This window comes from Lepidothrix coronata, unplaced genomic scaffold, assembly GCF_001604755.1.
Source record: "Lepidothrix coronata isolate B3197 unplaced genomic scaffold, Lepidothrix_coronata-1.0 Scaffold146, whole genome shotgun sequence".
Lineage (NCBI taxonomy): Eukaryota > Metazoa > Chordata > Aves > Passeriformes > Pipridae > Lepidothrix > Lepidothrix coronata.
In genome coordinates, this window is record NW_016690326.1 from 1,698,152 (window position 1) to 1,832,920 (window position 134,769).

Genomic DNA, 134,769 nt, shown 5'->3' on the forward strand with positions numbered 1-134,769 from the left:
CCGCCCCATCACTCCGGGCCCTGCCCGCCGTCCTCCCTGCCCCGCTGCCCCGGTGCTGGCCTCCCCATTCCCTGGGCCCCGGGCCCTGCCCGCCGCCTCCACCCCGGGCACCGGCCCTGTCCGCGCAGCCCGGGCCTGCGGCCGCCGCCGCACCCCGTACCTGCGGGAGGCGCTCCCCCGGCGCTCGGTGCCGTGCCGCGGCGCTGCCCGCCGCTCAGCCCGCTCGCATGGCGCGGCAGCCGGGCCCGCCGGGCTCCGTGTCCGTGCCGGTCCCGGTGCCGCTCCCGGTGCCGCTCCCGCTCCGGCCTCAGCCCCGCCTCATGGCGCCCCCGCGCTCGTCGCGCCGATGGAACCGGCCGCGCCACGCCGCCCCCCCCCCCCGCGCCCCGCCGATGGGCGCGCCCGCCGCCTCCTGCCGTACTGCGCCCAAGAGCGGCGCCAACGAAACCGCGTGCCGGGGCGATCCGGCCGTAATGCTCCGAGTGGCAGCGCAACACACGCAAGCCTGGGTGGTGCTGGAGAAGATCACAGAAATCACAGAATCACGGAGTCAATTAGGTTGGAAAAGACCTCTGATATCATCGAGTCCAACCTATGACCGAACACCATCGTGTCAAGTAGACTAGGACGCTGAGTGCCACATTCAGTCATTCCTAGAACACCTCCAGGGATGGTGACTCTACCACCTCCCTGGGCAGCGCATTCCAATGTCTAATCACCCTTTCTGTGGAAAAATTCCTCCCGATGTCCAACCTAAACCTTCTCTGGCGAAGCTTGAGACTATGTCTTCTCATCCTGTCGCTGGCCGCCCTCCACCTGGCTATGACCTCCTTTCAGGAAGTTGTAGATGTCCCGGGACAGCCCTGGGAGATATAGTGTCCCGGGGCAGCCAGGGCCGGTTTTCAGAGGGGTGTCCAGCACCAGCCCCGGGAGTCTCAGAAGGGGCATCCTGGGCTAGCCTTGGGGGTGAGGAGTCTGTGGGGGTGTTCTGGGGCAGCCTTTGCAGGGCCTGGGGCAATGCTGGACCAGCTCTGGAGAGGTTTGCTGGGGGTGGTGTTACAGTCTGGTCCCTGTAGCCTCTTCTCTGAGGGCTCCCTGACCCAGGTGTGGGGTGATATGGGGACCTTAGAGCAGGCTGTGTCTGGGGCAACCTCAGAGCTTCTTCAGCATCCAGACCCTGTGGGTTCCCCAGGGAATAGGGGTAAAGGGGCCCAGGACCATGGAGGCAGGGGTCCAGCAGGCCCAGGGCTGGTCTTGCCCCCCCGCACCACCTCCCAGCCCTCTTCTGCCTGAGCAGAGCTGGACAATCTGTCCTTGTCCCCAGCAGGTCTGAAGTAGGTCAGGGAGGCTTGGCCAAGCCCCTGGGGACGGGAGTGGGTGGCAGGGGGGTGCAGAGGGCCCCAGGCACCCACCCCAGTGGCCACACCACAGGTTTGGTGCCCACCCCTTGTCCTGGTGGGACCCCGGTGTCCCCAGCCCAGGGACATGGGCATGCAGGGCATTTCCCCAGCCTCTCTTTGGTCTCCTGGTGTGCTTTGGGATCCCTCTGCATCCCTGCAGGCTCCACACCCCTTCTGGGAACCGGAGTCCCATGGGCACAGGTTGAAGTGTCTGAATCCTGAGGGACATCACCCAGTATGGGGACCTGGGGGGCTGGTGATGGGGATTGAGTGTGGGGCTGGGCTGAGTGGGAACGGCAGGATGACCACAAGGAATAAGGAAGATGAGAGAGGGATTTCTCACCCCTTAATTGCAGTTAATGATTGGCGAATGTGTTTACTGCAGGAGGCAAAGGTCTGGCGGCGTCAGGATGCAAGTGCAGAGGCAACATCCCCAGCGACAGGGCCACAGGTAAGGGATGACAGCCCCAGCCCCTACGGGCATCACGGCCCATTGCGCGGGGGGGAGGGCATGTCTGTTGGCTGTGGGGCTGCCCACAGCCCATGGCACAAGGAGGGAGACCCCACAGTGGTGCCACGGGTTGCTCTCGGACTCCCAGCACTGCTTGGGGCAGCCACGTTGGGCGTGAGCAATGGAGCCTCCAGCCAGGAGGCTCCTGGAGTCCCCAGGTGCACTCATGGTCCCCAGTACTTGGAGGTCAATCCTGCGCCCCCGTTCCATGTCCCCAGGGAGCCTGTGCCCAGGGGTGTGGGATGGAGCCTGGTGCTTGCTCACTAGCCCAGCTCAGCAGAGGGAATGTCCCCACCAACACCCCTCCTGCCCCAATGGCTGCTCCCCAGGAGGGATTTGGGGGGGCAGCCCTCAGCCGCTTGTTCTGTGTTGTGTGCCCACAGGATTCCTGGCAGGATGGCATGGCACTCGCTGGTACTGCTCCCCTTCCTCCTGGCAACAGGTAAGGACTCTTCTTGGCATCTGGCATGGGTGGGCAGGGGGTCATGGAGCTGCTTTCAGCCCCCAACATTCCTTCTGAATTCCCTGAGAGCAGCTGGGACCCCAAAACAGCTGTTCACCCCACTGGAGAACCAAGTGTAAGTTTGTTGCCCCGGGACAGGGCAGGGATGGGCAGTGGGGAGAGCATCCAGCATGGGAGCTGCAGCTGGAAGACAAGCGTGGTCTGGAGGTGTGGGAGGAGCACAAGGAGATGAGGGGTGGTGGGTTCCCCTGCCTTCCCTGGAGACCCAAACCATGGCCAGGAGCTGGGGCTGGAGCTAAGTAGGTGCTGCCAGATGTGGGGCTGCTGGCAGAGCTCCTACTCCTTGTAGTTTCAGGCAACACAGTCCCCATCTTCAACATGAGCCTTGTTTACGTGCCTGAGGACCTGGAGTTGGGTGAGTAGGGGCAGTCTCAGGAAGGCCCTGGATTGAAGGAGGAGCAGCCGGGGGGTTCCTCAGACAGGAGCTGACACTGCCTGTGCCCCCAGGCCAGTTTGCTTTCCAGCTGAAGGCTTATGACCTAGACAAGGACGACATCCTCACCTATGGAATCAGAGGGACAGATTCCTTCTACTTCTCTGCCAATTCCAGTACAGGCAATGTGACGTTGAGGAATTACCTGGACCGCGAGGTGTGGGCAGAGATGGGACAGATGTCCCTGCCTGACTGGGGGTCGGGGGTGAGGGAGGCAGAGGGCAGAGCCACGAATCCTGTGGGAGAGCTGCTCATGGCAGTACCGCGTGTCACTCCCTGGCCCTGAAACCCACCTCCTGGGGGAGAGTTGTCTGGAAGGAGCATCCCACACAGAGGTTGGGGCTCAGCCGTCCAGGGACTGAGCTTCACCTGGCCCTGACCGAGTCCTGCCTTGTGTCCCCTCAGCTCCAGGCCAGGCTCACCATCACTGCCACAGTGTCTGATGGTGTAAATAATGAGGTAAGTGCTGGGGCATGGGCTAAGTGTCTGCAGTGGGAGGGGAGCAGGGTCTCAACAGGGCCACGGACAAGGCTCAGTGGGAAGGGGACTAGAAGTGGGTGGGTGATGCTGGCTGGCTTCAGAGCCAGGGTGGGCACGGGGTGCCAGAACTGCATGAAGCTCTGCTGGCCACCATCTCCCATACCCATCCTATGTCCTCTCTGATACCCGATAGGTCTCCCAAATACTCCCCATCATCGTGGAGGACCGTAATGACAATGCCCCAGTCTTCTGGAACGTGCCGTATAACGCCTTCATCCCCGAGGTACCTTCCTGGGACCTCCTGGCTCCCATGGGCAGCAGGGCAGGGGTGCTGGGTGGCTCCTGTGGGATGGGTGTGTCAGCAGTGGGACAACAGTGTGCTGGGAGCTGTGTGACCCCACACCTGGGCGTAACAGTGCACCAGGAACCCTGTGACCCCACACCTGGGTGTAACAGTGCACCAGGAACCCTGTGACCCCACACCTGGGCGTTTGGTGATGGTGTGCCTGGGCGTGGGGCGATGGTGCAGCCAGCACCTGGGAGTGCTCCGTGCTGGGGCAATTCCCTGTGGGTGCTTCTGTGTCACCCTGAGGCGCTGACACATGGCTGGGACTCTGCCCTTGCAGCTTCCAGTCAGGGTGTGCCCGAGCTGACTCTCATCCCAGGACAGGGTGACATTGGATCAGGGTCCAGATGGGGTGTGGGGCTGAGTCTGGCCCCGTCCGGCAACTCCAGGACTGGGGTGCAGCCCCTGCTCCCAAGGAGCCCCAAGGAGGGCGGCAGGGGGATCCAGCCTCTGCCCAGCTTGAGCAAGGGCAGCATCTTGTCCTTGTGTGTCTCACGGCACTGGGCAGTGCCTGCAACCCTGTTAGGTCAGAGCACCCCAGAGCAGGGCTGGCAGGGACTGGGCCCAGCATCACTCCCCCTGCTCTCTCACCATCACTCCCCTGTGTGCCCAGAACTCAACACTGCACAGCATCATCTACAACGTGTTTGCCAATGACAGCGACACTGGGAATGCCTCCAGAGTCAGCTACAGCATCGAGGAGGTGAGCACAGTGCACTGTGGGGTAGGGCATGCCAGACCCAAACCCCACTGCTGGGCCATCCCTGGGCCACCCCCTCGGGGCTGAGGTGTTGGGGGATCCAGCCAGGGCAGCCCCATGTCCCTGGGGGAGCAGGAGGGTCTCAGGTTAGGACCAGGTTGTGTGTCTGGCTCTGCACCCACTGGACAACCAGTGCAAGGTGCTGAATTTGCAGGCTGGGGATGAGCCAGGTGGTAGGGGGTCAAGCCTCGCAGAAGTATGGAGGTTGAGCCCCCATCTCTGCTGGCGCACCTCTGCTCCCTGCCTTGGTGACACAGGGTGATGTCCCATGCCCAGGTGATCCCAGACAGCACAGAGAATCGCCAGCTCTTCTACATCCTGCCCAATGGGAGTGTGGTGCTCAATGGTTCACTGGACTATGCCAAGAACACCTTCTACCAGATCAAGATTCGTGCTGAGGTGGGGACCAGCTGGGCCAGGGGTACAGGGCTGCCAGGTAAGGGGGCTTTGGGACTTACAGGTGCTCTGCTCCCCAGGATGGCGGGGGGTTGCTGCACAACAATTGGATCGTCCAGCAGAGCTTCACCTATCTGGCCCTGACCATTGAAGACGTGCCCAACCTGGACCCGCGGTTCCTCAACGAGCCCTACTCAGGCTCTGTGCCTGAGAACTGCCCCCTGGTCAGGAGCCTGCCTGCCCCAATGTCATGTCTCTGCCCCTGGCCCTCCCTGGGGGCTCTGACACCCTTAGGGGTCTGGGCCACCAGGCATGGGGGCAGCTGGAGATGTCATAGGTCCTGCCCTGATGGCCATGTCCCCACAGGGTACCATTGTGCTGACCGTCACTGCCTTGGACAGAGACACAGGGGTGAATGATGAAATCTTCTACAGCATCACCAGTGAGTGATGGGTCATGATGGGATGGGCAGGTGATGAGCAGTGGCAAGGTGGCATGGGCAGGAGGGGTGGTCAGGCAGCAAGGAGAATGGTTCTGGGCACCCAGGCGCTGCCAGTCTGCCCTGCTGTCAGAGAGAGAGGGCCACGCCTGCCTTTCCGAGTGGCTGCCACTGGTTCCTGCTGTCCCCTTGTCCCAGATTCCAGTGTCCCCTTTGCTATCAATGCCACAACGGGCACCATCACTGTGAGTGAGCCCCTGGACCGGGAGCAGCTGCCAAGTGAGGAAGTGCTGCTGGAAGTCATGGTAAGTAGGAGGCAGCAAGGGGAAACCCATCCTTTCCCTGGGCCCCTTCAACCCACTCTCTCCTCTTGCCCAGGCACGTGAGAAGAACCTGAACATCTACGGCAAGGTGGCCGAGACCGGAACCCTGGTGACAGTCACAGTGACTGATATCAATGACAACAAGCCCCAGTTCTACAACTGCTCCCTCTCCAGCTGCAACTTCTCTGCCAGTGTCCAGGACAACTTCAGAGGCAGCATCATAGAGCACTCCTCCACCAGGCTGCCTGTGTCCAACCTCAGCATTGTTGCCCATGACCCAGATAAGGTAGGACCCTGTCCATGGGGCTGGGCCAGGGTGCAGGTGTCTGTCATGGCTGCACCACCCACCCTCACTCCTGTCTCTCCCTGGCAGGGCATCAACAGCAGTTTTAAGCTGAGCCTGCAGGGTCCAAATGCCAGCGCCTTCGATGTGTCCCCTGAAATGATCGTGGGCACAGGGGAGGTCCAGATCCTGGTGCACGACCCATCCTTAGTGGACTACGAGATAAGCCATGTCATGGTGGTGCAGGTGGGACTTGTAGGTCTGGCTTGTCATGGAGGTAGTTCCTGCTCCCTGCGAATGCCAGGGCGCAGAGTGGACATAGCCCTTCTCCTGCAGGGTTCAGGAGTCAAAGCAGAACATGGCTCTGCCCTGGCAGCTTGTTTGGTGCGGGGCAGCTGGACTGGCGTGTGACAAGTCTCTCTGTAATGTTTGGGGACCCATGTGAGACACAGTGCCTTCTCAATCCTGCAGATCATTGCTAATGACACGGGGAACCCCACAGACTGCTGCTCCACGGCCACCGTGACCATCGACCTTATTGACACCAATGACCACATCCCTGAGTTCCCCCAGAGCACCTACAACCTGAGTGTGATGGAGCACAGCCCTGAAGGCACCATCATCTCAACCATCACGGTCAGCAGCTGGGCAGGGAGCAGACACAGCTTACAGCCCCAAAGCAGGGCCCTGGGCAATTCTAGTGCAGCTTGCACTAAGGGCACTGGTCTCTCCATGCACACAGGAAGGAGTCAGTGCCAGCAGGCACACAGGGTGTGGGACCTCTTGCCTATCAGGGCCGCATTTTTGGGGTGCTCACTGCCAGCAGTCGTCTCAGACTCAACACTCCTCTGGGAGCTGAAACAGATTGACCAAATGGTCAGTCAGACTTCTGTCTTTTAGGCCTACGATCCAGACAGCGGTGTGTGGGGTCAGATCACCTATCGGCTGCTCCCGGACGACATGTATGTAAGGGCACAGCCAACCATGACTGGGGCATCGTCCTGGTGAGGGGGCTTCAGGCCTGAGCCCCAGTGATGGCTCTGTGTATGCCATAGCCTTAAAATCTTCGCGGTGGACACCATGACTGGGACACTGCTGGTGAAGGATGGGAAGTTGCTGGACCGGGAGACTCGCTCTGTCTACTACGCCACCCTCCAGGCCAGGGATGGGGGCGGCCAGGTGGGCACTACGGTGCTGGAGATCACCTTGCTGGATATCAATGACATGGCGCCCGTTATCATCGGCTCCTACTTCATCTCAGTGGAAGAGGGGCAGAACATCAGTACACAGATCCAGGTATTTATCAGTAGAGGTGGAGGGGCTGACATGGCTGTCGGAGAGGAGGGACTGTCCCCAAGGTGTCCAAGAACCCCATTCCAACCGGTGACCTTTTCAGGCCATTGACAACGATGAGCCTGGCAACCCCAACAGCGAATTGGGCTTCAGGATCTTGACAGGACCGTTCAGCAACAACTTTACCATCGATGCAGACACAGGTGAGATGCACAGCAAGGAGCCGCTGGACCGCGAGGCTGTGGAAGATGAGCGGGGACAGATGGTGGTAACGGTGGAGGTGTATGACCACGGTGAGCCGCAGCAGAGCACCTCAGTGAACGTCACCATCACTGTGGGGGTGAGCCCTGGGCACAAGCAGGGACATGCTGGGGCAGGCTGGGGCTTGGAACTGAGATGGATGGGCAGGGCAGAGGCACTGTGTCCCCAGGCTTTCTGTGCGGGAAGAGTGAATAGTTGATGCAGGGAGGTAGCAGAGGGCTTGTGTAGCTCCTGCCTGTGGGTGGGCAGGTGCCTACACTCCTGTCCCCAGCCTGCTGTGGGGAACTATGTTTCCTGAAAGGGCTACAACCAGGGTTTTTTCCTGCAGGACCTGAATGACAACGTTCCCATGTTCCTCAACCAGTCCTATGAGTTCTCAGTCTTTGAAGACTCTCCAGGTAAAAGTTGTATGGCCAGGCTTGTGGGACCAGTGGTGGCCCTGAGTCAGTGCCTGCTGCCCACTGAGTGTCTGTCTCCACCTTCAGGGTCCTCCGTGGGTGAGGTGAATGCCACAGATGCCGACCGGACAGAGATCAATTCCCGCATTTCATTCCTACTTGAGAGGACCAGTGGCTCCAGCAACTTCTTGATCCGCTCATCCCGCCTGGGGCCAGGGAACTACAGCGGCGATCTGTCCGTAGACCCTGACGTGCCCCTGGACTATGACACCTTGCAGCAGAAGTTCTTCTCCTTGGAAGTAGTGGCAGAGAACACGGCTGCAGACAACGTAGGAGACAAGGCCAACGTCTCGGTGGTGGTCCACATCCTAGACGTCAATGACGAGTCCCCCACCATCCTGCCAGACTCACTACAGGACGTGACCGTGTCCGAGAACGGGACGCAGCAGGGTGTGGTCCACACGCTGAACGCCTCCGACCCAGACACCAACCACTCACTGGTCTTCGAGGGGCTGGCAGTCGCCTGCTTCAAGGGTGACAGCAGTGCTGGGGATGTGTGCAGGGACTGGTTTGTGCTGGCACACAACGGCTCACTGCTGGTGAACAGCTCGGACATCGATTACGAGGTGTGTGACAGAGTCCTGCTCACACTGCGGGCTGAGGACCTGTACACTGAGAAGGGCAACCGCTACAGCCAGAACGGTAGGGCCCCCTTCCCTGCTCCTTCCACCACCACTGGGAATGGTGGGCGGTGGGACCTGCCTCTCCCACCTCCCAGGAGAAGCTGTGGGGAGAAGGACAGGAGCTGGACAGTTTGTTGATGGGGGAGGGTGTCCCCAGCTCTCTTGATTCCTGCTGCAGGAACCTGAGCCTGCTGGGAGTTAAGGGCTCCTGAGGAAAGCAGAGGAGGGTGCTGCAGGGCTGTTGGTGATTGGGGCTCTGCTTTTGGGACATTTGCAGAAACCCTGAGGATCCTCATTGCTGATGTGAATGACAATGCACCGGTCTTCCAGGCTATCTCAGAGACCTTTGGTGAGCAGTCAGGGGTAGTTCATCCCATGGGCTACTCACTGCACCCACACGTGCTCTGCCACACTCACTGGCAGCAAGGACCTTCCCCCAGCCTGGGGCAGGGCTGTGAGCGGTGCAGGGACCAGGCTGGGATTACTCAGTGTTTTCCGTGAGGGCTGTGGGGTCAAGGGTACTGGGGAGTGCTTGGAGCCCCGGGGCTGTGTGGGCATGGGGTCTGCAGCAAGTCTGGCTTCACACCAGCATGACTGCACCATCCCTCTCTGTCCCTGGCAGTGGTTGTTCCTGAAATCTCCCCTGTGGGCCTGCAAGTGGCTACCGTGAAGGTGAGGAGCTGCCTGCATGTCTGTCAGTCTGTTGAGCCTTGCTTACCTATCCCCACTGGGGGCAGGTGGTGGCCATTCCCACCCATGCTCCTGCCACACTCTGTCCCTGCAGGCCACAGATGCTGACTCAGGGCTGGGGGGAGCCATCACCTTCTCAATTGTCAGTGTGGTGCTCTTGGAGGACAACGGGGTCAGCCGGCCCTTTGAAAACCTCTTCACGGTGGACCCAATGCTCGACCAGGGGGTTTACATCGGGAGCATCAAGTGAGGCCATGGGTCTGGGCTCGGGTAGGGGGATGTGGCTGAGCTCCTGCCTGCTGCAGGGCCAGCACAGGCTGGAAAGGGGACAAAGCCATCCTGCGGTCCTGCTCTGCACATGGAGGCAGGATGGAGCTTGAAGGATGGCAGTGCCATCACAGGGACAACTTGTGCAGCCCAGCGGGATTGCCGATGTCCCTGTCCTCACAGGGTGGCCAGCAACCTCGATGAGTCACTGAAGGGGCAGTACCAGGTGACGGTGGAGGCTCGGGACGGCGAGGCACCAGTGCACTCAGCACAGACTGTGCTGAATGTGAGTTCACCCTCTCACACCCTGGGACACTCTGCGCTGTGCACAGCCCCGCTCACCCCCGCTCTCCACACACAGATCTTCACAGTGGACAATTCCTACCGCGTTCGCCTCCAGTTCATGTCAACGGTGGAAGAAGTCCAGAGTAACTCCGAAAGTATCAAACTGTAAGGGGTGCCAGGCTGGGGCCGGGGGTGCACGGCTGCGCAGGGGGGAACATGGATATTCATGGATATTCAGGCCAGGGCCCACTGGTTGTGTCTCCCAGCTTCACGGACTGTGAAGGGGATGGGGGCAGGCAGGTTCCCACCAGAGGAGGGGGCTGCAGGGGGTCCAGCTGCTTCCCATGCCCACAAGTGGAACATCAGGCCACCTGGCCCAGCTTCCCCCTATGTCTCCTGTTCCTAGGGCCCTGACCAGCGTGACCAAAGCAGCAGTTTATGTGGTGGCAATCCGAACCATGGAGAGCACCCGTGACACCAGGTGAGTGGTGGTGGGGAAAAAGACACTGTGGTGGCATTTGGGGGGTCACCCTGGGGTAGGGCACCATGCCCTGCACCCTGGCACCCCACTCCCCCATCTCTGTTATCCTGCAGGGTGGAAGCCAAGTCAGTGATGGAGGCGTACTTCGTGTACAGCAATGGCACTGCCCTGGATTTCGATCAGCTGATCACGTGAGTGCAGGGGGCTGTGCACAGGCATTGCCACAAGCCTGGCCCAGCCCAGTTGCTCATCCCTCCGCTTTCCTTGGCAGACTCCTTCAGTCCGACCCACTGGGCTTGGTTGAGCTGGTGAAACTGGGCCTTGCTGTTATTGTGAGTGGGGCTGGGCAAGGGGCATGGGGAGAGGGCACAAACCCCAGGTGGGGCTAGAAGTGGGGCTCCACTGCCTGGGACTGTGCCCTCACCCCTGCTGTGCTAGGGCCCCGGGGAGGTGACAAACCCCACCAGGGAGACGGAGCTGATCGGCATCATCGCAGGGTTGGCAGCATTCCTGCTCATCTTCATACTCATCATGACCCTCGTCTTGGTTCTCACCACCAGGAGGTACCGCACTGCCTGCACCTCCTCCTGCCTCCCCCCACTACCCCCATCCTCACCAGCACACCCAGACCCATCCCTACCCTCCATCCTGCTCCTGCCCACCCCATCCCATGGCTCAGCTCCCCCCTGCCCCTCCCACCTACCCCATCCCTGGGCTTTGCAGCTACAAGAGGAAGCTGACTGCGATGAAGGCTCTGAAGGTGGCCACCACGTTCAATCCTGCCACAGCACAGCAGGGAGCCGGCATTCCTGGGACCAACCAGTACAATGCCGAGGGGTGAGTGGGGGGCTCCCTATAGCAGGAGGGAAGAGCCCAGGCATGTCCCCACACCCAGCAGCCTGCATGGCTCGCTGTCACACCCCTCCCTGCCTGGGGGACACAGCTGGCCCGGGCTGACCTCAAAGCCCCAGAGCCCCACGGGACAGCACTCACCTGCCGCCCATCCCTGACCAGGGCCAACCCCATACTGAACCACCCACTTGATCCCTCACACGACCTGGGCTTCCATGAGGACTCCATCTCTGTGACCAGGTGAGCTCTGTGGGCAAGTCCCAAAGGCCACAGTGCCATCATCCTACACCCCGACTTCTCCAGTGCCTAGGTCCTCTTCTACCCCCACCCTCCACTCTCCACAGCATGAATTCCCTGGATGAAAACACAGTAAATGCACCCCCGGATGATGACTTTGAGGTCAAGGTAGGTGTGCAAAGAGCTGCCAGTGCTCAGCAGGGAGTCCTGACAAGAGCAACCTGCATCCCCTTCTCTCTGCTGTGGCCTCCAGGCTCATGGACCCCTTGTGTCCCTTTCTCTGCATCCCCCTGACAGCCCTCAGCTCCTGGGAAGGCCAAGTGTCCCTCTCCCCCCTCTCTGTCCCCCATCCCCTCTGACCATGCTCTCCTCCTGCAGCAGGTCAAAGTGCGGCCAACAGACCCCACTGACAAGGAGGTGCTGGTGGCTGCCCTGAACCTGAAGGAGCCCACCGAAGCAGTGTACATCAACACCACCTTCACCACCACGGACTTGTGAGCGGGCTCACAGGGTGCAGCAGGGCTGGAGCAGGACTCAGGCAGCTGCTTTGGTGATGATGTGTTCAGTGTCTGGCAATAAACCTGTTCCAGAGAGGTCATGGTGTTGTGTGGCCATCAGCCCATCTGCCTGAGGGGATCAGTCAGCTTGAAGTCATCTCTCCTGGCATGAAGTGCTGGTTTTGTGCCAGGCTGATGCCAGAGGGGCACTGTGGGGGCCAGCCTGGCTTCTTGTCCCCAGGACCCTTCCCCAGGCTGCCCCACTGGCCCCTCTCAGCCCCAGGGGAGGGAGGTGCAGGCAGCCCCATGCAGAGATTTGTGTAAGGTTTTATTACCCAACATCCATATCGACAGATTGGTCCTCCCGCCCCTTCCTCCCCCCCACCTCCCCCAAAAGAAACGAAGAGGAAAAAAAGAAGAAAATAGGTGATGAAGCTGTAGCACTGGTGTGCCACAGCTTGGCAGTGCAGGGCTGGAGGTGGGCACAGACTGGGGTAGGGTGGGATACCCCAGGGCTCCTGGTCTTCCTGGCATGGCCATGGCACCACTCCCAAAGCTCAAGGCACTGAGCAGAGCCAGGTCCTGGTGAGTATCATGGCATGGAGTGGGCACTTGCCATGGCCCTGGCTGCCAGCTGGCACTTCAGCAAGCCTTTTGCAGCCCCCCAGGAACAAAACCAAGTCCAGGATGTACAACGTGGGTTTGGAGGGGCAAGACTTGACCCTTAATGAGGGAAAAAGGCTGCACTGGTGACCCTGGCACCTCGAGCCCTCTTGCACCTCTGCTCAGAGGGGATGGTGCAGCTTCCCAAGCACCTCCAAGCAGCCTCCTGCCCATCAGGTGCTGCAGCACTGTGGAGCTGGTCCTCGGTATGGGGCCAGGCTGGGGGGAACCAGGATCTGTGTCTCAGCAGGACACTGCAGTGCTGCCGGCCACAGGGATGTTGACCCAGCCACAGGAATGCTCACCCCTGCAGGCTGACTCTTCACTCCAAATGCTCTTCAGCCCAGCAGAGCACAAGTAAAGTAGGAACAGTGTTTGAAAAGAGGGTCTCGGCCCCGCAGGCCACTGGGAAAGAGGTGGCTTCAGGCAGGACACACACGGCTGAAAGTGTCTCTTAAAAAGCTCCAAAAATGCAAACACAGTTCAATAAAAGCCCCCCTCCCCCCAGCCTGTAAAACCCCGGCCATAAAAAGTGGCAGCGCTTTGCAGTCATTGCATCCCCAGCTGCTGTCAGAGAAGAGCGGCCAGTAGGGCTGAAGGAACCCACACAGGGACATGTGCCCATGTCCCCAGCACGTGGGGCATCTCTGGCACCACGAGGGCAGCTGGACAGGCCTGGCAGCAGGGCAGCTTCATCTTCACCACCAGCTGTGGTGAGGATGTGCCCTGGGCTCCAATGGTCACTTCCAAGCAGGCCGAGTAAGGGGGCCATGGGGACAGACTCCCCAGCTGCCTCCAGCCACGGCGACAGGGATGAGCAGCTCTCCATCACAGGTATGGCTGGCCTCAGTCTCCCTCATTTGAGATCTGTCACAGCTCCAGGGCACCCATGACACAGCAGTGGGGCAGAGAGGACAGGGTTGTTGAGGGGCTGGTGCCTGCCCTGGGCAGCCATGGGGACCCACACATGCATGGCCATGGGCTGGTCAGAGCGTGGCCAAACCCTGGGCAGGGAAAGCGATGGCAGGGTGATGCACCAGTGTCTCTCCAGCATGGGAAGTGATGCTGCTGCCTGAGGTGCCAGAGCTCATGGGAGTCAGCAGCACCCACCTTGAGTCATCTCTAGACCTGTGCCACAGGCAGGAGATGCACGAGAGCAGCTGCCTCCATCTGGAAGGAGCCACGTGCTTCCTCATGCTGAAAAAAGCCACCAAACACAGAGACAGGGCACCAGCCTCATGTTCTGGGGCACCTCCACAGGGCTACACTCATGGGGGGACCCCAGGCTGGCAGGAGGGACCCCAGCAAAGGAGACACCTTGCCCCAGCATGCAGTGCTCCATCACCACCTGCCTCAGCCCCAGGAGCCCCACACACTGGCACCAGGTGTCTCAGGACACTGGGGCAGGGACCCATTTTCACTCGCCCAGAGAAGCCCCGTGGCACCCCCACCCTGCCAGCATGGGCAGCGACTCACTCCATGGCGGGGCCAGTGCGGGAGCAGCACCGGGGCCGCCGGACATTTTGCAGCAGAGCCCGAAAGACACTGGGCTGCCTCTTGGCCTCACCTTTGCGGGGGCCTCCCTTGACAGAGCCGGTGCGGGTGTTCTGTGGGGTCACCACCACCTGCCGCCCGTGCTCCTCGATCTGCTTCTCCAGGTGCTTCTGGATGGCCATGCCCAGCACCTCCACCTCCATGGAGGCCCCGTACACCTCCCACGTCATCCCCTTCTCATCCCAGCTCACCTCCCGGATGGGTTCCGGAGCCTCCTCCACCACCTCTGCCACCGTCCCCTTCACCTGCACCTCAGGATATGAAGTCTGTGGGGACTTGGCCAGTGGTGTCATTGGCCCAGTGGCCACTGAGCGGGTCTCCACAGGCATGGACACCTGCATCTCTGCGTCCTTCTTGGAGGGCTCCAGGCGTGGGCCTGCAGAGCCCATCTCTCTCTTGGGGAAGGTGAAGGCAGCAGCCCCGCCTGGGGGACTCATGGGGCTCAAGGCCACTGACACCAGGGACACGCGGCTGTCCACTTGCGTCCCCATGTCCTGTGTCCCGGCGTCCTGCGGTGGGGTCACCTCAAAGGAGTAGGACTCGCAGAGCTGCTTGGCTGTTTGGGGCTGCTGGCTGCTTCCAGCACCTGCACTCTGGGCTGAGCTCTGTTCGGCTTTGCCCTGGCCCAGGGTGGTGGAGCTCAGTTCTGTCTTGCTTTGACCCCCGTTCCCCACAGTGCTGGTGCTGTGGGGGTCTGCTGTGCTTCCCTGGGGATCCTTGAGAGCCTCACTTCTGTTCAGCTGGGGTGCAGCACCCAGGGATATCCCTGTGCCACCCTGAGGCTGCTCCTGGCTTGGCAGCTCAGCTGTCCCGGTGCCTGCGGTGGGCTCCACAAATGCCACACGTTTGGCTGGAGCTGGCGCACTTCCCATGTCCTTGTTGGTCGCCTTGAGGCAGGGATCAGGCAGGGGGGAAGCAGGGGCTGCGTTCTCCTTCTGGGCATTGGGGACCCCCATCCCTGTGGGACCACAGGCAGGGGCAGTGCCACTTGGTCCCCCACAGCTTGCTGTTGTTACTGCCACACTCTGCTCTGTGCCAGTGTCCCGGAGGAGCATGACAGGAGCTGGTCCTGTTGGTGATGGCACCTTCTTCTCTGCTGCTGAGCCCGACGTGGTGGCCTGGGCCTCTGACTCGGCCACGCAGCGGGTCCTCATGGCACTGGCTCCCGTGGCACAACCGGAGCCGGGCAGGCACTCACCTGCCGATGAGCAGCCAGGGGAGGCGGCACTGGGGTCGCAGGTGTCCTCGGTCCCGGCCTGGCGACTCAGCACCTGCAGCCCCTCGGGCTCCTTAGCGCTGCCCATGCCCAGGGATGGCTTCTCCCATGCTAGTCCCGCCGTGGGTCTGCAAGAGAGAGTATGGGGCAGTGAGGAGGAAGCAGCACATGGACCCCCAGTCCACCTCAGCTGCCAACTGATTTTCTCTGTGCCGCCCATGACAACAGGTTGGGCGGCCGCCCAGAGCACTCACTGTCCCTGGCACAGCCTATGTGGTGGCACCCAGTGCCTGGCCATACAGGAAGGGAGGAATGGTGTTGGCTGCCTACCGTAAAAGTCAGCCTTCTCTCAGCACAGCTGGACCAGGAGCAGGATCCAGGCGCTGCTGTGGCTGTCAGAGTGGGGAACACAGTGCAGACACCCCTGTGGAGAGAGCAGCAGCTGGAGTTCGGCCCTGGACGCCAGGCTGAGAGCCCAGGGGGGCTTGGCAGCCCCCACCTGTCCGTGGGGAGCTGGGTGCAGCAGGGGGTGAGAGTGAGCTGGGCCTGGGGTAAAAGGGGGGCTGTAGGGCAGGGCAGAAGCACGGGGCAGCCCAAGCTCTTCCCTCCACTTGCCAAGAGCAGTGTCCCTAGAGCTGGGAGTCACATGTGTTCCCGGCCACGGGAACCCCCAGCTCAGCATCCACACGCCATGCCGAGGGTTACTGAGCTCCTGGCCGTGCCACACATAAGGGGAACACAGTCCAGTCTCACCCAACTGTCCCCAAACCCTTCCTGGCTCCATAAGGCAGAAGCAGGGCAGGAAGCCCCGAGCTTTCCGGGAGCCCCCCAGCCCTGCCAGTGCCAGTGAGTCCTTGTGGAGCTGGGAGAACATGCATCCTGCAGCCGTGGAGCATTCCACGCCTCTGGACACGGCCACTCATGGGTCGCTGAGTGGACACAGCTGGAGCCGAGCGAGTCCCCACAAAGGGAGGCGGCAGGCAGGAGCAGGAACCAGGCAGGGACAGACCCCTCCCAGCAGAGCCAGGCCCAGAAGCCACGACCCCCGCCCCGTCTGCAGGTTCCCACGCAGCACCCTGATCCCCGCGGGGTCGTGCCGCCCGCACCCCAAGCTGCCTCGACAGCATCCCGCTTCCGCGGGGCTGTGGCGCCGTGCCCGGCACTGATGCTCCGCGGAGGAGCTGCGAGCCCCCGGCACACGCGTGTGCACACGCACGGGCACGCACACGCCAGCACATGGCCACGGGCACACCCGCACGCACGGACACGCGTGTGCACGCCCCGGCCCCGCTTCCCCGGCCGAGCCTCGCACAAAGCCGCCCCCGAGGCAGTCCCGGCCGGGGGAGGCCGACCCGTCCGCGCCGCCGCCGCCCGCCCCGTACCGGCACCGGCACCCCCGGGCGGGGGTGGGCTGCGGCGACGGGACGGGCGGCGGCAGCGCCCGTCCCGACCCCGCCATGTGCGCCCCGGGGCCGCGGTACCTGCGGCGGATCCTCCCGCCCGGTGCCGTCCCGCCCGGTGCCGTCCCGTCTGGTCCCGCTCGGCTCGGCTCGGCGCGGCGGCGGCAGCGGCGAGCATGCGTGGGGCGGTGGCGGCGGGGGCGGTACCGTGCCCCGGGCCGCTCCCCCCCGGCTGCCGCCCGCCCCGGCGCCCCCGGCAGCAGTGGGGAGGCGAGGGACAGGGGTGGAGGTCCCGGCACACCGCATCCCTCCCGGTGTCATTGCTGTCACTCTCACCGGCCCGCCTTGGGAGCCCTCCATCGCCGCACAGCCCCCCCCCCCCGGCACCCAAAGCATCAACACCCCGCGTGTCCCAGGGGCGAGCACCCCGGCACCCCGCGTTGTACCCGGGCACAGCAGGACATATGGTCGGGACCGGACGGTTCAGGGGGTCCCCAATCCTTAGGGTAGGTCCCATGGGTGGGGGTCACAGCGACACTGAGCACAGTCCCCCTCCTACCTGGTAATGGAGACGACCGCTTCCCTCCCGGGCATCACCGGGGAGGGGGCTGCACCCCAATTAGCCCGAGGGACCGGGACAACGTGCCACCGCGGCGGGATGGAGGTGGGTTCCCGCGTACCCCTCGCCCGAGGGTGGGGGAGGATGGGGAGGGAAGAACGGCCCCGTCTCGCTCCCGGCAGCGCTTGCCTCTGCTCCCGGGCTCAGGCTTTGTCTAACTCCTTCCCACGCACTCCCGCTCGCGCTGCGGGGGGGAAGGCGGCCTGCTCGCCTCGCTTGTATCCCTGCATCCTCCCCAAAACCCTCCAGCATCCCCCCCAAACCCTCTCCTGCCCTTCGTCACCCTATAGGATCAGGGTCCCCTCCGTGACCCGGGGATGTCAAAACAGACAAGAACAATAGATCTGTAGGGCTTGGGGGGGCATGTGCTAAGGTTAGAGGGTGTTCTCCATCCTGTGGTTAACATAAGCACCCGTCTCCCATCCCTATAGATCTATAGGGTAAGGCTGGTTCTAGGGGAGCTGGCACACCTGGTTGCTTGGAGACAAGGGAGATTGAAAATGCTTCTTTCAGTAAACAGCCAGGCTGGAACAAAACCCTGAAGGCTAAAAATAGGGAGGCGGGATATGGAAATTAAATAAAATTTAATTCTCTCTCCCTGGGGCAGAGTGAGGCACCTCCATGTCAGCACTGGGCATCCCAATAGATGGCTGGAGTGACTGAGTTGGGGGTGTATCACTGCACCAATCAATGTGTCCCCTCCTCTAGGTGTCTGTCCCCACCCTGGGTCCTGCGTGCTGGTCCCAGTTCTGTAGCATTGACTGGGCCCAATTGCCCACCTGCAATGAAGTGGGAACAGGGTGTGGGGCATAAGTAGGGGCTTACATCCCGTGCTGTCCTGTGTGGGATTAGACCCAATCCTGGGCACAAGGACCAGACCCAATCCCATCCAAGGGACACCATGGACTGGGGCAAGTCCTGGCAGAGGAGGAGAAAAACGACCCCTGGTCCCTGGCTGGGATTTTGCCGCAGGCAGGAGGCTGCTGGGTCTCATCCTGCTGCCATTTGCTTCCACCTGCTGCTCTCAGCTCCATCGGCAGCGGCTCTCCCCATCCCCATCGGCATCTTGCCACCCAGCATGTCCATGTCCCAGGGGGCACGGGCTGGTAGGGGGGGGTGGGGGTGGTCGCGGCGATCATCCTCCCCTCCCTGCAGGCAGCCTTCATCCCAGGCTGGCTGCCTCCTCCTCCTCCTCTCCCCGCCCGGGCACTTCGGGGCTGGCAGGAAAACAATAGCGAGGAGGATGAGTAAGATGGTCCCCATTGCCTTGGCAACGCACTCCCGCGCTGCCGGCTCGGGAGGAGCCAGGCAGCTGCCTGAAAAGCGCGTTCTCCCTCGGCGGAGGGGGTGCTGGCGCAGGTAGCACGGCACCCCCTCCCCGGGCGCCATGGCCCACCTCCCACGCCGCACGGGCAGCGCCACGTGAACGCACACCGGGCTCCCCCACAGCCGCCGGCGCCCGCACACGCCGGAGCGAGCAGACACACGCGCCCGGTACACGGATCAGCCCGGGCTGGGCTCCACCGCGTCTGGCTCCCCAGCGCCCCGTTGTGCCAGGGAGCTGTGGAACACAGCTGGCAGGGTCTAGCTGGGAATGTGACTCCTCCAGCGCTGCCCTGGTGGGAAGGCGATGGGTTTCCCTCGGCCGCTCGCAGCCACGTCACCTTCACACACGGCTGCCCATGGTATCGGCAGGCAGAGGTGCCAGTACCAGGGCTGGTGGGGTGCTGGCAAATGGCAGAGGCAAGGGATGCCTGGGGGCATCAGGCTCCCAGCCCTGGCCACATGCTATCCCGTGGGCCATGACATCAGCAGGAGTACCCTCAGCATGTCCAAGCTGTGAGTGCCGTGTGATGATGGGGACATCAGCTGGAGATCCAAAAGCACCAAGCACCCTAAAAACAGCACTGTTTTCCCAGACACCTTGGTGTGGACGTACTGGGGGAGGGATTATCTGATCCCTACCAGCACCCTCTGTTCCAGATGCCCCAAAACACAGCCCCTGCCTTAGCCCTGTGGAGTGGGAGGACACTGTGTCTGGGACACCACAGCCTGGTGGCCGAGTACATCATCCGGGATACTCCTGAATACAGACAGAGATATGGCCCCAGGACCAGCTGGGGGGCAGAGGCAGGGACAGAGGCACAGGGAGGCCCAGCCTTGCCAGCTGCTTTGTGCCACTGAGAGGCATGAGCTCTGTGCCTGAGCATGGCATCAATCAACCAGAGCTGGGTGGGGAACAGCCCAGTCACACGTCCAGCCTCTCAGCACAGGATGAGGGGAAGCTCTGAGAAAGAACCAACACAAAGAATCATAGAATCATGGAATGGTTTATGTAGGAAGGGACCTAAAGATCATTCAATTTCAACCCCAGTGCCACGGGACTGGGACACCTTTCACTAGACCAAGTTACTCCAAGCCCCATCCTACCTGGCCTTGAACACTTCCAGGGATGAGGCAGCCACAACTTCTCTGGGCAACCTGTTCCAGTGCCTCACCACCCTTTACAGTAAAGAATTTCTTACTAGTATCTAATTCAAACTTGACCTCTTCAGTTTAAAGGCATTCCCTCTATCACTCCATGTCCTTGTCCAAAGTCCCTTTCCAGCTCTCTTGGAGCCCCTTTAGGTACTGGAAGGGGCTCTAAGGTCTCTGTGGAATCTTCTCTTCTCCAGGCTGAACAGCCTCAGCTCTCCCAGCCTGTCTCCATAGTAGAGATGCTCCTGCTCTCTGATCATCAATGCAATCATCTATTGTGACTAGATGCTGCTATTTCAGAAGAGTCAAAGCCTTTCCCACAGTGCCTCTGTGCCTTTGTGGTAGAAAGGCAGGGGCTCTTTACTTCTTCTCTCTCCTTTCCCAGGGGTTCATTTCAGCAGATCAATCAATGTTGATGAAGTGAAAGCCCTGGTTGCATTAACAACACAAAAATGCACCGTAGTGGGTAAGTACAAGGGGAACATAAAGCACATGGTGACTTGGGCATTGGGAAGGGGCTATGAGACAGAAAAGCTCATTAGATGCTGTGAAAATCAGAAGGGCTTCAGAAGTGCAGGATGTTTCTCTGGGCACTGATGTGTGAGGGCAAGTCTCGCTATAGAACATGCCACTGGCAGCCCGGAATGTTCATGTTAATCAGGAAGTGTCAAGCATTGTGCCTCTCAGATGCAGTCGCTGTGCCTGGGTTGTCATGGATTCAGCTCTGGCTGGTGGCATTTGTGATAGACTCAGGGTGCATATCCTGTCCTGCCTTCAGCTCCACTCTGCAGAGGCCACATGGCATTAGTGGGGACCCACGTGTGCTGTGGGGAAGCGGTGGTCCCTTGCCACCAACAAGATCACAAGTGCCATAGTCACTTCCTCCCTCTGGGGAGCAGGTGAGCTGGCAGAGAACATCTGTCTGCCTTACCCGGTCTTTTCCAGATGTTCCTTTTGGTGTTGCCATGGCAGGTGTGAGGATCAATCCAAGGAAATACTTGGTGAGTTCACTTCTCTCGTTTCCCTGCCGACAGCCCATAATTCACGCTCCATTTGCACAGCCCTCCCTCTCTCTGCATATCACAGCGATGCCTCTGATGAGTGGGGGGAGACGTTTGTAGTGAGTAACACTTGCCCAGAGACTGTGAAAAGCAGCTTTGGGCGGGGAGAGGGGGGTGAACTCTGGTTTATGGGTCGGTGCATCTGTCCAGAGACAAGCTGAAGGAGGCTGGTGTAGGGATGCTCCCGCCACTGCCTGCTGTGCTGGGGGAAGGGGCAAATCATCAGGAGCTTGAAAGGGCAGGGAGCAAAGGGAGCAGGAGTTCACATATCTCTTTTTTTCGATCCAGGGACCCCAGCTGCTGTGAATAAACTCCCTGGAGTCATCAGGCAGGGCAGGGCAGCTGCCGGATGCTGTACTGTGGCTCTGTGATTTTTCCTGGGGCCTCAGTAACAACTGTGTTTTGTTGCTCTTGTGCAGGAACATGAGCTGGAGAAAATAATGAGGCGTTTTACTGTAGAAAAGGCCAAGAAGGAGTTTGTAGATGAGAGTTTTGCCCCAGCTCTGTAAACAGTGTTTGCTGGCAGTCAGGGGAGCAGGTAGCAGCTACCTGGCCAGGCAAGCAGAGAGGTTGCCATTCCACCACTGCCTGTCACTGCCCCAGGGCTCTGCTGTCCCTTAACCACTTTGCCTGCACACTGTGAATTTGGAGTAGAGAGAGCCTCAGGGTGGTCCTACTGCTGGGCAGGGGTCTCAGTGGGCTTTTTCCTCCATTCCTGCTGGCCTGCTCAGACTCAGGGAGGAACTGAAAGTCTCTTCTGCCTCAGCATATGATAGAGAGCTCAATGGGTGCTGATCACAAGGCAAAGACCTCTACATTCCCTCTTGAAAGGGACAAGGCAGCAAAGACCTCGTAAAAGCCAAAGCCATTCATACCTGAGAGAAGCTGAGGAGGCCCTGGGGTATGGGCAGCACCACACGTTGGTCAGGGGACTCCTCGGTGTGCCCAGGGCCTTAATCAGCCCATGGAAATCACTTGGCCGCACACATGCTTTGGTTGGAGCACAGCAATCAACGGATATGACACATTTTTCTACCTCCACAAGGCCTGGGATTGACGTGCTGGCCACTGATGTCAGTACTGGGGAGTGGGAGATGTCCTGGATAGCAGATACCTGCACCCACACATTGGGGTACCAGGTAAGCTCTGACAGTGCCAGTTTGGGCCCAAGAGCTCAGTGGGACTCTGAGGGTACAGACCTTCCCTCCAAGGAAGGACCTTCCCTCCCTTTCTTCAGCCCAGGTCCAGCTCACAACTGTGGTGAGGTGCTTCCCCCTGCTGTAACTCCAGGAGCTCCTGCTCTCGGCCAGGCACTGCTGCCCTGATCCATTGCCTGCAGCTGCCCATTCCTGAGGCCATTGCTCTCTGCCAGGGTGGAATAAACTGGAAGCCACAGAGCTGAAGTCCTGCCTGCAGCTGCAACTCTGTGTTTCCCTCCAAGCCCTCACTCTCCAAAGCAGCTCCTTGCCCTAGGGAGGACACTTTGAACTGAGGTTGAACCTTGAGCTGCTGCCCACAGTGGCCTCGGGAACAGCCCTGCCTTTGCTCATCCCTTTCCTTTCCACACATCTGTATGCTTCACTGATGTGGCAGAGAACAAGACAGCTGAAGTTCCTCAGCTACTGTATATAGTTTTGCTGAGTTTTGGGGCTGGTTTTGTGGTGCCAGTGTTGCTTTTAGGAGCTGTATCAAGCTGGTAAGTGCTTTGGGGCAGAGAGTGCAAAGCCCTCTGTCCTCATAAGGAGAGCTGAGCCCTCCTATGGCCCTGCCCTGTGCTGATGCTGTGGCAGCTGATCACACCCCCTCAGTGTGAGGTGCAGGATTGTGCCTGGATGCTGCGTGGTGCCCACCAAGGGCCTGTGTTTCTCACTGGAGCTGTGTTCTTTCGGGATTGGTTCTTAGGAACTGAACAGCATGCCATGCTTGGAACATCGCGTCCAGGAGCTCTGAAGGTGATGAAGACAGGCTGAGCTGGAAGATGAGCTGGAAGCCCTTATCCCATAGGCTCTGCCTTTCACAACCCTCTCATTGGCCGAGGAGATCTCCGCCCTGCCAGGTCCTAGTCTCCACCCAGCCAAAACATTCACCAAGAATGGCCACACTGGGGTTTCCGTTTGTGCTTCTCAGCTCAGGCTCCTGAGAGGGAGCTATTACCAGCACACAGGGTCAGATTCAGTGTCTGTCCCCAAAATTTACATCTCCCCACACCATCTCTGCTCCGTGTTACTTTAGAGCTTTGGCAAAGTGGGCTGCACACCTGCACAACCTGCTGCATCTGTGTAGGGGTCACAGACAGAGCCATTTACAATCCCAGAGGGATCAATCCCAAGGCACTAGAAGGCTACAAGCAGGTGAATTGAGCCCAGTCATCCCCATCCCTGTTCTTAAAGGGGTGGTGGTCAGTGCCTGTCTCTGAAACACCCACAGAGAATGTGGCTGGCCCTTGTGTCCCGCTGAGTCCAACTCTGAGGGCAGTGCTCAACATCGCTAGGCTGGGACCAGCAGGACTGTCCTGCTCATTCCAGGGCCACAGGACCATAGTTGGCTTCCCAAAAGCAGATCCCTATGATAGCAGCATCCTGGAAGTGTGCTGCAATATCTTCATCCCTGCCACTGTTGAGAATCAGCTCAGGAGGGAGAACACACCCTGGTGCAAGCAAAGGTACAGACCAGTTGCGCCACACACTCTCGACAGACCCTGCATGGGCGTGCGAGTGGTAGTAGCGCAGCCAAACCTTAGCTTTAGGAATTCAGCACCCTAGGGAGGTGCCACATCACCGCACTGACATCTTGCTCGCTGTGCTGGAGGGATGGAGCATGAGACAGAGGTGGCGGGTTACACGATTTAGGGTGAAGTAAAGCCCAAGCCCTTCCCTTTGCTGACACAGAGCAAGGATTGTTGGAGTGACCTTGAGCAGCTCTTCTGCATCCTCAGTCTTCATTGCTGTATCAGACCTCCCCCCAGAGCAGAGGAGATGATGCTCTCAAAGGTACTGGGTGTCATGGCGTTGGCACTGAAAATCATGGGCAGCAGAAAAGAGTGAACAAAGCAGGGGACTGCTACAAAAACCAGCTGTATTTAGGACTGTTCTACACCATGGAGCAGTCAGCTGAGGTATCTGAGGGCTCTTTGCCTCACCTATCCCTGCTCTGGGGCCCTTGCCTCACTGCAGAGGCTCTGGGCTGTATTTGTGGGGTGCCCACCCACAGCACCCCATCACCACTCCTCGCAGGCCAGCACAAGGCCTGGGTTCATCTTCCTGGGACTAGCTTCGTGCATTTCAGATAAAGCCTCCTGCTCAGCAGTGTTCCTTGTTGCTGCTGGGTCCCCGTCCCTCTCTCTCTTCCCGCGTTCCCCGTTTCCAGGATTGGTTAGATGAGTCGGGGGTGCAGTGCTGGGTGGGGGCTCTTGTGCCTGGTACTTGTACTTTTGGCACTCCCTGCACCCTCCTCGCAGGGACCTCTGCCCCACCTTGTCCCCAGACCCTCCCAGCACACACTGGCCTCACAGTTCTCCTTTCTCTTTGTCTAGAAAATTACAGTCATGACGGCAAGGTACAAGATCTGGACAGAGACCCTGGAGCAGGTGTTCACCACGTACATGAGGTCAGCTGCACCTACCGACACAGCACCTGCCAGAGCTGCCCTGGTGAGGGTCACAATCCTGCTGCGTGGGGAGTGCCCAGGACACTTCGTGCTGTGCCCTGCTGTCTATAAAGGGTTGGTTTGAGCAAGTTCTCTCTCTTCTCTCTGGCTCCCAGCTCTCCCGGGCAGAGAGCTGTCTTCCCCCAGACCCTCTCTGCCCCAGCCCCTTTACAGCCTCTCTGGCACTGAGGGAAGCCATGCTGATGCTGGTTTAGGTCTGCTTGCTTATGGATGGCAGAATTGGACAAGGGAAGAAAAAAAATGCAATTAGTTCCAGGGCACGAGGAAGCCCAGGGAACAGACAGACCCCAAAGAGCTCTCTCAGTCCTTCTAATAACACGCGGTGGGTGCTATAAGCACTGCTGCAACCAGCACAGGCATGGGGAGCAGAGCCAGGGTGGGGATTTGCAGGCATCAGCAAACCTGTTGTGTGTCCGTGCTGACTGCTGCAGCTTCACTCCTTGCTGGCAGAGCTGGTGAGCCAGCACGGGTAGGGGATCTAATCTGATATTCATGTCACGGAGATTCAGCCCAGCCCCTCACCCCAGCCTGTGCTGTGGTCAAGGGGCTGAAGGCTGGCTGGGGAACTAGGCTGGGTCGGTGGTCCTGCCCCAGGAGAGCTGAAGGCCCAAGGACTGTGCTCTGGGGTGGGTACAGGACCCCCTGCCATGGTGGACATCCCTTAGCAGTGTGACACCCGCCTGCCCTTCAGGCGGTCACAGTGCAGCTGAGTGACCCCGTGGGTGCCAGCCACATCCCCGACCTCTTGAGGGTAGGAAGGGGGAAACCAGTGCTGGAGCCCAGGGCTGTGTCTAGCCTCATCCTGGCTTGTGGTCCACAGCCCCACAGGGCCCCCTGCATTCTCCTGGAGATGCAAAGCCCTGCAGACAGGCAGCTGGCACAGTGACACTGCCTGCACCCCAAGTCTCAGCCAGAGCCTGGCTGGAGGCCCAGGACACAGTGACCTGCTGCTGACAGAGGACAGCAGCCAGAGGACAGAAAGGCACCCTGTCCTTGTGAAGACCCACCTCAGCCCACTCCCCCACTGCCAGCCCCATTCCTCTTCCCAAAACTACTACCAAAGTACAGGGTTGCTCCCCTCCCCAGGGACCCCACAACCAGGACCAGGGGGCTACAGACAAGAGTTGGCTTTATTCACGGACACGGGGGCAGCTGTGTCACTGGCAGCTGCCCTCGTATTGCACATCCAGCGACGGGGGAATATCCATGCCACGTCACAACACAGCTTCGGCACTATGGGACCTCGGGGGGGGGGGCGCAGGCACCGTCACCACCCAGCAGGCTGGGGAGCGGGCTTGGACGCCAAGGGTTCACAAAGGCAAAAGACCCGTCCACCCATAGATAGAGATATATATAAAAAAAAATAGTTCCACGATGACCAGAGCAGAACCACAGGGACACGCGTGCAAGCGAAATGTACAGCAGCCCGCGAGCAGGTAAACATGCTTTGTACAGACACAGACACACCGGGACGCAGCCGGGGTTTATGGCACTGGGAGGGATACAGAGCCATAAACCCGGGCTTCATGGACACACGCACACGCACACGCACACACACCAGCCCCTGCGGGCAGCACCCACGGCTCGGGCACGTGCCGGGGCTTGGGGGCTTGGACACAGCGGGTTTTTCTCACTGCTAGACATGTTACGGAGACATGGACACGGTCCCTTGGAACGGAACTGGAGGAAGAACTCGTGAGCGAACGGGGCAGGGGCACCCCTGCTCCTCCCCGGCACACAGGCACCGGCCGGGGCCGGCTGGGGAGGAGCAGGGGGCTACCAGCGGTTCGTTGTGCTGCTGGTGGAAGAGGCAAGGATGGGGGTCCATTATGCCTCTGGCTCGTATTCCTGGTATTCCTCCTGTGGGATGGGTAAAGAAAGAGTTAGTGAGAGAGCTCAGGTGGGGCACAGAGTCCCTCTTTCCCCCAGCCCCGTGCCATCTTTGTGAACACTGTCACACTGTGCCCTCCACAGTGCCCTGTGCCCACCCTGCCACCTTATCCCCTCACCTGCGGGGGCTCCTCGTAGTTCTCCCCCTCTGGCTCCAGCAGTGGCTCGACCAGCGGCTCCTCCGCAGCCTCCTGGGCCACCTCCTCTGCCTGGGAGTGAGCCAGGGGTCAGTCCCACACACGCAGCCCCCCATGTGGCACCCACCCACCCTGCCCCTGCCAAACCAGCAATGCAAGTAGCATACAGGGGGCTCCACGTAGAGGGAAACAGCGGCACCCTGAGCACACAGCAGCCTGCTTAGCTGGGAGGTGACATGTACAAGTCCGTGGGACCAGGGGCTGTGCGTGCACATCCCTGTGCTTCTCCTAGCCCCGGGCAGGAACCGGGTGCTGGCACCGTGCAGGCCCTGTCAAGCTCCAGGGGCTGGCAGTGCTGCAGGAGCATCCTGCATCCCTGTCAGGGGAAGGCGGTGCTGGGTAACCCCTCCCCGGGGCTGGCAGGAGGGAAAGGGGGGCAGCCGATCCCGCCGCACAGCGACGGTGGCGGCGATGGCCTCATTTCTTCAGCTGATGCTATTTTGGGCTAAGCTGGAAGCCAACAGCTCATGGGGCGGCGAGCTGGAACCCGCTGCCCCTCCCGCAGCTGTCAGGTCACCTCGCAGCCGCCGGAGCGATGCGCCGCAGGCCCGCGCCGCCGGCCGCCATGGCGGGGCCCGCGCGCGCACACGTCCGCACGCCCCACGCACGCGGCCGCACACACGGCCCACACGCTCAGGGCCGCGATGCCCGCCTGGCCTGGGCACAGGCAGAGCACCTGAGCACCCTCAGGGTCCCTCCCCCGGGACTGGGGAGCAGCCAAGGTGCTCCCCGCCAGACCTCGGCACGTGCCAGCCTCCCCGCAGCATCCGGGGGGGGTCTCACCTTCAGATCCGAAGGGAACTCCTCTTTCTTCACCAGCCCAGTGGCTGCCGCGATGTTGCCCGCACCGGAGAACGCTGCTTCGCCCAGCTGGGACGCCTGCTCCTTTGCTTTCTCAGCCACTGCAAGAGCCAGGGCTGCCCATCAGTGCCCCCCACCCCGTGCCAGGGAGGGGAGCCCAGCTGTGACTTCATGCCCTCCACCACCCAGGGGGAGCTGCTGGGGAGTCACTGGGCAGGATCAGGTTCTTCCCGTTTCCCTGTTGGGGCGCTGAGGAGGGGAGGGGGCCGGGACAGTGCTCTGCAGCTGGGCAGGGAGTGTGAGCCGCCACTGCAAATCCTTGGTTGCGGGATATAAGTTATATAAGAGGCTTTAGCAGAGTGACATCAGCCCCTCAATTAGCCTCTGATCTCGTTAGTGTGGCCACGCTCTCAGGGCCAGAGGGGTACAGCAGTGGGGAGACAAAGCAGACCATACCTGAGGTTACGCCTTGCACCACACCTTGGGTTTTACTCCCTGAGGGTAGAAAGAGACAGAGATCAGGTTAGAGAGGCCAGTGGCCAGGTTCTGCCACATGCTGTGCCCAGGACCCTTGCAGGGCTCGGAACCAGGGCAGCATCCTGCCCACATCCCAGCCTAGCCACGCCAGGGCAGCCTGGGGGCTGAGGACCCGCCTGGCTCTCTGCAAGGTTTCTCCAGTCCCTGCAGGACCCTCAGGACTGGGGCCACTGCCCCGTGCCTGGCAGGGCAGAGACCCCAGGGCCCAGCACCCTGTCAGGGCCCAGCCAGGCAGGCTGAATGCCAACCATGCTGCTGAGTAAAATCTCCCATAGGAGCCAGGATCCAAACCCAGAGCTGGTGCCAACACAGCACAGGAAGCCCCACAACTAGAGTGCCCAGGGCTGGGTGCTGCTGCTGGCCATGACAATCCTGCCAGGCTCCTTCAGGCAGAGTGATACCACTCAGGACACCCCATGGAATGGAGGTGGGGTGTCTAGGTTGGAAGGAAAGGCAGGAACTGGGCAGCTTCTGCAGGATGGAGCCTCCAGGCACTCCTTAGGCTGCTGGACCCCCATCCAGCACACACATCCTGGGCAGAGTGTGGGTCCAGAGCAGGCATCCACCACTGCCCAAGGGAACAGTTCTGAGGCCTCAGCATTCCCACAGAGCTAATGCCCTCTGGAGCAGGAAGAGACCCAGCCCTGCGCCCTCCTGCCTCCTGCTCCAGTCCGGAGGGGCCTCAGCTCCTGCCCCCAGCATTCCAACACCACAGCCAGGCACACAACCTGCCTAGGACCTGCTTCTCCTGCCAGCCATGTCTTCTAGGACTTGGCACCAAATAGACCCAGACCCCAATTGGCAGCACAAAGGGACTCTTTAGTCACCAACTGGGAGCAGGGGAGCTTCTCCTGGCGTGGGATGCATTCCAGGGCATTGTCTCTCCAAGGGGGAAAAACATGGTCCCAGCCCTGCTGCTCCAAGCCAGGCACTTCCCAGCAAGGGGGTCACCACCTCCATCACAGTCCCTCTGCACTCCTGTCCCAGAGCATCCTTGGCACGGAGCCAAGGGACCCTGGGGCTCAGACTGCCTGGGACCGCAGAGGGTCCAGTCCCCGGGGGTCCCATCCCCTCAGCCTGGAGTCCAGCCCCGGCTCTGCTCTTGCCCGCAGAGCCCACCCTCCCGCCTGCAGATTCCCGGTGGGCTGGGGGGCACTGCGGGCACCGACCCTCTGCCCCGGGGCACCCTGCCTCAGGGTGGTCGTGACGGGGAAGGGGCCGGGAAAGGCGGGAGAGGGGCCGGGGACAGGTGGAAGCAGAAGGGGGACGGCAGGGGGATGGGCAGGAGGACGCAAGGGCAAACGCAGGAGCAGGCAAGGGCAGGCAGAGGGTCCGGCAGGTGCAGGCAGGAACGGGCAGGGATTATCCGGGGGGGCAGGCACGGGCTGGCAGGGGGCAGGCAGGGGGCTGGCAGAGCAAGCCGGTCCTTACCGACATAGAGGACCCCTTCCTTGGTCTTCTCGGCCGCCTCGGCCACCCCCTGCTTGGTCTTCTCGGCGGCGGCGACCACCCCCTCCTTGGCCTTGGACAAGCCCTTCATAAACACCTCCATGGCGGCTCTGCGGGGAGAGGCCGCACGGCTTCACCCCGCCCCGGCCCCGCGCCCGCCCGCCCCGCGCGTCCCGGTCCCGCGCGTCCCGGTCCCGCGCATCCCTTCCCCGCGCATCCCATCCCCGCGCATCCCGGTCCCGCGCCCCCGGCCCCGCCGCCCGCCCGACCTGGCTCGCTGTCGGCGGGGACGGGCGGGCCAGGCCGGGCCGGGCCGGGCTGCGGCGGGGCGGGCTCAGTGCGGCTGTGCCGGGGCCGCGCTGCGCCGCGCTGCGCCGTGATGCGCGGGGGGGACCGCGCCGCGCCGGGCTGAGCCAGCCTGAGCCGTGCTCGGCCGTGCCGAGCCGTGCCGTGCCCCGCCGCCCCCGCACCGCCCCGCACCGCCCCGCACGGCAGCGGCGCCCCCGGCCCTTTGCCGCCCCAGCCCGCGGGCTCCCTCCTCGCACTGCTCAGCACGCCGGGAAGGTCCTTCTCCCCATCCTCACCCGTCGTGATACCACCCCACGCTGTCCCCATGCTATTCTGTTCGGATCCCCATTGGATCCTATCCCATCCTCTCCCTGTCCCGTCTCCTTCTGATCCCATCACCTCCTGTCTACAAGTTGTACTTATCCCATCCCATCCTTAACTTGTTCCATCCTTGTCCCTGTCCAACTCTCAACACATTCCACCCTGTCCCTGTGCCATTTCTGTCCCCGATCCCCTACTCATCATGTCCTCTTCCTATCTCACCCCACTCTTTTCCCATCCTACTCGATCCAATTCTGATCCCATTTCCTGCCCATCGCATCCCACACCCTCTCCATCCCATTCCTATTACATGTTGTTCCATCTGATCCTAACCTGATCCCACTCCTATCCTCCAATCTGATGCTACCCCATCCTCTTTGTCTACCATCCTGCCCTGCCCATACCACACCACCTTGATCCCCCCCCGCACATGGTCTCCACCTTACCCCATTCTACTTCCCCATCCTGATCCCATCCCACTCTGAGCACCTGCTCTCATCTCCCAGCTCCCTGCCCTAGAGGGGAATCCCCCATCTCCCTGCTCTCCAGGAGGGGCAGGCCTGGCACCCCCTCCCAGGACACCACCCTCCTGCCCCACCAGCTGCAGCTGTGACAGCTCCTCGTCCTGCCCGCCTGTGGGCATTTAAGAGCCAGGGGCAGCCCAGGGAAGCATGTGCTGGGCAGGATGGCTACAGGAGAGCAGGTGGGTGCTCACCCTGTGAGCTGGGGAGGCAGGCCTAGGCAGCTCTGCTATCCCTTGGGGCTCCTAGTGTGAGCATAGCTGACGGGCTGCAGGCTGCCTGCTGGGGTAGCCATGGGGCTCCTCAGGGCTGTTCCCTCTTCCCCAGCAGAGGCAGGAGAAGCGGCGCCGGCGCAGGGCTCGGCAGCAAGAGCTGCTCCCAGAAGAGGTCCTGGACAAGCACCCCCTGCAGAACAGGTACGGGGAGCCTAGCCATGGGCAGCCTCTCCCAGCACTGAGAGGGGTGTGCTGGGTCTGGAGGGGGTTTCCAGCATGGCTGAACACTCTCTCCCTCCCCAGATGGGCACTGTGGTTTTTCAAGAATGACAAGAGCAAGATGTGGCAGGCAAACCTGCGCCTCGTCACCAAATTCAGCACTGTGGAGGATTTCTGGGCGTGAGTGTCCCTTCTGGAGGTGTTCTGGTGGGGAGGTCTGGGCCAGAGGAGGGTGCTGGAGGTTTCTGAGGCACCTCTTCTCATCTGCTTCCGTGTCTCCACCTGGTACAGGTTGTACAGCCACATTCAGCCTGCCAGCAAGCTCTCATCTGGCTGTGACTATTCCCTCTTCAAGGTATGATAACCCATGCTCACAGTCCCCACTGTGCCCAGCATTACAGGGGCACACTGAGTGCTGGTGGGGCTGGCAGGATGCCCTGGCTGTAAGGGGGGAGGAGAAATCCGGCTGGATATTCACAGCTTCCAGAGCCAGCTTTGGCCCAGTGCTTGGTGCCCCGACCATCCCCTTGCCCGTCCCTAGGATGGGATCGAGCCCATGTGGGAAGACAGCCAGAACAAGCGTGGCGGGCGCTGGCTCGTCACCCTGTCCAAGCAGCAGCGGCACACTGAGCTGGACCATTTCTGGCTGGATACGGTGAGTGCAGCCCTTCTCGGGCTGGCCTGGGGGTTCTGGCTGTGGCACTCCACCTGCCCCAGGGCTGAGCCCCAGCAGGAACTGTCCTGGGCTCCTTTCTTCCTGACAGCTGCTGTGCCTCATTGGGGAGATGTTTGATGAGTACAGCGACGAGGTGTGCGGGGCTGTCATCAACATTCGCACCAAGGGGGACAAGATTGCCATCTGGACCCGGGAAGCGGAAAACCAGGAAGGGGTCACCCACATTGGGTAATGCAGTGTGTACCGGGCTAGTTCTGGGGGGGAATGGGGTCTCTGGGCAGGGAGCCAGTGGCAGAAGTGCTGCCCTGTTCATGCAGCCCTTTCCTTCCGGCAGGCGTGTCTACAAGGAGCACCTGGGCCTGTCACAGAAGGTGACCATCGGGTACCAGGCCCACGCAGACACAGCCACCAAGAGCAGCTCCCTCCCCAATGCCAAGTTTGTGCTGTGATTGTGGGGATAGCAGTGAGCTGCTTGTGGGGTCCCCATGTACTGTCTCAGAATGAATGACTGCATCTGAGTATGGTCTGTGTCTCTAGAGCTCTGGAAATTTGGGGTGGCTCTTGTTTGGGGAAGGGGATGATGTGTTGGCCCCCCACCCCCTTTCTGGGTGAGCAGGGCTGGGAGCACAGCACTGTGCCATGGGGCATGTTCCCCTGCCTCCTCTAGTGCCTGGGACCAGTGGCCCTCTCCCTGGGGCTGTGAGGGTGTTTCTCTGCTCTGGGGGACCCTGGATAGACCCCAGGATGATGCCGGGTTCTGTCTTCCCTGGCTGAGGCACAGGCACAGCTCACTGCCCTGTAAGCCTGGGCATGGGAGGGAGTGCTGGAACTCAGCCTGGTGAGCTGGTTCCCATCTCTCCTGAGCCCTGCACATCAGTGAGATGTGGTTCTGCCCTCCCAGGAAGATGATCTCCCTAGCTGAGGGCTGTCAGTATCCCAGCAGGGTGGGTGCTGGGGCTGCAGTACAGCATTGTCCCTATGCTGCATCACCTCCCACAGACACCTGCAGCACAGGTGGTACAAAGTTGTTTGCTTCCCAAGGCTTTACTGGTGCCAGACCTACGTGTTCACAGCCTCAGTCTGTTGAGCCCTGACTTTGCTGGCTCCTCCTTTCTGCTGTCCCTCCCTGTCCTGGACCCTGGCTGCAGAGAGGCCCCTGTATTCCCTTCCAGATTCAGCCCAGCCTGCACTCTGTCCTTCCATCTTTTATTTGTGTGTTTGATTGTTGGATCTGTCCTCCTTCTCTGCCTAGTCAGGTTCTCGAGGTGGAGCTGTCTGCTCACCTACTGACAGTGCTGCCTGCAGCTCTGCCCTCACTGCAGCTCTGATGCAGGAGGAGCATCTTCCATCCTCTCCAGCAGCCCTCCATGTCAGCCTAGGGTTACACCTTATCCAGGGCAGCACGTCCAGCCCATCTGTGCCTCCCCATGAGCCCAGAGTCAGGGTCACTCATCCCCCATGGTGCTGTGTCAGCACTGCTCTGTCTGAAGCCGGGTTCTGCAGAGAGCTGGTCCCTCAGAAGGACGAAGTATCGACCACATCTGTGCTCTTGGAGTTGCTTGAGACCTGTCTGGTCGCAGCTTGGCAGGCAGCTGGTGCAGCCATGACCCCTGGGGTCTCGGCTGCCTGCAGTGCAGCCCGTGGGGTTGAGCTTGCTGAGCCCTGCACTGCCCTGGGTTGCTGCTGCGGCTACATAGAACCATGTCCCCAGGACTCAGCTGCCCTTCTCCAGGGGACAGCAGCAGGGACACCAGGGCACCTCCCCTGGGGAAGCTATGCCAGGGCTCTGCCTGCCCTCCACCACCCCACATTGCCGTTGTGCCAGGCGGAAGATGCCGCTAAGAGGGTGAAGACAGGAGCTCGTTCCTGTCAGGCAGCGTGCCAGGCTGTATCCCTGTGTCCTTGCATCACGTGCTGTCGTTCGGTCACTTCTCTCTGCAGGTGTAGGGGGGGCAGGACCCCACTACCCTTCCCTATAGGACAACTGGGCTGGAGGTGCTGCAGGCAGCAGGACCAGGGTGAGGGGACAGTGTGGGGAGAAAGGCAACACCCCCGACTTAGGGTGCCTGCAGGCGAGGGAGCGAGGGTCGGCTCTGCCTGCCCTGTCCGGAGGTCCCGCACGGGTGATGTGTGCCAGCAGCCTGGGTGCTACCTGCGCTGCCTGTACCGCCGGTCCCTCGCCACGCGATGGTGCCGCTCGCCTGGCCTTGGCCAGCTCCGGCACGGCAGGGCTGGCAGCCTGCCCTGCCTGCGGTGGGGTCCCTGCCTGGCCGGCGGTAGGGTACACCCTGGCTGCAGTGGGGTGACAGAGCTACCCCAGGTCCCCAGAGGAGAGGCAGGCAGAGCCATATGTGGGGTAACAAGGCTGAAGTTGGAGGAGAGGGGGCCGAGACCCCCTTAAAACACACCATTAATGCTCCTCCCCAGCAGTGACAGTGTGAAGTGTATGAGACCCAGGGCTGCCTGTCCCTCTGTCCCTTTAAGCCACTGCACTGCCCCATCTGGCCCTCCCATAGCCCCCCACCTGCCTCTGGGGCTGAGCCCCCTGCTGTCTTTGTCCCCTTACCCCAATGCCGGGGGCAGCAAGGGCATTGTTCCCATGGGGCACCCCAAACCCTGTCACCCAGGAAGGTCAAGGTTAACCGGGGCGGGGGAGCAGAGGCTGCTGTAGTGCTGTGGTTCATCGCCATTCTCGTGCAGCCACGGTGGGATTTCATTTGATTGGAAAAAATAATAGGAGCCATTTATCTCCATGGCTTTATGGGCTCCTAACATCCCCACAGCCCAGCTAGGCTGGGAGGCTGGCAGTGCCCACTCAGAACCCACCCTCTGGGGACACAATGACTTTCATCCTTGAGTCCTGCACTCCATGGTCCCTCTCTGAGGGCCAGAAGGTGCCAGGGGACACTCGGGGACCCCCCCGGGTGGGCACAGTGGTTGCCAGGAGCCACCCAGTGAGCACACCAGTGCCAGGGCTGCCCCCGGCCTGTCTCATGCTGGGTAGCTGTCCCAGCTGGCAGCCAAGCTGGCAGCCCTGTCAATAATAATAATTAAAAATTAATACTAATCAAAAAGGAGAGGCAGATGGCAGCAGACATGCGGCAGGGCTGCAGGTGGGGGGTTGCACTGGTGAGAGAGGGGCCTGCAAGGACAGGGGTGAGGGGGGCAGGAGTGCTGTGGGGTCCAGTGGGGAGAGTGGTGCAGAATGTAGGACTCATATGAAACAACAGAGATGGGGATGTGGGGCTGCAGTTGCTGTGGGGCACAGCGGGAGTGGGGAGAGAAGCACAGCTCAGGGCTGGTGCAGGGATGGAGATCCACGTCCCCCTCTTTGGGGAGGTGGAGTGGGTTGGTGGTGCTGGGTGCCTCTACAGGGTCACTTTGCCAACACTGGCGTGCAGCCATGGCCAGGCACTGCCAGTCCGGCTTCTCGCTGAGCCACTGGCTCTGTCAGCAAGGACAAATCCTGCCTCCTGTCCTCAGCATGCGTCTGGTGCCAGGATGGGTGCAGGCACCCATTCTGTTACAACCAGTGGGTGCTACAGGGTTAAAATCCCCCAAATAACTGGGGAAGGAGCTGCTGGCTCCGTGCAGGGTGTGTGGGCCGGGGAAGAACAGGCAGCGCTGGCTCACCGTGGGAGTGGGCAGGCAGTGCGGCTGCCGGCACTGGGGCTGTGTCACACTGTTCCTGCAGTGCCTGAGCCTGTCACCCAGCCAGGGGTCACAGGGATGCTCTGGGCCTTGCAGGAGGGATGTGTGCATGCGGGGACCCCCGTCCATGGGTACCACCAGCATCCTATGAACATTCATGGATTGGAGCCCCTCATGCCCTCCCTGCCCACCCTGCCAGGCCCTGAAAAGGATACAGACTGTGCTGGCCCTCCATCCAGAATCACCATGGCATGCAAGGAGAGGCACCCAGGGTGAGGGGTACCTACAGCGCACTGTTCCCATGACAACCTCCCAGGAGAGATAGCAGTCAGTGTGGGAGATGGGGGAGGTGAGGGGCTTGTGGACCCCTCCACACATGGGCTGCTGTGCCTGGCAGGATGCAGTGGGGCACAGCAGAGGGGCTGCACATGTGGGTCTTGCTCCCAGACTTGGGCTCTGCCTGCTCCATCCTGTTCCCTGCCTGCTGTCCCTGCAGTGTGGGGCAGGCAGGCATGGCAGTGCTGGTGCTGCCTGTCCAGGCTGGGCTGCTGCTCTACAGCAATAGCTTTGCACAGGTTCTTTGCACAGCTGGTGGGGAAGGGGTTAAGTGCCTGCAGGGTCCTTCCCAGTGCCAGCAGCAGAGGAGGGGAAGACAGGGACAGTATCTCCTGCCTTGCGCCTCAGGGAGCCTGTACCTGAGAAGGGTCCTTTGCTGTCACTTCTCATCTGGGTGGATACCAGGCTCTACAACACGGCTGAGCACTCTCCTTCCCCGCAGGGACGGGCAGGCACTTCTCGCTTGGTAGAGGCAGGCGGGGGGAGCAAGTGGATGGGATGGGGACAGGGATGGGGATGGGGACAGCGTTGGGAGCTGTATGGACGCAGACCTGCAGGCATAGCTGCAGCACGGGGCTGTGCAGGTGGCAGGCAGTGCCACCACCCCTGTGGGGTGTGTTCTGCTGGACCTACATTATGATCTGGGTGCCCCCAGCTGGCTGGCACATGCCCATCGGGCCTTTTCCTGCCCCAGTTGCTGTGCCCGTGCTTTCTGTGCAGCCTCTGCCCGCAGCCCCCTCCCTTGGCTCCCCAGGTGGATGCCACCAGCTCCAAGGGACCAACACAGATCCATTAGCACACCACCCCCTCATCCTCCCAGTGTGACATAGGGACCAGCCACTCTCCTGGTTCACAGGGGAGCAGCTGTCAGCCCTGAGGTGCAGGGCACATGGCAGGCAGCACCACTGATGCCTGTCCTTTCCCTCCAGGCCCTGTGCACCCTGGTGTGCCCTTGCAAGGGGCTGGTGATGCTCCAGCTCACAGCCATCCCCTTCTGCGAGGCTGGGGGCTGCCAGGCTCCCCACCAGGCTCCCTGCATGCCCCAAGCACCACGTTTCTGGCTGGGAGGGCTGGTGTTTCCCGGGCGGTCGATGCACCCATCGATCCCGCACAGCTCCGGCGGCTGCTCTCCCACCGCCCTGCTAATTAATTGTCTGCTGCTGCTGCTGCTGTGGGAGTGCTGGGCACCCGGCGCGCCTGGGCTGCCTGCACCCTTCCCTGCTACCAGCTCACAGCTCCTACCCCACACGTGGCCTGGAGCTGGCGCCCACCTGTGCCACGGGGGGTCTGTATCAGGCTAGGGAGGGGGCTGGCAGGCCCAGAGCAGGGTGAGAAGCACAAGGGTCTGAGCAGGAGTTTGGGAGGCAGCACATGGCCACTTGCAGCCCCCGCCGGCTGCCCATGTCCAGGACAACGTCCCACTGCTCAGTAATGTGCCTGACCCAGCCTGCACCAGTCCCCAGCGAGGCATGGGGACAGGGACGGGGACAGGGATGCTGCCTTTGTGCCGGGATGTAATGAGATTTCTGCTTGGCTGCCTGGATAGAAAATCCCAGACAGAGGATGCGAATATCCTCACCAAGCCCAGGCAACCTCCTGCCCTGGGCATACAGGGGTGCCCCCAGCCCAGCACCCACAGTGTTCCCAGGGAGGCATCAGCACCAGCTCGGCCTTGGAGCACCCATTGCGCTGCTTGGCATGGGGTGCCCATGTGCAGTCCAGTGGCTTCGCTACCCATTCACCCCACTGACCCTGTCCCAGCTCCACTCTGCCACTGGTACAGCCACCCCATGCCAGGGCTAGGGGTGCCAGGCACACCCTTGGGGACTCCAGGCTGCATGCCACCACCTCCTGTCTGCCTGGGCACAGGTGTCTGCATCCTCGTGCTGCCAGACCCTGATGCTCTCTGGTGAAGTTCCTGGTACTGCAGTATTGTGTCCACAGGACCCTTGTGTGCAGGGTGGCACCATGCTACACCTTTGGCTGCGTCATTTTCCCCCACGACAGCAGCAAATCCATCTCCTCAGAAAACAGGGAACAGCTCTGTGGGTGCTGGGGCTGTGAGGAGCAGGTTGGTGCCAGGATGGGCTTTGCTGCACGTCTTAATGGAACCCTTCCCACCCCCAGCACCGCACGCTGTTAATCTACTCTTGCAAATGGCTAATTTTGAAAATCCTCTTATCAGAATTAGGTCCTCAACATCCATATTTATTTACTTTTCATTTTCATAATCTTTCCGCTCCTTGTGTGGCTGGGGTTGTTCTCGCTGGCTCCATTTCTGAGCATCCCTGCACAGGATGATACCCGGGATGTCCCACACCATGTCATGTAATCCCAGGCCAAGCTGTCCCATGCCATGCTGTATTTACCATGCTTTGTCCTTCATATGGCGCACGTGTTCCTCACACCTTTGGCTCTGCCAGCGACACCACCAGCGCTGGTGCCTGCTCCCCATCAGAAGACTCTCTTGCCCGTGCCCCCTGCCTGGCACCATCCTGCCCGAGGGTCCCTGCATTATGCATTGTTTATTCGTCAGCACCTTCCCTGTTTGTAACTCAATTAAGCAGCCTCGGTTTTGCTAATACAATGGTGTTTAATATTCGGCTTCCTTAAATACCACAAATGGATAGGGAGGCAACGCACAGGCGATCCATTATACATGAGCTCAAATATCTACTTAAATATTTGATAGGAGTTTAGAAAATCTCAGGGCTGGCCTTGCCCATGGCTGCTAGGGCTGGGCAGGAGGTCAGCATGGCACAGGCAGGGGCTCTTCCAGGCCTCATGGTGGTGGGAGCTGCCTCATCTTGGCTGGCCCAGACAAAATTGGCGCCTGGGACACATCGTGAGAAGTGAGCACTGCCAGGGATGTGATGTTCCTGGGGAGGTGGCAGCCGAAGCCCACAGAGCCTGGTGATGCCCTCCCTCTGGCTCCGCCCCAATCCAGTCTCTTTCAGATGAAAGTCCTGGCACAATGGCTGTAGCACACGGCTGAGCCATGACCACAGCACACTGGAGAGGAGAATTAATTTTTAATTCCACCTTAATTACTCCGATTAATAATCCATTTACAGGACCCAATGGGGCCAGTGTTTCTGGTGTCCCCCCAGGGTTTGTGGGACACCCAGGTGCTGAGCACATGGCACTGGGGGCACTGGGCCAGCTGAGTACTGTATTCTTCTCCCCAAAGCCCCTGAGTCCTGTGGCTCCCTATGTGCTGCAGTCTCTCACACCACCCTGGCGGGTGGTCAGGGGTCTCAGGTGCCCACATGGGCATGAGCCGGGCAGACATGGACCCTTGGCAACAGGGCTCAGGGCTCTGGCAGCTGAGCAGGAGCAGGATCTGGCTCATCCATCCCCTCAGCTTCTCCTCAGCAAGAGGGAAAGCAAGCGGAATTGAAAGTGATCTCCCCAATCTGTATTAATTAGAGTCTATTAATTCGTCAGCGTGCCCTGCCACTTCCCCACTGACGACCCAGCCGTGCTGGTCTGCAGCACAGGAGGGACGCACAGAGTGACACCACACAGCCCTGGCACAGCACCTACGTGGCACTGTGCATCACCAGCACATGGTGAGGGAACCGGGAGAAGCCAAGGCAGGACCGGGCACCACCAGCAGTCCCTGGACAGGGAGGATGCAGTGAGTGCCCATGCAGTGGGAGTGTTGTTGCTGGCACCGGTGGCAGAGCACCAGGAGTGGGAGAGCGGTGCAAGGAGCAGATGGGGCTACCACCATATGGGGGGCCCCGAGCCCCCTCCCCACCATGCTGCCCCAGGGTGGCACCATGCTGGGCACCCTGCTCAGGTGCCATCTGTGCTGGGTACCCTCACCTTGCCCTGCCCCGCTTCCAGCCTGGGGGATCCAGCCACTGTGAGAGCCCAGGCTGGGGGTCCCGGTGCTGCGGGGGAGCTCGCCCTGGTTCCCATGGCAGCCCCCCCCAGAGCTCATGTGCAGAGCGGTGACTTCAGCAGGAGCAGATGGAGCTGCAAGGAGTAAAAACATCCTGTTTCCATGCAAATGCCATCAGTAATAACGAGCCAGCCTGAAGGAGGGTGGTTATTGCTGTGCCAGGGCTCTGCCCATAGGGGCTGGGGCTCTCCTCTGCCACTGGCCCCCACCAGTGTCCATACAGGACGTGGCACCACCTGGGGTAGGCACATGGTGGGACGGGAGCAGGCACACATGGGTGTTACCCCACACTCACTGCCCTACCTGTGTGCATGGCCAGTCCCCAGCTGCATCGGCACGGGAGGTCCCTGGAGGGTGTGATGATCAGAGATGGCTCTGGTCTTGTCCCAGGGCTGTGCTGGTGGCGGGCTTGGCTCTGCCTGGTACTGCCGGCATTGTGCTGGGGTGGATGGAGCCGTGGCACAGCTGGTGCCACACTGGAGATCCGCTCTGGTTTCCCACCCTCTTCAGCTCTTGAAGGCATCAGAGCAGTTGTTAATTGTTCCTGATGCTGCTAATGAAATTATTGCTGCGTGACACTGGGAACCACTGCCTGGCCCCACAGCTGGGGACAGGGACTGCTCAGCACTGCTGGTGTGGACTCTGGCTCCCAGAGGGTTTGGGGAGCACCTTGGGCACCCCAGTACAGCCTCACCCCCCTTTGACCCTTGCCCCTTGTCCACACTATAATCTGCTCACTGGTGACAGCAGCACTGCTTGAGGGCACCTTGGTTGGGTTCAGGGAGGGCATGGGGAGGGAAGGGGATGTATCCTGCAGCCACAGTCCCTGAGAGAGGCCAGCTTCGCTGAGCGTGGGGTACCTTGAGGCCAGATCCCCACGTATGGCAGTGAGGTGGGGCCCCACAGGTGATCCACGTTCCTGCCAAGATGGTGTCCCCACTTCCATAGCATTTCCTAGCATGAGACACACAGTCGCCCACCGGAGCTGTGGTGGTGCAGGGCAGGGTGTCTGCAGGACCCTCATCTCCTGGGATTGTCCTCCCACCCTCCACCCGTGGGTTGCCAGGCTGGGCTGGGGGGGACCCTTGGGCATCACCCCGTGTTGCAGCAGAAGTTTAGGGCAGAGTGGGTTGTGGAGATGCATCGGGTAGCGGGGGTGCGCTGCCGGGGGTGTCCCGGGGGGATGCAGTGCCGGGGGGGGTCCCGCGGAAGGGGGCGATGCCGTGCCGGGGGATGCACCGTGTCCGGGGAGACGCAAACCCGGGGATGCCGCGCTGCGCTGCGCTGCGCTCGGAGACGGTGCGGACCCTCCGCGGCGGCCCCGTTGTGTGCTGAGGAGAGGGTGCAGCGCCGGCGGGGGGAGCGGTGCCGGCGGTGCAGGCGGGGGGCGGCGGCGGGGGCGCGCCCAGCTGTTGCGCCGTCCCTTCCGCGGGCGGGTCCGCGCTCCCGCCCCGCATTGGCGGCGCCCGGGCGGAGCGGAGCGGCGCGGCGGCGGGCGGCAGCCGCGGCGGGGCCGGTGGCGGGGGCGCCATGGCCCGCTGAGGGCGGCGCGGAGCGCGGCCCGCCCTGCTCCCTCGCCCCGCAGCGCTCCGCGGGGCGCGCCATGGGTGCGCGGCCGCCCCGCCGCCGGGCCCCCCCCGCCGCCGCCGCCGCCGCCGCGCCGGGGCCGCTCGGTGCCCTGCTCGCCGCTGCCCTGCTCGCTGCCGCCGGTGAGTCACCGCGCGTCCCCTGCGGGGGCACCGCGCTCCGGGCGGGAGGGGGGAGGGACCGGCGGCGCGGCGGGGACCCGGCACCGGGACTGGGCGCCGGGCAAGGTCACCTGGGGAGCGGCGGCGGGTGGGCGTCCTGCGGAGCGCCGGTGACCTCCCGGGGACGGGAACCGTTCGCCGTGCTGTGGGATGCTGGGGTGTTGGCAGGGCGCTCTCCCGGACCGGGAATGTGTCCCCAGCCCCACGGAGGGCATTGCCGCCCGCCGCCCCATGCCCGAGCGTGGCCGCACACGCGTGCCCAGCCCGCGCTGCCCCGGACGCTGCCCGCACTGGGGGGGCTGGCACTCGCCGCCTCGCCGGCACAGCTCCGCTCCCCCGGGACCCTACCAGCCCCGGGTGTCCGCAGCACACCTGCCCCACGCGCGGGGTCCCTGCCCCACGCGCAGCATCCCTGCACCACGCACAGCATCCCTGCCGCTGGCACAGGGTCCGTGCCGTCCACATCACCTGGCCGGGACACAGGGGACCGCGGTGACGGGATAGCCCGGGGGGTGCTGTCACGCCGCGGGGATGCGCGTGGGTGGCCGTGACGCGGGCAGGGTGCGGGGCTATATCGGTGCTGCTGCAGACGCGAACGGTCCGGAGCCCGGCTGCCCCCGGCGCTGCCCCCTCGGGCAGGACTCGGCGGGAGGAGGAGCGGTCGGGCAGACCCCCAGGGCTGGGCCGCCCCGGCGGCCGGGCCGGGGGTCGTGTGGCCGGGGGTACGATGGATGCCCGGGGCTGGCGGCCACTGGCAGGTGTCACGACAGCCGGGAAGTGGCGGCTGCAGACAAAGGACCGGGCTGGGGGCGGGGAGCTGCGCGAAGCTGGACGTGCGCTCTGCGGGGAGTCCGAGGGGGGGGACCCCCTTCTGCGTCCGGAGGTCCCGACCCGCTGACCCTCCTGCCGCCACCGGAGACGTCCCCTAGCCTGGCCTCGATGTGACAGGAGGGCACAGTGGGCACCCAGGGGGGCTGCAGCCACAACCGTCCTGGCAGCCCCAGGGACCCTGCGTTCTCAGCGCGGCCCCGTCTGCAGGGGGACACTGCAGAGCCGGCGCGGTGAGTGGGCATCCTTTGGATGCAGGGGATCCCATATGAGGGGTGCTGTCATACTGACCCCCAGCTGGGCATGGAGCAGGGCTGTCCCCATGGCACCCATGGGGACGTGGTGATGGATGGATGTGGGGGGCAGAGGGGCAAGGGGTGCACCAGAGCAGTCCACACCAACCCTGCAATGGGAAGTGTGGGGGGCCTGGCAGTGCCAGCACTGGTTCAGGCGGTGTGGTGCTGGTGCTGGTCCCCACCACTCGCTTTGCAGGCAGCTCACAGCCGGCCGCGGCGCGACTGAGCCCAGCCACCAGCGCGGGCACCGCTCAGCACAGACAGGGCTGGGCCTCTGCTCCAGCCTGGCATAGCATGGCACGGCATGGCATGGCATGGCATGGCACAGCTCCCCTCCCCCAGGGAACCGAGGCACAGGCTAGGGGCGGGGAACTCGGCTGTCCAGGCAAAGGACCCCTAACTGCCCGACAGAGCGGCATCCCCCGTGTGCCCACTGTGGCTGGTGCCTGCAGGGGAAGGGCAAGGATGACAGAGAGGGCTGGGGCTCACTTCTGGGCAGCAGTGAGGGGCAACCTCTTGAGATGGGAGCCTGCCCTGCTCGACTGCTACACTGGATAGTGGGCAAGGGCACGGGAGCAGGGTCCTTCCTGAGAGCTACCACTGGTCCAGCAGTGCCGTGGCATCTTTGCAGCCAGTGCCAGACCCTAGTGCATCTCCTGCTCTGGCGAGTGTGACCCACAGCAGCCACAGCAGATGCTGTCCCAGCTCCTCTGGATGGGGCCACAGGCTCTGCTCTAACCCTGCACAAGCCACATGGTGCACATGCCACATGGTGCAGCCCAGGAACCCCCTGGGCTCCAGCAGACAACCCCCAACCACTGCACCCCACAACGTGGTGCCCCACAGCCTGGCATGCCAGGTCGTTGCATCGCACAGCACCCCACAACATGTGCCTGGCTGAGCACTGGTGGCTCTGTGGGGCAGGCAGGAGGGCAGGGTGGCGGGCAGGGCTGGCACACACCGGGCACTGGGAAGCTTCCGTGCCGGCTGTCAGCATGAGCACGCGGCAGACGCAGCCTGCCCAGGGCTGTTTGTTCTGGCTCGGTGCCACGCGGGGCTGGCACTACATCAAACCGTGCAGAGCCTGGCAGGTGCTTGCGGGAGGGAACAGGGGCGCTGACGGTGCCGCCAGGGGCTGGGCACCCCCGGAGCCACTGCGGGCCCTTCACAGCCTGCCCCACCTGGGTGGTCAGTGGCACACGAGACCACCCTGTAACTGGTGCTGGTGCCCAAGGGATGATGGCGTGGGGACCGTGCCCTGTTCATGGCCTGCTATCCCCTACCCTCGGTGCCAGCACCACTCTGGGTCCCAGCACCTTCTCTGGTCCATGTGCTGCTTGTTTGCCTATGGGCATGCTGGGGTGGGCTGGCTCCAGATTGGGCACACTGGGACCCTGTCTTCATCCAATCAGTCCCAGTTGCCCAGTTACCCTGCTGTCAGCTCATGCTTTGGGTGCCGCTCCCGGGTGGGTGTCAGGCAGATTGCAGCTCTCTGTGGGGCCCCAGACCCTGCTTAGCCTAGGGCTCCTGCAGGACCGGAGTCTCAGGTTCCAGACCCCTCAGCCAGCCCTTGCTGCCACAGGGTTGTGAGGTGCTGGGGCTGCGGTCACCACCACGTGCCACCCGTGGGTATGAGGGGGAGAGACTGCGGGACTGGACCCTAGCACCTGGGACTGTTGCACGAACAGAGGGGCCTTCCTGGCCCTGCACTCATTTCCCCTGCCTGCTCTGGTGGGATGCAGGACTGAGGGTGACCTTGACACTCTTCTCGCCGGGGCCAGGGCTCAGCCAGGGTGTTTGCTTCTCACTGTCAGTTAAAAGAGTCAAGAAAACCACTCAGCTTCCCCAGGACCGGGACCGCAGGGACAGCTCCCGCACATGGGACTGGGCTGGTCATGTGTCCCCCACCATCCCAGTGCCAGGCTGGGCTAGAGTCTCATCCCCCACCGAGCAGAGGCCAGGACAGGACTCTTTCCCTGTGCAGTGCTGCTGAGAAGGGCTGTCAGGGCTTGGAATGGGTCCTGCCAGCACACGAAGTCTGGTGAGCTTTGGGGCTTCACAGGCACCTGGGGTTGGTGGGGAACAGTTCCCCTCTCAGCCTTGGCTCTGTGTGTGCCTGGTGGAAGAGTGCCTTGCACTGGGTGCCAGGGCTGGTAGCCCCCAGGCAGGTGGAGGTGGTCCCAGGGGAGGAGTTGCCAGCCCTGGCTGCCTTTGCTGGGGCTGGCACCACTGTCCCCAGACCCTAGGCACAGGGCAGCGTGGGCCATGCACAGGCACAGCGTGGGCACAGCCGGGGCGTGCAGCCCTGGGCGGGCGCTGGGAGCCCTGCCCACCCTGGCACATACTAATTGCATGTAATGGGGAGAGCGGTATCAACTCAAATCTGTAATTAGGCAGCTCCATTGTCATGCAAACCTGCCTAATTCATTCATAGAGCGCTTGCTTCATCAGCACCCAGACGCTGCCAGGCACTCACCGGGAGACAGGCACCCCCACTCAGCCTCCCCCATGGCCGTGGGGCTGGCACACGTGAGGCACATGCCAGCAGGACCAGGACAGTGGCTGGCTCACTGGGACATGCTGGGATGTTGGGTACATGGTCCTCAGGCAGGCAGGGGCACCCCGGAGGGCACTGTGCCCATTGGAGCATGGGGGATGCATTGGCATCATGTGCCCATCGTCGCGTCGTCCCCAGTGCTCAGCACGCGCCAGGCTGGCCAGGAGCCAGGCCCTGTTACCCAGCTTTGGCATCCGACCCTGCTGGCTCCCTGCCCAGCTGGGGCTGGCACTGGCACCCGCCTGGCATTGCCATGGGACTGCATGGGGCGGGGAGGTTGGTGCAGGAAGAGCCTTCGCTTATGTCCTGATGCCCCAGGTGAGGGTTGGAGCAGCTGTGGGCAGCTGGGCAGTGCTGGGCGATGCTGTGGCCCATGGCTGGGTGTCTCCCAGAGGCAGAACTGGCTCATCGTGGCTCAGAGCCAACCTCTCCCAGCAGGATGGTGCCCGGCTCAAAGCCTCAGACAAGCTTTTTGATTGTGTCGAGTTGTGCCAGTTCCCTTCTCTGCACCCTGCAGAGAGCAAAGTGCCAGCAATGGGATGCCCCTCTGTGCAGGTTGGCACCCGCAGGCTCCCTTGGGCACAGATGGGCACCCTCTGCCCTCCCCCTAATGCCCACCCTTCCCTCGTTAAGGCCGTCGCAATCAGCAGCAATTATTGCTTTAATTACCTGCTGCTGGGGCGCAGGCCGGGCGTCGGCAAAGTGCAAGGAAATCTTTCATGTTAATGGTGTGCCAGGCCTGGCATGGACACGATGGATGGGGCACCAGCTGGGAGCAAATCTGCTGTCTGCAAACCCCACAGGGATTCAGGGAGGTCCACAGAGGGAGGCACAGTGGTGGAGGCAGGTGCTGGTGTAAAGGTCCCACACACTCTGGGGACCCCCAGAGTGGCAGCAGCAGGCAGGGTTGCATGCAGGGGTTGGAGACAGAGGGAGGATGGGGCAGGATGCCCCATCAGGGGTGACCGATGGTCACCAGGGCAGCAGCATTCAGGGCAGACCCGTGCCATTGGAGCGCTGTCCCACTGCAGGCAGCCACCTGCTCCCTTCCCGGGGCAGCTGTGCCAAGCAGGCACCCACCAGTGTGCTGATGCCGGGTCTGGCACTGCCGCAGCCGCCCGTGGGCAGCCTCTCCTTGCCAAGAACATGCTGACCTTCCCAGTGTCTCCCGCAGCAGGCACCGAGGCACCCAGCAGGCTGCTCCTGACACTGCTGGGGACCATGGCACCAGCACCAGGGCAGGATCAACCCTTTGAGGACCAGAGGGACCAGTCTGGGAGCACCTGTTGGCAGCCAGTGTGTCTTATTAGTGCCCCCCAACACTGGGCAGTGCAGTGCAGGGCAGTCTCTCCTTGCCCAGTAACACCAGTACACCTGGTGTTTCTGCTGCTGTGGAGGTGCAGGTGCTAAAGTGAGAGGCTGTGTGGTCACCTGGGGTGGCAGCGGTGGGGCACAGGGAACAGGGGGAGCTCTGTACATGGGGAGGGGACTGGGAGCAGCTGGGGGTCCCATAGTGCTGGGGTGGTGAGGGCTGGTGCTTAGAGCCCACAGCAGGGTATCCCCATCCCCTCTGCGTCCTGAGGTGTGTGCTGCACCCTGCTCCCCAGCCCACCACCCTGTCCCCTTCATCCCCATAACCGCTCGTTAGCCCACGTGTGTGTGGGGGATAATTGCTATTAAAGCCCTGCTTAATGCACAGACTTTACTGGCAGGGATTTATCTGCGCTGGAGCAAACCGCGCTCGCAGTCAGCCCTTTGACTGCAGGGAGAGCGGCCAAGGCTGTGCCCTGCCATGGTTGAGGGGGGGCACGGGGTGTGTGGAGCCCAGCGTCCCGCATCCCCCTGGTCCCTGTCTCCCTGGTCCCCGATCCCGCCGAAGTTCCCCGGTTCCTTTTGCCAAGGTGACATAAGCATCTCGCCTGTTTCCATGGCAACGCAGCGGCAGGTGAGCGCGAGGCCGATGCGGGAGCCGGCACGCGCCACGTGGGGGGCCGCTGCCCACGGGGCGCCCACGCTGCGCCCGCACCCACGGGCTTGGGGTGGGGCCACGCTGTGGGGGGGGTCCCACAGGATGTGGGGGGCCCACAGTGCACGGAGGTGGCTGCAAAGCACGGAGTGCCTATGGGATGTAGTGCCCACAGAGTGTTGGGCATCCACAGTGCATGAAATCCCTGTGGTGTTTGGCAGAGCCATAAAGTGTGGGCTGGCTGTGGTGCATTGCATGGCAACAGGGTGTGTGGGGTGCCCGTCATTGATGAGGTGCTCGTGGTGTGTGGGGCAACCAGACCACAGCCCCTCTGCTGCCTCATGGGGCTCCAGGCCAGCTCCAGCCTCCCAGCTATGCCACATGGGTCTATCCATGTCCACACCACAGCACATTGTGCCTGGCACAATGCTCAGTGGCAGGGCAGCATCCCATTCAGGACTAGGCAGCAGCACCCTGGCTCTGCACTCACTGCACATCCCCAGATCCGTTTGCTGCCCATGGTCCCATCCTGCCCACAAGGCACCCAGCACCCTGGCTGGGTGGGCAGTGGGAGGGGCTCCATGCCCATCCTGCCTCCCCCACCCATTGCTGCTGGCCCCAAGTTTCCTGTGCTCCTCCGCTCAGCTATGATGGATACCCACACAGCTCAGGAATTGCTGTACTAATTTCGTAGATGATTAGAAGGCCGGTCCCACGGCACAGTTCACCTGGCGTGCCTGCCACAGCCACCCGGGCAGGAGGCAGCTGTGGTGCTGTGCAGCAGCAATCATGGTATTTCACAAATAAATTGGGTTTATTTACGCAGCGCCCATGTGCCAGCGTGGGTATTGTAGCATGGGCACCCAGGAGTGCCCGAGCAGCGGGCACAGCAGTGCAACCACGGGTGATGCAGCAAGCGGTGCCGCAGCCGGCGTCAGGGACGGCACCGTGCCGGGGACCGCAGCGCCTGTCCGCGCCGTGACCCCCCGGGCTGGCCCCAGGCTGAGGCTGGGGGGGTCGTTAAACCAGTGAAATATGAAATGCCTGTATATCCCCGACAGGGGTTTTAATTAAATTAATTGCCAGTGACATTGTAAAAGTGCTGATGGGGTAATAACTGGCGCGTTATGGTCGCCGTTTATCTTCCCCGCGTAAATTAGCTGCCGCACCTTGCCCATCCCGGCGGGCATTGTGGCAGGTTCATCGGCACCCACTCCCCGGCTCCGAGGGGCCTGATCCAGCTGGGGAGAGCAGCAGGGCCTGAAGCTCCCCTGGGAGACCCAGGCAGGGCCTGAGGTATCCCTGTGTCCCTTGTGTCCCTGTGGCACAGGCGGCTGTGCCAAGCAGGAGCCAGCTGGGGTGGCCACAAGCAGTGGGGTCCCATGGGCACATGGGGAGTGGCTGGTGGTTGCCAAACGAAGGCACTTAATTACTGCGCATTCCATCCCATTTAATTGCTTATTAAATCCTAACCAGCCAATTAGCAGCAGCAATTACAGCTTCATTCAGTGACACAATCGCTATTTTATCGTTTGTTAATCAAATGCTTATTTAGGGCCCTGGTTTATTAACTCTTTCTGCGGCAGACGCCGGTGGGGTGGGGGGAGGGGGGACACCTGGCCATGTCTAGGATGGGGGATGCAGGCATCCTAAGGCTGTGCCATATGTCCCCAGCACTGCTGTCCCCATGGTGGGACAAGCGTGCAGCCCTGAGCCACCCTAGCCACCCTGGGGACAGCCAGCCCCCACATGCCATGCCAGTGAGGGTGTCAGTGGCACAGGACAGGATGGACTGCTGTGCTGCCCTGCTGTGTGCCCACCACTTGCCCAGCATCCCTGTGACACTCTGGGGTGCTGCAGGGCAGGATGCAGGCTCTGGCTGATGCCTTACAGCGTGCTGGGGAGGGGGTGGCAGGCGCCCCAGAGGCGTGAGCAATGGCCCTTGTTGGTCACACTACATTTCCTTTTCATTAGCACTAAGTGTGGACATGAGGGATCGGCGCGGGTTCAGCAGTCGCAGCCACCGTGCGGCTGCTCTCCCTGATGGATGGCAGGAATGGGAGGGGGCTCCCACGTCGCAAGCAGGGGGACGGTGGTGATGCACAGGACCACTGGCATGGGGCCTGCTGGGGTGGATGATGACCCAGCCAGGGCATGCTGGAGGTGGCCAAGCCCCATTTCCCCGCAGGTGCTCAGCAAAGCGCAACTGTGGCCAACCCGGCATCCGGCGCATCCCCGGACCTGCTGCCGCACTTCCAGCTGGAGCCAGAGGACGTCTACATTGTGAAGAACAAGGCAGTGAGCCTGGCCTGCCGTGCAACCCCTGCCACACAGATCTACTTCAAGTGCAACGGCGAGTGGGTGCACCAAGGTGACCACGTCACGCAGCACAGCACTGACCGCAGCACTGGTGAGCACTAGCGGGAGGGATGGTGCCAGCCCCAGTCACAGGGAGCCACGTGTGCCACTCTTGGGGCTTGCATGGGGCTGGGGCCATGGGGACTGCTGCTGGCACACCTCTGCTGACACGCTGCCAACTGGTCCCAGGGCTGCCAGTGATGGAGGTGCGCATCGAGGTCACTCGCCAGCAAGTGGAGAAGATCTTTGGGCTGGAGGAGTACTGGTGCCAGTGTGTGGCCTGGAGCTCCTCTGGCACCACCAAGAGCCAGAAAGCCTTCGTGCGCATCGCCTGTGAGTGTCTTGTGGGTGCCCAGATGGGCAGTGAGTGCTGGCCTGGCCTCACCCTCACCCCTGTACCTCCCCAGATCTACGCAAGAACTTCGAGCAGGAGCCGACAGCCAGGGAGGTCTCCATCGAGCAGGGCATCGTACTGCCATGCCGCCCTCCTGAGGGCATCCCCCCTGCCGAGGTGAGTCCCTGCAGCCGGGCAGGGCAGGATGAGGATGCTGTGCGTGCTCCCACACAGGCACATGGTGATGTCCTTGTGCTCTGCAGGTGGAATGGCTGCGCAACGAGGAGCTGGTGGATCCGGCGCTGGACGCCAACGTCTACGTGACGCCAGAGCACAGTCTGGTGCTGCGTCAGGCCCGCCTGGCCGACACTGCCAACTACACCTGTGTGGCTAAAAACATCGTGGCCCGTCGCCGCAGCTCCTCTGCCGCCATCATTGTTTATGGTACAGCCCCACTTTGCTGATCCCTGCCATGCTGCCCCAGTGTCATCCTCCCCGTCCTGTCCCTCCCCACGTCCACTTCATGGCAGGGCACTGACAGGTCCCTCTCCACCCAGTGAATGGCGGCTGGTCGACGTGGACGCAGTGGTCAGGCTGCAGCACCAGCTGTGGACGGGGCTGGCAGAAGCGGAGCCGGACGTGCACCAACCCCACACCCCTCAACGGAGGGGCTTTCTGTGAGGGCCAAAATGTGCAGAAAACCGCCTGCACCACCCTCTGCCCAGGTACCCTTCCTGCCCAGGGCACCACCACCGCCCCACCGTGCGGATGCTGCACTCCCCACTGCGCCCATTGAGGTCCCTGTCCTCACCGGCTGTCTTGTCCTCCAACTCCCCTGTGTGTCCGTCTCTGCCAGCCCTGGGGCAGGGGAGAGGGGTGGTAGCGGGGTGGTAACCTCGAGCTGTACCCACAGTGGATGGCGCCTGGTCAGAGTGGAGCAAGTGGTCAGAGTGCGGGGCCGAATGCACCCACTGGCGCAGCCGGGAGTGCTCAGAGCCAGCACCACGCAACGGGGGCCGGGATTGCCATGGCCCTGAGTTGGACACTCAGAACTGCACCTCTGAGCTCTGCACCCATGGTGAGCATGGTGGGGATGACAGGATTGTCCCCTGGGAAAAGGGGCTGGGGGTGGCTGTGGGTGCTGACACCTGCCCTGCACAGCTGCCCCTGGTGCAGAGGACGTGGCGCTGTACGTGGGACTGGTAGCTGTGGCCGTGTGCCTGGTGCTGCTGCTGCTGGTGGGGGTGCTGGTGTACTGCCGCAAGAAGGGGGGCCTGGACGCTGATGTGGCTGACTCCTCCATCCTCACCGCCGGCTTCCAGCCCGTCAGCATCAAGCCCAGCAAGGCTGGTGAGCGAGGGTTGAAGGGACAATGCACCGCACTGGGACATGGTGTCCCTTGGGACGTGGGGGTGGCCATAGGTGGATTGGGTAGGAGCTGTTTGCCCCAGGGCATCCCTGGGTGGGGTTCTGTGCCCTGTGGGATACCTGGTCTTGAGCTGGGGTTCTGTACCTTTTGGGTCAGGGATGTTGTATCTTAAAGAGTCCCTGACTGCAGGGTCACTGCTCTGTGCCACATAGGGTCCCCTGGTTGTGGGCAGGGGCTCTGTGTCCTAAAGTATCCCTGTTCCCTACACACAGCACTCTGAGTTGCTGCTATGTGCTCTGAGGACCCCACTGGTGACTGTACCCCAAGGGTCAATACCATGGAGCAGGGACTCAATGCCCTTTCAACCCCCAGGGGTGGCTGTGCCCTATAGGATCCTCACCATGGGGAAGGGATTGTGTGCCCCATGGCCCCTGGGGCCGACTGTGCCACTGCGTTGCTGGTGGGGACCCCCTGTTCCCACCATGCCCTGCCACCATGGTTGCTTGCTCTGTGCCACAGACAACCCCAGCCTGCTCACCATCCAGCCCGACCTCAGCACCACCACCATGACCTACCAGGGCTCGCTCTGCTCACGCCAGGATGGCCCTGCCAAGCTCCAGCTGCCCAATGGGCATCTGCTGAGCCCACTGGGTGCTGGGCGGCACACGCTGCACCACAGCTCACCTGCTGCTGAGGGCGCCGATTTCGTGGCCCGGCTCTCCACCCAGAGCTACTTCCGCTCTCTGCCCCGTGGCACCAACAACATGGCCTATGGCACCTTCAACTTCCTGGGGGGGCGGCTCATGATCCCCAACACAGGTACGCTGGGGCGAGGGGTCTGGATCATTGCCCAGTGCAGGCAGTGTCCTCATGGGGCTCACTCCCTGCCTGCACCCCCGTTCCCACCCAGGGATCAGCCTGCTCATCCCACCTGATGCCATCCCGCGGGGAAAGATCTACGAGGTCTACCTGACCCTGCACAAGCAGGAGGAGGTGAGGTAGGTGCAGGGGCTGCCGGGGCACGTGGCTTTTGGAAGGGGGTCCATCCTGACTCAGCTGCCCCCGTTGCTTCCCCAGGCTGCCCCTGGCCGGCTGCCAGACGCTGCTGAGCCCCATTGTCAGCTGTGGCCCTCCCGGGGTCCTCCTCACCCGGCCTGCCATCCTGGCTATGGGGCACTGCGTGGAGGCCAGCGCCGAGAACTGGAGCATCCGGCTGAAGAAGCAGTCATGCGAGGGCACGTGGGAGGTGAGCATCCACAGGGACAAGGGGATTTAGGGATGGAGGGGGGACAGCTGTGGCCAAGGTGCATTTCTGCCTGGGTGCTGCAGGACGTGCTGCAGCTGGGTGCTGAGCCGTGCACGGAGCTGTACTACTGCCAGCTGGAAGCGCAGGCTTGCTATGTGTTCACGGAGCAGCTGGGGCGCTTCGCCCTGGTCGGGGAGTCCCTCAGCATGGCGGCCTCCAAGCGCCTCAAGCTGGTCCTGTTTGCGCCGGCCGCCTGCCCCTCGCTCGAGTACAACATCCGTGTCTACTGCCTCAGCGACACCCAGGATGTCCTCAAGGTACTGGGGGTCCCCATCCCCGCCCATCCCAGCTTGGAGCAAGGGCTGTGCTCCCAGGGTGTGGCATCTCCTGCCTGACCACTGCATGTGCCGGCAGGAGGTGATCCAGCTGGAGAAGCAGCTGGGGGGGCAGCTGATTGGAGCTCCCCGGGTGCTGCACTTCAAGGACAGCTACCACAACTTGCGCCTCTCCATCCATGACATGCCCAGCTCCCTCTGGAAGAGCAAGCTCCTTGCCAGCTACCAGGTGGGGAGTCTGACCAGTGTGTGGGGATGGGGAAGGGGGCGTGGAGGGATGTCTCTGCCACTCTGACAACTCCCTCCCATCACCCCACTGCAGGAGATCCCTTTCTATCACATCTGGAGTGGGTTGCAGCCCTTTCTGCACTGCACCTTCACCCTGGAGCGCCTGAGCACCAGCACCTGCGAACTGGCCTGCAAGATCTGGGTCTGGCAGGTGGAGGGAGACGGGCAGAGCTTCACCGTCAACTTCAACATTGCCAAGGTGAGGGCAGGGCTGGGGGACTCCTGGAGGTGACCACGAGATGGCCTCACATCCCTCCCCCTTCCCCCGGTGCTCTTCCCTAGGACACGAGGTTTTCAGACTGGCTGGTCCCCGATAACGAGGTGGCCACCCCAGCTCTGGTGGGCCCCAGTGCCTTCAAGATCCCCTTCCTCATCCGCCAAAAGATCATCAGCAGCCTGGACCCGCCGGGCACCCGGGGAGCCGACTGGAGGACGCTGGCACAGAAGCTCAACCTCGACAGGTGACCCAGGCTGAGAACAGTGATGGGGATGGGGTGGCATGGTAAATAGGGGTTCTGGCCTCATCCTGCACCTATAGATGGTTGCTGGAATGCTGTGAGATCCTGGGACCAGGGTGCTGGCCAAGGTGAGGCTAGCACAGGGCTGGTAGCAGAATGTGGAGCCATCCCTGTGCCCTGACATGGTCCCTCTGTCCCCCTCCAGCCATCTCAGCTTCTTCGCCTCGAAGCCCAGCCCCACAGCCATGATCCTCAACCTGTGGGAAGCGCGGCACTTCCCCAATGGAAACCTCTCACAGCTGGCTGCTGCCGTGGCTGAAATCGGCAAGCAGGACGGGGCCCTCTTCGCCGTCTCCGAGGCTGAGTGCTGAGTGTGGCGGGGAAGGGGGGGCGGGAAACTTCGCTCCCAGGGGACTGCCACCATGGGGCTGGGGGGGCCCTGGCTGGCCCCCAAAGCCCTGCTGCCCCACAGCACACAGGGAGGACTGCCTGGCCTCCTTGGGAGAGCGGGATGCCTGTGCCCCACGGCAGCCAGGCCCCCCCAGCACTGTGGCGGTGGGGCTCAGCCCATCCCCGGGGGTCCCACAGCCCCATGGTGGGGGTCGAGGGGGCGCTGGGTGTGCGTCGTGCGTGCGGTGCCGTCGTGCTGTCTGCGTGTGGGGCCGGGCGGCCCCAGGCCCCGTGCCGTGTTGTGTAAAGACCGTTTTTTTAATTCTGTATTAAGTGCATTCAAGTATTTACACTTGGCCTTATGTACATAGCGGTGCCGCGGGCGGGGGGTCTGCCGGACGTGAATGTAAATAAATTCGATATATATTGCTACGTGGGGCTGTGCCCGGCCATGCGCTGCCCCACGCCCCTCATGTTCCCCCTCAGAAGTCAGAGGTGTGGAGCACAGCGCTTTATTGGTGTGATGGTGATGGTGATGGCTATTGCCCCGGGCCGGTGGTACGACAGGCCACAGCTGCCACAAGCGCGGCCCCTTTCCCCGAGCCGTCCTCTGATGGCATGAATTTGACGGTGCAGTTGGGCGCCAGGTCCCGCAGAGTCCTCTGGAGGCAGTGGGAGAAACTGGAGGGGACAGGAGGGGAGGGTGAGGACTCATGTCCCTCACCCCATTCACCCCATGCCTCCCACCCCAGGCTCCTGCCATAGGGTAAGGGTCCCTGGTGGGTTCCTGCCATCCCTGGCCCCACTCACTGTGGGTGCAGCTTGTACAAGGTGCCATCCACCCCTACGGTGACAGACAGTCGGTCCAGGCCCCGGTTCTCCCTCATCTTCTCCACCACAGCAGCCAAGCCGGCAGCACAGAGCTGGGCTGCCCGCATGGACACAGTATGGCACACTTCCCGCATCAGCACGCTGTCCTCGTAGCTGGCGTCGAGCTCCAGGTCCTGCAGGATTTGCCGTATCTGCCGCAGGGCCAGCCCATCGCTGACCCAGACCAATGCCACAGTTAGCACCAAAGTCCCTGTTCCCACCACTGTCCCCATCCCATAGGCTGGAGTGGTATCACCCTGCCTGTGCCCCATCAGTGTAGCATGGCCCCTTCTCCTGGGGTTCCGGCCCCCCACCCCAGGTTCAGGGAACCCAGCGGAGCCCAGCACTCACAGCTCGATGGTAGAGAGGAACTTGGTCTTGAAGATATCCTTAGTGAAGAGCTTGGGGCTGGGATTGCCGTGGAACAGGAGCTCTTTGTCTGACATTGCCAACAGGATGTGGCGCACAATCTCGCCCAGGTACATGCCGCTGATGAGCTTCTCAAACCTGCCCCAGGCACAGCCTCAGCTGGGCACAGCCACCCACTCCCAGCCCCCTCTGCCCCAGGGCCCTTGCCTACCTCTGCTTGCCAGGATTGATGGTCTGCTCATCCACCACCCTGTCGAAGCTGGTGAAGATGTGGTCCAGGCAGCCATTGTCCCCAAAGGCCCCCCACTCCATGTTGATGCACATGCGGCCCTCGTCCCCTTCCACAGTACCCACGTTCCGCATCTCCTCCATGTAGCAGGCATTTGTCCCTGTCCCTGCGGGCCCCATGCTGGTGTCACCCCCACCACAGTTGTGGTAAAGGCACATGGCCATGCCACATAGGATGGGGTGGTGGTGAGGGGATGGGGGACCTCCTGGTTACAGAGGTGCTCCTCACCCACGATGAGCCCGATTTCACATTTTGGGTCTTCATAGCCACAGGACATCATGGTTCCCACTGTGTCGTTAACCAGAGCCACCACCTTCAGCCCTGCATGCTGCCAAACAGGAGATGGGGACACATGCAGCCTAGTGACAGCCAGCTCGCTCCTGGGGCTGGCACCACCCGGGCGCAGGGTGCACCGCAGGGACAGGGATGGACCACAGGACGTTCCCTACATGTTTGCGCTCAGCAGCCTCCCGCAGCAGCTGGACCACATCCTGCCCCACACAGCCTGAGGCACTGAAGCCTTTGGTCCAGGTCAGCAGCAATGCCTGCAAGAGAGGCAGGAGAAGCCTCCAGGCAGCCGCCTCACACCACATTCCAGTGTCCTTCCTATACCCATGGGGCTGGAGGCAATCCCTCACCTTATCCAGGCCCACTTGCTGGCAGGGGAAGGAAAAGGTGAAGCCGAGAGGTAGGGTGTGTGTCATCAGGTCCTGCTTCATCTGGAAGTCCACGATGCAGTCGATGATGTGGTCAAAGAGCTGTGGATTGTGGTCACAGTCAGCATGGCGGGGGCTGGGATAATGCTGCAGGGGGCTCTCCCAGCCCCATCCCAGCCCTATAGACAGACAGCAAGGACGGAGGCAACGTGGACCCCCTCACACCATCCCTTAATCATAGGTCATCAGCCTCACCGCCTCGCCGGTCCCCTGCATGATGGCAGTTGGGATGACGTAGATCTCACTGGCCATGCGGATGCCCTCCTCTGTTACCTGCACCACCAGCACACGGAAATTGGTCCCTCCCAGGTCCAGTGCCAGGAATTCACCTTGCTCTGTAGAGAGCCAGCACAGGGCATCAGCAGAGCCATGGCCTCCTTGGCACCCACTTCCCAATGCCCCTGTCCCTCACCAGTGCCATCAGGCGTGTGACAAACATAGGTGGGCAGCATGCGGACAGAGGCATTGGCATGGGTCTCCTGACCCAGCCCTAGCTCCATCTCCTGCCTCATCAGTGCCTGGACTTCCACCAGGTCATCATGCTTGAGCCGCAGTGGGGCCAGCACCTTGGCCACCTCCCGGCGCTGGGCCTCCAGGCGCACAGCCACTGCTGTCACCATGGCTGCCCCCCGCCCAGACCCATCTGTTGAGGGCAAAAGAGTGGGCACACACTCAGGGGCCAGCAGCCTTGTCACACTCTGCAGGATCTCCTCGAACCTGCCAGAGGAAGAAGAAGATAGCAAGGACATGAGGCATCCTGCTGGGATGCCTAAAATCTGCTCCTCACCCTGTCCCACGAACAGTCACTCACTCGTGGGGGAGGCTCCTGAGAGCCTGAGACTCTCACAGGGGCCAAGGGAACCAGCTCCTGGCCACTATCCCTGCACTGGGGTCATGACCTTCCTCACCTGGTGTGGCCTTGGTACAATTCTCCATCCACCCCCACATTGACAAGCAGCTGATCCATGTCCCGGGTCTCGCACATGTAGCTGAGGACGGCAGCCAGGCCAGTGGCGTAGAGCGTGGCAGCGCGGCTCACCACCGCCCGGCAGATCTGCTGCACCCGGCTGCAATCTTGCTCATTTGGCTGCAGCCCCAGAGCCTCCAGAGTCGTCTTTGTCACAGCCATGCCTTCCTCAACGCTGCAAGGCAGAGCACAGCCTTGCAACACTTGCGGGTCCAACAGCTCGCAAATAGGGGCACCCATCCATCATCCCCCCATTCTCCCACCCACGATAGCTCCTGGTCCCCAGACACTCACTTGATGATCTCCAGAACCTGATGGGTCGTGAGCACACCCTTCTCCTTCAGGACAGCAACACTGCTCCCAGTGAAGAGTGCTTTTTCAGCGGCCAGGGCAATCAACACATGCCGGGTGATCTCCCCCAGATACAGGCTGCCCACCATCTTCTCAAATCTGCATGCAGCCCACATGGGAATCAGTTGTGCCTCCCTAGCACCCCTTGGCCCTTTGAGAGCACCCAGGAGCATTGCAGGGCTCCTGTTGTGCTCCTGTAGGTAGGGCCTGACATACTCAGAGATGGATGGGGAACCCCAAGGACCCTGTCCTTGCTGAGGGGTGAGAGCACCTCTTCTCCCCAGGGCGGAAGGATTCTTCGTCCACGCACTCATCATAGGGGGTCAGGATGTCACTCAGAATACCATCGTCCCCGAAGCGGCCCCACTCAGTGTTGATACACATTCGCCCGCTGGTCTCCTCTGCCGTTTCTACCAGATGTGCCTCGGCCATGAAGCAGCAGTTGCTGCCCTTGTCTGCAGGGAGCAATGGGGGTGAGCACCAGCTCAGCCCCCCCCAGCACCCTCCACCCTGGCACGTGGGGTGCCCGCTGCTCACCTGCAACCAAGGCAACCTCACAAGGTCTTCCCTCTGTGCTGCAGGTCATCATGGTGCCCACCGTGTCATTCATCAGGGCAACAACTTCCACATGGGAGAGCTGACCAGGAGCAAAGTGAGAGCATCATCAGCCCCTCCACGGGGGCAGCCCCTGAGCAGGTCCCCCCCACCCCACAGTCCCCCACCTCCTGCTTGTTGATGGCTGACTGTAGCAACTGCACAACATCCTTCCCCACCACGTCCCTGCAGCTGAAGCCCTTGGACCAGGAGATGAGTTCTGCCTGTGGAGAACATGCGGCAGAGCCATTTGCCTCCAGCACTGGGCTGGCTTCTCTCCCCACTGCTGCTGTGCTGGGGAGGATGTGGTCACAGCCCGGGACAGGGCCCCTCACCTTGTTCAGCTGTGTCTGCCGACAGCTGAAGGGGAAGACGAAGCCCAGGGGGAGGTGTTCCAGGGGAGTGTTGGTGTCAGCCAGGAACTGGGACAGGCATTGTGCAATGAAATCAAAGAGCTGCAAAGGCATGACTAGGGGTAAGGGCTGCTTTCCTTATCCGGTACCCAGGATGTAGGAGGCAGTCCAGAGCTCCAGCACCAGTCCAGAGCCCTGCCAAGCCTCCATGGTGCTGGGCAGCCCAGCACCAGCCACCCTGTGCCATGGCCTCCTCATACCGCTTCCCCCTTGCCCTGCATGATGTCCTCTGGCATGTCAAAGGTCTTGTACATCATTTGTGGGCTCGGGTTTCCATCTCCAAAGAGGGTCACCAGCAGGGTTCGGACCTGGCTCTGGCACAGCTCCACCACCAGAAAGTCACCCTTCTCTACAGGGGAACAGAGGCTGTGTCAGGCCAGAGACCTTTCCTGTGGCAGATCCCTTAAAATCTGCTCCTCAGCCTATCCCATAGAGGAGGCTCCTGAGAGCCTGAGACCCTCACAGGGGCCAAGGGAACTAGCTCCTGGCTACTCTCCCTGCACTGGAGACTGGCAGAGGGGCAGCTTATGGACTCCATAACTGACTGGAGAGCTGTGTACCCCTCCCCAGCACCCTCAGAGCCAAGTCCAATGAGGTGGGGCTGCAGGTAGCAGAGCAACCCATCCTCAGACCAGGCTGTCTTACCGGTGCCGTCAGGAGTGGCGCAGATGTAGGTGGGCAGCATCTTCAAGGTGGCCCGGGAATGTGTGTGGCGGCCCAGCCCCCTGCGCATGGCCTGCATCATATGGCCCTTCATAATGTGCAGCCTCTCCAGCGGGATGGTGAGCGCCCGCAGGGCTCGTTGTACCTGGTGATGGTGCATTAGGCCAGGGGCACAGGGACGAAGGGCAGGGCATGCCTGGGGCAGGGACAGACCTTACCGGTGTGCTGGGGGAAGAATCCCGTTCTTGGTTCATCAGACGGCTCATTGTGAACCTGCATGGAGGGAGGTGGCACGTCACCTGCTGAGCGCTGGCCCGCAGGACAGGACTCACGCCTGCCTTTCCCCTGGCACATGATGGTGTTGGGGGCCTGCCTCCCACCTATCCTCTGTTTCCATGCTCCATAGGGAATTGTTCCTTTGCAGCGTCCGCCCACTGTCTCTGCGATGGTGCAGGTGGCAGCTGTGCCCCACCACGGCCATGGGCGAACCCGCCGGGACAGCGTGACGAGAGGGTCGAGACCTGCAAGAGGCCGGAGCTGCTGTCCCTGCCCTGCAACGGCCCGGGGGGCTGGGGGAGCCTGCGCGGCTCCATCTCCGGCCCCATCGCGGCCTCCGCAGGGCAGGAGCCGCTCACCGGTCAGAGTACGAGCTGCCCGCCGCTTCCGAGCCCGAGCTTCGCCGGGGGCGGCCGGCGGAGCCGGGGCTCTGCTGTGCGCTGTCCGGCCTGCCGTACCGGCCAGACTGGGGACGGGTGCTGCGGCTGCCCATGGCGGCGGAGCCGGGGCTGGTGTGGGGCCGGGGCCGATGTTAAGCCCGTGGGGGCCGGTGTTAAGCCCGTGGGGGCCGGGGCGGGGCCGGGGCCGGTGTTAAGCCCGTGGGGGCCGGGGCCGGTGTGGGGCCGGTGCGGGACCGTTGGCGGCGGGGCCGGTGGGGGCGCGGGGGGAAGCGGGAAGACCGGGACCGTTGCCGCTGCCGTCCCCTTGGCAACAGCCCCACCCCGCCCCGCCATTGGCCGGCCCGCCGCAGGCCGGGCCCGCCGCGGCCAATGGGCGGCGGCGCTCGGGCCCCCCCCGCGGGAGGGGCCGCTCCTCGCGCCCGGCCGGGCGGCAGCGCTGGTGGAAGCCCGGGGTTTAATTAGCTCCGCATCAGCTCGTCCCGTTAATTAGGCAGCACAGTCCCCCTCTCCCCTGTTCCCGGTGAGGATGCTCCCGGGGAGCAGGTCCCTCCACGGCCCGGTCCGGAGCAGGCCCGGGGAGCGGGAGCACGGCAGAGCCACCTGGGGACAGGGAAAGCACCAAGGACACGGGGACACCGCGGCCGTGGCTCCTCTGGTCCCCGCATCCGCTGACTGCGGCTGTCAGATGGCACCAAGGTGCCCTCCGCCGCTCCCGGCTGGGAATGTCACTCCTGTGTTGCTGTGTGGAGCAGGGGGTACTGCAGACCCCTGCCCAGGGGTCTCTGAGCCCCCACCACCCTCTCCCCCCCAGGACAGGCCTGGGGAAGCGTGATTTGGGACCCACCGTCTGCTGCTCCTCCTCTCCTCCCTCCAGCGCCCTCCCATTCCCCAGAGAAAGCCAGCACAGCTCTGCCATGGTGCTGCAGTTTCATAAAAACATACATAAATATATTTCCATTTCTGTAACAGAGAGCAAAGCTGCACAGGCACCTATAAAACACACAGTCGCTTCTCCACCCGGCACTCCCCGCACAGGTCGTATAAAACATACAAAAAGGGAGTGGGAGACAAAGGCTGCAGGTGAAGCAGGGGTACGGTGCCGAGAAGACCCTCGCTGGGGCACGGGGAGCTGCTGGGGATCCCTGCCACATCGCCAGCCTCAGAATTTGTGCCTTCTCCGGCGGCAGCCTTTGGTCTGTTGCTGGCTGCCTGCACGGAGAGCCACGCGCGGCTCTGAGTCCATCACACTGTCCATGGCTTCCGAGGAGACACCGGGTTTCGCAGGGGAGACGAGGAAAGAAAGGTGCTGAAGGGAGAAGGGGCTGTCTGCTGCTGGCTCCCCACTGGCTCCAGCTGAGAGCGTGGGAGGGGACTGTTGGTCTCCTAATCCAGTGAGGGGGGTCTCCACGTCAGCACCTGCAACAAGAGCACACATCAGCCCTCCTGTGTGAGCCACAGGTGCTGCTGAGAGCACCACTCCCCACCTGTCTCCTATTGTCTTTGGATCCCTGCAGGGAAGCACCAGTCTCCCACATCCCCCAGGAAGCTGAACATGTCTTGGTGCCACTGCTCAGAGCATACCCCATCCCTGCAAGGGCTCTGGGCACTGGCACAGGTCCAGTGGACACAGGTCCAATGGGCACAAGCAGGGATGTGTACTGGGGAATGCTGACAGCCAGCTAAGCTCACAGCCTCCTGCTCTGCTCAGGAAGCACAGGCCTTTCCAAGGAGAATTTGCTCTGCCAGAACAGCCTAGGCCAAGCCAGGATGAAAAGGGGAGAACTGGGAAAAGGACACTCCAACCCAGCCAGGCAGGCACAAAAAGCAGTTTAAGCAGTTTCCCACCTTCAGACTTGCTCTCTGAGAGCTCCAGCATCCTGAGGAGGCCCCTCTCCCGCTTTCCGGTGTCCTGCCAAGGAGAGGAGAGCCACCATCATAGCACTGCCACAAGGGAACCCCATAGCCCTGTGGGCACAAGTTCCCCCTCAGGCTGGGCACAAGAGGGAATGCTGCATGTCCAGGGCCTCCAGCCACCCACAGGAAGGGCTCTGTTCTGTGCCCAGCCCAACTACTGCTCAAGCAGAGGCAGACGAAAGCAGTTAATTAAGAAAAACCCAGCAAGGAGGGAGGCCAGGGTGCAGGAAGCCAACCCCAGCTGGTGAGCACAGTGCTGTAACAGAAATGGGGGCACCAGGGGCTCTGCCACAGCTAGGACACATCCTCCAGAACTGTGCCTCCAAGGGCAGGTTCATCCCAGTCTGTCTGAGGGCACCAAGGCTTGGTGCTGGAGGGAAGGGCCTTCCTTCAGGGCAGAGCCAGATGAGGAATGCACCTCTTGTACCCCCTCTCAGCCCCTGAGAAGATGCAGCCACGCTGGTCACACAGGCTAAGGGAAGACCGCTTGGCCTGGCTGCTTTGACCCTCATTGGCCCAAAGTCCCCTCTTCTGGCTGCTCTCTGCCCCCAAAACTGCTCTAGAAGGCACTGGTGTCCCAGCTGTGGGTTGGAGCTGCAAAGCACCCCAAAATGGGCCATGGCAAAAATCCACAAGCCCAACAGAGCCACTAGGAAGCTTTCCAGTGGCCCATCCCATGCCCAGTCGTGACCTGTTCCCCCAGTGAGCTGCCACCTCAGCACAAGGCAGAGCCAGAGGTAACAAAGCCTTGCCAAGCCAACCCCAAAGAGCCACCTGGCTCCAGCATCTTTCCTGCATGCAGGACCTGCACACCAGCCAGCTGTGGGGCACAGGGACAGAGTCAAACAGCCCCCACAGAGCCAGTCACATGCAGGAGCAGCCATGCCCTGCAGTACTCTGAACCACACAGTGCTTGGCTGTATCCCAGCCAAAATCATCAACCAGAAATCTCATCATTTGCATCTGAATCCCCAAAGGGCTGAGGCCTGTGATGGATTTAAGGGATTATACAAAACTAAGACATCATGTTGCATCTTCATGCCGTGAATCACATTTCTGAGCACAGGCAAAGCTGCAGCACTAGGGCTTTGCCTGCAGAAACCAGCAGGAAGGCCTTGGAAGGACCCTCTCTGTGCTCCCCCGGGACCGCTGAGAGCAGGAAAAAGCACAGTGGGGGCCAACACCTGGCAAGTGACTGTGAGCCAGCTGCCACCCACACTCCTGCCTCCCACCTCCTCTACCGAGGCACATTCCCCACACCCCACACACCTCCACTGCACTCGCTCCCCCACAATTCTCCTGGGATGCTGTGGTTTGCTCCCAGCACAATTCCCCCTGCTCTGTTTCTGAAGCCTCCCCCATGGGAAAGGACTTGTGGATGGACTCAGATAGGCTTGTCATCCTGGTGGTGCCCCCCCACTCCATCGACATTCAGCCAAGGAAGGCTGCAGGATTGAGGCACACTGGCTGGCAGCGGGACAGCCCTGGCTGTCTGCCCACTGGAGAGGTTACTGGCAGCTCTGCTGGATTAGCTCACCCCTGGGACCAGTCCGTGCTCTCACCGAGCGTAGCAGGAAGGAGGGCAATGAGTTCTCTGCCCACAGTGGCCCACAGGGACAGGCAATCCTACATCAGGTCAGCTCATCCCCATCAACCAGGGAAGCAGCTCCTGCTGCCAAGCCAGCCCCATACCCAGCGCAAAGCAAAGGAGACGGTATGCAGGGTCGCCCCTCACCTTGGCTCTTCGCAGCCTCCTGGTTCCCTGAGCTTGCCTAGCAGCCTGAAGGCAGCTGTCCACGTGCCTCTGATACTGCAGCAGTGGCACCAGTGATTTACAGAGGTAGCACTTCTCACACCTGCCAGGCAGCAAAGGACAGAGCACTGCATTAGGATTCACCCTGCACTGGGCTCCCAGACACCAGCGGTGACTTTCCTCCTCCAGGCCACGCCACGGAGAAGACGTGTCACCAAATCCAGTCTTGCTCAGTGGGGTTGGGCCAGCACCAATCGCAAAGACTGAGTGATTATCAGTTTTCCCTGCCTGTTCCTCTGTATCCTGCTGCTGCAGCAGCGGGACAGTAATCAAATCTGTTCATCTAACTATCTCAAACACCACTGATTTCTCCCCAGACATAAAGCACCCTGTCAAAATCTACAGAAATGAAGTGCACGGGCTTTGCAAAGGGGAGCTAAATTCTGCCTGAAAAGCAAACCAAGTGTGTTAAATCAGAGAGACATTTTACCAGGGCTGGATGAACTTGTCTGACTAGTAAATCAAGTCTTTCTCTGCACTGTCTCCATTTTACATCATGCCATGCAGGGAGAGGAATTGCAGAGCACGTGCTCCTGCTGGGGGGCTGGCTCAGCCTGTTCCTCAAATCCCCTCATTTGAGTAGAAGATGCCCAGGCTCATGCAGGACAACCGAGTGTTCTTGGGAAGAAAATCATGCTGGGTGAAAGGAGATGAAGGTCAGGCATGGATTTACACACAGCTACACTTGCTTCCACACCAGGGAACCGTGGTCTGCAGGGACTGAACCGTGCAGGAGAGGACACTGGCTCTTCAGAATGAATTCAGGAATGGACCATCTCCAAGAAGAGACAAAGCCTCCAGGGACCAGCCCCAGCAGCACTGCATTCAGTTTGGTAGTGGTACTCTCTTAGTGAAACACCCCAGGCTCTAAAATGCATAGGGAGAGCCCCCATCGAGCAAAACTCTGCAGTACTTTTCCTGTATTTTCTTTCCAGTCAGTGCTGATTACCCAGATAATGTGTCTAAACAGAAGCTGTCCTCTCTATAATTAGCCTAATTCCATTAGTGATGTTGCCATCCACTGTTTGTAGCAGCAAAATTGCTTCCATAGCAAGGATTTTACTGTCAGATCCTCTCTTATGATGCTTTGTGTGGGTGGCAGGAGGAGGGGCTGCATGGAAAGAGATTAAACAAAGCCACTGCTATTCTGAAAGTCTAATTTAATTAAGAATATCACTACAGGTGCCATGTTGACAGCCTCCATGTCCTGGCCTCTTCTTTTCCCGGGGTTACCAAGCTCAAATCTCCCATTAGAAACCAGCTGAGTTAGCACCCTTTTAGCTACAGCTCCACCCCAGCAGCCACACGCCCCTGACCCACCATGGATTGGGCTGAAAGGAAATCAGTGCAAAAATAAACAATCTGAGAACAGCAAATTCCTCTTGCTTCAGTTTAAATATAGCCAGCACTGCAACGAGAGCCACTGACAGAAGGCAATTTCTTAGGGAAACACTGCTATAAAGCCAACGGCCAGCATTTGTACAGGAATAAAGACATCCACAGTCTAGCTAGAATGGAAGCGTGGAAACAATCTTGGAGAAGGCAAGCATACCTACTTACTTGTCAATGTCTAAGGATGAAGGGCTGCCTTCACCACTGGCAGCTTTATTTCTTGCCTCTCTCTGACGCCGGGTGAGCACTGGAGGAAAAACAGAAAGGGTCAACAGAGAAGGTACCACTGTCCACCCCAAAACCACCCCTACACCATGCCCAAATGCAACAAGTTTCCATTGCTTTCACTCAGGGCTGCAGCACAAGTGATGGTAGAGGCAAACACTGGACTGGGACCAGCAGAGTCTTCTTTCCTGAAGAACAGGTTGCTGACCAAGTCTCCCTTTTTCCCCTCAGGGATACTGAAGAATTTATCTTTCCCAGACTTGGAAGCCAGCTAAACATTTCACACCTAACTTGTCTTCAGCCAGAAACAGCTGGATCGACAGTATGTAGTTTACAGGAATTTTAAAGCTGACGCGCAGCAGCGCGATAGCCTGGGAGAAGCGTTATCCAGCTGCTCCAGCAGCACAGCACCACTCCCTGCCAATCCAGGCTCCCGTGCCTGCTGCAGGGAGGGACTGTGGCAGCTGTGAGCTCAGGGACACGGTGAGCTGAGGCAGGGGCTGTGCAGAGGCACCGGCCCTTCTGCAGATGTGGCAGGGAGAGCCTCGCAGGGGAGGGCACAGCTCACACTGGAAAGGGAAGGTTACAACAATTAGCCCCGCAGTCGTTGCTTTCCCATGGCCCATATGAACCAGGGTGACCAGTGCTATTGTCCATATACAGCTCTGGGGGTCCCCTGCATGACCTCTACTAGGAGCAGTGCTGCCCTCCAGCAGCTCCAACACATGTGGGTAGCAAAGGAGATCCCAGCTGAGCAGCTGATGATGGGTCCAAAAATTTCTGTTCCCTCAGCAACCCCAAGCAGCCTTTCCCAACTGGCTCTGCAGGCATCTGCAGGGAGCATGTTGGAGCGTTGTCCCTTTCAGTCGAATTCCTCTCAGCGTATTCCTGTTGACATACCACCAGCAAAGATCCTCAGGGAACATTTCAGATAGCTTAGCTTGCTTCACCAGGGACGTTCAAGACTCCAGCTCCAAAACAGATGTCACAGTAAGCGTTCTCAGGCACGATGGCTAAGGGGACAATGCAGGGAGCTGTTTTACAGCTCGGTGACGCTGCTTCCCATACTGACATTAGAAAAGGTCTGAATCCAAGGTATAGGCACAACAAACCTGTTTTTGTTGGCACGTCATCTGTGATAAAGAAAGCAATGCACAAAATTTTGTGCAGAATAAAGGGAATTCTTCTGAGTTTTAGCTAAACCCCATTTCCAAAGTGTTGGGCAACCCCAATATCTATCCAATGCAACACAGCCTTTCCCTTAGCAGCAATCTGCAGCCACAACCAGCAATGCACTGCAAGGTGCTCAGGAGCTGTTGGGGCTGACAGGAGACAACCACACTGAAGAAACAAGCTTGAGCGTTTCCTAGGATGTGGGTATTGTCTCGTAGGCGATGACTGATACCAACAGCTCATCTCTCACAGGAACTGAAGCAAACGTCTCTCTTTAACATAGCCTGGCCCAGATTCAAAGTGGCAGCCTGACTAGGACGGCTGGTAACGATGGCCACCCCCCAGGCCACCCAGCCTCCCAAGAACCCAACCAACACATGTGTTTGACAGCATGGTGAGAGCTGCTCTCCAAACCAGCATGCGCTCGTTAATATTCCTTTAACACCGTCTGGGGAGCCTTGTGCACCAGCTCAGGTGTTAATCAGTTCTATTTTCTTCTAAAGGCAGTGAACACATCTGGCATAATGGGCCCATTAGAGATGTCTGGGACTAGCTCTGCAGCTGCCCAGGGGGAGACCCTCAGCTGTGTTGCTGGAAGAAGCAGCGCAAGAGAGAGAACAGGGCCAGCTGGTGAGGCACGACCCCTGCCAAAACACTTCAGTCACCCACACGAAGGTAGTTCAGAATACAGGAAAAGACTTGCCGCAGGGAAAATCCCCACCACAGAGCAGTGCTGACCTCCTGTGTGACAGGAACCTTGTAACTCTCCCAAATGAAATGCTCTTTGCTGGGTCAGACATGTTCCGTAGTCCAATAACCACCTTTTCCCTCACTCGGCATTTCTTCTGGTTGACAAGTCATCCTTGGCCTGTTTGGTTTCAACATGCACCCTGGGGGAGAGGAGCAAACCCTCCCCAGCACGGTTCCACTATCAGCCCAGCCCAGGCACCTCCTGGGGCTGCAAGGCCAGAGCCACTGAGCTCCTCACCTTGCTGCTTGGCCCACCAGCTTCCTCCCTGTGCTTACTGCCAGCTGTGCCACTTCTGTGCAGGATCTTTTAGTATCCAGCTCATGGCATCTGGTCCCTTCTCAGAAGCCATCCAGCTTCCTCTACACCCATTCCCTTACTCTTTCTGCTGTATTAGTGCCACTTCCACTGATGTCAGGAGCTTTTTAACAACACCAGTGCTGCTGCTGAAGACTGACAGCTGCACCACACTGCATTTGAGCCTTTGGGAGGAAGGGATATACCAAATCTTCATCTCCCTGAGCTCACTTGGGAAACGAGATGTCAGATGCACGTAGATGGAGGGTAAGAGGCATCAAGTATGTCACAAAGCTTGAGAGTATTTGCTGTACTCAGCAGCAGCCAAGACTAGCTTCCAGGGTGAAACCAGCAGATTCCTGTGTTGGCAGCAGCAGCAGGCAACGGATATGGTGGCTCCAGCAGAGCCCTCTCACACAGCCCCTCTCACACAAGTGAGCCCTTCAGTTGAGTGCATGAAGAAAGAGGGAGCTGGCACAGCACTTCCACAGATCCACTTGTTCGTTTGGAATTAACACCAGTCACTGAGCTGGAAACCCAGGACCTGAACCTTCCCCAGCCTGGTACAGGGGCTAACACAACAGCAGGCTCTTCTTTTTTATTTACTCAGATCACAGGAAAATGGAAATTCATGACCAGATTTTCATACTGCCCAGGTGTTTGGTGGTCTGGGCATCCAGCCAGGGTGTCCATGTGTGTAGGGAAAGTGACTGTAACTCATCTTGCCCAGCTAACTCATTTGAAAATCTGTCCTTAGATATCAGCCAGGCTGAGCTGGTCTCCCGAGACCTAACACCAAGAGACTTTGGTGCATGATTAGAAGAGGGAAGAAGAGAAGTAAAACCAGCAAGAACCCATCCTTTTGTAATATTAAAATGAAAACCACTGACAGCTGTAGTTTGCAGAACTGCATAATCTGCAATTCTAGAGACATCAGGAGTAAGTCCAATTAATAAATCTGAAGACAGACCAGGAACCCCTGACCCAGTGCACCAAAGGAAAATTGAAGCAGTCTTTTCTTAACAGATCAGGACATGGCTTAGAGTAGCGAACTCTGATTTCTTCTCACATGAGGCTGTTGCTGTGCTCTTGAGGAAGCCAGCAGCCAGCCAAGAGCACACAGTGCTGCAGCAGTACAGAACAGCTTCTGGACCCACACAGGAGCTGGCATTTGCCTCAGAAGATAATTCTCTCACCTCTTTTTTTCTCCCCATGCTTTAGCTTTACCTGTGGATTTTGTGCTAGCAATGGATGCCAAGGTAACAGCCCTGGAAACAGAGTTCTTTTGTACCTGCACAGCTGTGCCAGGCTACTGTGTGGCCTCTGCTCAGAGCTGAACATTCCCCCTGCCTATTCAACCCAAAATCCAATGATCAGCCCATCAGCTGAGACCCCTCTGGGTGACTCTCACCTTCCAACAGATGCTGGGAACTGGCCCAAGATGCCCTGTGACCCAGAGCCCCACAAGCAAGCACAGGATTCTGCCCAAGCCCTGGAAGCCCATGGTCCTTCAAAGAGTCTGGGTGCAAACAACACAGGTGTCATAGACTGCTATGGATAATAGAGCCTGGTCTCTACAGGGAAAATACCAGAATAGCTGGCAATAGAAAACCCAAATTATTGTGATTTTGTCCCAAACCCATTGCTCTGCTTACAGCCATTATTGCAGAGCAAAATCCCTTTTATTCCAGGCTGGTTTTCTTATGGGGGGATTGTTCTGAACAAGCCAGAACAGCACAGTAGCAATTTCAAAATAACTACCCTTACAAACATCCCCAGGGAGACCAGTCTGGAGCAGAGTGGAGAGGCCAGCCTTGAACTCTGTCCTGCTGAAAGCCAACACCAAAGGGAAGAACAAATTCCCTCACACTGCCAAGAATTCAAAGCTTTTTCCTGATCACAGTCAGGATTCCCCAGGATCAATGGAAATGCTCAGAGTCCAGCCACACCAGGGACCTAAATACCACAGGGCCAAAGACGTTCCTGCTAAAAGGCATACTAAAAATTCTGCTCCATTTTGTAGCATGGATAACACCTTTATCAGTGTTGAGGATAGAACTGTGATAATTTGTGATTTGCCTGAACCAAATGCTTTGCATTAGTAGCAGGGCTGTGCCTACAGAGAGAACTTCCCACCAAAATTAAGCACCAGCCAGTATCAGCCACTACTCTGGCTCCTGTTATCTTGACAGGACCCATGTCACATCCCCAAAGATTTAGTATAACAGGGACCTTGTTCAGGAACTACATCAACTCTGCATTAAGATTACATGGTGAAACTTCCTCCTGCTAGAGGAATGCAGAAGTTACAGTTCTTGTACTAGCTCTGATTTGCTCAAATTGTTTAAACATCATAGATTTAGGTTGCATGTAATAACCCAGAATGTAACTGAAAATTATATATTCACAACCTGAAAAGTTAATCTTATTACAAGCTACTACTTTGATATTACCTGACATTGTGCTAACACAGATTTTACATTTCAAGCAGCAGCTAAAACATAACTTACTGAATATGTTGATAACCAACCAGTGTATTTGTTCACTTAAGCTCTACAAAGGTTGGCTATGGAAACCTGATATAAAAAAGACTGCAAAGAGGATTAATACGGGCATTCTGACCGTGCTTCTACACCTCACTCTTCAAATGAAGGAGAAAAATCCACACTCCCAGATTGATAGTTATCATTTTGCAATTTTAGTGGAACAAGAGGGAAACTTTTCTGCAATCTCTGCCACCAGAACAAGCCATTTTAGTACATACAAATGTCAGACTCCATGCAGAGCACAGGCCATGCTTGGAGTGGTACAGAACATTTTTCCTTCTCAAGAGCCCTGAAGGACACAAGACTTCCATTTCCTATCACTGCCACATTCTCTGCAGGTCCTCAACAAAACACACAATAGACACGTCTTATGAGAACTGCTTGAAGCATCCAGGACTAGATCCTGGGGCAATATTCAGGAGCTGATAATGTGGTGAATTGCTGTGCGAAGTCAATCAGAGATGTCTCTGTACAGGAAGTGCTGGAAACACCAGAGCCTCTGAATAAAACTCTCCTGAACAGCCTGGAGATAGAATAAGGCAGAGCAAACCTTCCCTACACGTTATGCACCAAATATCCCAAGAAGAACAAGACTGCAGCACCTGTCTGCCAAGTAACAGTAGGGAAGGGGGATGAGCACAAGGAGCAAACACTTGCAAGTAACACTTGGCAGACCTGGAGTGTCCCTGCCAGCCTCTGCTCCCACGATGCCGTTGCAGTACATGGCATGGAGCTCGATCTCTGCAGCTGGAAAGCTGTGATCACACAGCGGGCACGACACATGGGCAGCGGCTGTAGGACTGCACTTGGACACAGTCCCACCAGCATCTTCATCTCCACCAACCTAAGGAAGAAGAAGAAAAATTAGCCAGATAGTGATGTTTCTCTTTTTTTGCTAGGTGCAGAGCTCCATGCTGTCTGGTAGCTACTCACCCTGCCACAGACTCAGTTTTTCTTGGAAAGTTTTATTCTTCCTCCATCACACAGGGGTCAGAAATAAGACCACTGGCTGAGTAAACAGCACTGCACTAACAACTAATTCTTCTTGCAAAGGCAACATGTCCTTCTGAATCGTGGTGAAACCTCTCTGCACAGCCATGCACACCGTTTAAGGCAAACATCACCTGTACTACCGTGGAAAAATGGTAAGGCTTCCATTAATCAGGAAAGCTCAGAAGCGAAACTGATGGAAAATTCATGGGGCAAAGCAAGAGTTCAACACCTGACTTGTGCTCATCAGTTTCTGGACACGATCCACGCTACACAGGCAGCACTGTCTGGGAACACAGCTTCCCCCAGGATGAAAGGAGGCTGCTGTGGTCTTAGGGAGCAAGGAGAGATCACTGGAAGCTCCTCCTCTGTAGAGGAGGTGGCTGGAGCAATCATCAGAGGGGACACTGATCAAGGAGAGAGGCAATACCATTGAAAATCCGTGTCACAAAATTACCAGCAGAGGCTTTTTGCCAGGGCAGAATGTCACAGCTCGTGTATGTTCTCAGGGTGCCATTACCACTTACTGACACCCTCTTTTTGCATTGGTCACACAGCTGTAAAGGTGTTCCACTACCCACTCACGGAGATCTAGCCTGCTCCCTATGTTACTGACATTCCCAAATGCAGCAGACTGCAGCCATCTCACTCATAACTACATCTCTGCCTAGTCAGGCTTGCTGCAAGATTTTTTCACATTTAAGAAAGAACCTTTCCCTCCCTGCAATGATTAAAAAAAGCTACTTAAATATTACCCATGTAGAAAAAAACTATAGGAAAATAATATGGAAGGGGTTTCTGTTTAGAGCTAAGCAGTGACATGTAGACAGTGTGCAGCAAAACTGTCGTCTGCTTTCCTCCAACAGTATCATTTCAGGGAAGCAGTAATTGGGGTCAGCCAAGATGCTCCGTGCCACTGGAGCGCTTTGTCGTATTACTCGGTTTATTACTTCCTTTTCCAAATTGGGATCTGATTCTGGGTTTTATGTCCTAAAGGGAAGGAGGCTGTTTTTGTTGACTCCGAGGAGCTATGTCAAAAATTGCAGGACTGGGCCTTAAACTTAGATTCCGACTCATGGAATGCATTTCTCCCAGATACCAGCTACAGCACCAAGCCCCAGGAACATCTCTTTCATTCCCAGGGAGGCTCTCTGCCCTGGATTTCTGTGGAGGAGTTGCCACAAGAGTTCCTCCAGACGAACACAAGCTGCTCAAGTACATCACTTACAGCATTAGCGCTCGTACCCCTCTCTCACATCTCAGTGTCACTGCATCGTGTGAAGTCCTCACTGTGGGGCGTCACACACAAGAGCCATAAAAAACAAGATGTGTCAAATATGAATGATCAAATCAAACCTTCACTATCCCAGTCAGACAACACACGTAAAAAATATGATGGGAAAAGCAGCAGGCACTGCTCCTTCTAGCTGCCTTTTTTAAAGCAATCTTAGGAGATCACCGGTTCTACACACCCTGCCCGCCTACATTCGATGGTAAATTACTAATTTTAAATGGAAATGCAACATTCTGTAACAAAAGACACCACAGTTCCAAAACTGCTTGTACAAAACCTTGCTGTAACAGTCTGGAAAACCTCAACTGCAGAACCAATCACCCCTGTCAGAGGCAGAGACAGTTGCCTCGGCTCTTTAGCAGAGGAAATTGCCTACAAGATATAGTACTTGCAGCCAACAGCCAGCCAAAAGCAATGCTAGAGGCTGAGCTCAACAACAAGACTCCTGTGTCCTGGCTCAGCATCTGCTAGGAAGAAGCCAGTCCCAGTGGTCTAGGCTCAGCTCATGCAAACTGCTGATGCCATGGTAGCTGTTTCTGCTGTCTTCCTGGAGGGCTGCGGGCTCCGGACCAGGACCTGCTGCCAGCCATAATGTTGTCAAACAATCCCTAGGAACCTGCTCCCCACCACTTTGCTGATCACCTTGTGCCATCCAGGCAGAGGTGTGAGACCCAGGGCACCTTCTGCAGAGCACAAGGGACAGGACAGAGTCCTGGCCACAGCCAAATGGGTCACAAACGTGCTTTGGTGGCCAGCCCAGGATCAACCCTCTCCCTGCTGCAGTCCCTAATTGACTGAGCAGTGCTTGGAGATACCTGCAGAATGAAAGGCACACGAGAGCAGAAGATGGTTTATTAAGAGGCCTGTGAGAACGAGGAGCTGCAGACATGCTGTACAAGCTGCAAACTCCCAGAATGAGCTTTCCACAAATGAGTCCTCTTGTCAAGAGCTGTACGATTCTGTATCCATGTACCCTGCCAGAGGAGTACTTGGCAACCCCTTTGATATCACTCTCTAAATTAATAGACAAAGGGAGTTTTATCAGAAGCAGGAACTGAAGTCAGGTGTTGGTACAGTGACAGCTGCAAAGCAATTGCTGTGCAGGTGTGACAACGCAGGGAAAGGAGCTGCACACAGAGCACATCTGCAGTGAGAGGTAAGAGGATGGCCCTGCCACTGAATTACTATTGCTATCAACTATTACTGCACAGAAAGCAACATTCCCGGCTCAGGACACTCTGCTTGGCCTGCAAACCACACCAGCCCTCAACACTTCAAGGACATCTTTATCCCAGTCCAGTCTTTGGGTGAAGCTCTCTTCTTAGCCTTTTGGAGATGGTCTGTTGGAGAGCAAACATTGGAACTCAGAGGATTGTAACAGGGAAAAGCATGTCACAACAAGAGTGACTGAGGTTTCCTAGGACACCCCTCACAGCTCCTGGGGTCCCTCTGCATCACTGAGCATCACAGCACTGTACCCCTGAACATGGGCAAGCTACAGCCCTGCCACCCACGCTGATGGCATCCTCCAGCACAGCAGTGTAAGGGTACAAAAGAATGGGCTGGAATTGATAACAGCTCTCCAGCTATAGGACTGAAAGGCTCCAAGCAGCTGCATGCAGTTCCCAGCCAAAAGGGATTGGAGATACGAAGCAGAGGAGAAAAGCAAAGCGGGAACTGTTTGTTGAGGATCCAAATAGCAGAAGTCCAAGCTCCCAGCTACCCAAGGGGAAATGCCAGCACAGCTCAGCTGAACCAGGATCTGGAAGGTAGGACTGGAAACAGAACCCTTCCCAAACTTCCAGCTCTTTTACCTGCATAGGTGCATCTCTGCTGTCTGAGCAGAGCTCTTCTCTCTCCTCCTCAACAGCTTCCAATGGGCTCGTTTGTGTCTCTGCAGAAAAACACCTCCATGTCAGCACAGGTTTGCAGCCCCCAAACTACCTCCTCACTTCTTGATGTAACTTAGCCCTTAACGCTTCTTCACACAGTTTTCACAGTTTCAAAACATTTTTTAGACTTGCCACAAATGTTATCAGACAATGTGCAACAACACAGCCAGATGAGGGGTTAAAGTCACAGCATGGTGGTGTGAGGACAAAGCCACCACAGCTTTGCAGCTTCATGGGGAGTGAGATTAGACACAGGGAAAGTGCGTGGGACACTTGCTGGGATGGAGACAAAGCAAGAATAGAGCTGCTCTCGCATCAAGACAAACAGAGCTCCCGTTCTGTGGTCTGCCTTGCAGTTGCACCATCTTTAGACCTCCACATCTTCCTTAGCAACAAAATATGCCACCAAGCACCACCATGACCTCTCCTGCTATGGCTCCTCGTGAACAGGAACAGTCCTTTCATTAATTTTCTCACTTAAAACGCTGGACTGGAAAACCTCAAACATGGTAGGAGAGACCGAGGAAGAAAAAGTCGCTGGTCCAAAACATGTTTAATTAATGTAAGACAGCTCTCACGCTTTGCACATTATCTTGACACTGAAAAATCTGAAAATCTGATTGCAATGCAGAGACCACTTCTGACACCTTGTTTTGAGTGAGCCCTCCATGCTGACGCACATCTTCATGCCTCTTCAGCAGCAAGTCCCCAAAAAACCCTGTCACAGAATTGTTTTAGAGGAAATGGGTCCAAAACTAGGGGATCAAACTACATTACCTGGATAATTATAACCCTGACAAATGGAGAAGGGAAAGAAATCTTTCCCTTTTTGTTCAAGTAACTTGAAAATTCTCTTCTTTCCTCTGAATTCCATAAGTGTGCAACTTTCAGTACAAAATTCATAACATTCTCAAGTGCCTTTTACCTGGGCAAACAGAGATCTCTTCTTCAGCAGAGTTTTCTGTGGCAATATCTGGACTCCTTTTACTGCCAAGTGGGGTCATCGTGGAGATGCTGTTCAAAATATAAATATACTATGAATCTCCAGTCCAATAGGTGTGAGTGCCACACCTGCCTGTCTCACACAGTTCAGAACAGCAGATGATGCCATAATTTCCAAGTGGTCAATATGATTCTGACAGCCAGAAATGACCAGGATAACAGGAAAATATGCATCTAAAATGCCATCCTAAGCAAACACCCCAAAGGGAACATTTTTTCTTTCTAGAAACCCTTGACAAAAAGGCAGAAAGGGTCACTATCTCTTGTCAGGGGAGCAAAACTACCTGCTCACAACTGTGTGACTCTCTGTGGGAGAAGACTTGGGAGTTGTGCAGGTAGCAGCACTGTGCCTCTTTTTGCCTGGGGAAGGAAATACTCACAGAGGAAAGATAGACCTGCTTTATCCCACATTATCCTCTCCCTCCTCACACTGTTCATTTTCTCCCTTATCCCTGTGCACAGCAGCCAGAAGCAGCACGGATGTGATACAAGGCATTTTCCTTGCAGCAAAATCCTTACAGCATTAGGGTGGTGGTTCCTTGGAGCAGCACCGGGCATCGCTCCTCTCATTTTGACCTTTGGATTCCTCCTTTTTTTTTCTCCCCCCTCACTGCACAGTGTCTTTCCGAACCAGGCAGGCATTGCTGAGGAAGTCTAGCACCCATGCTGATACACTCCACGCCTTGCGTGGCTTTCTGATTAGTCTGATCAAGTATGCAAGAACACACTTTAAAAACATGAATCCCCACACTGACAAACAGAAGATTTATTAAGCTCAACCACAGGCCTTAGAGAGGAGAGAACAGCCACTGCTGATTTATGATAAATAACAAAATTCTGATAGGAAATCACAAGTGGCTTTTCTCTCTAAATAAAGCATCTCAAAGCATTTGTTATGAATCCAGGCTGAGCATGTTTTACTCTGTGTCTAACATCAGGGCTCTCTTCAAAAGAACTCACACAAAACAACTTGCTATGACATTTATAAAATGGGCTAATCAATTTGAAGTCAAACCACATTTCTTGCTACACCAACTATCTCTTGGTAACAAAGCCTATAATCATTTATTAAAACCCCAATCTTCCATGCTCCATACAAAGAGTAAAACAAGCAGGGAGAGTGGCCCACAGAAAGCAAAGCAGCCTCTTCCCAGGGCTGGCACTTCCTAAACTGCTCCACTCCCTCCAGACAGCTCAGAGCCGTGTTTTCCTATTAAGTGAGGCTGAGGCCAGCCAGTCAGGGTGCCTGAGCCCTACCCGAGAGAGGCCTGTGCTGGCAAATTACCAGGAGCCAGATGGCAACGCTTAATGTGCACAGAACTGCAAAGACTGCAGCCATTTCTTGCTTTCCTGCAGATGTTCCAGCTGCCCGAGGAGGGAGCGCTGAATCCAGGTGCATCCCACCCCAAGGCAGGCAGCTCCTGGGTGGCTTGGGGAATGTCCCAGACTAACCCCATCAGCTACACCAAAGGAACGAGGTCCCTCTCTTTCTATATCCTCCATATCCTGGCCTCTCCTGCCCTAAGCAGGCGGGAGGCCAGCGCTGCAGAGCACACACCTCGCTGCCTTCTACGCAAGCTCAGACCTCAGCTGTCACAAACTCATCAGCCTCAGCAGCAGTGGCAGCTGCAGTTCCTCCTGCTCCCCAAGGCAGGTTTTAAGCTTGTTAGAAAGGTACAAGCAAGAGGGATTTTCATACTCTGCATATTGATAATAACTGTTCAGGCCAAATGCTGTTAGATCAGAGAAAAGTTGGCAGTTTTGTTCCAAAGCAGGTTTAAATTATAAAACCCAGCAAATTAAAAACATGACATTATCTGGCCTCTCTTGTAACTTGCTCCCTAAATCGTCTCCCATTTGTCCTTCTTCTCCACAGTCTTTGCTTGAGAATTGCATCCCACAGGAAGGAGAAGGGAAAAAAAAAAAAAACAAGGAAAGAGGAGTAGGCTTAAATCTGAAGAAAATCATGTTGACTTGTCCCACACCTGTCATCTGCTGAAGTGGCTTTTCTGGAGCACTGCACTCTATCTTTGGCTGATAGGCAGTGCCGTCTGGCTTCCTCTTTCCTGCTTTCCTCTTCAGCAGTAAGGCAGGAACATAAAAATACACACAGAAATCCAGTAAACCCTCCACCATGCTGCCTATGCTCCTTCCCCGATAGACACGTGATGGGATCGCTGTAACTCACCTTCAGCTCCCCCACCCATCCCCAGAGCTGTACTGCACTGTGTTACAGGAGCTTCAGAGGGCAAGGAGCAAGTCCTCCAACTTGTACAAGGATGCACTTGCACATCTTATAAAGTAACTGAGCCTTTCTCCCCAGTTGTGCCTCACCTCTCTCCCAAGCTGCTCCAAAGCCAGGGATATCTAACAGCAGTGGCTGCAGAAGCCTTTCCAGCAAGCCCTGCAGCAAGCCACAGTGGGATTGCACCCTAAAATACTCCAAGGAGAGTGAAAGAGCCCATATCACTGTGAGCCCCACACTCAGAAATTATCCTACTCACCTCTGTGCAATTTGCATCGGCTCCCCTTCTTCATGTGCATCCTCTGCAGGCAGCACCTGGGAGGGCTGGAAAAGAAAATTCTGATGTTATATAAAACAATATGCACAGCTAACAGAGGTCTGCTGGGTCATCAGATTCTGTCCATGACACTTCACCCACTCTGCTGTATATTTTTATTTGAAAATGCCTCAGTATCCATCTGGAACTACTCAGCTTTTTCCCTCCATCCCTCTTTTTGGGAAGGTGTTTCAGCAGCTGCCTGAAATAAAGCCAGGCAGTACTTTTTGTTACCTTGCTGCCTAGACATGTTCCTGGACAGTCCCAGGACTGTCAACTCATTCCAGCACTGTCCATCACCTTCCATGCTCTCTGCCTGTTCTAAGCATCCACCTCAATGTACTTGTAGGCAGCAACCACAGCTCTCCTCCATCTCCACCCATGCTGAGCTAAACAATCCAAGGTTTTTAGTGTTCCCTGCACTCCCCCAGGCATCCTAGCAGCCCTCACCTACTCAACTTTAAAAACCGTTTTCTTGAGCTGGGATGACCTGATCAACTGGTACAGCCGGTGTTTGACCATAAGAAGCACTTTTCTGAAATTTCCTAGAAATAAAATCCGTTGCGTTTTTCTTGCCTGCGAAATCAGTTGTCCCATCAAAGAGAGGGAACAGATTAACCTGCACAATCTACAGCTGGTAAATCTGTGTGCATTTTATCCCATTTTTCATTTAGCTCTACGACTCCACTTATTCTTTCCTTTAAAATTTGTTCAAAAGCCTTATGCACTGCTGAGGTCAGGGTAACATGCCAGTTATTACCCAGATCCCTTTCTTCTTCTGCAGTGTACACGTTACACTTGCCATCCTCTAATCAGGTGGAATTACAACAGTTTATTAGCAGTCCTTGCTGTCAGTTCTCATGCTAGTTCTCACAGAAGGGTTTTCCACTCCCTTCCTTGAGTCTATCAAACTCTCCAAGTTCAATTTCCACCATAGGTTTCAGTTTCAATCAGCTCCGCTCCTGGATGGCTGATGTACTTCCCCAGCAAGCCCCAAATCAAGGCCTCCTGTCAGATTTTCCTAATGTGATTCCAACCCCCAAATATTCTGTTTTGTTTATGCTGTTCTTTACTTCTTTGCAGCCTAATTCACCATTAACATAAAATACCATACCTCCTCCTTTATTTTTATTTCTCTTTGTCCTGAACTGTGCATATGTTAACAATGCTTCTGCCCTGGTCACGAACATTGGTCCATGTTTCTGGTTTTCCCAAGTACATCTGTTACAAAATATGGCACTAATTCAGGTCACCAGACTCTAAATCTCCAGAATTGTGCCTTTTCCCTCTGAATCTTTTAAAGACCAAGAGTCCCCTAACCTTATTTGAAAGGCTCTGAAGGAATTGATTCTATTAGCGCTGAAGTTTGTTAGTGCAGGTTCACGGGCTGTGAGATCTTCCGACAACCAGGATTTGCTTTGTGCAAACATCCCTTGGCTGCGGGAGACAGTGGTAGCAGTCAGCTGCTGGCAGGGTGGAAGGTCTGTGTTTGCCCCAGGTGAGGTTTTCAGGACAGGGGCACAGGCAGCCTCCCTCAAGCACATCATTTGCACCTTCATTTCACTGGTATAACACATAGCACGAGGCCTTTTTAAGGACAGATTTGAGTCCTTTTCAAGGACAGATTTGAGTCCTTTTCAAGGATGATTTCTAACCTTGGCACAGCCTAAAATCTCCCACTAGCCCCCCCAGCAGAGCAGCCCTGGTGGCACTGAGGGAGTCTCAGGGCAGCACAGGCAGCAAAGGGTCTCCAAGCGATGCAGCACGTCGGAGACTCGACTGCTCTGGGCCCCTCCTTTGTCACTGCCGATGGAATTGTATTTGATAGAAGGAAAAAAATGGAGACAAGGCACAAGCAAACATCAAACATATCGATTTTGCAAGTAAATCACCTGCTCTGGCCTCAGTGTGTGACTGCACAGAGGCGAGAGAAGGGAGCAACCTCTCATGCTGGGTGTGATAAGGCAGATGAAAGGGCATTTAGAAATAATTTTCTCTTGTGTAAAAAAAAGACTGGCAAATTTTGGGCTAGGGCTGAAATTTTTTAAGTCTACTGCCCCTCCCCCTTCCTTATTTTTTCACCTTAAAAATATTCAGAAAGGCTACATCTACACACAGGTTATGGCTCTGAGAGAGCTCTCATGGTCAAGATGAGTACAAGTTACCACTCAGCACCACTAAAACCTCTTTTCTCCCCAAGAATTAATTAGGTATTAGGATTAAACAGATAATATTTTTAAAAATACACCACAATTTTCAATACTGATTAAAAGTTCACACCCTTCCCAGCTGCTGCATCTTTCCAAGGGCTTTAGTGTACACATCCATAGACCTCCAGTCACCCCAATCTTCCAGATTAATGACACCTCCCTTTCCAGAGGAAAAGCTACAGAAAAAAAAAAAAAGCAGTTTGCTTTAAGAACCTCTGAGGCCTTTTGTATCTATCCTAAAGAAATTAAAAAGGACACAAGTCAGTTCCTTTCCTCTGCAGATCACCTCTAAGGCTTGTTTAAATCTCCATCTGCTAAACTCGAGCCAAAGCACTGTCAGGAAAAGTCACATTTCAGCACAGGCTGCTCTGCTCTTTTTCTGCAACCAGAAAATGCAGACATGACGTTTTTCCTAAGTGTTCAATATTACAAGACAGAATATAAATATCACAAAACAAGTTAAGTATCTTTCTAACACCAGGGTAAATGATCAAATACACTTGAAAACAGGAACAACAGAGCCAAGGCTTCAGTCATAGAGAAGATAAAGTTATACAATGATCCGGGAGTGAAGTCATTATGAAAAATGAGGGTTGGAAAAGGCTGACACAAACCTAAAATACAGCAGTAATAAATACTTCATCTGACTAGCAATCTGTTTAAACTTAGCAGTGACAGAAAGCTGCCTTCCGCTCCAGCAGGAGAGCCCTGATGGAGACAGAGGCTGACATCTAGTGTCTACTAGACCCGAGCAGTGAGCCGAGAGAAGGTGCCCAACACCAGGACAAGGACAGCGAGCACCACTGCGGTGACACATCACCAGGGCAGGCAGAAGATGCCTGCGAGCAGGCAGAGCTCCTCCCAGCCACAGGACCACGAAGGAAAAGAGAACTTCCAAGGGTGAAGCACGTACAGAGGCACAGGAGTGAGTAGGGGCAAACTGGAAAGGCTGTGCTGCAAGGACAAACCCACATTCTCTGACTGTGAGGGGAAATGCAGAGCTCCCCATGCAGCCAAGGGTTTATAAACTGGTTCACCAGAGCTGCTGGTGATCAGACCACCTCTGTGCTCACTACCCTGACACACTGACAGGCTTCACCCTTCTGAGAAGGATCAGTTGGATTTGTCTGTCTCTGGTGCATTAACAATGACTGTCAGGCTGTGTGATGGCCCCTACCGTGTGTGAGCTGGGTGACAGCCTGCACACTTCTCCCCCTTCCACAGTAAGCTGTGTGGCTAGGGAAGGAAGTCCCTAAATTTAAGAGGGACATTAAACAGCAGCACCTGCTTTGCAGAAGGGACTGAACTGTAAAACAGACTGAAGAGCAGGGCTGCTCAACCTCTGGTCAGTGGCGAGGCTCTTACCTGGCAGTAGCTGGTGGTTGGTTCATCATCAGAAGTAGAATTCTTTTCTTCTTCCATGCTGTGCCCTGGACTCTCTGCTTCCCTCCTCTTTGAAGGGTGGAGCCAGGTGATGCTTTCAGACTCCTGCCCCTCTGTATCTCCATCTTCCATACCATCAGCAATCCCGTTCTCCCTGCTTATCTCCTCTCCTTTCCCAAGTTCATTTTGGGTCAAGGAAGAACTGGGCACAACTGGGTTACCAAACTCCTTCTTATGCAGTAGCTGCCTCTGAGCCTGCTTCAGGCTCTTCTGGTAAACCTCCAGCTGACACAAGATGACTTTGGTGTACTGGTTAGGGTCCACCCCTTTGGGGCAGAAGGGGATGCCCCAGTAATAGTGCACTGTGTCTCTGGCCTCCTCCTGTTTGTGCCTCTCCTCTGCCGCAGTCAGCATGCAAAGATCCGGGGTACTGTCGGACGCCTCGTTTTGCTTTAGTTGCTCTGTGGAAACACAGACCTTGGCAGGGTGCCTGGGCTGTGAGGTGTGTTTGGTACCTGCCCCTCCACTGCTTCTCCTGGGGCTCTCACACTGTTCTGTGGTCCCACTCTTCCAGAGCGTGGCTGAGCTCCCAGCACCTGCTTCTCCCACAGAATGGCCAGTGCAGGGCAGGAGCTGCTCTTTTGGTTCGTGGCCTGTTGCTTCGGAGGAGCTGGAGGGGCTTGTGAACAGTCTGCGAGGTGTCAGTCGCCAGGAGCCTGAAGCCACCCTGCCAAAGGTGGGACTCAATGAGATGAAGTCCTCTCTGAGAGTTCTTGGTAACATGTTACTCGAATCACTTTTTGCTGGTGAGGAAGACTTTTCACTTGACCTTGTCAAAGCCTGGTCCTTCCCCGGAGACACTATTATGCTGGATACTAGTGAGTTTTCAATGATTTCCTGGTTTAACCTCCTCAACACTACCCGGGGGCTCCGGGTGACATCCAACTGTCCACTCCCATCAGCTCTGGAGCTCTGTGAGTGGGAGCTGCACTCAGAGCGAGGGGTGTCAGGGCAAAGTGCCAGACCTCCCAGGATCTCAGAGCCTTCTTTCTCGGCGGGCTGGCTTTGGCCTCGTGCGCCCAGCGCTTCCTCTGACAACTGAGGAGTCACATCAGAGGAGTCTGAGGGCTGACAGCTCTGAAAAACAAAATGTTGGCTCTCCTAGAGGCGTGTTCTCTATCAGCACAGTACACCAAGGTCTCCCACAGCATGCTGGCAGCCATCATCCTGACTGCAGATGCCCCTACCCCAATCAGAACTGTGTACCCCAAAACAGCTAAGGTTGAAGTTTACATGTCCCTCTCACTAGGAGCAGTCCAGAGCAACTACTCTGTGACTGCTGTTGTTCCAGCTTGTGCTGGAAATAACTAGGCCCCCCCGTAAAACCTTCTTTTGTGCAGCGTGGCAAAGCAAGCACAGAAAGCAGTGCTGCTGAAGAACCCTAGTAAGGCTCTTCACAGAAGCGCACTTACGCTAAGGCTCTCAGCAATGGCCTTCCTCAAGAGCTCCTCCTCTTCCTCTTCCTGACAGTTCACTTGTCTGGCTTCTTGCTCACTCATTTTCAGGGCCAGTGCAAACTGTTCCTCTTCACTCATCTCTACAGCAGAAGAAATAGGATAATGTCAAGTCACAGCTGCAGGTGTACGTAAACACCCAACATATATCCAACATGTTGGGAGAAACGCGTAAGGGTCCCACCTCCCCAAGAGGAATGCAGAGCAAAACATCTAAACTTCAGCTTTCCTGAAAAGGTGTCACCGAAACTGAGCAGGCAACAATAAATGAGAAAGGTAACCCAGGTCAGGAACTTCAGTTCAGGTTTCTACAGCAATCTAAGCTCCCATTCCCTGGGTATATTATCTGCAACGTGATATTTTATTTGGCATCAAACAACACACTCTGCAGGTGCCGAATTCATGTTCAAGGAGAGAGAAAAAGGACAGATTTCCAAAGTGTGCTCATTTTTATATCAGACAGATCAGCAGCAAGGCAGGATAAACAACACATCTTCTTTAAGACATTTTTTTACTAACCAGTAGCACACCTCAGTGCCTTCTGACACATAGATACCTGCAATATCACAGGAGACCTACCTGAGAGAAAAAGAGCTACATGTTGTTCACCCTGAGCTGCAGGTGGAAAGCTCTGTGGAGGATAACGTTACTTGCTTGGTGGTATTATAGAGGATCTTTCACATGCATACATCCCCCTTCTGCTCACATCACCACTCCACTGCATCACTAAGTCAGTCATGCATGGGAAACAGGTTTCCTACAGTTGTAACTGCTATTTCAGCAGAAAATTTCTTCCTGAAATACTCCTCGCTCAAATCAAACCAAAAGCCTGGACTGGCTATTTAGAAACAAAGCAGTTAGTTACTCTGGAAAACACTTATTTACTTAGATTCAATCCAACACTTCCACTATGCTTAAAATATACAACGCCTGCAGAATGGAGTGCAGTTTGAAAAACAACTCAACAGCACTCTCAGGAGCTGAAAAACACATCTTCTCACTTGAAACAAATTGACAGATTTCCTTCAGAACCCGCTCCCTCCTCCAGGCAGAATCCTGCACGCGCCATCTCATGCATGAACCAAAGGCTCGCGCTCTCCGACAGGCTACAACATCTTTAAGACATGTCATTGAACAGGGAGGCCGCCCAAGCACAAAACATGCCTTCACTGCAGCCAGCTCCGGAGACAGACCTTTCCCTGGATAAAGCATTCAGAACTTGCAGGCTCCCATTTTTTATCCCATCCTCTTCCCACCAGCTGCCACCCAAACACAGCAGTGCAGCCACCCTGGAAGCAGCTGGGGACTGCTCTGGCCGTAGCACAGTCCGTGCATGACGGCACAGCTGCAACCAGGAGCATCCACAGAGCAGACGGCTCTGCTCTGCCCTTCCCCCAGCTCCTCGCTGATGGCAGCACCGTGCTCCCCCACCCAAGCAGGATCTGAAGCATTTTTGGACTGCTCTGATTACTCTCAGATTCTTTTATGTGTCCTACTAAATCAGCACTTAGCTTCAGGTTGTTGGTTTGGGGGGGAGGGGGTAATTCCTTTTAAAATTAAGAAAGAGGTTGAAGGGAAGGCAGACTGCAGTGCTCTCAGGGCTCGTGGGGATCTTTTGTCCTTGGACAAAGTCGTTCTATGATGTTACAGCCAAGAGGGACCGGGGCAACAAAAAAGCATCCTTTAATGGAAAGCAGATGACAGTCCAGTGTACGGAGAAGGATCCCATCCCCAAGAACAACAGCAATACACAGCATTGCACAGAATCACAGAATCAATTAGGTTGGAAAAGACCTCAGAGATTACAACCTTTGACTGATCACCACCTCCTCAACTAGACCATGGCACTAAGTGCCACGTCCAGTCTTTTCTGTTTTCACAATACTAAACACCTTCCAAGCATTTGGAAAGTCTGTGCTGATTTGTTTCCCTGCCCAATCCATCACAGCCATCAGGCCAGATCCTGATCCTGATTACAAACTCCAACATGGGCACGAAAACCAGTGCATGTGATTGGTGTCCCACAACACACGACTTTCCACGTGCTTCAACGGGGGCCTGAGTGTTCGCCAGTTCAGGCTATCAACATCCATGAAGCTTAATAAAAAGAAACATTTTTTGGCGAGCTACTGCTGTACATTTTGTTTTCTTCTCCTTCCCTGGCACAGCAATTTCCCCTCTGGGGACAAGGAATGTGCCAGACAAATGCTGCCTCTGGCAAAGAAACCAGTGACAAACAAGATGCACTTAGTGCACGTTCCAGTTGAGTAGGTGCTCCAGAGACGGGGAAATCTCGAGTTTAAACCCACCTGGCATTACGGTGGGAGAGCAAAGAGCAGCTCTGCCCATGTCTTCCAGTAGACCTGACCTGCTTTAAGTGGAGCTGACAGTATTTCGTGCTCCAGGACTGATGACTTCTCAGCACCGTGTGTTTTATTAAACTTGATGCTGATTGCAGCGGTCATAATTGATGATGATTAGAAATGCAGAGCGCCGCGTTAGCCCCCGACCGGCGTGTGCAAACAGACCCGGGGAGCTCAGAGCGTGTGGCGGAGACGAGCCATGCTCCTGGAGCATGCCAGAGGGACAGGAGCTCCCACAGCCCCCGGGAAGAACGATCCCTCTCCATCTGGACCACCCTGCTCAACTCACACTCATCGCTCGTCTCACAGGAGCCCATTCTCGTGAGGAAACACCAGCACTTCGAGCTGGGAACTCCACGTCTCACACTCCAAAATCCACTCGTCACACGTCCATCCCAACGCAGCATGAAATCCCAGAGCCTCTCTGGAGACCAGGGCATCCAAGACACCCACAGATGGGAAGGAGGGGTCAGAGAGAAACTGTTTTTAAGATACTGCAGCCCTAAACAAATTAAACCATTTCAGAGCCTTTTTAAATGCTAATACGGCAATTTGTGAAGCGATTTATGTTCCATTTTGACATTTGCAAAGTGAATTAGATGCAAAACCCCACTAGTTGTAGTTCTAACACTTACTAATAAGAGATTTACTCAAATATAACAGAAATGGGGGATCTCAGTATTTCCACATATCCAAAGAGCAATTACAGTAAAAACATTCAAATGTGCTTTAAAGCATAGACTTCCTCCAGAAAAAAAGAGAGACTTCGTTAGGTTTTGTATTTCCATTTATCCTGTCAGGATGAAACGTCACAGATATATTTTAGTTATGGCTTTAGGTTAAAATGAATGAAACCACAACAAAGCAAAAATGGGAGGATATGCTTTATAACCAGAGCCTGCCAATATCCGAAATTTTCCAGTTTTGAGGAGAAAGAACTTGCTCTACCCAGAAGCACCGAATCTTTACAAAAGACCAATTTGCTTCGCAATTCAAAGAATTTATTTAAAGACACTGAGAAAAATAATTACTACTTCAAATCTTAATTTGCCTAAAAGCAAACACCAAAAGTCTAATTATAGCTTCCCAGAAATGAGAACAGCCCCACGATCACATGTGCTTAAACAAGCACCCGCTCTCCGACCGAGCGGCGCCGGCACCCCCAAACTCAGACGTGCACACTAAGCAACAGAAAATTGCAGCTTTAGCCCCAGGAAAAGACAAACTATTATCAATAATTTCAGCATCTAGAAACACAGCAGAACTCCTCTGTTACACAATGGCTGGAGAGCTGGCTCTGTCTCCCGTGGATTTTCTGGAGCACACCAAACACCTTTTGCACAGCACCAACCCCAAAACCCTGCACAATCAGTGATGCAACGAGGATATCCAACTTCAGCAGCTCCCTGTTCTTAACGCCATATGTTTGGTCACATTTTACTGGCTTCTCCAAAGGGGGTTTTAGCTTTTATTTGGTGCCCTGTTTCCTTTGGGAGAAAAAGAAGAAAAAGAACTCTTCCCACATTTCTGATTTTTGTTATCTTACTTGTTCAACACAGATACGCACAGTGGGCTTCTGCTCCCACAAAGAGCTGGGCTGTTCTGTGCTATGGCCTTAGGCCTCTATTAAAAACAATTTAATTCACACAAGCCCTGTGAGGACTGACAAGCCCAACTGCTGCTCCTTGCAGAGCAGTGGTGTGCTCCATTTTGTTCAGTGATTGCTTTGGGTTTTGTAGGAGACAGCACCTCTCCCATTTTAAAACATCCTGAATTTCACATGCTAGATGGACCAACTACTGCCTTGCAGAGCATAGGAACACAAGCAGGGACCTGGGGCCTGGTTGCTATAACAGGGGGGGCTGTACCACAAACACAGGCAACATGGCCATGCTCAGTGGTCCCTTCTGCCTGTACATCCCTAGCATTCAGAATATAAACAGGAACATCCCAGTCTGTTCGCTTTAGCATTTATTCTTAGACCCATTGTCCATGAATGCATTTAATCTCTTATTAAAGCTGCTGATACTGACCCCTTCACAACCTCCTGTGACACAAACTTCCAGGAGTTCACTCCATGCTGTGTGAAGCATTACTGTCCTTCACCTGTTTCAAACACATCTATCTCCTGCTATTGCCACCAATGTACCCTGGCTAATAGGAGCTTGTAAACAATGGCTCTGTGCTCAGCTGAGGCACTGCCTTCCTGATAGGAACTTTGATCCCACCTTCCTCTCCTAACAAAGCAGCCCCAGGCTCTCCAGTCTCTCCCAATAAGGCAGCTGCTCCATGCCCTTCATGGCTTGGGCTGCCCTTCTCTGGATGTACCACCACGGCCTTGCGATGCAGAGACCAGAACTGCACACATGGCTGTGACAGGGGTGCACCAATACTCCATATAACTGCAAAATGACATCACCCAAATCTCTGGTTCTTAACACCCTTCCTTATGATGTCCAGTGTTGCCAGTGCTCCAGCTGCCCCCACGCCACGAGCCAAAAATTTCAGAGAACTGTCAGCTGCGACTCAGATCTTCCCTGAGTGGCAGCTGCCAGGTCAGAGCATCCTGACATTTCAGGGACAGGCAGCAGCAGAGGAGCCTGAATGGAAAAGCAGTTTGTGATTGACAGCACTTTCAGACTGGCTTCAGCCAGTTTTGAAACCTGGTGAGGTACCAACACCCTCCCACACTTATTTTGGAAGTGCACCAGTCCACGCACACGCTGCCCAGGGAAAAAACAAGTGACAGTGTGCCTATTCAGACAGGCAAAATTTACCCCTGAGAAGGGTCTTCTCTGAAAGCTCTGCATCCCCAGCCACATCACAGCCTTTCTGCAAGGGAAATAATCTCTAACACAAACAGCTGCTCAGCACCAGACAACTTCCCCAGCCCCACAATCGAGACCTACGTGCAATTTTTCTTTTAGCAGCAAACTTGGTTTGATCCAGCTGCTGTTTTGTTCTCTTCTTTTGCAATCCACTCTCTTCCTTTGACTCCTGCTGTAATGGAAAAAAATATGGTGAGTGCACGCAATATGTAAGAAATACTACCAGTCCCCTCCCCCCCAGCTACTCAGACACAAACACTGGTTCAAGAACAAGCCTCTATTTGTGTGAAATTTGAATTTCAAACATAATTCAAACACATTCTGTAACTATTAAAAGCTGTGTGATAAGCATAATGAGCAAAAAGAGTTACAGACTGACATAAACAGAGAAGTAGGAGAGACAATAGACTTCATGCCAGTCACCACCATGCACTGCACCTGCTACCCACGATTTTAGAGAGAATTTGTTTGGCCTTGCTAAAACATTGATATTTGTAAGCACTCAAAACAGAACCTTTTTACAAGTGAGCATCACACACCTGTAAGCCAGGACTGTTTCCTGCCATGCAGCTTCTAGTAACTCTGCCAAAACAATTTCAGGTGATCAAAACTAGGATCCCTACCTATTTTTGGAGACCCATGTTAACACAACCCCAGGGCAGGAGAGCCATATGTATTTCCTCCTCGTGCCAATCTCTCATTGTATTCATAGAATCATAGAATGATTTGGGTTGAAAGGGATCTTAAATATCATCTCGTTCCACCTCCCTGCCATGGGCAGGGACACCTTCCACTACACCAGGCTGCTGAGAGCCCCATCCAACCTGACCTTGAACACTTCCAGGGATGGGGCAGCCACAGCTTCTCTGGGCAGTATTGCCACAAATGTTTCATTTTTGAAGCTTGAATACTTTGGGAATTTTTTGTCTTGGGCCTCTCTGGAACAATACCTCTACAAACAATATTCATGTGTGCTGCTTTAAGCACAGGGACTGCATCAGGACTGGGCACAGACATAAATGACACACATTTATGCAAGTTGTTGTCCTAGCAGCTTAAGCGAGGCCACACACATTACTGAAGGCTGGCACTGGGCTCCTTCCAATTTGTCTCTCTAAATCAGGCAGGATTAAAATCAAACCCAGTATTTCAGGCAGAGACTCATGCCTGGCCAGGAGGGGCTTTGCACCACTCCCTCTGCAGCTGCAGTGTTTTGCTCTCTGTGAGACACACGTTGGCCACACACTTGTGCCTCATTCCACCTCCTGTGACAGGAGAGGGGTTCAAGGCGGGGGCATGTGGCTTGGGCTACTTTAACACAAACAGATACATTGATTTTTTTTCAAGTGTCATCAATTTCTTTTGTCCTTTGTCCATGTTTCTGAGCCTGTGAAGTCCTTTGGACTGCACCTCTGTGCTGAGTTTTGTTCCAGACATCTCCAGCCTTAGTGTTATCTGTAGATTTTATTAATCTATATACACCACTTGCTCCCTCTTACAGATCATTAATGAGGATGTTAAAACACACACAGACCTAATATTGATCCTCTTGGCCTCAGCCTTACATCTCCCCCAGATGAGCCTCCCTTCTCTTCATCACCAGCTCTTGCTGACAGTCTTTTAGCAGGATTTCAATGCAGGAATGTTACTATCTAGACCAAATTGAATTATTTACCCAACTAAGATTTTTGCAAGACATACTATTAAGTGGTTTCCTGAAACCCTAATACATTACAGCTTCTACATGCCCTCATACCTACACCATTCCTCACTTCACTGACTTAAGAAGCACCTCACAACACAGCAGCAATCATACTTGGCAAGTCCACACACACTCATGCTTGTACCTAAGCGGTTTTTCCTATGACTGATTCCTTCTCTTCCCTACTCAGCCTGGTTTGGATGCCCCCCCTTTCTAAGATCTGCCACCATGTCTTCGAAAAACTGCTTCACATCCAGAGTTTCTCTTGCAAGGAGATGGATGCCAAGCTCACACTTAGGAGGTGAAATCCCCTCTTCCTGGGCCCTGGCATATCGCCCTTCTCCACAGTTTTCCCTAAGCCAAGGGATGTCCTACTCCAAAGTGCCTGCCTCAGCAATAGCCTCCCACTTACCCCACGAGCAGACCACACCTGAGGAAGTAGGAAACGGTCTGTGGGACTGCACCAGTATCACACTAGGATTATATGCTGGAGAAGGTTAAGCAACAGCTCTCCCACTCTCCCCCAAAGCCCTGCCTAACTGTGCTAAACGCACCCCAGCTTAAGACAGGGGCAATTTAATCCTAGCAGGCTCTGTAAATCCCCGGCTCTCCTCTCTAGGCATCAGTCTTCCCCTCATCACTCTTGCACTTGCTGGAAGGTCAACCCTGACACTCTCATCTGCAGCTCTCTTCCAGGGCACGGATGTGATTTATGAGCACACCAAACTTTCCACGGCTGCAAGTGCCTGCACTGTGCACTGAGACAAACACTTACAACACACACCATGGGACAAGATGGGGCCCAAACACCTCCAGGGCTCTGGAGTGGAACGGTGCACCCGGCACTGGGCGCGCTGCCCGGATCCACCGCAAAGCCAAGTACGTGCCTCGGTTCTCTGTGCTGGTCCTGAAGAATCTCGACATTTACAACAGTGGCAGGAGCAAAATTATTGCAGGACACGTGTTGTACGAACCTCATACATTTGAGAAAGATGTTTAAATTGCTCAGCAGCGTTCTACTGAACAGCCACGGTGCAGAGAAGCGCTGAAGCAAATCCAATTAATCCTGATGGGCCAAAATATATACACACATCTCAATTCCAAGAATTCTTAAATCTTCTTTATTTTTAAACCCAGAAAATAAAACATACCTTTTAATTAGGATTTATGGCTGTTTGTACCTCTGCTGGGAGAGAGCCCCGCAGGCCCCAAAGTGCTCTGCATAAATGCAGGCATGGATGGTAGAAACCGAAGGGGCCAAAAAAATTCAGAGAAGACAACAGGGCTTGCTCTTCCTGACCCAACCTTTTAATGCTCATCTATCTACAAGGATAATAGGAACTCAGGGGGCCACTCAACCAACTGCCTTTCTAATAAGATCACTAGTCCAAAAATAATCTTAATCAATTAAAATATTCCCAAACTGCAGCCAATACTCTTAGTTACAAGGTCATCTCCAACACACAACTTCCAAGGGAAACTAATTATTATAGCAGAGGTGAGGTAGGACCTGCACACCTCTGTTCAGTGCCAGCCTGGAGAGAATCTCTTCTTTGCTGTCCATTCAAGGCACAACAGCCAAATTCTTTTCCTGTGTGTCAGGCTCTGCATTTTAATTTATGATGCTCTCTTATGAGCAATTTCACTGCCAGCATTGTACACAGATCAAGAAAGAGACAGGTTTTCAAAGTTCCCTACACATTTAGTGGAAGGCAGCCACTATTCTTCTTCCTTATTTTTTAACCTGCTTGGTTTCACCAGATAGCAGGAAATCAAACTCCCATTTTAAAAATGCTTTTGCACATACTTAAGAGAACCTGACTCTGCCAGCAGAAACAGATACATCTCCACTCGCTCCTAAAAGCCCGTAAATGGAAGCCAGTAGCCAGCATCCCACATCCTGCTCCCTCAAATCCACATCATAAACCACAGAAATCAGCTTCTACTGACTCAGGGAAGGAAAGGCTATAGCAGAATGTCTCCATCACTAATGGTGCAGACTGCAAAGTTGAAAGGTCTGGGTAATTTTACTGCTCAACAGCAGTTGGGACCATCTAACAACAGAGCACAGCCAAACACCACACGTCCTGCATGGGAAATACGCAGATGAAAACCAGACTAATTTATTTTTAAAAACCAATTAGATGTTGGAAGTCCAATGTTTGGCTCTAGCCAAGGCTGCTGCTGAAATTAATATCACACCCTACTTTATTAGTCTCTGACTTCAGAATCTGTTTCAGCTTTGCTGTCTTTCAGCTCATTAGAACAAACCTGCTGGAATTGGAGACTTGAACAACAAGATGCAATGGGGCTCATGCCAGACATGCAGTTCCTGACACAGAGGGAAGACTCTGTAAGGAAAAGGGTTTTCATCGGGCTGTGAAGAGTCTGGATTCAGATCAAACTGATTTTCGAGGAGTGATCGCAGCAGAGCCATGGAGCCTTCCCAAGAGCCAACTCACACCGCATTGTCCTCTGGGAACTGGAGGCACCAGGTCCCTTGGCACCAGCAGGGCCCGTGGGGACAGCAGGGCACTGCAGAGATACTCCCATGAGGCTCTGCTTCACTCGGATGGTCAGTGGTGTGAGCTGGTGTCCTGGTTTCAGCTGGGATTGAGTTAATTTTATTCCCAGTAGCTGGTGCAGTGCTGTGTTTTGGATTTAGTATGGAAATAATGCTGATAACACACTGATGGTTCTTCGGTGCCAAGCAGTGCTTACTATAAATCAAGGACTCCTCAGTTTCCTGTGCTCTGACAGTGACCAGGTGTGCAAGAAGCTGGGAGGAACTGGCCAAAGGGATATTCCATACCATAGAACATCATGTCCAGCATATAAACTGGGGGGAATGGGCTGGGAGCCACCGATGGCTGCTCAGGGACAGGCTGGGCATCAGTCAGTGAGTGGTGAGCAATGGTATTATGCATCATTTGTTTCTCTTGGGTTTTACTCATAAAACCACAGAATGGGTGGGGTTGGAAAGGACCTTAAAGATCACCTCTTTCCAACCCCCTTGCCATAGGCAGGAACACCTCCCACTACACCAGGTTGCTCATTGCCTGGCTTTGAACACTGCCAGGAATGGGGTATCCACAACCTCTCTGAGCATCCTGTTCCAGTGCCTCATCACCCTCACAGTAAAGAATTTCTTCCACATATCTAACCTAAATTTCTCCTCTTTTAGTTTGACCCCATTCCTCCTTGTCCTATCACTACATTTTCTCATAAAAAGCAGTTCCCCTCTCCCTCCTTTTCATTACAATTATTATTGATATTATCATTAGGATAATTAGTAGTATTACGGTATTTTATCTTGTTTCTATTATTAAGCTGTTCTTATCTCGACCCATGAGGTTTACTTTTTTTCAAATTCTCCTCCCCACTACAGCAAGGGGGGTGTGGAGTGAGCAAGCAGCCATGTGGTACTTAGTTGCCAGCTGGGATTCAAGCACAACAGGTGGGCACTGTCATCCCATCTTTTCCATAGTAAGATGTCCCTCAGGCCATGCCTGGTCCTGAGGTGAGTGGCCGCTGTCACAGCTGATAAAGACAGGACAGGGCAGTGGCCAGGTATTTCAGATGATGCCCAAACACACCTGCCTCTGCACCACAGCCGAAATCTAAACTGGAACATCGACACACGCTGCTGATTTCTCTGACTGCAAGTATCTCCAAACACAGGAACACTTGGGCAAAGGGATGTTCCACACCAAAGGGAAGACAAGCCATGCAGAAATAGATGGCACCATCACCCTGGAGTCTCATCATATGTTCCCCGAGGGCTGGCAGAGCTGATGGATCTGGCAGAAAGAGCTTGTGAGACTTCATGCCAACTCTGAGTGCAGGCAGGTACCCTCCAAGCTCACAAAGGATCTACCCAGGAAAAACAGACCCTTCCAGAAGTTCCCACAGCAGATCAGTGGCATTTTGGGATTAATAGCTGCAAATCAGTCTACGGGTCAGCACAACCTTTGGGCTGTGCTCAGTGGTCACGTTCGGCCAGGCCTGATGCCAGGGAACAATCATGTTTCAGACATGGCTTCGGAAAATCTTGGGGGTCAGAGTCTTTACCAACAGCCCAATTCAACCAAGGGGCTCATGAGACAGACCAGGAATTGCTATTCTTGGAAAGAGCACTGTTGGGGACTATTTGAAATATTGTGTATTTGTAGATGACCACCCATCTTCTGGCGTGGGCAACCAATTCCCTTCAGGGTTTAAACAGCCGGGGGAGACAGGAACCACTCTGCTCATTCGTCATGTCTGCGTTTTCTGAGACACAGTTTGCACAAAGAAGGTCATCTCCTCTTCCTTCCACAGAGCCAGAGAGACTGTTCTTATTTTGTCCAACCCTTTCCAAAAAAAGAGAAGTGTTCCCCGAATCCAGGATTATATATAGCAGAGATCAGAAAGCCTCACGTCCAGAAAACTTCTTTCTGATGCAGCTCTGCAGATGCCACAGCATAGACATGAGCAAAGAAAGAGAACTTGGCAAAATAACATGGATGAGCTTGATAATCCAGCATGACTGAAAAATTCCTGGGAGAGGCAGTCTGCCAAAGATCATCAAAAGTGAGAAGCTGGAGGCTTTCCAGGTGCAGCTGCTACAAGATCTGCTGGTCTGGAAGCAGAACTAGGGACTTGTTCTATAGATACCTGCCAAGAGACTGCCAAGGAAGAAAGCCATCGAATCAATGATGCCCAAATTGTCCTTGTAGCTTTTGATTCATAAGGAACCATGTCCTAACAGATGCAAGATTAATTGAGAATGTATTGTTCTCTAAAATTGCTATTGATCTGAGCTTCCCACACCTCTTCTTGAACACACAACAAGGTCTTACCAGAGCAAGAACAACAGTTAGAAGGTTCAAAATTGAAATTCAGCTTGATGTACACAGAAGAGCTGAGACAGTTACAGAAGGCAGACAGTTATTTTTTTGAGATCCCAAGTAAATCACAGTTTTGCGTTCGATTTTGCAGAAAACAACACGACAAGAGACTATGGCACTGGATCTGTAAGCTGATGACTCACAGAAAGAGACTGAACTGAATAAATCCACTCATTCAACTGACTGAACTGTTGTCACTTAAACAGAACCTAATTGGCTCTTTAACGGCCTCTCTGAGCATATCCTTTTCTGTAATATGACCGATTATGCCATCAGAATTTATTGTTTATAGACAAACTTACAGAACAGTGAGAGAGCCTAACCTTTTTATAGATGTGTTTTAAGAGACGTTTGTTTCCTCTTTTTCAGATACGTGCACATTGAGATGAATAATTGTAGACAATAACAGGTCCTGATCTTTTATGTACTGCAGCAGCTCTTATAGCTGCTGATTTCTTTTTTCCTTATAGGTTTCACCATAAAGGCCAGTGATGCAGCAGACATCTGAAGTTAACTTAGCATATTGCAGAGCTAAGGGTTTAACCCCACTGAACTATTACTGCCATATGTTCCATTTCTTTCAGGGAATTTCCCAATGGGAAAGAACTCAGACAATGTGAAGAAAAAACATCCAATATCGTTTGCCCTACAGCTTCTTACTGTTTATTTCTAGTGCTTTTCCCCTCCTCACATGATAATCGCCTTATTGGAGAGCAGTACACTGCAGATGTGGGAGCAAAAGGGACTTGATTTAAGATCTACAGCTAGAGAGTGAATTGAAACGCTTTTGAAAATGGTGGAATTACAAAAAGCAGCTTAGGATCCCCAGTCACCAGGAAGACAGAGCAAAGCCTTAAGAGTCACACATAAAACGCCGATTCTAATAATTTCCCCTCGTGCGGCTCGCTCGGTTGAGCACAGGTTCTCGGGGCTCCGGGTTTCTCCCGGGCAGGAGTTCCTGAGCTCATCCCAACGCCCGTGTAACCAACACAGACATTTCAATCTTTAGAGTAATGCTGATGTGTGTAAGCCGACGCTGGGGATCAGAGATCTGAGCCTTGACGCCTCAGCCAGGCACTCCCACACCACATTCACCTTTACACCCTACGGAGGTGGGTTACAAACTTGGATTCCTGTAATTCAGGATCAGTTTACTAGATACTGGCTGTCTCTGAGCTACTCACAAGCCTGTGTTCTGAATCATTTTCTTATCTATTTGCACATAATACAGAATCATGTTTCTAAGGTTTAGCTGGAAATCAATCAAATAAAAATTATGAAAAAAAGATTTGTAAAGGGATTGAGGAAAGGTTACTTTTAAATTACGTTTCAGATTCGGTTCTGAGAGGATTTGGTTATCAAATCCCAGACTCATAACTCACCCTCATGAAGCACACCATTCATTTCCTAGTCAAATAGGATTTGATTCATCTCATATGTAAGAAAAGGAACGGCACAAGATCCTTTGCGTAAAGCCCAACCCCGGCACAACACCGAAGGCTGCTCGGGCACTGTCCTGCAGCAGCAGGCCCAGCACAGGCTCTGGGCACCCCAAACGCATCACTGACCTCTCCATCACTGTCAGATATAACAATAAATGCATCCACAAAACTGCGCTTCTTCTTGGCACTGGCTGCATTCCTCTTCTCATCCTCATCTTCCTCCCCATCCTGACCTCTAGACTCCAGGCCCTGCGTGGGCTTCTTCCTCCTCGGCATCCTTCACTCTGAAACAGATGAAAAGATTAAAAGCCATTTCTTTCCTTCTGATTTAGATTTTCCCTACCAGTCATCCTTTTTTTTTTTTTTGCTATTTTTAGGCAAAAGACCCCAGGCACTGGAACCTTATTACAAAGCGTGGTGGATTTAGCGTTACTGGGAGCCACATGCACCAGTCACCACTCATCTAGTTAAAAACACTTTATTACAGCTGATTGCTAAAAAGGGGTTTCAGGGGAGCAGCAACACAGACTAAAGCCACTCTGAATGCCTTGTTCCAAAGCAATGAGGCTTTCCTCTCAAAGCCCATCAGCAAACTCCTCCACAGCATCACTTTACAGTGGATCTCCCACCCTCCAATACAACTTCCCCTCCTCAGCCCCACACCTTCACCAGAACAAAGCAGGCTGTGGCAGCGGATCAAGCTGACAGTTGCACACCAGACCAAGAAGCCACCACAGCACAGCCCTTTGTCAGCGTTTGTATTCAACAAAACCAGGGGGAAAGGCATTGTTCCTCCAAGGATGCTGTCCTGCCCTCAGCACCACTTGGTGCACGGCTGCTCCAGCACTACAGACAGGGAAAACACAGGCACTGGCAGCAGGCAGGCTGGAAACAAGACAACATGTTTATCTGGCAGCCTGGGTTTCTCAATGACCAGCAGCCTCCGGAAGAACTCCGGGCAGACATGCCCAAACCATCCGCATTAACAAAGGCACTTAACAAGCAGCAAGGAACCTGCTGAGCGTTATTAGTGCAAACCTGAGGGCTCTGTGCACGCAGGTGCCCACACAGTGCAAGCTGCTACTTCAGCATCCCTTCCCTTGCCAGCCCATAGACTGCTGGAGAGGGATGCACAGCAAGCATCAGCTGCTTGGATCCAAAAGGGCTTGGAGGAGAGGACTGGGAAGAGATCTCAGTGAAGGAGAGCAGCGGGAAGGCACACAGAGTTAAACCACCCTTTCCTGCCTGTGCTTGCTGTTTGCCAGATAACTCAACAACAACATTTGGTGCTTCCTGAACTGTGATGTAAAAGAGCCTTACAAAGCAGGCTGAGCATGACCAGCTCTGTTGAAGTTAGAATTAAACATGTGCAGAGAGTGGTTAAACAACAAGCCCCTCATTTCACACCAGAGAACAGCAGAGCTGGAAATGCAAGTCAAGTTGGCTGGTTCCCAGACCAGTGTCCTTCCACAGCATCACTCTGCTTTCCTTCAAGATCACTCAAATAGCTCAAGTGTGCTGCTTAGATCTAAAATAAGAGGAAGAGAAGATGCAACAGAGACTGTACATCACCCAGGATAGAACCAAACCCTTCCCTGTAACACCACAAAATTGCAAACAGACGCTGTGTATAGAAACAGTAACGAGCAGGGAGTCCAAAATCCCCATCAGTGCCGAGAACTGCAGCGCACTGCTCCATCTACAGTCCAAGCAGCAAGGTGAGGAATAACATCGCTCCAGCCCTACTATCCACAGCCTTCACAGACTCCCTTCGCCTCCCTCCCTCTGCAAAGACATGCACACACACGCGCAAAGACAAAAGACGATTATTCTGGTGAGTCATGATTTGCACCAAAGGTTTGCTGAGCCCTCTGAAGGCAGAATACTGTACAAATGGCAAAGTGACTGAAGGACCACTGCAGTCCCCCCATGTTTGTCTCCTTAGGAATCACAGAATGGTTTGGATTGGAAGGGACCTTAAAGATCATCCAGTTTCAACCCCCTGCCATGGGCAGAGACACCTTCCACTAGACCAGGTTGCTCAGAGCTCTATCCAACCTGGCCTTGAACACTTCCAGGGATGGGGCAGCCACAGCTTCTCTGAGTAACCTGTGCCAGTGCCTCACCACTGTCACAGGGAAGAATTTTTTTCTAATATCCAATCTAACCCTGCTCTTTGTCAGTTTGAAGCCATTATAGAAAGGGAAATAGAAATAAGCACTGCTTTTGGAAAAGCTCTGGCTCCTGCAAAACGACACTGTTTAGCTCCAGCTGAGCTGAACTCAGGTCCTGTTGGAATATCCTCATTGTAGCTTCTCCATTTTTTTATCTTTTGCTCCAAATGGTCTCTTTGCTCTCCCTGTCCAGGGAGATGAGCCAAGCCTCACACCCAGCTGCTGTACCCATGGTGGTGAGGAACATTCCCTTATCGTTGGAAAACCACTCACATGCGCTACAAGGAGCACGGAAAGGCCCACGGAGGGTCACTGGTTTTGGAAAGGCAGCCCATAAACCTCCTTACCCTCACAACAAAAGAAATAGCAACAAGGAACTGCTGTGTTGCCTTTTATTTTTTTTAAATCCACACTGGTATCACCATCTCTCCTCTGACTCTCTGCTTGGTGCTCTGTGCTAAATAAGAGATCACTGAGAAATATCAACTGAAGTTATGATGAGTCACCTACCTTCAACATTTAAAGGAGAGAAAAGAGGAGATGTAAGAGATGTAACCACACAACTCCCACAGCACTTCTGAAAATGAAGGGACTTGTGGCAAAGAGAGTCTCTAGAAATGTAACTAAGGGAACAAGACAAGTAAGAGATCAGTCGTAGCTGTGCTAGTCTGAGGCTGTGAGTAGGAGAGCAGCAATAGCTTTTATTAGACAAGCTGGTGTAGCTGAGAGAAGAAAACATGCATCAGAGCACAGCCCTCCTCTTCAGGCAGGGAAGTCGACCATCTATTGCTTTTAGCACCCTTGGAAAGGACAGTTGTCAGTACCTGAGGGGATCATACCTGTTTTCAGACCCAGCAAAAAAAAGGCCAAAGACTGAATTATCTAAAACTACCTTTGCAATTTGGTTCACAGACTGATTTTGCAGTTATCCAGATTTTTTTTCCAACTCTGAATTTAAGAGAATTTCTTCGTAAATGCTCTGACAGCAAAGGTGACCTCCTGACAAGGGACTCGCACATGCCACGCTTCTCCAGTCACATTTTTAGGGATATCCTTGAAGATCCCCAACTTGTGATTATTTGTCATTTTCCCTCTCATCTATCATTTTGATGAATCAGAAAGCAATTACCGACAGAATAATTCTAAATCTTGACACTGCAGCTACAGACCTGCCAAGCTGTGACAGCTTGAAAAATGCTCGAAAAACGGAGCCAAAAAAAATGAATGACTCTCATCCCCGGATGAGTTCCTGAGCCGTTGGAGACACAGGCTGTCGCTTTGTAAACAACTCCCCCCGCCTTGGGAAGCAGAGCCACAACGCTTCCCGTGCTCAGGCGGGTCAGCACCACACGCCTCCATGGAAATATCATCCCTGGGACCCTCGGCTCGACCCGGCACGCAGGGCCCAGATGATGCTCCGCGAGCAGGACACGAGGGCTGGCAGCGCCCCGGGGAGAGAAAAATTGTTTACAGGACTGATCCGTTTATAGAGCTAGCTCTTCGCAGAGACGGCACGGGCACGGCTGAGGCCACGCACGGCCGAGTGCATCCGAGCTCTCGGGAGCTGCTCCGTGCTCCAGTGCCCTCGAGTCCCACGCGCAGCACCTCCCTTCTCCAAGGACAGCTGAGGAAAACGTTTCCCCCCCCACTACGTGCGAGGAAAGTGACCCCATCCCCAGACCACGCCCAGGGTCCCTCTGTCCCCTTCCCGGCAGGGAGGGCTCTGCAGGGAAAGTGACAAGGATGGGGTCAGGGATACTCAACAAGCTGCGGAGAAGGATGGGGGTCCCAGGCGGGATGGGGGTGAGCTCGGGGAAAGGTGATCAGCCACAGGTGAGCAAACAAGAGGGAGAGGAGTGTGCAGGGGCTGCCCCGGGAGAAGGGAGCCAGGCCTGTCAGGGGGAACAGGAGGGGCAGGAGCACCCTGGCCTTAGGGGATGGGGCCAGGACAAAGCTCTGGTTTTGGGGTTCCCTCCCAAGGGGACAGGCCAGGAGGAGTTCCAGGGTATCTCCAGGCACTGCATCTCCAGGGAAGGAACAGGGGAACTGCCCTTGGGGGTGGAACGGAGGGTGTCCCTTCCTCAGGGGGCAGCGCTGGGGGCCGGTCCCGGGCCACCCAGAGCGGGGGCCGGTGGTCACGCAAGGGGGGGCGGAGGTGGGGGAAGGGGGTCAGCCCCGGGGGCCACGGGCCGGGAAACGGCCCCGGGCGGAGGAAGGGGGATCCCTCACAGCCCCGGGAGCCCCGCGGCGAGTCGGCCCCGGGCGAGCCGCGGGGCAGCAGCAGGCCCCGCAGGGCACAAGGTACTCACCGGGCTTGGGCCGCCCCGTTGCCCGCGGCCTCCCCGCCAGGTCTACCCGCACCGGCCCCGGTCGGCGGGTCCCGCACCCGCGCTCAAGTTGGCGGCGGAGGCCTCATTGCCCTAACCCAAGATGGCGGCGGCGGCTTCGCTGCTCCTCACGTGGCCGTCGGGGCGCTGAAGCGGGCGGCGCCATGTCCATGGCGGGCGGGGCCCGGGCGCTTCGCCCTGAGGCACAGGCGGTCTCGCCGTTTTCTCAGCCTGGGACGCCGCTTCCTCCGAAGGAGGATGCGCTGCGTCGCTTAAACACTCACAAAGACCGGCCGCCACCGTGCCGCGCTCTATACTTATGCCCACAACCAACATGTCCGCCGCCACCTCCCCTGGCGGGCGCGGCGCTCTCGCGGGAGGCCGCCCCGCCGTTGCTAGGCACGGAGGGGGCGCGCGGGCGGGCTCTCGCGAGAACAGCGTGAGGCGGCGGTGGTGGCCATGGCGGACGGGGCCGGTAGCAACGGGGACGCTGCGGGGCCGCCGGTGGGCAAAGAGGCGGGTGAGGCGGCGGGACCGGGGGCGGGCGGGTGACCGGGCCCCCACGAGTTTCCTTGCAGCCCGGTCGGACGCCGCGAGGTGCGGAGCGGCCCGAACAGGGCCGCTCCGCACCTCCCGGGGTCCGACCGGGCCGCTGACGCCCCCGTTCTGTGCCCCCCCACCCCACAGTGGAGCGGCTGATCCGGGAGAACGGACACATCTTCACCGAGGCGCAGTGCAAGGTGTGCAGCGCCCTGCTCATCTCCGAGTCGCAGCGGCTGGCGCACTACCAGGTAAAGAACGGGGAGCATCCCCCCACCCCAGCCCGCCCCCCGGGCACGGCAGAGCACAGAGCGGGTTTTTCTCTGCTTTCCCTAGAGCAAGAAACACGCCAACAAGGTGAGGCGGTACCTGTCCATCCACGGTGGGGAGGAGGGTGCCCACGGGAAGAAGATGAAGCTGGAGGCGAAGCAGGTGAGCGGGGACTCGATTGCTGCCTATCAGTAAGGTCTGTAAATCAGTGTCTGTGAAGTGTGGATGATAAGTCATGAGAAGCAGCTGAAGGGGGTGGGGGGCTCAACCTGGAGAAAATGAGGCAGTTTAGGCCTTATTGGTCTCTACAACTCCCTGGCAGGAGGTTGTAGCCAGGTGGGGGTCAACCTCTTCTCCCAGGCAACCAGCCACAGAACAGGAGGAAAAGTCCTCAAGCTGTGCTTGGGGAGGTTCAGGTTGGACATCAGAAAGAGTTTCTTCATGGAAAGGGTTGTCAGTCCCTGGAATGGGCTGCCCAGGAAGGTGGTGGAGTCACCATCCCTGGAGGTGTTCGAGGAACAACTGGACATGGCAGTCAGTGCTCTGGTCTGGTTGACAAGGTGGGGATCAATCACAGGTTGGACTTGATGATTTCAGAGACCTTTTCTAACCTTAATGATTCTGTGATTCTGTAAAGTGTCTGAGAGGAAGATAGGACCAGATAGTGTGAGAGGATGGACCAGGCTCTGCTCAAGGTTGTCCAGCAGTAGGGCAAGAAGCAACAGGCAGAAGCTGATGCACAGGCAGTTCCACCTGAACGTGAGGAAGAACTTCGTTCCTGTGCAGTGACTGAGCACTGAAACAGATTGTCCAGAGAGGGTGTGGAGTCTCCCTCACAGGAGATATCCCAGAACAGTCTGGATGGAATCCTGTGCCATGTTCTCTGGGATGGCGCTGCCTGAGCAGGGAGGTGGGACCAGATGACCCACTGTGGTCCCTTCCAACCTGACCCATCCTGTGAGTGCACGACCCCTCAGGGCTGAATATGGCACAGCAGGACCTGCTGGGCTAAAGGCTGTTTAACAGCCTTGTAAGTGAATGAGGAAAAGACTCTCAGAAAGGGCATTGTGAGAACTGAGGAGCTCAGTGGCAGGCGTTTCACCAGCCCTTGTCCCAGCTCTTGCTACCCTCCCCACTCAAACAGCCTCTGTGAGTGTTTCTTCTCCATTTAAACAAATGCACGTTGCCTTTTTTTGATAGTCTTGCTTGAAATTGTGGAGAAAAAATAGGAGCAACAGCTTGTGAGGAGTATTGTTGCATAACATCACACAGAGCACATTGGGTTCACCATCCACGGGAATTTGCTTCCCAGAGCAATCCTTGTTGTACTTACGTGGGTTCCCTCAGCCAGTAGCTGAAGCCTGTTGGTCAGTAAAGGCCCCACGTTCCATTCAGCCATCTGTCTGCCCCTGACTCCCTTGGGGAACAGATTCTACTTTTATGATTGCTTCAGCTCTAATCCCTAACTCTGGCATTTGCAGGGAGGTGGGGGATAATGGTGGATGCCTTCGCACATAGTGTCAGGCTGAGAACTGCCTGGTGCTCCCTGCGCTGCTGGAATCGTGTTGCAGATGACCCAGCTGATAGTGATGTTTGCGCTGCTCAGTTCACACCTTGCAGGGGACGAGACTGCCTGGTCCAGTTTTGGCAGCCACACACTTAACCATGTCCTTCGCCCAAACAGGCGAGGGCAACCCTTCTGCCTGGAGTGTTTGCCAAAGGGTTTAAAAACGGTAATCTGGTGCAAGAACACTCTGCAGTAAGGGAGAGCGTGATGCTGCATCGTGGAAGTCCTACTCAATCAGACTTCTTAGCACCCAAATGTCTCTGGCTACCTTTTCTTAGACTCTGAAATTGTAGCGTTTCTTGTCATAACCTTTTCTCAGAACCCCCAAACTGTAGTGTTTCTCATAACCAGGAGGCTGGACGGGGTGACCTGCAGAGGTCCCTCCTGGCATCAGCCACTCTGCGGTTCTCTGTGCACAGGACAGCAAGCAAGAAGGCAGCAACGGGGAGGACAGGAACAAGTGTTGTGCCATCTGCAACATGACCTTCTCCTCTCCAGCCGTGGCAACATCTCACTACTTGGGCAAGACTCATGCCAAGAACATGAAGCAGCAGGCCCCCAAAGCGGAAGGTATGAGTGTCTGCAGTGCCTTTGCGTTGTCCTGAGGTGCTGTTGAGAGGTTTGTTGCACCCCAAGTATGAGCTCTTGTGAGGATGTGTGCGCTCTTTGTTATGAATTAGAAGAAGCAGTGCACCTCCACAGACCTGGCTGTGACAGCCTGCTCAGTGGGCAAAAAAGTTTTGTGGATTTTTGGTTTGCTTTGGGAGAAATGCAGCTGGTAGCAGAGTTGCCCCCATCCCTGTGTGCAGGGACCAGGAGTGTGATGTTACACTGTAGAAATCCCTGTCACAGGATATGATGCTCACTGAAAGCTTACAGGGACTGTAGTGACTGGTGAAACTCCAATATGGCAAATTCCTCAGAGCTGCTCTGCTACAACAATGTGACCTCTGAGGTTCAGGGACTGGTGAGCTGCAGATAGCTGGGGACTGGGAGAGTACAGCTGAGGAGCATCAGTATATGCTTGTCTGACCACGTCTGCCTGGGGTGCAGCTGCCTGTGTGTCCCACCCCTTTGCTAGCAGCCGGAAAGGCCTGGTGGGTGGGGAGGGAAACCCTCTGTCCAGGGCAGATGGGGCAGCCACGAGCTTGGTGGACTGCAGGTGCTCAGGCTGGAGGGAAAACACAGCCTTCGAGTGCACCTGAGGGTGGCAGCTTGTGCTGGCTCTGAGCTGGGATCTTCCAACCAGAAACTGTCCTGGGTGTCTTCATGGCTTTGTTAAGATGTGTGTGCAGAGCAAGGCCACCTCTGGGGTCAGGGTGGCCCGTGGGATGTTTTAGTTCTTTGGAGCCCTTGCTTTTGGGTAAGACAGGAGCCTGCAGGGAGGGGTGGACGTGCACTGAGCAGTCTGGTGCGTACCTTTGGTTTTGGCATGAGAAGAGCTCTCTGATCCCTAGAAGGTTTGTTGCTCTGGTCTTTGGCACTGCATAGTGAGAGGCTGCAGGTTTCTCCATCACACAGGAAGCCAGTTCCCTGTGTGGATTCACTGTGTCAGACATAGTCCCGTTCATGCTGTTTCTCAGGCAAGACTCCTCATGAACTCAGTTCACAATCAACTCCTGCAGCTGCACGGTGCTTCCAGAAACCCACTGCCTTTTCTGTGCAGGGGCTTGTGCCCCTATTCTGGCTGGGGAATGGTAACAGCAGATGGAAGCTCATTCATACCCACTGTTTCATGAATACAGTCATGCTTACATTAAGGAGAAATGTGCAAATCTGTTGGATTTTTCTAAACTCTGAAAGTTTTCCTGGCATATTCTGACTTATATTGCCACATGTTTTTAAATTCTTCGGCATTATGGGAAGAGATAGGAGCATCGTGAATTTATCAAGGTGTCTTACATTGTCTAGGTTTGGGGGTTAGATGTAGCAGGTTATGAGTTTCAGTGTGAGTTTGGGGGAAATAAAGTGACTGGTTTTTACCTGTGAGTTCTGAGACTGACCAAGAGTTTGGATTCACCCAACAGAAGCAGTGCCCCCACAGAAACACCCTGCTGCTCTCCCCACCTCTACTGCATCTTCTAACGAAGAGAACAAGGACATTACTGACCCAGACAAGTTCTGTAGCCTCTGCCATGCCACTTTCAACAACCCCCTTATGGCAAAACAGCACTATGTAGGCAAGAAGCACAGAAAGCAAGAGACCAAACACAAGCTGATGGCGCACTATGGCCGAACCCCTGATGCACCTGCATCGTCCTTCATGGGTGAGTTCTCAGCAGGGAGGCTGATAACCAGCTGGAGAGCAGGGTGGGAGAGCAACAGAATGTGTCTGACAGGCCTTTGGACAAGAAAGTCTGTGTGGAGGGAGCAGGGGAGAAATGCTCATGATGAGGGACTTGATTATACACCATAAGATTGATTTGGCTGTAACCCCCCAGCAGCAGATGTTTTAGACTGTAGCTACTCGTGACGAGCTTTGGGTTGTGTTTTGTGATGTTGTTTAATCGGGGACGTGTCCTTTTTATTCTCTGTGTGGATAATCCAGGGATTTTGGCCAGTACTGTTTCTCGTTAGGTGATTGCATCCAAAATGGAAAGATAAAAGTGGCATTTGATGCTTAAAAATCATCTTTGGGGGGGACTAGCCAAAGATGGAAGGAATAGGTTTAACTGCACCTGCTGCTTCAAAGCACATGAAAGCCAGAGAGATTTCTCCCTGAATGCTTTTCTGCCTCTGTGTGGGCACTTCCATCTGATGAACTAATGCAACTCTCTCTGGAGCAAGCAGGAATGTGGGGATTAAAACTCCAGAGCTATTAAGGAGGAACTTTAGGCAGACAGTTAAAACTCTTTTAGTTTATGATCTGCTGCTTATGAGCACTTGTATGTGATGAAAGCCCTCAGAGTCCAGTGAAAGCATTAGGAAAACGCCCTTGTTCCTCCCAACAGCCTTCTGTTGGACCAGGAAGTCTTAGTACCTGCTGGATGCTCAAGGTAAATAATAAGCAGACAAATCATCTTAAAATCTTCATCAAGAGCTCCTTTCTCTGTCATAAAAACCCACACAAGCAGAAGATTAATTATTCTAATTCTTTGCAGGCCACCTTTAGATACCGGTAGCACTTATGACAAATGAGGCTCAATTAGCCAAGTAATGTTCTCTCCCACATTGCGTGGCCATGTGGGAGATGGAGAAGGTGCTCGGTATCTCGTGTTACCCATCTGCTCTGCACCTAATTAGTGGGGTCTGATGAATGGTTCTACTTGAGTGTGACTCAGGCGCTGACAGTGGCAGGAGCCCCAGCCCAGGTGGGCTGGGTAGGTGGGCAGTGCCCTTGCCCGTGTGATTGATGTGTCCCAGGAAGTGCCAGCAGAACCAGAGTACATACAGACACATCTCCGGGGCACTTCAGCTGTTCTGGAGAGTTTCAGAGTCTGGGCTGTAATTTGGGGGGGATGGGATGGGATGGGATGGGATGGATTGTAGTCAGGCATGTTTTCTCCCACTCTCTTTGCTGTCTCTTTGTGCCAACAGCCACACCTGTTCCTAAACTCTCTACTGGGACCTGGCTGGCAGCAGGTGTTCTTTGCAGTGCAACACTGAGGTGTTTGTCTGCTTAAAGTCCTCTGCGAACCAGAGGTTTGGAGTACAGAAGTGCAGTTTAGACAACTTTATGAACACACCTGTTGGCTGGATTTGCAACAGAGAGATCTTGACCTTGGTGGTGCAGGGAGGCAGACCTGAGACTGTATTGGCTCCTCTGGCCTTTCCTGCCCAGATCTAGATCCATTTTAAAAGCTCAGTGTCCCACCGGAGTCTGGAATCTCTGAGGTGCAGCAGCCACATGGGGAAGTGTCTGTCGCATGCTATGTTGTGCTTCCCGCTCAGTGATTTGCTGCTCTGCACCCCTGGGATCCGTGTCCTCTTTCATCTTAATGAAATGTTTTCCTTGTGAGACTCCCAGGCAGAGCCCTTCTCCAGTGAGCCAAAATTCAGGAACGCTTAATATCTTGAGGACAACTGCCAGAATTTTTCCCTGATAGAGAATCCTGTGCTGCCATGCTTGCCTGTTTGGTATCTGTGACCTCCTGAACTTTCAGTCTGGCTGGAGTTGTCATGTTACACAAAACCATTGATCCTGTCTAGTACAACTATTGTTGGAAACTATTTTTTTCCTGGCAGTTAACTGATCCGCTGACTGTAACCAAACTGCTTGAGGACAGAGCTTAATATCCTCAGTTGGCACCTCAGCAAGGCTTAGCAGAATGCTGCATTGTGGAGCTGGACATTGGGTGTAATCTCCTCTGGCTGTTTTTATTATTGAAATGCTATTAGCTTACAAATTCAGTATCTCCCTCATTCTCTGTTATGAGATTTCCAGATCAGGAGAAGTGAGAATGTGGGAAAAAAATGGAGTTGCAAAGGCAGTATAGCATCGGGGTTGGGGTCCTAATGCTAAGACTTTTACTATATCTGATACTGTGACCTATTCGTAGGAAATGTGTCTTTGTTGTTATCGATGAACAAACCCATGTTCTCATTAGGAAAGCTTTTTTGTCTTAGTGATTCCCTCACAGTGACTGGCTGATACACAGTGGGGTAGTGGGATTGTGTGACCTCCCTGCCTGGTCAGGCTGTTGACTTGTTATTTGTCTTTGTGTAGAGTTGTTTAATACATGAGGTGATTGATTATCTCGCTTGTTTCTAAGTCAGGCACCGGGTTTGGCTGGCTGTGTGTGCTAACATTGCTGTCTGTTTCAGCCGGGAAGGGCTACCCCTGCAGCACATGTAACATAGTGCTGAACTCCATAGAGCAGTACCAAGCTCACATCAGTGGCTTCAAACACAAGAATCAGTAAGTAACATTCTTGTCTAAGTGTGTTTCCAGCCTCGCTGTTCAAATCAATGGCCTAAATATAATCTAAAATGCGGTTTTGAACGCGTGTCTCCAGCTGACTTCCAAGCAGAACAGCAGGGTCTGTGCAGGCTCTCTCTGTGTGTCCTGACGCCACTCCAACAGCTCCCTCTGCAGACAGCCCGGCTGTGCTGCTTCCAGTTTCTTTCCGTTCCTGATAGTTCAGCTCAGCACAGACGTTTGCAGTGAGCCTGACACCCATTAAACACGGTTTCTCTTAACAGCTGAGATTTTAATTTAATTAAGAACTGGCTCAGTGGAGATCTGCTTGCCATTCTAATCTCCCTTGGGGTTGCTTGTTGTAAAATTTGGCATGGAATCAGCGTGCTCCAGAAACCTGGACTATATTCCTTTACTCCCTCTCACAGCTGGCGAGTTAAATAATGGCATGCCCTGCATATATTATTAATTGAAAAAAATCAGGTTGCCAGGTGATTAATACCAAAAATACTTGTTCTGAACACTGTCAAAGTTCAGATCTTTAATTTAAGAGCCTTCACTAAAAGAGACTCAATAATGAACCTGGGTTGCTTAGAAAGCTTCTTAGAAGGAAGAGGTATTAGGAAACCCTACCTCAAGTGAGGACAGGCTCGTAGCCAAATTTCCCAAATGAGTCAGGAAGAAAACTGGAGTCTCTTGTTGCTTGTCTATGAAATAACAGCCCCATGGTCCCTCGGCTCTCTGGAGTACTTGATTAGAAGACTTGTGCTCCATCCTGCATCCCAGAAAAGTTTCAGCTTTCAAACAGCACAACTGAGTGAGTGAATAAGAAGTATCCCGTTCCAGAGAGATAGCACTGAGGATGTTCCCAACACACACACACGTGAATGTTCCCTTTAAGGACACAGATGTTGTCATAGCTGTTGCAGCCACTTTTCAGAAAGCTGCTCTGGATTCAGCCGTGCAGTCCTGTTCCAGCTCCTGCAGCCTGCGGAGAGGCAGGATGCTTGCTTTGTAATGGGAGCTCTTTAGCAGTCCTTGAGCTGTGCCGCGGCTAATTCTGCCACGCTAAAGGTGTCTGTTTACACACAGGCACAGAGAGCAAGGATGCACTTGGAAGGTTTTCTGGCAAGTTGTTGCCTTGGCTGCAGTGGGCTGTTGCTCTGCTGACAGCCGTGCCTGCTGAGCAGTGATTGCAGCTGGCACATTTCAGAGCATTTGTGACATTGTCTCCTTTTTTTCCTGTGTTTTCCTCTTGCTCCCTTCGATGTGCAGGATGCCAGGAGCAGTGCCAGTTGTCGGACCGTTCCCACCGCAGCAGTATGTCCGGGAAGAGTCAACTGCCCCAGGAGGCTACAGTTACTTCAGCCAAGACTTCTAGAGCAAGTTGCAGCACTGTTCTTGGAGTTGTTGGTGGCCCCAGAACACACATCCTTTGCCAGCCCACAGCGGTTTCATTATCCCTCTGGATAAGCAAAACCCTACCCTCCTGTATGCACTCGTTGAGCAGAACAAGGACTGAATCTGTCAGGAAAAGGATCCAGCTGGAAGAGACTTGCTAGACAGCAAATACTTCACTCCCTTTAGAGTAGTTTTCATTGTGTAATTGCTTCCTGTGAAGGTGGGTGCGGTGTGAGAGGAAGTGTGTATCTGGTGTAAAGGAGGGTTTGGCAACAGGCTGGTAGTGGCCACCTCCTCCCTGTCCCCACTCTGGAAGGCTGCCCATCCTGCTGCTGGGCTGCTCTCAGAGGGACACCAGCACCTGTGGGCACGCCTAGGTGTGACAAGAGGGGAACTGGAGCCAGGCTGTGGGGCCAGAGCCACCCACAAGCCCAGGGAGGCTGAGGACAGAGAGCAGCCCCTGTCCCCAGGTGTGCCCTGATGCTGGCATGCTGTCGGCCCAGCTCTGCTCATCCCTGCCCTGAACCAGGGCTCTGGCTGCCTCTCTGGGCTGAGCCCCAGCGCTTCCCAGGCTGGCAGACACGGGGAAGGGCATGAGCTGCCCGCCAGCCACGTCCCCCACGGAAGCACCACAGTCCCCTGCCCTCACCACATCAGCTCCATGGGACCAACTGCTGCTCTAGAAGTGCAGGGCTGGGCCGTGGGGCTCCCCCTGAGCTGGGGAGAGCGCAGCCCCAGCTGCAGCCCCAACCGCTGCCATCCCTCGTGGCCTCACTGGCTCCAGCAAGTAAATCAGGTGCAGATGTGGAGTCAGGGCCGGGTGCCTGCTTGCGATTAGGGGCTGGGAGCATCGGGGTGGCCCCGGTCCTGCCTCACAGCCCCCTGCCGTGGCTACAGCTCTCCCCAGTGCTGTACAGGGGACAGGGCTGGGAGGCAAAGATCCTGCTTGCTTGGCCCACAGGTGGGCACCATGGTTCCCAGCCCAGCACATGGCATGTGCCACATCCCCAAGGGGAGCAGCACCCATCCTGGCCCCATGCACCCTGTTCCCTGTGCTGCCTGCGGTACCAGCGCTCCCCCACACAGCTGGGACAGGAAGGGGCAACAGGACTGCAGCAGGGACAAGACATGGCACTGCCTGCTCTGCTGCCAGGTTACCCCCACCCCACATTTTCCCCGCTCAGCCCTCGCTGCCCCAGTCTGTGAGTGCTCCTGTGCCATGCTGTGGCCAAAGCCCAGGACCTCAGTGTCTCTGTCTTGCAGCCCCTGTGCTGGGCCCCACATTCTTGGCTCCCCAGAGGGAGCAGCAGGTTCATGTTTGCCAAGTTCTGCCTGGTTAAACCTTAACCGAGCTGGGTTGTTCCATCAGTCCCTCCCAGCTGGAGATAAGGATGGGCAGGCAAGACCAGGGCCTGGTGAGAAGCACTGCCCTGAGCCTGGCTGCTCACCTCCAGCACTGCACCCAGCCCCTGCAGAGTGCCCTGCCCAGCCTGGGATGGCTGCCCCTCTGCCATGGGCCCTGCCTGCCTTGGTGGGTCCCCATGGATGTGAGGACAGCAGATTGTGGCTGAAAGCTGCCATGTGGCCAGTGGGGCTGGATGGAGCTGGAAGCCCCTGTGCTGGGGCTCACCCCTGTACTCCAGGGCTGGCCCACTCCCTCTGTGCCAAGGGGTTCCCATCACCCCAGTACATGGCATGAGCTTGCTCAGCCTCAGCTCCTGGACCCCATACACATATGGGGTACAGGGAGCTGGGGCTCCTGCCCCTCAAACAACTGCTGTTCAGAGGAAGCCAAGAGAAACTTCCAGGAGGAAAGAGCCCCCCAGGCTCCGGCCCCCCAGGAGCCACGGTGCCGCGCGTGCTCATGCCGGCCACAGGTGCCACCACAGCGGGAGTGTCGGCGAGCGCTGGGGCCAGGCACAAGGGGCGGCTGTGTTCCCGCAGCTCCGGCTGCCTTCCAAGAGCAATATTGTTGGCACCAGGCAGGCTCCCTGCACCGGCAGTGCATACATGGGCCTTTCATGAGAGGAGTGGGGATGATTTACTGCCTGGGGGAAGGGGCAGGGGCGGGAGGATGAAGCTCCAGCATGCCGGCGCCCGGCCCCTCGTGCGTGCTCGCTGCTGCCGTGGGGCCCTGCACTTGTAAGTGAGCCCGAGGGTCTGGCCAGGGGGTCACCTCTCCCAGTTGGGCATGAGGCAGAGTGGGTCCACCTGCCCCATCTGCAGGGCTATGGGGACACACTCCCTCTCTGGGTACCCCACTGCATCTGAGCTCCCACTGTGGCTCAGCAGGCGGGGGTCACACATCCCGTGCGGTGCTGCAGTGATGGGAACAGTCCATGAGCTGGGGAGACAGGAGCAGCAGAGGAGGGTGCTGGGACAGGGGTCCACTAGCAGCGCAGGGTGCTGTGCTGGCACAATCCCCCCTTGTTGAACTGCTGGCGTGGCAGAGGCCGTGGCGGTGCTGCCGGCAGCGGGTGGCAGGCGGTGGGGCTGTGCTGCTGTGAAGGGCTTTTTGTTTGCCATCAGTTGCTGTTATAAATCAAGCCAGGCAGCCCAGCCCCAGCCTAGCACTGCCCCACGGCAGAGAGGCTACGGGTTCCCAGCTGCCCACAGTTCCATCCCACCAAGCCCCAGCCTGTGCCCAGCATTGCCCTGACCCAGCAGGGATGCTTGGTGTGCCATGGGATGAGGTGCCAGCACTGGTCTCTTTGCCTTGCTTTCACCCAGCATCGGGGATCCCTGGGATACAGGAGATCTCTCTCCCTGCCCATCCCAGGCCATGGCTCCCACAGGCTCCCCAGAGTCCCAGCTCTCCCCTGGTGTTCCCAGCACTGGGAACAACCCCTTCTCTCTGGTTTTAATTTGGTTTTGGTTCGAATTGAGCTGAACCCAACATTTTTCTGTGCTTCCGGCACGCTGTGAACTCTGCAGGGGTGGCCGCTGCTCCGTGAAATTGATGTTCTCGTCCCCTTCACGCATCAGCAGGAATGAACAGCTGCTGGGGGCTGCTGGCCCCTGGGACTGCTCTGTGCACCTCTGCACCCCGGGAGGGGACCAGCACCCCAGCAGCATGGGGGAACGGTGCACCAACCAGACCTCACAATGAAGCCATGTCATGCTGAAAGTTGCTGGTTTGGCATCCTGGAGCAGTACAGATGTGGCTGTGCTTTGGCCCTGGCAGTGTTGCCCTACAGGGTGAGGGGTGACAGTGACAGTGCATCCCACTCACACAAACTCAGGCTCCACACCAGACATGGACAATGCTGCATGTGGGGCTCAGCACGACCCTAGAAGGTCTTGCTGGAAAGCAGAGAGATGGTGAAGCAGATGGCGATGCAGCAACGAAGAGCAATGCTGGGACCTGGGAACACCTTCTGTCCCCCCTTGCTGGCAGCAGGATGCCCAGGGGAAGGTGTTCCTGAGGACCACACTAGGTCAGTGTGTGAGGCCAGGCATCCCCCAGTGCCTAGGGGTCCTGCGTGGGCAGATGGGCAGCGTGACCTGGCCGTGGTGGGGTCTGCCCACTCTGGCACAGGCAGCAGCACCGGGAAGGCGAGGACGAAGTGTTTATGGGCCGGATTAGGCCACTCCAATGCTGGCTGCAGCCTCTCGGTGTTTTACGACGCTCCGTTATGGGCTCCTAATGAGGGTCACAGCCGCTTTATGGCACCGGCAGCGATAACGCTACAACTAATTACAGCGCAATTAGCGTGTGGGCTGCCGGGTACCCAGCAACGCAATGCGCCCAGCCCGGGCCAGGGCATCCGCCGGCGGGCACTGCTGCCGGGGCACCCTCGGCATCCCGGGGCCGGGGTGCTCCCGCTCCCAGCAACTGGGGTGCCACGGGGGGAAACGGGGGTGGCCTTGTCCCCTCGACCCATCTGCTGCTCTCCACGCGTGGGATCTGCCTGGGAGATGGCACAAGGGAGCAGCCCCGGGTGTTTTGCAGTCCCACGCGTTCCCACCCTCCCGGGGATGGTGCAGCGGCGGGGCCCGAGGGCCGCCTCTCGCTGTTGTGGGGGGGTCGCGGTCAGTGCCGCCCCCCACTATCCTCTCAGCCCGGCGGCGGGTCGGTTTGCAAAGGAGGCGGCGGAGCGGGGCCGGTCCCAGTCCCCCCCCCGCGCCTCCCCAGCGCTTCGGGCGGGGCCACTGTAACTCGAGCGCGCCCCTACAAAGTGCCCGCGCCCCCGCGGCGGCGGCAGAGCGGGGCGGGAGCCAGCCCGGAGCGAGCCCCAGCCCTGCCTGCAGCCGGAGCCAGAGCCAGAGCCGTCCCCGGTCCTGCCGCCATGGGGCCGCGGTGCGGGGCGCGGCGGCGCTGAGCCCGCTGCCCCCGGACTTTGCCCGGGCCCTCCCCGCGCAGCGCGGGCGGCTCCGCCGCGGGAGTCCGTCACCACCGGTAACAACGCGACCCTCGCCCCCGGGACTATTCGGGATCCCCCACTCGGGACACTCTCCCCCCTCCCTGGAATCCCCACGGTCCCCCTTCCCCTGGTAAACTTCCCCCAGCGCCCTGACGAGGCTGCCGCTGGCAGGACGAGTCGTGTTCCCGGCATCCAGACGGGGTGTTCCCCCTCTCCATGCCCACTCCCAAGGGGGGGAGGCTCTGTAAGGGATCTCAAACTGCCCAGGGACACCCGTTCTCTGCCTCCCCTCCATGCTTACCCACTCTCGCCGTGCCCTGGGAAATCCGCGCCGCTGCTCCCCGGTGCCCCGGGACGGGAGGGGGCTGCTCGGCCGGATCCGCTCACCCGGCCCTGCCTGTCCCGCAGGGTGGGACCCCCCTCGCCGCGGGGGCCTGGAAGATGCGGCCCCTCTTACAGGTCGTGGCAGGGCTGCTGCTGGCGGCGGCTGCCCAGGGCAAGGCGATGGAGCCAGGTACGGCTGCGGGGTCGAAGCGGGGCCGGGAGGTGGCGGGAAGGGAGTCATACTTTCTGAATACTTTCCCCATCCCAGATGGGCACTGAGCCCCGGGTTGGGGGTGCGAGTGCTCACCCTGGGCACGCAGCCCCACCGCTCTGCCTGCGGGGCTGGGCTGGCGGGAGCCAAGGACATGGCACGGGGACCAGCGTTTCCATCAGCGGGAGAGGAGGTGTGGAGGCTGGGAGGAGCAGAGTGGCTCCAGGCAGACTGTCCCTGTGCCGCGGAGGCTTGGCTCGCTCGGTGGATATGCGTGGCAGAGCGGGGTGGCGTGACTGCCGTGGGCTGTCGCAGTTCTGCGTGGCTCCTGGTGAGGTGCCGACAGTGCCTCGCCATGCTGGGTACGGGAGGAGGACGTGTCCCAGGGGACTAGAGGCCCAGCTACCTCACATCCCACCCGTACTGGCCACGCAGAGGGCTGGGGACGCACTTTGACCCCCAGGCCACTGCACGCGGGCAGTCGGGCTGCGCTGGTATTGCCGTTCTGGTAGCCAGGTGGTGTCTGCCCTCCAGGTGCACACGCTGCTGCTGGCCATGGGCAGGCAAGGCCCTGCTGCCAGCCTGAGCATCTCCAGAGATAGCCAGGCGTAATGGTCCCGGCCGTGCCTGGGGCATGTGAAGGTCCAACGATGGGTGGCCGGGTGGGTTTGTTGCTGGGTTGAGTGAAGCAGAATGGGCTGGAGCACCTGTGCCACTGGGAGTGGTGGAAGGATGGTGCCATGTGTGGCCTTGGACAGGACATGCCACTGGGTAAAGCATGTCCCTGTGCCCTAGGGCAGAGTCCAGCCCTCACCTGCCTCCGGGGTGGCAGAGCTGGGCACCAGCCTGTGTCACACCACATGTTCTCTGCACTGGGGTGGACATGTGGTGGGGTCCTGGGAGGGGTGAGCACCAGGGTGGGCACTCACCGTGTCTCTCCAGAGCTATTTGAGAGCCCATTGCTGGAGTCAGAAGAAGAACATCTCCTGCTGGACCCGGGCAATGTGCTGAAGCTGTACTGTGATGCCAACCAGAGCGGTGCCAGTGTGGTTTGGTACAAGGAGTCTCGGCCTCTTGTCTCGGGAGGTCGCATCCATCTCCGGCAGAGTCTGCTGGAGATCTCGGAGGTTGCCTATGAGGACTCAGGGCTCTACGTGTGCCGGGCGCGGGGGACTGGGGAGATCCTGCGCAATTTCACCATCTCCGTTGTGGGTAGGGGCCCTGGCATTGCCCAGCAACCCCCAGGGCAGCAAGGCAGCCACTGCCCACCCAGCCCTGTGGGCAGGGATGTCCCTCTCAATCCGTTTCCTTTTGCAGACTCCCTGGCATCAGGTGATGATGATGAAGATAGTGATGGCGACAGTCCCCACAGAGACCGAAATGAGGAGCCCATCTATGTGCCCAGAGGTCAGTACCATACCAGGGCACTGCAGAAAAGGGCAGCTGGGGCAGAACCAGGGGCATGGGACACTACTGTCTCCCAGTCCCAGCAGAGGCAGCTGGGAACAGGCCCCTAGCTGCCCTTTGGCCCCCTCCCACTGTATGTCCCACATGTCCCCAGCTCCTTACTGGACTCACCCACACCGGATGGACAAGAAGCTGTATGCAGTCCCTGCAGGGAACACAGTGAAGTTCCGCTGCCCGGCCTCGGGCAGCCCCAGCCCCAGCATACGCTGGTTCAAGAATGGGCGCGAGTTCCGGGGGGAGCACCGCATCGGGGGCATCCGGGTACGGGCCAGCTCCCCCTACCACACCTCCCCTCCTGGGATCCATCTCCCCCATCTCACCTTGCTGCCTTATCTCCCCCGTCGGCAGCTCCGGCATCAGCACTGGAGCCTGGTGATGGAGAGTGTGGTGCCCTCTGACCGCGGCAACTACACTTGCCTGGTGGAAAACAGGTTTGGCAGCATCCGCTACAGCTACCTCCTGGATGTGCTGGGTGAGGGCTCCTCAGCACAGCGCTGGTCCAGGCTCCCCCCACGCCAGGCAGAGGGGTTGTGTCAGGGGAAGGGGGTGGAGGAGCTTCGTGGCTTCTCTCTGGTGCAGCCCACATGTCCCTTGCACCCCAGGGATGTGGGATGGAGACCAGGCTCATGTTGCATTGGTCTGCTGTAGTGCTGGGGAAGGGCTCTCCGTGGCTCCATGGTGGGTGGAGAGGGAGGGAGAAAGGAGCCCCTGCTCTGGGCCACTGTGTCAGTGACACTGCTCTGTTCCCTGTGCACAGAGAGGTCCCCGCACAGGCCCATCTTGCAGGCTGGGCTGCCTGCCAACACCACGGCCCTTGTGGGCAGTGATGTGGAGTTCTTCTGCAAGGTCTACAGCGATGCCCAGCCCCACATCCAGTGGCTGAAGCACATTGAGGTGAACGGCAGCAACTACGGTCCTGATGGGGTCCCCTACGTGCAAGTGCTCAAGGTAAAAAGAGCTGGAAGCACCCAGATCCCAGATACCCACCCTAAAGTGGTGACAGGGGTGCACAGAGCCCCCCGAGGAAGAGGGATGCTGACCATCCATCCCTTTCCCTGGCAGACTGCAGACATCAACAGCTCTGAGGTGGAGGTGCTGTACCTGCGCAATGTCTCCGTGGAGGATGCTGGCGAGTACACCTGCCTGGCAGGGAACTCCATTGGCCTCTCCTACCAGTCTGCCTGGCTCACCGTCCTGCCAGGTAGGGTGGGGTCCTGGGGTGGGGTCTTGGACCCCTGGCACGCAGAGGCCATGCCTCAGGCCAACTCATTCGCTCTCCCCAGAGGAGGAGCTGGTGCGGGAAGCTGAAGCCCCTGAGGCCAAGTACACGGACATCATCATCTACACCTCAGGCTCTCTGGCCGTGGCCATGGCCATCATTATCATGGTGCTCTGTCGGATGCAGACTCAGTCGAGCAAGCAGCACCTGGAGCCCATGGCGGTTCACAAGCTCTCCAAATTCCCACTCATCCGACAGGTGGGTGATGAGCTGGAGCCCTGTTGGGCACAGGGGGGACCTTGGTGACCAACTGGCTCCACGAGTGCCACTTGTACCCGTCACACCTCACCCTGCTACCAGCCTTGGGGCTGCCCTTCCCCATTGCCTCCTGTGGCTCCCTCGCCCCATTGCTCCAAGTGAGGGTCTCTGTGCAGCACTGTTAGGACTCTCTTTGGCCCTGGAACATGGGGCAGGATGGCTGAGGTCCCTTGGTCTCCACAGTTCTCCCTGGACTCCAGCTCCTCCGGGAAGTCCAGCACATCCCTGATGCGCGTCACTCGTCTCTCCTCCAGCTGTGCCCCAATGCTGGCTGGTGTCATGGAGCTGGACCTGCCCCTTGATGCCAAGTGGGAGTTCCCCCGAGACAAGTACGGTGCCATGTGGGGCAGGGACTGGGGGCTGCTCTCCCAGCTGCCCCAGGGACAGCAGCACGTGGGTGACATATGGGGAGGTCTCTGGCCACCACCAGACACCTCAGCACCTCTGTACCCTGGGGCACTGGGATTCAGCTTGGACAGAGAGGGGCAGCCACACTGCCTCTGCCCCTCAGGATTCGTCCATGTGGTGGTAGGGAGTGGGGCCATCCCTGTGGTCCCTCACGGTTCTGCCTGTCCCTGCTAGGCTGGTGCTGGGGAAGCCCCTGGGGGAAGGCTGCTTTGGCCAGGTGGTGCGGGCAGAGGCTTACGGGATCGACAGAGACCGGCCAGACAGAGCTGTCACCGTAGCTGTCAAAATGCTGAAAGGTAAAGACTCCTGTGCCAGTGTCCCAGGAACAGAGGTGGCATCAGTGCTAGGTTGGAGTGCCACCCATCTGGCACGGTGACACTGCCCTCCTTCCCCAGACAATGCCACTGACAAGGACCTGGCTGACCTCATATCCGAGATGGAGATGATGAAGCTCATGGACAAACACAAGAACATCATCAACCTCCTGGGAGTCTGCACGCAGGATGGTGAGGGGGCTGTGCGGGCAGGGTTTGGACAGGGCATGGAGCATGACCAGGGGATGGGGGCTGTTGGGGACAGTGGCCGATTGGGGAGGGACAGGGCAGGAGCTGAGTGAGTGGCTGCCCTTCCCAGGGCCGCTGTACGTGATTGTGGAGTTTGCTGCGAAGGGCAACCTGCGCGAGTACCTCCGTGCCCGCCGCCCCCCGACACCCGACTATGCTTTCGACGTCACGGCAATGCCTGAGGAGCAGCTCTCCTTCAAGGACCTGGTCTCCTGCGTCTACCAGGTGGCCCGTGGCATGGAGTACCTGGAGTCGAAGCGGGTAGGGCTGGCACGGCCCACGTGAGCTGCTTGTGCTGGGCACAGCTGGGGGGGCATGGTGGTGACAGGGGAGCGGTGTGTCCCTGGTGAACCTGCTGTCCCCATGGAGAGGGAGCCCAACCCATTCCCACAGGCTGTCCAGAACCTACCAGCCTCACCCAGCAAAGCTCAAGGCAGTATCTCCCCAGAAATGTGGGGCTGAAAGCCTGACCCACCCGCCGAGGAGTGTGTGTGTCCCAGCAGTGCGCCTGTCACTGCAGAAAGCCTGATGAGGGGGTGGCCCCACCCCTGCAGAAGTGCTGGGGGATGTATGGGAGAGAAACAGCACCTCTGGGTGTGTGGAGGGGACATACAGAGCTGGAACCACCATCTCACACCCCTGTGGGCAACGCTCCCACCCCGCAGTGCATCCACCGTGACCTGGCCGCCCGCAATGTGCTGGTGACGGCAGAGAGCGTGATGAAGATCGCTGACTTTGGCTTGGCCAGAGACGTCCATGACATCGACTACTACAAGAAAACCAGCAACGTGAGTGGGGGTCCCGGGAGAGGGGCACAGGGACCCCCAGCCAGGGCTGAGCTGAGCAGGGGGTTGCTCTCATAGGGTCGCCTGCCAGTGAAGTGGATGGCACCAGAGGCCCTGTTCGACCGTGTCTACACCCACCAGAGCGATGTGTGAGTCCTGTGGGGGAATGAGGGTGTGTTGTCTGTGTGGGACAAGGCAGCACTGTGGAGTTATGCACATACTGGAGGGTCCCCGTGAGTAGGATGGAGATGCTCCATGGGGACAGCAGCAGTGGGGCACATCTTCCCCCGAGGTGATGCCACCCTCTGCCATCCCTGCTCCCACAGCACTGCAGGGTGCAGAGAGGCAAGCTGGGGAAGGACCCTTGAACATGGTTGACCCCCCCTTTGCCATGCGTGATCCTAGGTGGTCCTTCGGGATCCTGATGTGGGAGATCTTCACACTGGGGGGCTCCCCGTACCCCGGCATCCCTGTGGAGGAGCTCTTCAAGCTGCTGAAGGAGGGGCACCGCATGGACCGGCCATCTAACTGCACCCATGAGCTGTGAGTACTGGCCAGGTGGGGAGGCAGGGGGCACAGTGAGACCCCATTAACACCACTTGCCTCCCAGGTACATGCTGATGCGGGAGTGCTGGCACGCCGTGCCCTCGCAGCGCCCCACCTTCAAGCAGCTTGTGGAGGGGCTGGACAAGATACTGGCAGCCGTTTCGGAGGAGGTGAGAGGTGGAGGATCTGGTGGGGGTGGGCAGCATGGGCACTGACAGCACTGGTGGTGATGGCACCGTCCCTCCCTGCAGTACCTGGACCTCTCCATGCCTTTTGAGCAGTACTCACCCTCCTGCGAGGACACTGCCAGCTCCTGCTCCTCCGACGACTCCGTCTTCACTCACGACCCTCTGCCGCTGGCTCCCCGCCTCTTCTCCTACCCCAGTGTGAGGACTTAAGGGCGGGCAGGGAAGGGTGATGCCAAGGCTGCCTCTGCCCTTGCTGGGAGCAGGTCCAGGTTTCTGGCTCTGAAAGCTGCCAGGCTCCCCAGGAGGTTCCCTGCTTTGTTTGGGGTGAGCAGTGGGCAGGCAGGGCCCTGAGCTGCAATGCTGGGGCAGGGTGTCCCTCTCTCCTGGCTCCATTTGGGCACTGAGCCATCAGTCCTGGCTGAGACCTGCCTCGCATTGTTTGGCAGAGGGAGCTAGATCCTGTCCAGGCAGGAACTGTGTGGGATGCCCATGACATCGCCCAGGGAGATGGGCTTTGGCCAGCGCTTTGGTGGAAGTGTCTCTGGGTGGGAGCCCCACTGCTGTCGGCCTCCTGCTGCATCTGTACATAGCCACAGAGATGAATATTTATGTACGTGAAATATCAACCTGATAAATTATTTTTTTGGAATAGACCCCAATATCGCAGTTTCTGGGCTGCTCCTGGGGGGCAAAGGGCTCACATAAGCTGGGAAGGCAGATCAGTGGCTGCCTCCTTGGTGCCTCCTCACCCCAGCCAGCGCGGGGGGCCTGTGACCACTCTGCAGGGACACGGAGGCAGTGCCACAGGTGCAGGAAGCGATGTCCCCCACTCCCGTGCCTCCAGGCCTGCTCCAGCACAAAGCACCCTCGCATCTGTTCCCCATTAGCCACTGCTGCACTAAGCCACCGTGAACTCCGCTACCAGCATCGCCCTGAAACCGATCCCTCAACTGCCATGGGCTCCCAGGCTGGGAAAGTGCTCTGGGGCCCTGCCCTGTGCACAGGGGACCCTCTGCATTCCCCCTGCCCAGGCCAGCCCCAGCACTCCAGATAAAAGTGAGTTATGGGCTCTGCGCTGTCTCCCCAAAGCCCCTCACCCCTGGGAGCACAAGTTGGAGGTCTCCAGCCCTGGCTCTGCTCTCTTGATATCTGCTTTGCTCCCCCTTGGGCCACGGTGCCTGGCAATGACAGCAGTGTGGGCAGGGAGGGTTGCAGCTGTCTTGCCCCCTCCTGCCAGCCCACTCCCGGGGTCTAGGGTTTCATCTAGGGCTGGGCTTTGCCGGGCCGTTAGCCCCAGGATCTGGTTTCCTCCTCCAGCTCCCAGCTGCACTCACAGCCCCCCGGCCTGGAAGCTGGCTCTCTCAGCCTGGAAGCTGGCTCTCTGGCACAGCCTGCCTCAAACCAGCCCAAGGGGATGGGGACTGGCAGGTGCTGTGGGGCAGGACCTGGGCCTGGGGCAGCTGGAAAGGGAGTCCTGCCTGCTGCTATGATGGTGCTGGGGTCTGGGATCTCAAGGGATGCAGACTCTGGGACTCAGCTCAGCTGTGGGCGTTGTGCATTGCATGTGCTGGGGAGCCTGGCAGCTTTCAGAGCCATCCTGGGGTCCCCTCCATGTCACAGGCCCTGCAGGGCTGCTGGGGGGATCCCAGCCCCACTGACATGCTTGCAGCCTCCATCCCCAGCTCTGCTCCCCTCTGCTGGAGCCAGCTCCCCATTCCCGCATGGCAGGCGGAGGCAGACAGCCCACTGGCAGGTGTGAAACCTGCCTGTCCCGGCAGCCTGCCTGCCTGGGAAGGATCCCAGCTGTCCGATAATGTGCCAGAACCAATGCATTTTGCACAGCCCTGAATGGGGCATTCACGCACTGGAGGGCAAACTGCCCAGGCTGGCCACGGAGACTGCCCAGACTGGGGCCGGGACTGAACATGGATGGGTGCATTGACAAGGGCCTGAACCCCATGGGGCTGTGCCCAGCTTGCCCCTACCTCACTCCAGACTGGGGTCTCCATGCAGGGGACAGCACAGAGGGCAGGCAGTTCTTGCTCACCCTGCGCTGCTCTTTCCATGGAAAACAGGGCCACAGCCACTTTCACAGGGTGAGGTGTAGGTGGGTTTGCTAATCCTTCATGCCAGGTGGAGGGGGCACGAGGAGACATTGTGAGCAGGGACCTGCCACCTCCTGCCACAGCCTCACTCTGTCCCTGCTCACTTATGGACTTGCTGCAGGTGCAGGCAGTGCCTTCTCCCCACAGTCCAATCCACACCAGTGCAGCCCAGAGATACTTTCAGGGGCCTGGCAGTGCCCAGCACTGTGCCCACCTGCTGCCCCAGCACAGGGGGATGGCCCATACCCCATCCCCAGGCACCACCACATCCCCCAGTGAACTCCCCAGAGCTGCAGCAGCAGTGAGTACATGGTCTGTGCCAGAACCAGCTCTGCCAGGCATGGGGCAGCTGGGGCCATGGCTGGGCAGGGAGGCAGCCTGGGGCGTCCCGCAGCCCCACGACAACTGGAGGCAGTTTTTATTGTTTAACATTCCTGGTATTTTCTGTCAGGGCTGAACCAATTGTCCTTAATCCACCAGGCTCTGCTGGCCAAACAAGTGTGGCTGAGCCACCAGCATCCTGTCCGCACAAACAGGCCCCTTTTGTGAGGGGGATTTAGCATGTAGCCCAGTAAATCCTGCTGGTTTCCTGAGGCAGCGTTCCCACACACCCCCACCCCCACCCCGCCGCCTGCCCCCAGTCCCCAGATCCTGGCACTGCTCCCTGCCCGGCTGTGCCCCACCAGAACCTGCCCACCTGGGAGCTGCAGGTTCCTCTTGCATGGTGCTGGGACATGTCTGTGAGTCCCTTTTGGAATGTGGGGTGTCGGTGGGGCTGAGAAGCTTCACAGCCACACCCCTGCACTGCTGGTCCTTCATGGGATGCTGTGGTCCCTGGGGGATGCTCTGGTTCTGGGGAGATGCTGTGGTCCTGGGGGGATGCTGAGCCCTAGGGAAAGTGGCTCTAGTCTGGGGGGAGTGCTTGGGGAGATGCTGTAGTCCTTGGGGGAATGCTGAATCCTGATGGGTATGGTTCTGATCCTGGGAGGAATGCTGAGCCCTGGTGGAACCAGCACCCCAGGGGCCAGGACACCAGCTGATTCCTCATTCCAGCTCCGGGATGTGGCTCCCAGTCCCTCCCCGGAGATTCCTTTGCTTAACGACTCTGTTGTTTGGCTAGGAGCTGCTGTTGTCTTTTTTCCCCAAAACAAAGGCGACAGGATTTTATCTCCGGGGAGAATCTGGTTTCTGTGAGATGCAAAAAGCCTCTGCCCCCGGGCAGGGAAAGATGAGTCTGAGGGGGCTGAAAGGCACCAGTCTGCTGTCTCCCCCACTGGCAGGAGGGGAGCTGGCACTGCCCCTCTGTCTGCTCCTGCCTGCCATACCCGCTGTTCCACGACCTTCGTGTCATTTTTCCATGCCTGTGCTCCATGTGCCCAGGCAGCGAAGGGGAGGGAAGGGCCCCCGTGGGCCAGCAGGCAGGGAAAAGGAGCCCGTGGCACCCACAGTTGGGGGTAGAGGCTGAGGCAGGGTCCTGTCCTCTCCTATGAAGGGATCCAATCACTGCATCCCACCACAGTTCCTGCTTCCAGCGACACCTCACACACAGATGTAGGCATGCACCCACCCCCCCACACACACCCATATCTGCAGCCCCCATCCATACACAACCTCCTACACACACACATGTCCATGTGTGCACACTTGCACCACCCCGCACACTCCCCTCAGGCACACGCCCCATGCACAGACACCCCCCACTCTATGCATGCATCCAGCCACGCACACACACTACATCGCACGCAAAACCCCCGTCCACACACATACACCCCCCACGCACCCCCCTTCCACGCACATACATGTACAGCACCGTCCCCATTCACACATGCAGGCCAATGCACACACATGCACATCCACCCCGCACGCCTCTTCATGCACCCCCCGCTCCCTCCCCGCAGCGGCAGAGCCGAGGCTGTGCACCTCCAGCCCCAGCCGGGCAGGCCAAGCTGAGGGTGCCAGCGAGGCGCTGCGGTCTCCCCAGCCAGCAGCTCTCCGCCCTCCCGCCGGTGCTGCGGAAAGCCGCGGGCTCTCAGCCCCATCTCCCGGCCGGCGGGAGCAGCTGCGCGGGGCGGGCAGATGGGAGCAGGCGGGCGGCCCCCCCGCCTTTCGGCTGGTGACAGTGGCCTTCGTGGCGGGACAGCCTCGGGACTGTGTTGGAAGGGTGACAAAAGCGCCTGGGAAAAATGATCTGCAGCATGGGAATGTGTCCTGGCTCTGCTCTCCATCACCCACGCAGATGGATGGGGCTGGGAGTGGGGCTAGGACTGGGGCAGGGTAGGGGCTTGGGCTGCAGAACTGTGCCGTGTCTCGATACGTAATCCCGTTTGTGTCTCTCCGAGTGACAAGACCAGTGCAAGAAGGACACCCATAGGCACGGGAGCCTGGTGAACCTGGCTCTACCTTGGGTGGGTGGAGCAAAGCCCAGCGTGGGCTCAGCCTCGCTGACCAGGGCTGGGGGCCCTGTACACCCCCTGAGCTGGGGACTGGGGGCAGCCTGAGGGCTGGGGGAGCAGGAAGGTCCCTGACAGCAGCTGCAGCACCCAGGCAGGCAACCTGGGCCTCGGGCCCTCAGGGATTATCCCCATGCTGCATATGGCTGCTGCGCGGGGACTGGCCTCCAGGTGACACCAGCCCAGCGACAGCTCTTCCACGCAGGGCAGGATTGCTCGGCAGTGATGGCTCCTGGCCCCTGCAGCTCGTGGCCCGCACCCGCCGCCCTTGTGTGACACTGGGCTGTCCCCCTCCCAAGGTTTCGGGGGGCCATGGGAGTAGCACGGCAGGGGGACTGTGAGGTGAGGGGCCCGGGAAGCTCGGGGTCACCCCAGCAAGGGGAGCAGCCCCCGCGCCAGGCACCCGGCCCGGGGCAGCGTGCCTGCGGGCACAGCGCCAGGCTGAGCCCCGCCCGCCGCCCCGGCTCCCTGCGCTCCATCCCGGCGGTTTCAAGCCCCGCAAGCCGCTTCCTGGGGGAAAGGGGCCCCCGGCAAACCCTCCGGGCAGGATGCTCTCCGCTCCTCTCCTCTCCTCCTCTGCTTCCTTCCTCTCCCTCGGCCGGGCCAGCCCTCCCCCTGCCCGCCGCGACTCCTTAACCCTTTCGCCCACGCTCCCGGCCGTGCTCCAGCCCCACGGCCACTGCTCCCAGCCACCGCCCCCGGCCCTTTGTGCACGACCGCGGTGCTGCCCCCCGGGGCCGCGTTCCCCCTGAGCCCGCCCGCCGTCCATCGCCTCCCTGTAGTGCCCCGCGGAAGGGCCGCTGCCGGGGGCGCCTGGCAGCCAGCCCACCCTGCCCACCGCTCCCGCGGGGGACGCAGCTCCCTCCGCACTGAGCTCAGGGCCTCCCCGCCGGCCAGCTGTGACGCCCCCACTCTCCGGGGAGACCGAGCGGGAGCCCCCGGTGAGGGGCCACTCTGCCTTCGGCATCGTCGCAGCGGCGGGGAGCGGCCGTGGCGGGGCGGGGGATGCGCGTTCCCGCCGGGAGCGCGGGCGCCGGGCCATCCCCGTGGGGGCACCTTGCGGGCTGTGCGCGGGCACCGGGGCCTGCAGAGGGAGCCTGCAGTGCCGGGAGGCTCCGCAGCCAACGGCCTGACTGGCTGCGGGGCCCCGGCGTGCGTGGCGAGCCGTGCTGGGCTGGGGGTGGCCGCGGGGTGCGGGGTAAGGGCGAACCCCGTGGCGGGGAGGCTGCGGCCGCCCGCGCTCCCGCCGCAGCCCGCAGACAAAGCTCCGCGGCGGCAGGGCCGGCCACGCTGCCCGCTGTGCCGCACATCCGGGCGGGAGCGGGCAGCAGGGGCCGGGATGCCATTTCCCTGCTCCTCCGCCGGAAGAGACGGGCCGGAGAAGGGCCCTTCCTGCGGGCGCTGGCCATGGCGCGGGCAGAGGTGACACAGCAGATGGGCAGTGTGTCTGAGCGCATCCCACTGCCACCACTGCTCCCCTCCTCCCTGCAGCAAAAACCACACAGCTGCAGGTGGATCGCTGTGGGGCCCCACTGGGCCACCACTGTCAGCGATGTGCCATGGGGGAAGAGGAATGTGGGCATGCCCTGGGGTGCACAGAGCTGCCTGGGCATCGCTGCCGAAGTGGTACAGCCCCTGCCCACCAGTGTCCCGTGGGGATGTGCTGTGCCATGGCCCATGGGCAGAGGGCTCCCGGGGGAAAGCATGGGACATGTCCTGCAGGTGACCCCTTTGCCCCCCCCCACTAAGAGGTGGCAAATCAGCAGAGTGAGGGCAGCTGGTGACACTCAGGACCCAGGATACAGTTCCCCTGCTTGGAAACAGACCTAACCCTCTCCCCAGGTCAGCCTTCTCTCACTGGGTCTCAGGCACCAGGCTCTGGGGAGACAGCAGGTGATCCCGCCCTGCGTAGGGCCCTGCCCACCCCCAGGGGTGTATAAATAAACCACTAGCTTTATTTTGGGAACGGAACGTGGCAGAAACGTGCATGGCAGGTTGCTCCAAAGAGAAAGGAGGAAAATTGGCTGCTGGGCCCTTGCCCGGGTGTGCCAGGGTGTGGCTGCTGCCGCTAGAGTCCATCGGGGAAGATGGACTGTGCCATAGGTATTTCCCTGTTCAGGTGTAAACAGAGGGACCCCAGCCACGCTGGGTGGTGCCCCAGCTCTGCGTGGGTAGGGAGAACCACGTGGCCACTGGGAATCAGTGCCGAGTCCATGCAGCACTGGGCACAGCATGGTCCCAGCTCTCACGTGTCACCACAGCACATGGTCACCAGGCCCATGGCGGGTCAGATGCCACCAGCCAAGCACTGGGCTGGGACCTCAGAAGTACAAACATGTCACAAGCAAAACTTCCTGCCAAGTTACCCTACCCTCCGTGGGCATGCTTAAGTGGTGTGAGCTGAACATGGCAATCTCTCCACAGTGGTAGCACACCAGTGAAGTGACAATGGGTCAGGGACCTCCGTGTGACCCTTCAGGGGCAAATGCTGGGAGAAATGATTATTGTATCGCCAGGCACAGATAGGGCAGAGGGAGTGCTTGGGCAAGGCCAAAGGGCTCTGGGGAAACCAGGAGCCCTCGGCAGGGCTGCCAAGGTGCGCAGGCAGGGAGGAGGCAAGACCTCACTACCCCGCTGAGGTGCCATGCTGAAGCCAATCGAGGATGGCGCTTCAGCAGGGGAAAGCTGCGCCCGCGGGGCAGCGAGGGCTGGGCAGTGGGCGCTGCCTGTCTGGGTGTGCAGAGCGGCTGCTCGGGGGCCCAGCCCGGCCGGGGGGAGTGCGGCGCCAGCACGCCCGGGGGCTCTCGCACGGCCGGGCCGGGGACAGGCGGGAGGGGGGGGAAACAAAGGGCAGAGGGGGGAGCGGGGCCGCCCGGGCAGCGCCGCACCGAGCCCCGCGGCGGCACCCCGGGGGGCGGCAGCCCGGCCCTGCCCCCCGCGCGGCCCTGGCAGCACCGCCCCGGTGCCACATCCCCGCGCTGCCCCGGCTGCCCCCCGCCCCGTGCCTGCCCAGCCGTGCCGGTGCGGCGGCGGCGCGGCGCGGCGCCCAGACCCGCGCGGCTGCCGGCGGAGACCCCGGCCCGCATCGGAGGTAGCGACGGAGCCGCCGCCCGCCGCGAGGCCGTGGGCCGGGCCGGTTGCGGGGGGCGGCGGTGGCGGCCCGTCCCGGCGGAGCGGGCGGGCGCGGGTCCGGTGCGCGCCGCTCGGCGGCGGGAGGGCGGGCGGGAGCGCGGCTGTCCGGGAGCGGCGGAGCCCGGCGAGGACAAACCAGGCCGCGGGCACCCGGCGCCTCTCCCCGGCGGGCGAGGCTCGGCACGGCTCGCACGGCTCGGCACGGCAGCCCCGCGGAGGGCGACGGCCCGGCCCGCTGGTGCGCGGGAGGGCGGCGGGGGAGCGCGGCGGGGGCGCCAGGCCGGCCCGCGGGGCGCGGCGGACAATGGCAGAGGGTAACCCGAGCCCGGCGGGGGCGGGCGGCGACCCGCGCCCCGCGTCCCGCTGACCGCCCTTGGGTACCGGGGCTGGGAGCGGGGCCGAGCGGGGCGCGGGGACCGCCGCCGCCCGGGTGCCCCGGCGGGGCGCAGGGCCTGGCCGACTCCATTTTATTGGCCTGGGCTCCGCCGCCGCTCGCAGGCTCGCGGCCTGCCTGGCGGGGGGGTGGGGGGGTGGGAACCGGCAGGCGAGACACTGCGGGGCCGCCCCGTCCCATCCTGCCCGGTGCCCCCCGCCGCTGCCTGCGATGGAGGTGCGGTCGGCGGGCCCGAGTCCGCGGTGCCGGGCGGGGTGATGCGGGGAGCGGGACAGGCCGGGCCGGGGCGCGCCGGGGGGGGGCAGCACTGAGCGCCCCCTCCCCACCTTCCCCCCCGTGGTGGGTGGGGGGGCGCCCGTCGAGGGGGGGCCGCGCGCGCGGGGCGGGGGGGTCGGGGGGGGTGAGGAGCTGGGCCCGCGCGGGCGCGCGCGCGCTGATTGGCCGCGGCAGCCGAACCCCAACACCGGGGGCGCGCAGGGTGGGGGCGCGCGCGCGCGCCCGCGCGGGATGGCGGCGTCGGCGTCGGGCGCGCGCATGCGGGGGAGGGAGGAGGAGGGAGGCGGCGGAGCGGCGGCGGCGGGGCCTGGCCGGGCCGGGTCGGCGCGTCTCCCCATCGCCCCGCTCCGGGGGCAGGCGCCGAGCCGCCCGCGGCACCCGCAGGTGAGCGGCGGCCCTGTGTCAGCTCTCGGCAGGGCGAGCGGCCCCGGTGCCGAGCCGAGCCGGGGCGGCCGGGCCGCGGCCTTGGGGCCTGTAGCGCGGCGGTGGCGGAGCGGGGCCGGCGGAGCGGAGCGCGGCCCCCGGGCGCGGCTGCCATTTTGCGGTGCGGGCCGGGCTGACCCCATTGTGCTGTGCCCGCAGGTGGATGCCCGCCGCCCGGCATGGAGCAGGCCTGCGAAGTGAGCCGCCGCAGCTGCCTCGTCCCCTTCGGCACCTCGCTGGCGGCCGCCGAGCCCAAGGGCGGCCCCTTCGGCGAGGCCCGCGGCCCCGAGCCGCCCGCCATGCAGCTAGCGGCCGCCAAGCCCGGCTACGGCCAGGACCCGTCGTCCTGCTACATCCCGCTGCGCCGGCTGCAGGACTTGGCCTCCATGATCAACGCCGAGTACCTCGGCGGCGCTGCCGACGGCGCTGAAGCCCTGCCCGACCCCGGCTCGCCGCCCCCCCGCCTGCCCGCACCGCAGGACCCGGCTGCCGAGGCGCCCCGCGGGGCCCGGGCCTTCCCCCTGCTCCTGCGGGACGGCGGAGAGGAGGCGCCGGAGGAGGAGGAGGAGGAGGGCGCCAAGACGCCGGAGGAGGAGGAGGAGGAGGAGGACGACGACGACGACGACGACGACGACTACGAGGAAGAGGAGGAGGACGACGACGACGACGACGACGAGGAGGAGGAGGAGGCGGCAGAGCCCGGCTCGCGGAGCCGCGGCCGCCCCGGGCCGCAGCGGGGCCCCGACAGCCGCCTGCAGCCGGGAGAGCCGGTGCCGGACGGCGGTCCCGGGGAGAAGCCGGAGTCCTCGGCGGCCCTGCAGCTCGTAAGCACCGTCGGGGCGCGGGCGGGGGGGCCGCGGCCGCTGCCATTTTGCGGTGCGGCGGGGCCGGGCCGGCCGCGCTCCCTCCCTCGCCCCGGCACCCCGAGGGCAGGAGCCATCTTACCGAGCGAGGGGACCCTGCCGGGCTGTCACCGCGCTCGCCGCGCACCTGTGTCCCGGCGCGGCCGCCCGCGCTCCCCCCGCCGCTTTTTCTCCCGTCAGCAATAAGAGGCACCATCTCCTCCGCCCGGGAACTCGCTGCGGAGTTCGGTGGAGTTTTTTGCCTTCTTACAGGGTTGGTTTTGAGTGCAGTGGAGATGAGGAGCAGAGCGTTCCTCTCTCCTGCCCGCTCCGGCTGTAACGCTGTCAGAGGCTCTTTGTCTGGCCCGGCTTGAGGTTCCCGAGCTGTGAGACCTTGGCGGTGGCCGGGGAGAGGCCGTGTCATGGCATGACAGACCTCGCGGGCAACAAACGTTGCCTCCTATTCAGGCTGACTTTTTTTTCCTTTCCAATTTCTCTCTACACTCACAAATTCCTTTAGTTTTTTTAATAATATATTCAATAAGAAGCGAAACTGATCGAACTTCAAGAGTTCTGAAAGGAGGTAGATGCATTAAACTTCTTTTTTTGGTGTAATTTTCTTCTGAACCCAAGCATAAGGGATATTTCTCAGCATGATTTTTTTTATTATTTTCAGCTATGTATGTATATTTCCTGCAGATTTTCAGAGGGTTTTTTTCCATATTTCCTAAAATATGTTTCTGCAAACTTAAGGTTCCTTGATGGAGGATATTCTGAGTTTTACATATTGGTGCGAGGTTTGAAGATTAACTCATTTGACAGCAGTAATATCGAAACCATCTTGCTCTTTTTAATTTCAGTAGAGCCACAGATGCCGGACAGATCCTGCTGCGGCGTGCAGCACTTGGGGATCAGGACTCTATTCCTTTGGGAACATCCGGCATTCCTGGTGTGTGCTCTGGGAGGTGGGGAAGCACTTGTCATAGAGTGCCCAGGGAAGTGGTGATTCCAAGAGGATGCTGCTGGCAGGTTCATTTGTTTGTGGTAGAGTTCTAGCTCGTGGATACTCTTGAGCTTTCCTTGGGAAGAATCCCGGAGTCTTGTCTTTGGTGGTGAGAGGCTGCTGTGGGTCTGAGGTTTGTGCATATCCTCAGCTTTGTTTTGCAGAGCAAAGCGGGGATCTCTCGCAGACATGTGCTCGGTGATGCGGTTGTGGGAGGGTCTCACTTTGTAAACAGAAGCTCGCAGAGGTACTTTCACAACACTTGCTTCAGCTATCGGTGGCCACAGAACTGCAGCTAGTACGGTGACAAAACTATCTTAGTGATGGAGCCTGTTTTTTGAATATGCAAGGAGAGTTGACTTTTCAGTAAAACTGCCTTCCTGCTATAGTTAGCCTTGCTGAATTGTTCTGGTGACTTAAAAGCATAACTGCATTCAGAAGAAAAAAACTCTACGAAGAAGAAAAGCATTTTTTAGGCAACCCAGGATCTTTCTTTCCTCACGTTTTGCATTTTGTCTTTAGTAAGTGCTTGTTAATCAGAGTGGTCCTTCGTTTTAGTCCCACTGCCTGTGGAATGGGAGGAGATAAAGATTTTCTTCTGTGCCAAGTTACCAGTGAGACAGTTAAAATCTTTTAATTGTTGAACATGACATAGTAGCTAGAAATAACCAGGCTTGCTCCTCAGGTCATGTATTCATGTAGTCATTTAATTCCTGTCTCATTTGTGCTTGGTTAACTGGAATCAACCTTTTTTTGAGAGCCTGCTAAAACTTGAAACAAAAACCCACCCCAAAACAACTACCACAAATCCCTGGGAGTTCTGCACAGGTGTTTTTAGGCTTGTCATAGCTAGGCTAGTCTTTCAGGTATCACCTTTATTTTGCCTGATGATGGGGCTCCTCCACCTTACAGTGAGACCATCTCAGAGCTTTCATTTTTGAAGCTCATGATTTTGAGTGTGCCACTGCTGCTCAAACTTCCTGTTTTGCCGAGAGGGAAGAAGTGTGTGTGTATCTCCAGTCTCTCTGTCTGCCCCTTGCAAGATTTGAATTTTTCACTAGATCTTGCTTTGAAAAGGCTGATTTCCGAAATATCAAGAGTGCTTCCAGCACAAGGACCAGAATTTGGTTTAGTCTTTAGTGGGATGCAAAGTAATGCCTCTGGGCAGGAGGGGTGGTGGCAGGTATTGTTTTGCATGAGGATTTGTTAATAGCCCTGGCAGTCTCCTGCTCCCAAACTGCCCCAAACAGGACAGAGGTTGCTCAGGTGCCATTCAGTTGTAAAGAGGGATGTGCATATTCTGAAGCCAAGCTACTTTAAGTGTCAAGTTAATCTTCCCTTAAGTATGTCTGAAGTTCCCAGCAGCTCCTGACAGATGTTGTGGAGAAGGAAATGTTCTTGGGTCTTGTTTTTTTTCCAGGGGTGGTGAAGCAGTGATGGCTGGCAGCTGCTGGTTTGCTGCCTTGTGCTCAGGTTGGGTTAGGAACATTTAAATTTAAATGGGTGGTTGTTCTTGAATATCTCTGTTCTTTCCCATCTTGATATGAGCTTGTCTGTAGAGCTTTCCTGCCCTTTGTAAGTTGCAGAGATCCTGAACTGTGTTATGTCTAGTTGGAAGGAGAAGTGGGCCCCGGACTCCAGTGCTGGGGAAGATGGGTGCAGCCACAGAAGGTCTGAGTGCCATAGGTCTTGCTTGAACTCAGATGCTGAGGAATTGGAGCAGGTGGACTTGGTTTTGGCAGAATTCTTGTGCTGAAATTTTGCTCCTTTAATGTAATTTTTGATGCCTTATTACCTCACTTTCACTTTGCTGGCTTGTTGGGTTTTAGTTGCTACCCACAAAGTATGTTCAAGTCATTTGATTTGCAGTGTTGAGAACTCGGAAGCAGAGAGTTCTTGGATTAGGGCACATCTGTGCCCCTCCTGATGGGTGTTATGCAAATTTTGCATTCATGAGTTGTTTTCTCCACGGGGACCCTGATGGTTTCAGGCTGCAGAATGTGCAGAGCTCGCATGAGGTTCATTGTTGCTTTTCATTCTCTTTGTTTCCTTGTAGGAGTGTGATGTTTGGGTGATGGCAGTGAGGAAGGTGAGGTACAGGGAAATCCAGAGCCAGATATTTCATCCCTAAGGATGGCTGCTTCCAGTAGGTGGGTGTAAGGAACGAGTGGGACATGTGTGTAGGGCTCCTGGTATGTTTTTTGCTTTACCAGAATCATACCATTTGCAGAATGTTAAAAGTACTGAAGGCCAGCAGAGTCCTCTCTTAAAGCCTAGAATTAATCCATAATGAAGTTCTGTTCTAATCTGCAGCTGTGGGAGACTACTCTCGTTGAAAGTGTTTGACTGTGTGAGAGTTCCTCTGGTTCTTGGTTTATTAACTGACATGTCTGGTGCCATTTCTCTCTCTGCTAAAAATAAAATGAAGGAACCAACACCACGTGATCCTCGCTACTCCTGTAAACATTTCTGAAAGAATCTCCTACTACAGACTGTTGATTCGAGGTGTAACTAACTACTGGTAACATTATATCCCTGAGATACAATAGACATAGCAGTGGTTTGTTTGAGCAGGGAACTAAATTTCCTTGATCAGTTGACATATTCCTGGTGGGGAGATGAATTCCGTTTGGCCGTTTGTGCTTCCTGCAGGCATCGTCTCCTGCTATGTGCACCTGGAGAGAACGGGCTCTATGTTCTACAGTGCCTGTGCCTCTGGTCTTGCACACATCCCCCTTTGCCACTAAGATTTCCAGTGTTTAGTAGATGGTATTATTTTGCAGAAAAGAGCATGTAGCTGGATCTTGCCTGGCCGTGCAGCCTAATGGCACCCACTGAGGGGCATTCTTGTCTCAGATATCTCTAAACTTACCCATAAAGGACTTCAGCTGTGGTGGGTATCCAGAAGAATGGATATCTCCACGGTGGGAGGCCCTGTCCTGGGCTGTGTTACTGCTTGACTGTAAATTTTTGAGGTCTTTAATGACTTTGCAGCACCATCACATTGTGAAAGCAGCATCACCTCTTGATGGTGGTGGAGGTGTGAGTGGGTGGGTGTTAGGAGCTGTCACAGCAGGACCCGCTGTGTGTGAGGGTGTGAGAGCAGCTTGCTCTGAGTGACAGCAGGGTTTTGAACAGTCTGTAGGATCCAGAGCTCTCCCGCACAGCAGGTTGGATCCTGGAAGCATTTTTTGTAGCATTTGGCTGTGATTGCTCTTACCCTGTTGTTTCATTGTATTTGTTCTCTAATCTCATATTACTGATGAGGTGCAAAATATCTGTTTGTGTGTGTATTTCTCTAGAAAATATGGATATTTGGGCTACCTGGAGTGCGGTGTGAAATTTCAGTGATCAATGCCTTCTCGCTTTGTGTTCTGCAGCTGAACGTGTCTGTGTGCAAACAGAAAAACCAGAGGTATTTTCTTGCAGATTGGACGGTTTTGAAAGTGAGGTTTTGCTGAACGTAATGGCAGAAACCTCTATGTAATTTCTGCTTTCTATATTTAAAACTTATTTTTAAAACTTGAGCAAGAGAGACTTTGTTCAAGCAGTGTCCTGGTTAATGTACTGTCTGCAATCATAAATACTTCAAGTCTCTGCTGAAGATTGTTACCAGAGGAGTGTAGACTTCACTCAGCTATTCAGCAGCATGGCTTGATACAGCTCTATACAGTGTAGCATATGAGTTCATCACCTGCTACTGTTACAGGCAAAAAATGGCAATAGTAGTAACAAAATGCGCTTTTACAGGTGTTTTTTAGACTAGATGCTGCCTCTCAGGTTCTGCTGCCTCTGCTGTCTCTATATTTACATGCTGGGGATTTTTTTTTTTGGAAAAGTGTATCTATCTCCCACAACTTCATTTTTTTTTCCTAACAAATATTAGGTTGCTGAGGGTACAGTGATTCTAGTTTTGCTGTTACAGCTGCTTCTGAGGCCTTGCTAAAATCAATGGTAGTGGCTCATTTTGATGCTGTAGCAGTAACCTTTGACTTCAAAGCAGCATATTCTGCATGTAATCATGGATTTGTTGATTGCCTCTTGCAGTGTAGCAGTTTCTCATTGCACCTCATTGCGTTGCCTTCCCAGAAGTGGGGTTAACTGCGTGATGTACAACAATTAAGTCTTTCTTTAATTTCCCTGTGTTAACTGAACAAATCTGGAGCTCACTCAAGAGACATGAACTCTGGATGTGATTAACAAGCTACTTGAGCCTCAAGAAGAAAAGTGGTATTTTTTAAGTTATAATTGAGACAGTATTTCTTAAAAAGACATTCACAATCAAAAATCAGTGTTATGCCTGATGATTAACTTTCAGTTTAGTTGCTTAGACTGTGCATCTGTTTTTCCTCCTTGTTACTGGCAGCTTCTTGTATATAGTAATTTTGTCTTTCAGTTATTTGCTCTGGTGTTTAGAAAGGCACAGGGAATAGAAACACCTGAAGGAAGAAATCCTAGCAGGCTAGGGCTTGTCCTGGGAGTTAAAAAAACAACAGAATTCACGTGAATGCCACTTCTAATACCAGAAAAACTATGACCCGTGTTTTGTTCTGTCTGCATGGAGCTATCTGTGCTGTGCAATGCAGTCTTCACTCAGTAAAATGGGAGTTAAATCCTTTATAGTGGCTAAGGCATTGCCAGGATTTCCAAGTTAATGGGTGGAAAAGGTCTGTAAGAGAGTCTGTTTTGAATTAGAGCAGCAGTTTTCAACCTTTATTGATTTTCAGACCCTTAAACTCTTCCCAGGTACAGACTCTTGTCTAGTGAATTTTACTTATCAGTAATAGCCTTGCTTGCATATAATTTCGTGGCATCAGAGTTATTTTCCTGTGGCAGAGTTTGCAGACT

At 57.2% G+C, this 134,769-nt stretch overlaps 11 protein-coding genes across 21 annotated transcripts in view; 6 read left to right on the forward strand and 5 right to left on the reverse strand.

Annotated features, from left to right (window-relative positions):
- Positions 1-240, reverse strand: part of RNF44 (ring finger protein 44) — a 17,054-nt gene extending 16,814 nt beyond the window's left edge. Inside the window, exon 1 of the mRNA XM_017828220.1 lies at positions 161-240. The gene's annotated coding sequence lies outside the window, so the exon portion shown is untranslated. The remainder of the gene's footprint in view (positions 1-160) is intronic.
- Positions 241-506: 266 nt separating this feature from the next.
- On the forward strand, positions 507-11,936 carry CDHR2 (cadherin related family member 2). The gene is made up of 33 exons (XM_017828188.1): positions 507-558; positions 1,786-1,851; positions 2,295-2,353; positions 2,724-2,789; positions 2,882-3,024; positions 3,273-3,326; positions 3,541-3,630; positions 4,307-4,396; positions 4,730-4,852; positions 4,930-5,073; positions 5,216-5,291; positions 5,487-5,593; positions 5,667-5,897; positions 5,985-6,140; positions 6,366-6,530; positions 6,795-6,856; positions 6,950-7,190; positions 7,291-7,527; positions 7,777-7,846; positions 7,934-8,548; positions 8,807-8,878; positions 9,152-9,201; positions 9,314-9,465; positions 9,670-9,772; positions 9,848-9,936; positions 10,178-10,252; positions 10,366-10,443; positions 10,524-10,584; positions 10,691-10,815; positions 10,976-11,089; positions 11,267-11,344; positions 11,449-11,509; positions 11,720-11,936. Exons 2-33 carry the CDS (start codon positions 1,811-1,813, stop codon positions 11,837-11,839), a joined length of 3,948 nt encoding a protein of 1,315 aa, XP_017683677.1. The 5' UTR covers positions 507-558; positions 1,786-1,810; the 3' UTR covers positions 11,840-11,936.
- Positions 11,937-12,149: 213 nt separating this feature from the next.
- On the reverse strand, positions 12,150-17,443 carry GPRIN1 (G protein regulated inducer of neurite outgrowth 1). 3 transcript variants are annotated; one of them, XM_017828191.1, is made up of 3 exons: positions 17,231-17,443; positions 15,602-15,695; positions 12,150-15,399 (listed from the first exon to the last, which is right to left on the reverse strand). In XM_017828191.1, exon 3 carries the CDS (start codon positions 15,357-15,359, stop codon positions 13,974-13,976), a length of 1,386 nt encoding a protein of 461 aa, XP_017683680.1. In that variant the 5' UTR covers positions 15,360-15,399; positions 15,602-15,695; positions 17,231-17,443; the 3' UTR covers positions 12,150-13,973. The 3 variants fall into 3 exon arrangements, with proteins under 3 accessions (XP_017683680.1, XP_017683679.1, XP_017683678.1); XM_017828190.1 differs by lacking the exon at positions 17,231-17,443 and adding an exon at positions 16,753-16,827; XM_017828189.1 differs by lacking the exon at positions 15,602-15,695.
- Positions 17,444-25,607: 8,164 nt separating this feature from the next.
- SNCB (synuclein beta) lies at positions 25,608-30,224 on the reverse strand. 4 transcript variants are annotated; one of them, XM_017828197.1, is made up of 7 exons: positions 29,639-29,685; positions 29,352-29,479; positions 27,840-27,878; positions 27,366-27,484; positions 26,505-26,594; positions 26,276-26,355; positions 25,608-26,215 (listed from the first exon to the last, which is right to left on the reverse strand). In XM_017828197.1, exons 2-6 carry the CDS (start codon positions 29,470-29,472, stop codon positions 26,323-26,325), a joined length of 402 nt encoding a protein of 133 aa, XP_017683686.1. In that variant the 5' UTR covers positions 29,473-29,479; positions 29,639-29,685; the 3' UTR covers positions 25,608-26,215; positions 26,276-26,322. The 4 variants fall into 4 exon arrangements, with proteins under 4 accessions (XP_017683686.1, XP_017683684.1, XP_017683685.1 ...); XM_017828195.1 differs by lacking the exon at positions 29,639-29,685 and adding an exon at positions 30,098-30,224 and having other exon boundaries at positions 25,608-26,355; XM_017828196.1 differs by lacking the exon at positions 29,639-29,685 and adding an exon at positions 29,954-30,069 and having other exon boundaries at positions 25,608-26,355.
- Positions 30,225-30,663: 439 nt separating this feature from the next.
- EIF4E1B (eukaryotic translation initiation factor 4E family member 1B) lies at positions 30,664-32,058 on the forward strand. The gene is made up of 7 exons (XM_017828192.1): positions 30,664-30,681; positions 30,827-30,915; positions 31,018-31,113; positions 31,225-31,288; positions 31,475-31,588; positions 31,698-31,837; positions 31,944-32,058. The coding sequence occupies exons 1-7, from the start codon at positions 30,664-30,666 to the stop codon at positions 32,056-32,058; spliced, it is 636 nt and encodes a 211-aa protein (XP_017683681.1).
- Positions 32,059-49,040: 16,982 nt separating this feature from the next.
- Positions 49,041-54,111, forward strand: UNC5A (unc-5 netrin receptor A). Its single transcript, XM_017828155.1, has 15 exons — positions 49,041-49,311; positions 49,449-49,592; positions 49,667-49,770; positions 49,857-50,037; positions 50,151-50,318; positions 50,507-50,671; positions 50,755-50,943; positions 51,482-51,781; positions 51,873-51,960; positions 52,040-52,208; positions 52,292-52,525; positions 52,623-52,772; positions 52,866-53,030; positions 53,114-53,292; positions 53,495-54,111. The coding sequence occupies exons 1-15, from the start codon at positions 49,056-49,058 to the stop codon at positions 53,658-53,660; spliced, it is 2,658 nt and encodes an 885-aa protein (XP_017683644.1). The 5' UTR covers positions 49,041-49,055; the 3' UTR covers positions 53,661-54,111.
- A 64-nt stretch (positions 54,112-54,175) lies between these two features.
- HK3 (hexokinase 3) lies at positions 54,176-59,793 on the reverse strand. 2 transcript variants are annotated; one of them, XM_017828153.1, is made up of 20 exons: positions 59,547-59,793; positions 59,292-59,432; positions 59,130-59,184; positions 58,894-59,056; positions 58,449-58,597; positions 58,171-58,290; positions 57,964-58,059; positions 57,779-57,878; positions 57,513-57,696; positions 57,185-57,340; positions 56,832-57,065; positions 56,336-56,640; positions 56,119-56,258; positions 55,846-55,965; positions 55,657-55,752; positions 55,436-55,535; positions 55,130-55,313; positions 54,901-55,056; positions 54,490-54,723; positions 54,176-54,360 (listed from the first exon to the last, which is right to left on the reverse strand). In XM_017828153.1, the coding sequence occupies exons 1-20, from the start codon at positions 59,678-59,680 to the stop codon at positions 54,219-54,221; spliced, it is 3,009 nt and encodes a 1,002-aa protein (XP_017683642.1). In that variant the 5' UTR covers positions 59,681-59,793; the 3' UTR covers positions 54,176-54,218. The 2 variants fall into 2 exon arrangements, with proteins under 2 accessions (XP_017683642.1, XP_017683643.1); XM_017828154.1 differs by lacking the exon at positions 54,176-54,360 and having other exon boundaries at positions 54,533-54,683.
- A 710-nt stretch (positions 59,794-60,503) lies between these two features.
- Positions 60,504-100,354, reverse strand: UIMC1 (ubiquitin interaction motif containing 1). 3 transcript variants are annotated; one of them, XM_017828157.1, is made up of 13 exons: positions 100,250-100,354; positions 95,893-96,050; positions 87,815-87,902; positions 82,501-82,625; positions 81,011-82,165; positions 77,379-77,443; positions 74,798-74,886; positions 73,795-73,874; positions 70,372-70,540; positions 64,876-64,954; positions 63,238-63,358; positions 61,434-61,497; positions 60,504-61,004 (listed from the first exon to the last, which is right to left on the reverse strand). In XM_017828157.1, exons 2-13 carry the CDS (start codon positions 96,040-96,042, stop codon positions 60,748-60,750), a joined length of 2,442 nt encoding a protein of 813 aa, XP_017683646.1. In that variant the 5' UTR covers positions 96,043-96,050; positions 100,250-100,354; the 3' UTR covers positions 60,504-60,747. The 3 variants fall into 3 exon arrangements, with proteins under 3 accessions (XP_017683646.1, XP_017683645.1, XP_017683647.1); XM_017828156.1 differs by having other exon boundaries at positions 87,815-87,905; XM_017828158.1 differs by lacking the exons at positions 60,504-61,004; positions 61,434-61,497 and having other exon boundaries at positions 63,274-63,358; positions 64,868-64,954; positions 87,815-87,905.
- A 332-nt stretch (positions 100,355-100,686) lies between these two features.
- On the forward strand, positions 100,687-109,093 carry ZNF346 (zinc finger protein 346). 2 transcript variants are annotated; one of them, XM_017828231.1, is made up of 7 exons: positions 100,687-100,787; positions 100,955-101,058; positions 101,144-101,239; positions 103,064-103,214; positions 104,672-104,911; positions 107,409-107,502; positions 108,778-109,093. In XM_017828231.1, the coding sequence occupies exons 1-7, from the start codon at positions 100,727-100,729 to the stop codon at positions 108,881-108,883; spliced, it is 852 nt and encodes a 283-aa protein (XP_017683720.1). In that variant the 5' UTR covers positions 100,687-100,726; the 3' UTR covers positions 108,884-109,093. The 2 variants fall into 2 exon arrangements, with proteins under 2 accessions (XP_017683720.1, XP_017683721.1); XM_017828232.1 differs by lacking the exon at positions 104,672-104,911.
- A 4,161-nt stretch (positions 109,094-113,254) lies between these two features.
- FGFR4 (fibroblast growth factor receptor 4) lies at positions 113,255-119,950 on the forward strand. Of its 2 annotated transcripts, XM_017828213.1 has the most exons (18): positions 113,255-113,302; positions 113,676-113,781; positions 114,745-115,014; positions 115,120-115,209; positions 115,364-115,530; positions 115,618-115,741; positions 116,027-116,217; positions 116,332-116,470; positions 116,553-116,746; positions 116,990-117,135; positions 117,389-117,510; positions 117,610-117,720; positions 117,848-118,038; positions 118,443-118,565; positions 118,641-118,711; positions 118,968-119,105; positions 119,173-119,278; positions 119,360-119,950. In XM_017828213.1, exons 2-18 carry the CDS (start codon positions 113,709-113,711, stop codon positions 119,504-119,506), a joined length of 2,403 nt encoding a protein of 800 aa, XP_017683702.1. In that variant the 5' UTR covers positions 113,255-113,302; positions 113,676-113,708; the 3' UTR covers positions 119,507-119,950. The 2 variants fall into 2 exon arrangements, with proteins under 2 accessions (XP_017683702.1, XP_017683701.1); XM_017828212.1 differs by lacking the exons at positions 113,255-113,302; positions 113,676-113,781 and having other exon boundaries at positions 114,327-115,014.
- Positions 119,951-128,255: 8,305 nt separating this feature from the next.
- NSD1 (nuclear receptor binding SET domain protein 1) overlaps positions 128,256-134,769 on the forward strand; it is a 58,259-nt gene continuing 51,745 nt past the window's right edge. The window contains exon 1 of the mRNA XM_017828077.1: positions 128,256-128,900. Coding sequence (XP_017683566.1) covers positions 128,256-128,900 — 645 coding nt within the window. The remainder of the gene's footprint in view (positions 128,901-134,769) is intronic.

Excerpts from the sequence above, each read along its gene's own strand:
- EIF4E1B (XM_017828192.1), top strand. Across the intron at positions 31,114-31,224 it reads ACTGTGGAGGATTTCTGGGC|GTTGTACAGCCACATTCAGC; the intron begins GTGAGTGTCCCT and ends CACCTGGTACAG. Across the intron at positions 31,289-31,474 it reads GTGACTATTCCCTCTTCAAG|GATGGGATCGAGCCCATGTG; the intron begins GTATGATAACCC and ends GCCCGTCCCTAG.
- GPRIN1 (XM_017828189.1), bottom strand. The coding sequence starts at position 17,265 with ATGCCCGGGAGGGAAGCGGTCGTCTCCATTACCAG. Across the intron at positions 15,400-17,230 it reads GCGGTCGTCTCCATTACCAG|ACCCACGGCGGGACTAGCAT; the intron begins GTAGGAGGGGGA and ends TCTCTCTTGCAG.
- HK3 (XM_017828153.1), bottom strand. The coding sequence starts at position 59,680 with ATGGGCAGCCGCAGCACCCGTCCCCAGTCTGGCCGGTACGGCAGGCCG. Across the intron at positions 59,185-59,291 it reads AGCATGGAAACAGAGGATAG|GTTCACAATGAGCCGTCTGA; the intron begins GTGGGAGGCAGG and ends CCCTCCATGCAG. Across the intron at positions 58,291-58,448 it reads TGCAGGGCAAGGGGGAAGCG|CTCTTTGATTTCATTGCACA; the intron begins GTATGAGGAGGC and ends ATGCCTTTGCAG.
- FGFR4 (XM_017828212.1), top strand. The coding sequence starts at position 114,543 with ATGTGTGGCCTTGGACAGGACATGCCACTGGGTAAAGCATGTCCCTGT. Across the intron at positions 116,471-116,552 it reads CTGGCTCACCGTCCTGCCAG|AGGAGGAGCTGGTGCGGGAA; the intron begins GTAGGGTGGGGT and ends CGCTCTCCCCAG. Across the intron at positions 117,511-117,609 it reads AGCTGTCAAAATGCTGAAAG|ACAATGCCACTGACAAGGAC; the intron begins GTAAAGACTCCT and ends CTCCTTCCCCAG.
- CDHR2 (XM_017828188.1), top strand. The coding sequence starts at position 1,811 with ATGCAAGTGCAGAGGCAACATCCCCAGCGACAGGGCCACAG. Across the intron at positions 5,594-5,666 it reads AAGTGCTGCTGGAAGTCATG|GCACGTGAGAAGAACCTGAA; the intron begins GTAAGTAGGAGG and ends CCTCTTGCCCAG. Across the intron at positions 6,857-6,949 it reads CGGCTGCTCCCGGACGACAT|CCTTAAAATCTTCGCGGTGG; the intron begins GTATGTAAGGGC and ends TGTATGCCATAG.
- ZNF346 (XM_017828231.1), top strand. The coding sequence starts at position 100,727 with ATGGCGGACGGGGCCGGTAGCAACGGGGACGCTGCGGGGCCGCCGGTG. Across the intron at positions 101,059-101,143 it reads AGCGGCTGGCGCACTACCAG|AGCAAGAAACACGCCAACAA; the intron begins GTAAAGAACGGG and ends TGCTTTCCCTAG. Across the intron at positions 104,912-107,408 it reads ACCTGCATCGTCCTTCATGG|CCGGGAAGGGCTACCCCTGC; the intron begins GTGAGTTCTCAG and ends TGTCTGTTTCAG.
- UIMC1 (XM_017828156.1), bottom strand. The coding sequence starts at position 96,042 with ATGCCGAGGAGGAAGAAGCCCACGCAGGGCCTGGAGTCTAGAGGTCAG. Across the intron at positions 87,906-95,892 it reads TATCTGACAGTGATGGAGAG|CAGGAGTCAAAGGAAGAGAG; the intron begins GTCAGTGATGCG and ends TTTCCATTACAG. Across the intron at positions 82,626-87,814 it reads TGCTAAAAGAAAAATTGCAC|AGATGAGTGAAGAGGAACAG; the intron begins GTAGGTCTCGAT and ends CTTCTGCTGTAG.
- SNCB (XM_017828195.1), bottom strand. The coding sequence starts at position 29,472 with ATGGAGGTGTTTATGAAGGGCTTGTCCAAGGCCAAGGAGGGGGTGGTC. Across the intron at positions 27,879-29,351 it reads GGAAGGGGTCCTCTATGTCG|GGAGTAAAACCCAAGGTGTG; the intron begins GTAAGGACCGGC and ends TTCTACCCTCAG. Across the intron at positions 27,485-27,839 it reads GGTGCAAGGCGTAACCTCAG|TGGCTGAGAAAGCAAAGGAG; the intron begins GTATGGTCTGCT and ends TGGCTCTTGCAG.
- UNC5A (XM_017828155.1), top strand. The coding sequence starts at position 49,056 with ATGCTGGAGGTGGCCAAGCCCCATTTCCCCGCAGGTGCTCAGCAAAGC. Across the intron at positions 50,944-51,481 it reads CATCAAGCCCAGCAAGGCTG|ACAACCCCAGCCTGCTCACC; the intron begins GTGAGCGAGGGT and ends TCTGTGCCACAG. Across the intron at positions 52,209-52,291 it reads CATGCGAGGGCACGTGGGAG|GACGTGCTGCAGCTGGGTGC; the intron begins GTGAGCATCCAC and ends TGGGTGCTGCAG.